This window comes from Salvia miltiorrhiza, chromosome 1 (genome assembly GCF_028751815.1).
Source record: "Salvia miltiorrhiza cultivar Shanhuang (shh) chromosome 1, IMPLAD_Smil_shh, whole genome shotgun sequence".
NCBI classification, from domain to species: domain Eukaryota; kingdom Viridiplantae; phylum Streptophyta; class Magnoliopsida; order Lamiales; family Lamiaceae; genus Salvia; species Salvia miltiorrhiza.
The window spans coordinates 43,641,085-43,755,006 of record NC_080387.1 but is presented as its reverse complement, the minus strand read 5'-3'; the positions used below and the strand labels follow the sequence as shown (position 1 = coordinate 43,755,006).

Here is a 113,922-nt window from a genome sequence, read left to right as displayed (position 1 = left end):
ATCGATTGTTCATAAATATTAGTATATTCTTTTGTGATCTTATTATACAAGCTAGCACGCTTCTTTAAATTAATGTTCGTAACAAAATAACGTGTGAAGTGTGAGCGATTAAATAACTCGATTGCCAAAGAGATTCTTAATTTGCGTGAGTTGTTGGAATCGTGAAAATATTTATTTTGATTTAGAGATCAAATATTCTATGCAAATATCAATGATTAGGTTAAGTTAATGAAGATCATGGATACCTCATTGTTTCTAAGGAAATTTGACAAGATATTCGCTGACCATGCCTCGTCGAGTTGGCCTGTGCTAATCAAAGTAACATATATGAAGTTTAATTAAGTAATTCGATTGTTCAAAAAGATTACATCCTTCGTCCAAAAAAATGTGTTATGGTTTGGGACACGTATTTTAATAAATATTTTTTTTAGGTAAATTTTAATAAATAGTTGAGAAATGTGTATAAAGTAAAAAAATGAATCACCAAAACTAATTTATTAGATAAATAAATAAATAATTTGTTGATCACTAAAATACTAATAGTATAATAAAATACATTAGTTAATATAGTACAATTGTAACATAAATAGTAAATCGCGTATTTGATCCACATAAACTGACAAACGAAATCACAATGAGTAATTCAGTATATACACCCAATTACTATCCAAGCAAAGAAACAAAAAGATGATGATGACCTAAAACTAGACAGATGTAAACTAAGAGCAAATAAAACAAAGATATAAATCAAAGATAAAAAGACCGACTTTAGAGAACATAATTATGCAAATTAAGCCTATGTATTGAATAGAACAAATTTGATCAAATGGGTATATTTCATTTATCATTTTATACTCCATCCGTTCATATAAATTATTATCTTATTATTACTTTCATCCATCTATAAAAATTATAGTCTTTCTTTTTTTAGAAATTAACTCTTATATTTTAAATTTTATTCAAATTTTATTTATAAAAAAAATTATTTAACAGAACTTTGATGAGTTTCTTTCTTTACTTAATACATATCTCTGCAACCATCTAATAAAACACGTTCTCCCTCACATTAGAATTTTCGCAAATGAGGGGAGTATATATATATTGAGTTCTATCTCAAATTTTTGCTTGATTCGCTAAGATTATCAAATGCTATGGCTACCATGTTAGTATTACATCCTCAAATATAAAAAAAAATAGAAGAAGAAGAAGGAAAACATTATAGCTCCTGAATAATTAAAATATCATCAAGCTGCATTTGCCAACAGTTTAATTTTGTAGTATTTCACTTGTTTGGTCCTTGATTCCATGTATTCAGAAGAAAGTGAAAGGGAAAGGAAAAATGTGTGTACATCAAACATTCAATTAGAATTTAATATAAAGATTTATTCACCATAGTTATAATAACATATATATATACCATGCATCCAGACGTAACGAAGAAAGGAAATGAGCAAAGAGGTGGTCTCCCGTGAAACCGGTATCACAGTGAAACCAGTTTTTCGAATGATACTACTTCAACATACAAATGTCATTTTAATATTTCCAATGACACTACTTCATTTGTATGTTGAAGTAGTGTCATTGTGAAACCGGGATTTTTTGTGACGAGCAAAAGGGAAATAGATGTTAGGGTTAGGGATTGAAGTTGAGGGTAAAGAAGTCAATTAGCAGTAGAAGAATTTGCAGTTCTAAATACAGAGTGACAATATCCTTTTCAATTAATATATAATCTCAGATCGGATCTACGACCCTTTGAATTGCATCTACCAACTTACACATCACACCTTTTTGAGTGGTAGTTGCACTTGCTCACTATCCTTTTCTTCACTCTTCTTTTTTCCTTTTTCTTTCTTTTTTTCAATTCATGAGAAATCCTAAATCATTTACTAACATTTTCTTTTTCACCAAGACAAATCTTCATGCTCTATTTTTTATTGAGCTCTAAATATATGGGTCGCAGCTTCCCATTGGTGCACAATAACTTCCATGTCATAAATAGGAATGTAACCGAGTTGAAAATTGGCAAACTCGGATTTACTTCACTATTTGTTATTGAATTTAGTTCAAGGTTTCACAAGATGAGTGATGCTTTAAATTAAACAAAACTATTTGTGAGCTGATCGAATCTTAATTTTATTAAAGTTTGTTTGAGCTCGTTCAGTGACATGTTATCAACTTTATCATACACAAGTTAAGCCTCCATTTTTCACTGCTCTAATTGTTAGATCGTTAAAAAAAATGGGAGCTAATTTAAAAATATAAACTTGATAATTTAACTTAATACTAGTATTATAATTTGGTGAGAAATATGTTTTTTTTTAATCTAATTATCCTAATTTATTATAAGAAAATAACGAATCACTAACAATGCTTTATAAATATTCGAATATATATAGTAATTTATTTTTGAAAAAGAATGACGAATATTTAAATTTAATTATGAAGGTAGGGGCCAAACTTTTATTTCGTTTAATCAATTAATTGTAGTATCGAACCGACTCAATGTGAATCAGTAAATTAATTAACCAATTCCATCAGCTTCAGATTAGTTAATTGTATTATAGGACATTAAATTCGGTTGTCGAGTATAATCGATGGATAGTAAGCATTGTATATGCCAAAAATATAATCAAAATATATAGTCACATAAACATCAAAACACGTAAAAAGGCATAGTTCCTAATTTATACGGGAACTCCATCCATTTATATAATACTCCCTCCGTCCACAAAATATTATCCTAATTTCTCATTTTGGTCTGTCTACAAAAAGTTATCCTAATATTTTTTAGTAATAATTTGTGGATCCCTTTCTCCACTCAATAACATGTGGCTCAATTTTTCATCCATTAACTTAATTAACTTTTTTCACTTTTCTTTATTTGTGCGCCCCTTTCTCAACTTAATAAATAAAGAGATGGTTATAATAAAACTCTTTCCCCAGTAAATACTATGAATAATTGCTTCTTTACATATATATTAATATTTTGTATACATACATTAATGTATTTTTTTATATATTATATTAATGTTCTTTTTATGATAACCATAAATCATACAAAGATCAATAGTTAAAATTAATTTTTAGTTAATATGGATAAAAAAAATGATTTCCTCTCATGCATGCATGCAAAAGATCAAATGAAAACTTTTACTTGCATGTTAACTACTTCGAATCGTTTAAACTTTATATGTCAGCATATAATATTGAATGGTTTTTGTCATTTTAACTTTATAGATCAAGATATAAATTTTCATCAATGTTAAAACAACAGCTCATTCAACAATTTTGTGCAAGTCCTCAAACAAAAAAGTCACATCAATATGTAATTAGCTTGTGGTCAGAAACATATTCATATGTAACACGAATATAGTATTATACAGGTACAGAAAGAAAACAACATTCCAACTAATATGAAGTCATTTTCATAAATTATGAAAGCAATATGGAAACCAAAATGCATCGAAACTGTAACATTTTAATTCAAACGCTCACACCACATTCATGATCATGGGACCAATGACAGAATCAATAACGAGACTGTCAAACATATAACAGAGAAAGATAGAACCATTCCAACAAATACTAAGTGTTATCATATCGTAAACAAGTAATAAAGTGTAAGCAATCAGATTGATTTTGTATAAAATTACATAAGAATACATGAAAGACAGACCATGAGGAGAAATGCTAGTCGAAAAGTAAGATGCTACACGCAGAAAAAATCGTACAATTTCCAACATATAAAATGTGGAAATTGTGATTGCGGTCAATATGATAAACTATCTATTGTCTTCTACTAGAGCATATCTCTCAAGAATTGCAATTGTCTCCTCCTTGGCACTGCCAACACACAACATATGAAGGAGATATCATGGAGACGGTCAGACAGGTCAAATCCAAACTCATATCAATGACAGATCTGTAATTTTCAGAATTGTGGGATAATATTTGGATATGGGTCTGGACCCGTGAGACAGAATTTTGCACAAGACTCCATATACAGACAGATATAGAGAAATATAGGATGTTTACCTTCCCGGTCTGAGAATCTTGAACACTCCCGGCTTAGTAAGATCAACGACTGTTGATCCTGCAGGCCCCGATGGAAGCAACCCACCATTGTAGATGCACGCACAATGCTGCCAAAGGTTCTCAAAATCTTTCACATCTACACTACTAGGCTGCCCGCTAAGGTTAGCGCTCGTGAGGGCAAGGGCGCTATGTGAACCACGAGCAATTAGTCGAATGAAATCAGAGTCGGGCACTCTTACACCTATGCTGTCCAGCCCAGGGTTTAAAGACTTTTCAAGGATGCTTGAATCCCCTAAAACATATTCAACAGAAAGTGCAGGAATGCATCAACTACAAGTAAAATGGCGGGAAAAGCATGAAATTCAAACGTTGAGATGAGAATTAGAACATCAAGAACACCAATCAAGACAGTTCAACAAACTCATAATGATTAGGAATGTAATGTGACAAAGTCAACTACCTCGTCTTAAAACCACTGTCACTGGTCCAGGAAGAAGTGAATCAAGCAACCCGAGAGGCAAATGGTGAGTAGTAGCAAAACGAGGTATATCTTGAACATCCCCAACACAAATAGCTAGAGGGCTGGTATGCTTTCGGCCTTTGATCTCATATATCCTGTGAACAGCTTCCATAGAGCTACAACGGGCAATAGTCAAAGATAAACATCGAGCCACTCATCTAATAGCACGCAGAAGATAAAACTTAAACAAACAATCACAAACACATCTTCTTCCCTTTCTAATTCTTTATCACATTCCTAAGCATGCAATACTTCCACAATTAGCGGCCAACTAAATACACAAAAACAGCAATAACTTAATAAAGATCGGAGCTTCGCATTGACTATCAATCCCAAAAAATCCCTAAACATACAAATCTGAAAACTTCTAAGACTCACTTCCGTCTAAACAAAATTCGAAAAACACTGTTAATACCCACACAGACACCATACTACAAAAATTAAGGGCTAAAAATTATTCAAAAACTCTGAAGAAACCTAAAGAATGATTTTAGGGATATACCAAGCATCACAAGCAAAGCCGTAGAGGGTGTCAGTTGGCACAGCAATTACTTTTCCGGTTTTGACAGCTTCGATCGCCTCTCCTGCATAATCTGCAGTTGCCGGCCGCAGTATTCCCGTTGTCGTATTCTCCACTGTTTCATCATCACATTTCTCCAAACTCCAAGCCATCCTACTTGCAATACCCTTCCTACTTGGAGAAGTAGGCAGGAATTGCAGCCTCCGCACCCCTTTTACGCAAACAAATTACTAGGCATTTAATCAAACAGAGGCAAGGCATAGTTAAAACACGCAAAACCTAGCAGATAAGCAAGAAAAATATAACATAAATCGTGTAGGATCAAACCCAAGTTGAAAGCCATAGTCGTGCAAGTTGCAGGGGAAGCATAATTACATACATATACATATATATGCAGCCAGAGAGAGAGAGAGAGAGAGAGAGAGAGTACGTGCGGTGCGTTGAAAGAGAGAGGTGAAGAGAATGGGCAGAGCTTGGGTCTCAGCAAATTTTGTTGGAACTATTAATCTCATCAAATTTCTGCGTTGCCAGCTTCACTGAATAGCACAAACTCCAAATTCTTAGCCACTATTATAATCTGTATCTATAGCGAAGAGTAACTGCAAAAATTTCCACCATCATGACAAAGTTATTGTCTTTTTTTTACTAAAAAATAAAGGATATTTTCCTTTCCAAAGCAATAGGCCCCTCCCTTCCTATAAAAAATAAAATAAAAAAGTTGATATTTCAAAAAATTACTATTAGTTCACAAAAAAATATTTCATTTTCGTCATTTTGTAATGTCCACAAAAATTAATCCCTTTTTACTTTTAGAAACTTTCTATCACATGTGAGCTCATTTCTCCACTCACAATACAATTAATTATTATTATTAATACTAACTTTTAAGTGAGACCTTTTTTCCATTTACAATAAATTAAATTATTTTTATTAAAATATTTATCGTTCCCTTCTATGATTATTTTCGGTGGACGAAGCGAGTACAAGTTTATTTAAAGTAAAAATTGTTGTTGACTAGAGTTCAAATCTTGATCTAGCGACTGATTTTTTTTCTTTAATTGTTTCGATTTAAATGACCAGGTAATTGAAAAAAAATCGAATTCAATTTCAGTTAGTATAATTTATGAAATTCCAAGATTAATCAAACTCCAACCATTCGACACTTTTATCCCCAACCACTAAATTACACATATCAAGAAAGTAGGAAAATTTATATTTATAATTTATTAACTACTTTCTTGATAAGTGTCATGTGGATGAGAGAGTACGAGTTTGCTGACTAATTAAAAAATAATTTGTGAGATAATTTTTTTGTGAATATTGTGTGCATGAAGGTAAAACCGTAAAAATATAAGGTTTATATCTTAAAATGGAACAACCGCATTTTATTGTCGACGGACAAAAATGACAATATTTTTATCAAGGATGAAGAGAGAATTATTTTTTCAATGAATTTATTATTTATTCTAATAACAATTAAATAAAATGGAAAGTATGTCGTAATTGTACTCTTTAAAATAAAATACTTATTAGGAAACAAGAAAAATATCAAAACATGACTCTTACAAGTTAAAAATAGAGGAAGGGAGTACAACTTTTAACCACTCCAAAAAGATTATATGGTCTGAGATATCAATCTGTGCATGCCTGGAATACTTATACTCCTACATATAGAAAAGTGACACATTAATAAATAACATTATTGGTATGCGAGGTCAAAGATTTTAATGCAGACTCCCCTCCTATCCTACCCACATTGTTTCTCATTTGAGCCCTTCTTTCTTATGAATTGAGCCATCAGCCAACCCGGCGCCCACAATTCCGCGGTCGTCCCAACAATATTTTTTTAATTATATTTATATTGTATTTTTATATTTTTTTAATGAGAATCTTTAATCTGATTGTAAGGGCGAACAGCAACAATAATAATGATAATAATAATCTCACACCTTAATAAGAATCAAGAACTAGCCAAAATAAGAACTCGAGGCACATGAAATTATTACACTATTTTTAAGGCATGGAAATGCATCTCTGTATCTTACAAATCAACATATATCTACAGCAGCCTAAATTTGACTAAAACTGGGACATGTTTTGGCACGAGTATGCTTGCCTGAATAAGACACGACAAAAATTAAAAGGAAGAAAACAACCTCAGCTACAATCCTACAACATTATGACAACAAAAAAGAGTTGGAAGAGAAGAAAAAAGATCCATTTGTTAGCAAACAATGGTATGATCAAATTGTGAGATTTTCTTGAATCCCTGCGAATGTTCCGATTATTTTGCCACCCATGTCGGGGAACGTCTCACAGCCAGGGAGAGGACTGACCTTCCCTGTTGCATCTACTTGTACAGGATACTTCAGCAGATGACCTCTCAGTGGAGTCATTTCCTCAGACTCAAATTCTTGCCAGTTTAGTTGCCCCATCCATCTTATGCGTCTCACGCATTCCAAACTCTCGGGATTCTCAAAGCACGGTTCCAAAGTACCCGTATGCTCCGCCCACAGTGACATTCTATATCCATATATCTACACCACAAAGTTACCAACCTTGTAACATTTACCAGTCATGCTGATAATTTAGAGCAGATCATGGATAGACTGCACTTTTAGTGGAGGAATCGGTTCCTTCATGAAAAGAGGTTCGTAAAAGTTTATAGACATCAAAATTTTACAAAAGCATGCTCTTTGTTTTATGGCATTTTCAAGAAAAGACAATTGCCATCTTCCTAGCTGAAGTGTTAAGTAAACCTGGATCATTTCTAGCTTTACCTGTGCTTTCGGGTGAGCTCGTTGGCTAGCCCATTTATGAAGAGGCTGATATGCACCAATTGCTATTTCGGTATCTCTGGTTCCTTCCAAAGAGCGTTGATTGATGTTGGCAGAACCCAATATTACATATTCGTCATCCACTATCATTCCCTTAGAGTGAACATAGATCATGAAGCGACGGTTTCTCCGAGCTAGGGCCTGGGCAGTGATACATCCATAAGTGCAACATGTTAGAAGCAGGATTACTATGAAGCACAGTAGCTTGATTCATCAGAACATGTCAAGGGTGGATGCTGTACCTGTGGAGTATTTGCACTGGAGTTTTTGATATTTGATGACTGCCGCCGACTGTAATCAGGCTCGCGACTGCCAAGGCAAAAGAAATTCAAATAATCCTGAGGCTCTTGCTCTTTCTCGAGCCCTGCTTCTACTAAAGCATTGTAGATTGTTTCATACATCATTTGCATTGTATTATACTGCAGGGATACAAAGTGTATCAGTTTGTATAAGATGAAATACAAACCAAAGTTAGTGATTTTGGATGTAACGAATCCAACACCACGAAGGATAACAAGATTTTATAAATCAACGACTTATGCACATTGCTGATTTGATCTAGTGAACTTCGGAAAGACCACAAGTTATTTATATAGTAACATTCTGATAGAGAGTTAGAGAATAAACAAGAGCTATTGTTTTTAGATCATAGATTAGCATGATTAATGATTCCAACACAATTATTTCCATACAAATTTTACTATGATGTACATAGCTTTTAAGTTACTCCCCTTACATGTGAAGGAGGGGACACGCAATAATTTCGATGTTTATGGTTATTAGCTTAGGCTGAGGAGCAAGATTTATTTCTTGTTTTGGGAAATTGATTACTGACTCTTGTTTAACTCTTTCAAATTAATGAAACAATCATACTCTATCACATTCCTTCCCCTTGGTTACGCTAAATTGGTAAAGGTCATTACACAGCTCCTCGAAACCAAACTAGTAACCGTGAATCATTTCTCATACTAACATAGTGAGAAAATTCATAAGCTGTTTGTGGTAATGAAGTTGAACTAATAAGTCTTCATAAGATGTTAACATAAACATTTAAAGCTTCGTAGAAATGAAGAGTGACTAATTAAGTCTTCATAAGATGTTAACATAAACATTTAAACCTTCGTAGAAATGAAGAGTGGAAGTGGAACTTTTGTATTGCATATAAGAGCTCACCTGCCAAAAGAGAATTCTTTGGGTGGCAGTGCTGGAAGGAACTCCTTCAGGCCACATCGGAATGACAATGTACACAGCGAACCTCTCCCTGGCTTGGATCTTCTTAGCAATCTTCAGAGCAATTTCCATAGGAATTAGATTGTTTGCACCTGAAAGAAAAAGAGGCGAAACTGATTCATTTTGTACTTCCTGAGAGACGAAAGACGTAGAGATGAATACACAACCCTTTCAACTGCCACATCAGAACAGTATTGAGCCTGGATTGAGTTCCTCACCCAAGTTCTTGTAATTAGCCCAATTGTATGACGACCCGAGGAAGTACTGGTTCTCAATGTAAATGAAGTGTTGAGCAGCACGAATTGCCTTTACGTAAGCTGTATGTATACTCATGTCTATAAATACATTTTTCCCGCATACCAGGTTCTGTTTAGTGGAGCCAACCATTAATTCCTTCATTACAACCATAGGGTGGAAAGATAACTAATAAGACTAAGATCTGTTTACCTTTTCTGTAGCCTTTCTTGGATCCTTGGGGAAGCCTCTAACAGAGTTGGAGTCGATTGAACGGAAAACCTATATTCGTGGTAAATTGAGCTCCATCATGGCAAAATAAGATCTCATAATGTAATTTTGTCCTACCTGAACGTTCCAAGCCTCTGGATTGCCTTCTGATACTCTGGCAGACTCTTCTAATCCCAATATATCAGGGATTCGTTTAAGCTTGAGTAAGGAATCATCATGTGAAAGCTTCAGTTGGCCATGGCGCTTTGAGGCCTTTAGCCATCGTTCTTCAAAGTTTCTCAAGACGTCACACGCTGCTTGACCATCAAACCTACAGTGTAAATCATGCCATGCCTCTCTAGGACAACCCACAGTAGGCCCCTGTTTAATTATATGATGTATTCATTGTGTAATGAAGAATAAAGAGGAGCAACATCAACTATATTTTACTTCTAGAAAAGTCCATTTATTGTCACTTGTCCATTTTGAGATGAAATACAAGTTATTTTGTGTGTTTAGTTTCATCTAAACATCACATTTATCAGAAAGGAAATGCATTCGGTGTTGCAAACTTCTGTACATAGACACGAACAAACCAATATGCAGTCACTAACTAGAGGAGAATAGAAAAAGATACCGTGCTGTAAATAAAAGATTAGACAAAGAAGTTACCGCAAAATTAGGATTGTGGTAGTCATCTTTGTGAATTGTTAGCAATGTGCTAAATATTGGGTGCTGTGGAGTATCATATCTTCCCTTGCATAGGTCAAGTCCTCCAACAAATGCTATTATTTTTCTTCTATTATTACCAGCGACAGCATCTACGATCACACTTTTCTGGTGGTGAGTGTAGATTGTTCCTGTTTCCTAATTGTAAAAGAAAAAATTAAGTCACACTTCATTTTGGAATCCAAGGAATACAGCATAGCTTGAACAGAAATCAACCTGCTTTTTGGCCCAACTCCCTTTCCCAGCACTTCTAGGACATAGTAGTACTTTCACGCATGAATGCTTAAAATAGCGACGCGTTTCATCATCACCAGTATTCATCACCCCTTCCTGCAATAAAAAGCAGTAAAAAGATATGTTCAGTCTGAAAAAGTAATCAATAACACAACTGAGCTACAAATATGTGATTATGGTGACAAATTGTTATGAAGCTCACTAATATGATAGTACGATGAATGTGTCAGAGAATCCCTGTGCTAACATTTCTGGTACGTACTTTAGTAAAACATAAAAGATATCAGTCCAGACCTTATGACTGCAGTATGTCTAAATGGGAGAATTCTGTTTCTAAAGTTGTTCTATCAATTATGTTAGGCTCATTTACTGCATAATGCATTGAACTTCGGACTCATGGAACATTTAGGTTTAGCTTAATTCATCATAACATGGCAACAAAGACGTGCCTCGAGCAGCATGACAAGTAAACAGAGAACCATTTCAACCCACACATTCACTAATATTATCTTGAAACACAAGTATAAGAACACAATAGAGATGGCCCTTACAGTTTTATACCCCAATATGGTCGTAGAAGTGGGATCGTCCCATACAAGGAGCAGTATTCTCACCCCTTCCTGAGACTTGGCTTTCAGAAGCTCGCCCAAGCTACTGTTGGTTACAAGAGGGTCGTCCCTAACAAGTTGAACTAGGTGATAAACAGACCATCCTGTGATATAAACTAGCCAGCGAGCTTGAGATATTGCATCATATATATCACGCCAACAACTACCATTTCTATACGTCGTGCCATTACTCAATACCACATCTGGAAGTGCACCATTATGCACATGAGCATCTTGGTACAGTGTGACAGTTCCTCCTATCCTAAGAGGAAAATAGGTACCGGCCACACCTTCATTCTTAAGGTCTGATCCCACTCCATCATGATAAATTGACAGATTCTCCATTGGTATATACAGAATCGATAGGCTCAAAGCAGCCCCCCGATTACACGGCTTCCCATTTGCACCAATGATCGGATAAGTTCCAGTCATTCTATTCCCTAGGATTAACTGCTCTATAGGGATCCCAACAGCGCCTATGATCTCGGATCCCAGGAAATCGTTATCTTTAACAATAAACTGCACCTCTGTACCATAATGTGCTACTGGGACATTAAAATGCTGGTCCCAAACAGGATTTTCATCATCTCTAATCACAAAAGTCCTACAAATTACAGCACCAGATATTGCAATTGTGACATAAGGGTCACTTGTTTGTATTTTCCCAGACAAAGTCCCTATCATATCACCTATGCTATTGTTCACTAAATCCATATTGGGAAGATTCTTGGCCCCCTTCACATAAATCTCCAAATTCCCATGCAACAAAAGCATTCTCAACGACGCCGTTGAGGTCTTGAATGGGACAATCTGCACTCCCTGACAATGGTGTGAGCCATCACCCATTGAATCAGAATAGGTTAAGTGAGCCATGTTGGCCATTCCTCTCTACTTCAATGCTCCAACGCCTAAAAAGACTATGATTTCATATCCCCAAATACACTAACAGCCATTAAACTCATCAAGATTCAAGCTTTGCGAGCATTTAAGTTCAATAACTTCACACATACTATCAGCTGATCACTTTCTACTCAATTTTCAAAACCCCCCATGTATATTTACATGTCTATCTGCACCTTGAGATTAACATGCAGGGACATTCAAGGTAAATTTGAGACTTTCGGCATCAAAAACCCAAAATAATCCTTTCACAAAGAATCGAACCCAAAAATGTAACTCTCCACATAAACAGTATGGGCAAGAAATCAAATACAAATTAATATATGTAACTCAAGACAATGTAATGGTGGAAGGTAGGGTGCAGAATCTATGTTTATTAAGTCGGGGCAAACTCTGCATTCCATGATGAAGAACAAAGGTTGATAATACGTGTATAGAAATTAACATTTTGAAAGAGCCTCAACTCAATTGTGGTCAAATGGAAATGAATTAGATTTTTGATCGAGAAAAAGGGTATTGGGTTATGCAGAAAAGCGTTTGAAATGTACGTATCTTCACATGAGAAGAGGATGATACATTGCGCCACCTAAAACAAGTTGGGAAGGTTTCTCAAGTGATGATGGGAGGGCCGTTGTATGCGGGATTAATGAAATTTTGCATTTATTTTTTACTTGAATTTTGTTTGTATGAGATATTTTGTTATATGGTAATAAATGCCATGAACATTGTATAAGGGTGCCCGACATGATGATATGTGTATTTTTGGATTAAATGCAAATAATGCATCATCTTTCAGTCAATTAGATATATCTTTTTCATGAAATGATTTGGGTTTACTTCACAAGGCATTGCTTTTCAAAATATGCGCTATATGACTTTGTTTTTAATACCTAATTAGGCGTTTATTTTGCATGATTGATAAGATGCATGTTTGGGTATTTTTATCCTTAAAAACAATTTTTTTTTTAATCTCACCATTTCAATGAGATAAAATCAAACAAAATTAATTTAAATAATATAAATTATCAAAGATCTTGGGATATGCAAAATTTCAATCTATCAAAGTAAACAAATGATTAACCTTGCTATTTTTATCTATCAAGACTAATCCTCCAAAGTAAACGCTTTCTCGATTCTCGAGTTCTTGAATACATTATATAGAATTTGACATCAGTAGACAGTGAACTTCCTATTTCTTACTACATAAAAATACGCATGTTAGATGAAAAACACGTATGTTTGAAAAGCAATTCAAAATGATAAAAAAGAATCCTCTAAGAAAACGATAAAAATAATTAAAAGAGGTTGTTGTAGTGTGACGTTCTGGATTAGTGTTTTGCAGTAATTCCGATTTAATAAAGGTATTTTGTTGTAGTGAGTGGAACTTCCAAATAATGTAGCTTTTGGCTCTAACATAATGAAATTCGTGGTATAATACAATACAGAATAATTTATAGACAAATAATGTAGTAGGAGTAGTACAAAATAGACAGGAATGTTTACAAAATATTAATTTGAGAAGAAGTGTTGAACACATGCAATAGTAGAAATAAGTTGGACGAAATACAAGAATTAATATTGTTATGAGTATGTGTTGTTTTTGGATCTAGAGGCGTTGGAGTTTTGCCATTTGCGCTTCCTTTGGTTGATGAACCAGTTATTTATCTGCTTCAGCTCCAGGCCTGTCCGTTCCACAAGATCTGCCTTCTCATCTTCCTTCATCATCATCATCATCATACAAAGCTCACTATCTAATTAATCAAGTAAAGTAAATATATATTGAAAACATGAGAAAAGTAGTTACAGTTGGATAAGGCCAGTTTGAATGGTGGTGCCACCAGTTCTTGAGGATGTCGGTTGTGTCGTCTGCTAATTTTCCCGATCTTCTCTTTCGTGATATCTCGTCTCTCACTTGTTGAATCCTCGACTTGAATCCCTCTTTAAGCTCAATCTTGAGCTTCTTCCTCACCCTTTCCACCAGAGCTCTCTCTGAATGTTCTTCATCATCCTCCCACATTGTGGCCCCGCTTCCTTCACCAACTCTTGCTCCTGCACCAAGTGAATTTGGATGAAAAGCTAGCTGGTGGAAAAATGATTGAGGATAGAGGGCGTTACCAGTGAGAGAGATGAAGGTGTGCTCGATTTCACGGCAGCGGTTAACATGTTGATGCAGCTGCTCCTTCAACGACCATAACGCCAATACATACTGCCTCTGCTCAAATCTCAATTACGTTTACACAAACTCAAAATGGAAAACACGAGCGAGACGAGAGGGACCTACCAAGAGGGTCTCAAGTTGTTGGGATTGGTGTTTAGAGAGAGAGTGAGTGGCGGTTTGAGCATAAGAGCGGAGGAGATGCTGAGACTCACACAGCTGAGCCTCAATGTTGGGAAGCTCATCGATAGGCGTGGCCACGCGTAGGCACGCCACGTGGGCCGCTACCAGCTGCTCGCACAGAGGGTGCCCCGCGATCTCCGCCTTCAGCTGCTGCCCGGAATTCGCCATCTCAATGCTTTGCACATCTCACACTATAGTATATATTTACATCTGTGTGAAGAAAAATGGTAAGAATGATTCTCTATGGACTATGTGGTGGGGTTACACTTTACTTTTCAACACAACTCTAATGTAGGCCAATTAATTCCATCTCTTTCAAATACTTAGACAAGCTGATTTTTGTGATACATTAATTAATGGGTAATAATTCATGTTTCTTTGTGATCACATTTTCATAAATTAATGTATTGGAAAATAGAATTACAATAATAAAATAAATGTAAAAGTAGAGATATATATAGAATGAATCGACGAATTTTGTTCTATCTTTGATCAAAGATTTTATCTATGAAAAATATAAATCTCTGCTGCCTCCTTAAGGCAAGAGTTAGACTCTTCCTCCGTAAGATAAGATTGTCCTGCTTCATGTGCTCGTTTAAATCAATATGTTGAATGAGTTATTCCGACCATCTTGTGGGCTCCTATTTATAGCCAGAAGGTGATGGACTCAAACAGGTGCGAGTTGGTTGAACGTAAACAGGTGCATGTGGTTAGACCCTAATAGGTGCATTCGATTGGGTTCAAACAGGTGTGTCCCTTGACTCTGGGTCACGCATGCCACCCGTATGCTAACTGCCCTTACCTATGCGCCGCGTGGTGCAATCATTGCCACCACTGCACCGCTTGCTGCCAAGTCATACGTCCACGTACGCACTGCATCGACCTAGTCCCGTGCGTGAGCCACAACCGAGCTACCGGACAATCATCGAGCCATCTTCCAGAGTCACTTTGTCAAAATTAAAGGCTCCTCGATGCTCCTCACGAAGTGCAAAGTGTAAAGTGCGTCTCAAAGCGCTCATTGTGAACAAGTGCAACATGCACGAACTCGAATTCAACTCGTATGAAATCGGGCTAGTTATAAAATGACTAACACAAAAGCTCCGCTAAGGTGCACCATAGTGGTGCACACTTGATTAATTATCTCCTTTTAAAGAGATAAGACTTAATAAATGGCTATGGAGTACTTTTCGAATGTGAGATACTTTATCTCTCACATTTAATTGCTTCTCAAACACCAACCTTTGTGCATTAATTGCTCATTCATGAAATTTATGTGCTCAAGAGGTACATTTCAAATCTATAATTTAGTATCAGTAAATCACAACTGATTAAAAATAATTAATTATGGAATTAACCACCATTTATAATCAATTTTTCCAACACATGTATAGTTAATTATTTAGAGTTAACGAATTTAGTTGATAAAAGTTTCAAGAGATTCTGAATGAGAGAATTGCAGCTGCTTACATTGGGATCAAAGACAACATCTTTAATGCATATATATTATGTGGGGTAAATCTGGATGCTCAAAACAGATTTAAGAAAGACTGAATATATATTATTTGGAACTTGTGAGGTGGCTTTTGTACCTTTTCTCATGTGGGGTTGCAATAATGGAGATGTGGAAAGAGATGTGACAGAGAATGCTACCTTTGAATGTAAAATGTAAGGGTTATTGGTGGGTAAAATGGGCATGCAAACTCATATTCAAGTTCCCAATTATTAACACTATAATTTATAACTCCTTTAGTCTCATAAATAATGTCTCAATTATTATATCGGGACGTCCCACTAATAATGTCTCATATCATTTTTAGTAAAAACTTAACTATTTAAAATATTACTAAAGGTGAACTCAACTCACTTTATACACCAACTCATTTAAAATATTTATTAAATATCTTTCATCAGCTCACTTTATACACTAATTATACTTTTCTTAATTTTTATGCTCAAAAGTAATGGATATTACGAATGGGACGAAGGGAGTAGTAGCTTTGCTATACATATTTCTCTGCAGAATAATAGTAAGACATAAAAACTAAACAATAATTTCTCAGTTTTGTGAGGTTAAAAATAGTGAAAAGGAAAAGGTGGAAATAAAAAGGAAAAGGAAAAGGAAGAGGAAAATAAAGAAAATGGACAGATCAACTGGTATCAGGGGTCACATCCCAAGAGAAGAAACATAAGCTTTGAGGTGTGCATTAATTGTTTTTGCTTTTTCTCTCTGAATTCCTCTCTCTTTCACTCTCCTTTAAACTCATGGGCCATGAGAGTGATTGGGTGAATATAATGCATCAACAACTTTATTTATTGAAAGAGTTAAAACGCCAAATATATCTGCAACATATGCGTGTATATTGAATAGTGGATAATAATGACTTCACCAACGATGTCGAGAGAGTGTTCCACAATTTTGAATCCATTTCTCATGGATAATTCAAGCTTTGAATTATCATATTTGTACAAGTCATAGAAAATAAAACGTGCAAGTCCTTCAAAATACACTCATCAAACTGCGTCGTTATTTTTATTCACATAACATCAGAGGAAAGTAATGATATAGTGAGCAGTGAAATAGCAGAAAGCAAAATCCCACAACAAAGTGAGCTGTTGTCTATGCTAAAAATGAGAATTTGACAATTGCTTTCAGATTTACATAAAACCCCCCCCAAAAAAATGTGGTTTTTATTTACAAGAACGGAAGACTATAGCGAGTTATGAGTGTTACAAACACAGAAGTAAAGGGAAAAGGGTTGCAACTAAACCAGAAACACCCAGAACAGTCACATTACAATGCACTTCTCCTTCGATTTCGATTCCTGCTTAGAGGAGCCTGTGTACTTCGCACTATTCCGCGGAGCCTGCGATTCAATGCAACACACTCTGTTATGGCCGCACGCACACGCACACGCACACGCACACAGAGAAGCACAAGCATATCTAAACCAGATAATGCAACTACTGTGTGAAAATACGACTGCAGCTAAGCTGAAAGTGTAAAGTGTACTCCGCTCCATTGTGTTCAGCACTTACATACATACATACATACATACATACGATACACGTGTGTTGTATAAATGGATGCATAAGCACAGACACAGTGTGTTGTGTTCAAGCTAATGAATTAGTAATATTGAAAATTTCCTCTTGAGGTTTGGATAAATTACATAAGTAATATAGAAATTTAAAGACTGCGCAACGGATGACTCGAACCCAGGACCTCAGGTTTTGGGCATTAACCTCCTACCACTAAATTTCCCATAATATTGCTCATGTAACAAAAGCCAAAATACATTCTAAGAACTCAAAGCATTACTAGGGTTTGTCAGTTGTCACCAACAAAAAATAAGATTAGGAAGATTTGCTAGATCATTTTACTCCCTCCATCTCCAAAAACATGCACTTTTCATTTTTGAACACTACACCACAATTCTTTTATTTTTAATCCCTACTTTTCATACTAATTAACAAAAAAACCATCATGGCCCACCATTACTTTTGTTAATTAACCCATTATCCATTATATAAAATGGGACCCCTTCTCCACTCACAATACACTCATCTAATATTTCTTAAAACCCGTGTCAACCACACTGCTGCATGTTTTTCGGAGACGGAGGGAGTATTATTATAATTGAAAGATTTGCTATGGTAAGATCTCAACTTCAACTTACTTGGGGGGGACCAACAACCAGCCCCGAACTGCCACTAATGGCTGGCTGCTGTGCATTACGCTGCCGCTGCTGTTCTCGCTGCTGTTCCTGTTGCTGTTGATCAAATTCCTGTTGTTGGAGAGCTATCGCCAGTTGCAAATCGGAACTGCCAGAATAGAATCCAAGTAAGCCTCAATGAGCTTGCTCTAGATTATAATTCAAATTAAATTTGACTACCATAATGAGATGCCACGGATAAAAAGTACTAGATAAAAAGGAAGAATTTGAACTGACATAAACATCTACGAATGTCTCACAGTATTAAACTTTACTACCAGGAAAGGAAATCCAAAATACATCTTTATGGGAAAATGGCTTCAAAATACATATATAAATAAAGGGCTTACCGACATATTACAATAAGAAATGAAAGACCAAAGAAGGTCAATCATGAAATATTTTGATATCAATAAATTCTGTAGACATAGTGAACTAAATCAGAACTATGTATCATAATAACTAGAGTGTAACAAATCATGAACGAAGAAACAGAGAATTACTTGAAACTTGTATTTGGTTCGGAACTATCAATACTAGCCAGGTAGTCCTGCAAAAAAAGGGATTTAATTGAAGGTGTGCACTTAAAAACATCCAAAGCTCCAGAACAAGAAACTACATACTGCAGTAGTGGCCCTAGCATTCTGTTCATCCCATGTGCTGCTGGAATGGTCGTCCATCTTGAATTGCTTAAAGTTGCCCGTCATATAAACAGTATCACCATTTACCTAAAACACAAAAATCAAATTACAGAAACATAAAATAGTAAGCAATAAGCAAATATCCGATATGTTCAATATAATTGGTCAATGTCAGCATTAGCAACATTGCCAAAAAAATGAAAAAAACATTGAGGGGTGTGATAAATCCCTGAAAAGATCCTATATCAGAAAGGCACCAAAAGATTCCATTGTTGTACAAGTTCAAGTGATGCTTTTATCATAAAAAATTGGCACCTCACTAGGTCGTGTTTGGATCTTGTGTCAAGACTTAAGGAGACATCTTCGGATATCAAATAGGTGGAATTTATAAATGGACAACATAAATTGATTCATTTTATCAAGTTTTTATCTATTATCACAAATTGTGTGATATACAAATGAAAATTTTCATCGAAGAAATCATCTTAAATTACTGCAAAATAGTCGAGAAGCTCAACCAAGACTTTGATGCATTTAAGAGAGTTGATAACTTTTTTTCACTTATTACTTACAAGATTGCAATGCACCATTTGTAAAAATAAAATTAAAAATCCCAAGATTGCTTCCTAATCATATACCCACGCATCAAGATGGACAAGTTCAAATATCATCACCAAGTATAGAAACAGTTAACCTCTATCTAGACACTAGACTTCCATGCATTGACAAGAAACATAAACTAACATACAGTTTCTCACCTCATTTAGCTTTTCCCATACCAAGTCTGGCTGATTTAAATAACCTTGATCGGTTGCTAAAATGTACAGTTCACCTTCATACTGCAAATTGACTGATTAATCAGGTACAAATCTAACCAAATGGTGTCACAGTTGGCACTACAAATCATCAATATTCAACAGACAAGGAACAGAGAAATGTCATTCCATATTCCGAATGCCAAATTAATTTGTACAAACAAAGACCAATATTCAATAGATAAGGGGAGGTTTTACATGCAATAAAGGGTATATGGATATGAAAAAAGTCTGGCACAACAAGAAACTGTTGAGTTGTAAGAATACAACATTAAAACTCTTGAATAACTAAAAGCAGTTAAATAAATGAATCACCAGTAAGTTATATATAATCAATGTTTCATATTATGCGTAACAACTTACAAGTATTACTGAGTTGGCCAAGCATACTCAGTCATCATTAAAATTGTTGAAGAGAGGACAAATAAATAGCATAGTACATTGCATGTACTAACCTTAAACATAGTGTTGAAATGATTATTTCTGAAGAACACACAAAGCTCGCGTTCCTTGACTTGGTCTTGTAAGCAAAATAGGCTGCAACAAGACAACCAATCATCAGAAACTTCCTCTGGTAAATATAGCATATCTTCTTAACCAGTGGGACAATGTAGCAAACAAAATTACCCATATACAGTCAACTGACTAGCACTGTTCTTCATGAAGTTCCTGATGATTTCCCCTAATGACAAATAATACAACATGCATCAGCATAAAGGTCTCATAAAAATTAAACAAAAAGAGCTGTCTTTATCTTGAATGAATTTAATAAAACAAAATAATCACCAGGGAAATGATTATCAATCATCTAGAGCACATTTTACCTTCTTTAACAGAAATTATGTCCTTGCTACCCAAGTCTCCATTGACCACAAAACCTGTATCCACCTGTTCTGCAAGTACCACCTCCCCTTCATACATAGGCTCTCGGTTTTCATAAGCAACAGTACCTGAGTCCAATATGCAATCTTCACCTTCATAAATTGGTTCACTGTCATCAACACTGGAAGAATTTGCTTCAGTTTCATCATTCCGGTGCATTTGACCACTAGATGAATCTGAATCAGCACCATTCAACAAACTGGATGAATCTTTTCCATCAGAAACATTACGAGAATTTTTCTCGCCTTCTGGGTTTGAGGTGGAAGTGACTTCATCCCGAGCATGATTATCACTCATTGATTTATGTTGTGAGTCATTAGATGCAGGCAGAGGATCTTGTCCAAAAGGTTGGACAGGTCCATTCAGAATCACTGTATCTGAAGCAATCACATTATCAACAATGTTTCCAGATTCTTCATCAGGAGGTTGAGCACATAATTGCTTTTCATCAGTTTTTGAAGAAAGAACTGCCTGTGAAACCACTTCAGGGAACGGCGGATCTACATGGACATTGCCCAGAGCATTGCTATCATCAGATATCAATGCCACAGTCTTTTCGGGTTCAATAGTAACATTATTTTCAACCATTTCCGGATGTGTGACCAGTTCACACTTGTTGATTGAGACGCTTTCATTATGAACATGGGACACAACACCATCTTCCATTGGATTAGAATTTTCCATCTCTGACAATCTCAAGGCTCTTAAGAGCTCTTCTTCTTCTTCGATGTCCCCTTTTCTTGCTTGTTGAGGAGAATCATTAAAGGATTGGCCTCTTGAAAGACTTGGAGAAGGTATTCCAAGAGCTGCAGTCGTTGCAGCGACAAAATCAACACTGTCATCTTCAGAATTCTTTTTCTCGTCACTTGTGATACTTTTTGCCTCTAATGAAACAAGCTCCCCCATGAGAGTGTTATATGATTTAGAACCAATAGCATCAGCAGTTTCATGATCCTGAAACACATGCATACAAACAATCACAAGACAACCAATCAACCCACAATTTATACAAAGATAATCAGAGCTCTGAAAAAACAAATAGGACTCACTTATTGCTACAAAAGAATAGATATTATGCTTGAAGAAGATTTAAGAACAGATGATAGTGCCATTATGCTAGAATTATAAATAAGAGATTCAATAAATCTCTTCTTTTTGACACCTACAGTATGCAAGAGACAATGAACCACGGCAGTTAACCAAGCCTAATCTGAACCAGAAATCATCCTTCAATACTTTCCAATTATCACCATTTGAGCTGTAGCCTGTAGCAACTATCATTTGAGTTCAATATTTTACTACTTCAACATGTCACAAGAGCAGAAAGGTTTGCATTGTTTGATATCCTAGGTTTCATTAATCTCTTGCAAGTAGGTTTAGCCAGTCAGATAGATAAACAAAGTCATACCTGCGGGTCAACAATCCATCCATGGTATAGTGGAATGTCCAATAAATCATATATTGCACACTCTGGGGTGAACTCGAAATCGTCAATTCTGAAAATTTCAGACATAATTTTGTCAAAAATTACAATTGGATGCAGTTTCTAACACACACACACACACACACCCATGTAATAGAGTATATAGGGACCACAAAACTCACAAGTAGATTGTAGCATTTGACAGATGAAAAATCAAAATTAACAGGAGAAGCAAAAAAGCGGTATACCTTCTAAATTTTAAATTCACATCAATGCCTGTTGTAAGTCTTGGAAGTAAATCAATTGCATCTGCAATATTTTGCAGCTGATTTTCTACATACCCAGCCTCTTTGTTCTGTCATTCAGTGCAAAAGGTTAAATTAATCAATAAAGCGAAAGGAAGCAAGCAAAGTACTATAGTCAGCTCAAGTTAATTAAAAGATATCAATATGATCAAAAGAAAATTTCCTTCCAAACTCAAACAAGCCTTAATCTTATCAATACTTAAAACAAGAATATACTATATAAAAAAAAAAAAAAAAACAATTACATCGATGTTAGTGTTTGAGTCAATTAACCGCTCAGCCACAAGCGAAAGCAATTTCTCCTGGGAAACCTCTGGAATATCTGGGCTCAGATTCAAATTGTTCTTTAGAGAAAGCACATTACCTATCATAATATGTAACATCAAGTTAGTCAAATAAGAATAGATGCACATAAAGGCACAACATCAGAAGATTTATAGTGAACATAATTCTAGCAAGACCAATAGACAAGATCAGTTTTTTAATCCTAAGCCACAATAGTCATGATCTCAAACCTATTAAACAAAACATACACACACAGGATGTCATATGGAGTGCCGCTATGCAAACCTATTTGGCGACCATGAAAAGCCTAAATATGCAATTAAGCAAATTAATACCAAGACTTAAACTACAAAGGAAAGATATGATCTTTTATTTCAAAAATTCAAACGATGAGTACAAAACCTAATTCCGAAGATAAGGGCTAACAGGTCACCAAGTTTTCCCAAACGAGATGTCATCATGTCATCAACAAACCTCACCCAACGATGAGATATGTATCTAACAATATGTTCCTAAATTATGTTCTCTTCACAGTCATATTCCATACAATCCACACACAATAGAAAGTAAACGTGATAAGCATGCCCTACAGGGATAAGACAATATGATTCAGTGTACTAATTAACATATAATTCTAAATTTCAGTCAGGTTTTTCATTTTCCACAATTTATAGTTTCTTGAAAATCAATCCGATAAAACCCAAGTTACGTTATATCTGAGATTACAATCACACCAACACCTACCAGAAATAAAATTACAAAGACCTAGAGAAAGTGAGAGAGAGAGATTACAGATAAGCGAGGAGAGTGTGAGAGAGAGAGATTACAGATAGCGAGGAGAGGGCATGGGCCGTTATCATTCTGGAGAATGATAGGCGCAGTTCGCCCAAGAAATTGAATTACTTTAGTTTTATGCACCATCTCCTTCTCGCGCTTGGACTCCGGCTCGGCCGGCGGAGGCGGCGGGGCGGCGGAGGGTGAACCAGACTGAGGCGAAGAATCCATTTGTGGAGTTGTTTCGCAAATGATCAAATAAAATATTCTTTCTACTACAAAACTGAAACAGCGGTGGAGTGACGATAGCAGTTGTAGACGGGAAATATAAGAAATGATTTGGGGAGTTTTGCGAATTGCCAAATTTCACTTTATTATTTATACCGCACTGCCCCAAACTGTTTTGACGGCAATAAAAAACTAAATTAAAAAGTTCTAAACTTTTCGATCTAACAAAATGGGATCCTATTGAATATTTGAAAGTGTATTTTATATTCTTGTTTATTTGCCTCAAAATGCTGGAATATTTAAAGGTTAATCATCAAATACACCCCTAACAATTGGATATAATTAAGAAATAATATATTCGTCTGGTCATCTTGAATAAGGAAACACAATATTTTAGCCACTAATTGAAAAAACATAAAATCTGGTCATTTTTTACGTTTTAGGATTATTTTGCCCTTAATTAAGGCGGACCGAATTCGGGTTTGCACGCGGGTAAGGCACACATGGCACTATTAGTGTCAAATAAAAAAAAATCAAGTAAATTGGTACACTTAATGTCATGCACGAATGATACTAATGATCATATTAGTGCCAATAGTACCATATATTTGTGCTGATACACTGTCTTGTTTTATATAGATGAATACAGTTATACGACCATTTTAAACACTTCTCTGTAGGGTTTAGATTATTCAATTAGGGTTTAAATTACCATTTTAGGTTTAAATTTCCCATTTAGGGTTTAGATTATCCATTTAGAGTTTAAATTCTCCATTTAAAGTGCTGCACGAATGGTACTTATGACCATATTAGTGTCATTAGTGCCATATACTCTCTCTTATGGTCACTAGTATTATTCGTGCATGGCACTATTGGTACTAATGGTGCCGAACGTACTAATTTACTTAGATTTTTTTTTTTTTGCTTGGTACTTTGGGCACTAATAGTGCCATATGTGCCTAACCCGCGCGCAAACCCGAATCTGGTCCGCCCTAATTAGGGGCAAAACAATCTTAAAACATAAAAAATTGCCAGATTTTGTATTTTCAATTAATGGCCAAATATTGTGTTTCCTTTTTCAAAATGGTTATTTCAAAAGCGTTCACCATCATGAATCCCTTTCATCAAACAGTTGTGTAACATCGTCTCTTAATTTATTTATTTATTTATTTTATAATTGGTGGGTCCCACCACCACATTCACGCCGATTTTGTACCAACCTTAGTATATGAAGAAGGCTTTGATACACGAAGAAGAATATCGATGGAAGAGATTCAGAGACGAAGAAGAGTAATATCCAAGTGTCCCCCTACTTTACTCTATCAACTCGCAATAAAAGGTAAAAGTAACAATTATTCTTGAAAAAGAAAATTGTGTGTGTTTTATAGAGCATGCAATAATTTCAGTCATAAAGAATGAAGTTTTGGTTTTTTATTCATCAACCTCTTACCTTCAATTTCGCAGCCACAAAACCTAGGATTCTCGTAATCCGATAAGCTTGGTCCACATACGGAATTGAAACTCATGGTCTACTATCGAATAATAGGAACACAAGAAAACCCTAATTTAATTCGAACAAATTACGACTGATTCTCTCAAATTTGGATGCAGAATCCACAATTCAGGGTTTTAGCAAATATGAAATACGCCTAAATTAAAGGACTGTTGCAAGTCGTTGGTGGTGGGACCTAAATTATAAAATAAAAAATAAAAATTAAGAGACGATGTTACACAACCGTTTGGTGGAAGTGGTTAATTGATCTAATGTCTAGTATATGAAGCTAGACGTGATAGGGTTTTGAATATGCTGAACATGGTTCATGTGAACACTACCGCTAGGATGATGACATGTGGGCATTGGTAATTTGTTACTTTATCTCAATTCCAAACAACTTAGTTTTGACCCCTTGAAAAATTTTAATTGCATAAAAACCCCACTTACTCATTTACAACTCTTGAAATTTCTCTATAATTTATAAATTTCATGCATACCCGTGCTTCGCTTAAAATGGTATCAGAGCGGATTTTTATTGAGGAAGTATATTATATTTAATTTATTTTATAATTTACCTATGTGGGAGGAGACTCCATTAAAAATTATGCATGGATCCGGACAATTGTCCGAGATGTATGGTATACAGGGATTCTTTCCAACATTTGGAGAGAGAAACTACTCGTCTACTAGACGAACTCAATTGGAACAATCGAGTCCTCGTAACAAATATTCGTCGAGGAGAAGATGGATAGATTATTCGTGATATCGTCACGAGTATTCAGTTCTACCATGAACGCCTTATAGGGGTCGTCGAGACCAGAGTGGCGATTGAACGAGCAAGAAAGGGTGCCCATCAATCACACGACTAATGGAGCAGAAGGACAAGGCTGGTACAACTTATCCAGCTTATCAAAAAATCAAGCCAAACTTTTCCGACAACGTAAACTTGCGGGAGATTCAAAGAACGGTGGAATATTATGGCAACAAGCTATATGATCTACCGATGGAGATAAGCCAAATATCACTCAAACAAGAGGAAATCTTAAAACTCTTAAGTGATATCCAGAAAAAGGTGAAGGATATCGAAAAGCGGAAACCATGTTCCGAAAAAATTCTCATCCAAGATTGTGAAGTTCTCATCCAAGAGATGCAGTGCTGGGAGCTTTCTCGGGTAATCTCTATGCCAAGCATATTATAACCGAATTATACCCACAGATCACTTATAATCTTCAAGATGCAAACTTCAGTAGAGCCCTGACACTCTATCAGGACTATAAGAGGATGGATCTGCTGACAGGAGGTAATAGGCCGTACTCGATTACATATCAAGTATCGTATGCCCTATCAAATTCCCACCATACGAATTTATTTCTGGGGAAATTTTTTATTGAGATCCCGAAAATATTCAAAGAAGTGGCCAAGGCGATCAGCCCGGATCGAGTTGAAATCCCAACAATTAGGGAAATCAACATCCAGGTCAAAGACAAGCAGGTGCTGAAGCATAATCAAAGTCTCAGATTGGGAGCACCAAGGTTGTCATTCCGAGGAGAAATGCTAATATCAATGCCTTTGGAAAGAAGTTTATCTCATTCCTACGAGAGAAAAGCAATCCAGGAAGCACCGGTCCAAGGCATAAGGATAAAACTCAAGTGCCCAGAAGGATGGAGAAGTGTTTCCACGAGATTTGATACAACTGAAAGGAAAAATCAATTTCCTTGCAATACGTTGTACTACTTGAGAAATCCAGAAAGTAACCGATATATCGGAATTCTGGAGATCGGAGGCTTTAAGATCGAGATCGAGGGCGAAGCCGGACAAGAAGCTGACGTCCTAATCCTAGGGCGAGATTTCCTTGACAAATATCTACCATGCACTACGCCAAAAACGCGCATACATAACGGATTTTATCCGTTATCTATGCGGAAAAACTTGCGTTAAGTATAGTGGTGTTATGTATGTGGCGCGCATACATAACGGATATTTATACGTTATCTATACTATTATACATAACGGTTATCCATAAATAAATAACGCCTGATAATCCGTTATCTATAAGTCTTATACATAACGTTTCTGATCGTTATGAAAGTTTATTTTTCTCCGTTATCTATGCAGTTATACATAACGGTTGTTTTCAAATACATTACACTCTTGTTTGTGTGATCTTTGAATGTTTTAATAACGTCAAATTGTTGTTTAGATAACTCTTTTTTTACGTTGTGTATGTTTTTATACATAACGGTTGTAGTCGTTATGTATATTTTTTTTATATTTCGTTATTTATGCTACAACTTATAATTTATTTGCAATTAAAATTAATTCTAAAACAAACAAAATAATAAAAACTATCCATAAATCATGTCATATACCGTTCAAAATATTCATACAATTACCATCCAAATAGAGTTAACAGAAACACATGTTCTATGAGTTGTATTAAAAAAATTCGTACATCATCTGAATATAGTCAACATTCTAACATGTTTAAATCGTACTAATGTCAAAACGAAGATAACATATATTGTAACTAGCTACCTAGCCATTTCGATCTGAACAACTTTTTCTGTGATTGAGAGCCGCTCATTCACCTCAACTGCTCAACTATAAACCTGTCACGGTTGGAGAAGTAAGTGATAGCAATTAATCAACACAATATTATGCCTTACAAAAATACTAAACATATTAAATATGCAACTAGCTAGCCGTCCGGTACAACTTTTCTTCTGAATTCACAAGCCTCTTCAACTCAACGTATGGCTCATTTAATCCACCACCAATCTGCCACAAAATCATACAAGAGTAAAGCATGGAAATTAGACTAACACTTGCTAAACTAAACACGTCAAACAGTAGAAGAATTGCAGAGTATATCCACTCAAAGGAAAAAAAAAAACACTAGCCCACAAGTCATAATAGATCTATAAGTGTCAAGTATCAACTAAATCTCAACAGCCTTATATAACAAACAGATATAGATCCAGTTTTTACGAGTTGAAATATATATATTAATCAGATAATATCAAAGGAATTGTTATGATATTAAGTGCTGAAAATGAGATGAGGAAAAATTTAACATATTAACATAGGTTGTGGGTTGACAAAACAAGTCCAGAAAGATTTATATTGATATCAATTATAAGTAAATCAGAATTTGAGACAAAGTCCTTACTGCAGCTTGTAAAAGTTTATGTGCTGGTCCAGTCCAACGACCACAGCTCTAACCTGAAGTAGATGTAGCATAATACACAAATCAATGGATAAAACAAGAAGGTACGAATGAAACAAGAAGGTATAGTGCTTCAATATAGACTTGGAGCAAGAAAGAAAATTTACATTCTTATCATGAGTAACACTGCAACAGTACAGTCAACGTGACCCTTCCATCAAACAAAGTGAAACGAAATAAAACAATGATCACCAAGAAAACAATAACAACGACAATACTACTAAGAGATGCACGCACTTCTAGCACAACCCATAAAATATATAATATATAGTATGCAACATCATCTTACTTGTAAGCTATATGAAACGCTTGTCATCAGCAGAACACAATTAAATGCAAAAATGAGTAGTAGTAAGACAATTTCGAATATAAAAGGTAATCCATACACCACTCGTGTAAACCAAATACAGAACCTGAAACACTTGTGCCCCAACGACAGCTGTCAGATCATCTCCCATGGCCTTTAATACATAAGCTAGCATACTTGTCGTGGTACTCTTTCCTACAAGTATATATAAATGATGTTTTGTTCGTAAGAGAAAACCAATTCATGCAAGAGAAATATAACCCATATATAGGTTAGCAAAATCCACTCTAAACCAAGGCGGACAATTAGCACATATATTCTAATCGATGTCCGCATCTGGTTTGTCTCCTCACAAACATGAAGTTTCCAATACCAATTATCAAGGCTTCTGCTGATGTCATACACTACATCTCCTATAAACATGTGCATGAACATCCCTGCATTCATACTAACTAAATTATAGTAAGAGTGAACCCCTAAAAAAATCACACAAGAAAAACCCACCCCCTAAAAAAATTCTATCTTGCCCAAACTAGTACAGTTGCAGTAGGGTAGATTTATACCTTCCTGTTATGTTAGGACCGAGCCATTAGGGCTTGGCTTGAGACCGAGTCGAACTCAGAGTTGAGAGAAGGGGGAAGACAGATGGCGGCCTTACCACTAGGGCGGTGGCAGCAGATTGTTGTCGGTCTGTTGCCGGTTTAGCACGGGCGGTGATTCTTCCGTCGAATCGAAGAAGAAACTTAGGACTAGTGCCAGGTGTCGCGGTGTTAGAGGTAGAGATTGGGACTCTTTTGTGCGCAATCTGGAGTGAAAAGTTGAAATAGTTAGAGAGAGGGGGGAACAGACAGGAGGGGCGTTGCCAATGGCCGGGCACGGCTTCGTCGGAGAGGTGCCACGGCGGCGGCGTTAGTCTGTAGTGAAGAAGGAACTTAGGGCTCGGTTCCTTATTTCATTTTGGGCAGGCGTGGATCTGATTTGGAGAAATTAAGAGTGAGGAAGAGTTTAGGAAGGGAATGGAAGAGGAAAAGAAGAGAGGGGGGAGGGAAACGACGGCGTCCTCGCTGGAAATCAGGGTTGCTGCGGCAGATTTGAAAGTGAAAAACTTTTAGGGCTCATCTTGATGTGGGGATTCTGTGGAAGACAAAGAAGGGAGAGAGAGTATAGCGCCGTTGAAAACGGCGGCTCACCGGGTTTTGTCAGAGGTGACGGCTCGTGAAGGCAATCGTCAGACCTTCGCCGGAGATGGAGAGAAATGTTGTTGGAGCGTGTGTGAATATTGAGAGATGCCGTTGGGAGGGGAGGGATTTCAGATTTTGTGTTCATTTATGTTTTTATTTTATTTTAAAAATATATACATACATAACAGTCATCATAACGGTTTCAATAACTGTTATTAAAGTGTGCTCATACATAACACAAAGCATAACGCTATTAAAAACGCGTTATTAAAAATGAACATAAATAACACTCATAGATAACGTAAGACTCAAAACTGTTATAAATGATTAGAGATAATAGTTTTCTCATAACGAATTTTTCAAATATCCGTTATCTATGCCAAAAAGGCGCTCATACATAACGGATATTGTAAATATCCATTATCTATGAGGCGTTATGTATGAGCGAATTTGGTGTAGTGATGGTCAAGGAAAGAAAGAAGAATGGAGATCGGCGAAAAAAGGTTGTTGATCGAATGACAAGTCCATTCTCGATTTATATCTCGGTCGGGATGTTATATGAGAAATTCAAGGCAGAATATTTTGCTGCCTACATTGATTCAGGAGCAGGAATCTGTACAGCAAAATGGGGAGTCTTTCCAACAGGCGTTGAAGAAGAACTGCCTCGAATTACAGGAACAGATTTCTCAAAGAAGGTTTTGTTCTTATCAAAATGAGTAAAACAGACAGAAATTCTGATCGGCGGAGCAGGACAAACACCTTGGTACAAGGTCAAGACTTCACCAATCTATTTCCATGATACGTGAGCGGATATATTGTTCGAAAATAATTTTCTGCAAACATTCAAAAGGTATACACAGGACAATGAAGCCAGGAGGCTTTTGTTCACAACCAATTGTGATCACAAAATCATTGTGCAGAGGCTTGAAGGAGCTTTTAATCGCGCTATGCCAGTCAACTTTCGCAGCAAGTGTGGTGATGAAGGTAGACTCCGACGACCACAAATAAAGGATCAACGGAGGTTCAGAGATGTTCTGCTCAAATGCAGAGCCGAGGGATTTCTAGATCTCTCCGAGGAAGAAACTCAAATCCTCAAAGTCTCTTTAATACCACACAAATATATTGGAAAAAAAAAAGAACATGTGTCCATATCCAATGTCAAAAGGAGAATCCAGAAATATTATCATGAGGATCCTTTGGCATGGTGGGACAAGAACCAACTCAAAGCTACCTAGAAGGTTAAAACTGAAAAGGAGCATGAGTTTGTGCGGTTCAGGCCAATCCTGATGATGAATACTCAAGATCAGCAGGATATGAGGAGCATAATCAAGGAGCATCTTGATTTACGGTTGATCAAACCAGGGAACTCGTCATACAGTAGTCCTGAATTTTTGGTGAGAAATCACGGAGAGATCAAAAGAGGAAAACCAAGATTAATTATTAATTAATTACAAAGGAATTAATGACATTCTTGGGTTTGGTGGATATTTCATCCCAAGCAGAGAACACCTTATCAACTGCATCAGAAGTGCAAAGGTATTCTCAAAATTCGATTGCAAATCGGGGTTTTACCAGATTCGCATGGAGGAAGAGAGTAAGAAGTTAACAGCCTTCTCAACTCCACAAGGACATTATGTCTAGAATGTCATGCCAATGGGGCTAGCCAATGCGCCTCAAATATTCCAAAGGAAGATGGATAGTCTTTTTAAAGATTATTCTTCATTCATGTTTGTTTATATTGATGATATCCTTATTGCGTCAAAGAACATTCATGAACATGTCAGGCATCTGGAGATCTTTGCAGATGTTTGCCAACATGAAGGATTGGTGCTGTCTGAAAACAAGACAGTCGTGGCAGCCCAGAAGATGGATTTTCTGGGTATTGAAATAGATGAGACAGGGATAATTCTGCAGGAACATATTGTAGAAAAGGTCCAGAATTTTCCAGAAGATCTCAAGGAGAAAAAGCAGCTTCAAAGCTTTCTTGGAGTTGTCAACTTTGTATGGATGTTAATTAAGAACCTTGTAGAACACAGGAAGATCTTTAGTCCTTTACTAAAGAAGGATGTTCCATTCATCTGGAAGGAGGAACATCGTGAGGGTATTAAGAAACTGAAAGAGATTTGCAAGAATCTCCCCAAGCTTTCAATACCACAAGATGAGGACGATCTAGTCCTTTACACAGATGTAAGTGATTTTTGGTGGGCGGCCGTGCTTACTAAAATCACCCCCTATGGAGAGGAACCGTGCAAATACTGTAGTCGCCTCTTCTCCGACAGTGAAGCTGTGCGTTGGCACATCAACGAGAAAGAATTTTATGAAGTTAGAAAGGCGTTCAAAAAATAGCTGTTATTTCTACTTGCTAAGAAATTTGTCTTGAAAGTCGATAACACTAACGTTAAGGCTTTCTTAACCAAGAAAATTGAATCTAAACATGAAAAGGCTAGATTACTAAGATGGCAAGCTGAATGTCAATATTATGATTTTGATATTGTCATTTTAAAATCTGATGAAAATATTCTTGTAGATTTCCTAACAAGGGATGGAGCCAACTGAGGTTGACGCCATCATTATAAACCAGAGGCAGCTCCAGGAAAACATGGAGATGCTACAACAGGAATGACAAGAGTGTGTACTCCATGCCAAACAAGCTGGAAGGATACAGTCGGCTGATGAAGCCAAAGTGTCTAACCGCATACGAGAATGCCTTAAGAAGATGATAAATCTTCATAAAGCAATTCAAGGACCGCTCCTGCGCGGAATTAGGGAACCCCTGGTTAAAACAGGCATTACCATACAGGACGGATTACCTGTAGCAGGGGATTCGAGTACCCCTAGCACAAGCTCTGAGGTTATGGCCTCCAAGCCGGAGACTCAAGAGAAAAATGATGTTAAGGGTTCACACCTTAAATCATCATGTCAACCCAGCACCTCTGGGGAAAAAGAGGGAGAGATCAGCCTTAGGCCAATGACGGGCAAATCTAAGGTTGATACTAACATTTTAGAAGTATCTCCGATTTGGCAGGTTTACCAGTCCAGGTGGGAGAAACTTAATACAAGAAGAGGCATTAATCCAAGAACCAGCCGGGTTGATGTTGGAGGAAACTATCCTCGGGTGTGGATGACCACCAGAGCCAATCCACAAGAAGTCAAGGAATGGTATGAATTTGGGGCACTGGCCTCAGTTTATACTATATCTCTAGCGTTCAACGAAATCAAGGGTCTGCCAAAGTGGATCCAAGAAACGGTCTTTTCCGCTTGGGAGAACAACGAGTCTTTGAGACGGGGGAATGTTTTGGAGCTATACTTCTTTAACGCAGCACCAGAACCTGCTGAAAAGGGCAACCACGAAGCTTTTCATTTTATAAAGCTCCGAAGGCCCGACAATCAAGCTTTGAATCGGAATCAAAGCTCCGATCATCAGCCCTCCATTGTCGCCACATTTACAGAAGACCAGATTTCCACAAGGCGAGCATGGGGATTATGGGTCTGTCTTACAGAGATGGACAAAGTCAAGTTCAAATTCAAATTCTCTCAGAATTCGTGTTTGGGATCATTCCTGTTAAACACCATGACAGGAAATACTACCAGGTTTGCCGAAAAAGCCTTTGAAGAAAAAAGGCTAACAATTTGGCAAAACAATATTGCGGGGAGTAAGAAGGTTCGCCGCAAGTTCTGCAATATGGCTCACTTTGGCCATTGGAATGATCATGTTTGCATGGAATGTCCCACGCAGAAAGAATCGGAGTTTGCCAAGGGTTTGCATGAAATTAATGGCTCAACTATTGAATTGATCGAATTACTTATTCGAATTCATAAATCCGACTTAGACATTCTAGTCCACTTCACTAATTAAGAAAGAGGTGGTCTTGGGTACATTCGAGTGTACCGTACAGCCGGGTTTATCCGTGCCCGCATCCTGACTCAAATCGTGTAAATGACATTATTCAGTTATACAAATGACATTGCTTGTAATTTGACACTATTCTGTTATACAAATGACATTGTGTATAAATGACACTGTGTATAATTGATACTATTCAGAAATATAAATGACATTTCCTGTAATTGACACTATAAGATTATAAATGGCACTATAATATTTTAAATAGCACTATAAGATTTAAAATGGCACTATAATATTTTAAATAACAATGTTATTTATATAATTGAATAGTTACAATTATAAGCAGTGTCATTTGTATAACTGAATAGTGTCATTTACACAATTTGGGTCAGGATGCGAGTTTGGATTAGCATGCGGATCAGGATCTAGGTACGAGTCAACCCGAGTGTACAGTACACTCAAGTGTACATGAGATTTTGTGATTAAAAATCCCACAAATAAAGACCATTAAATCTAGTTAAGTAATTAAATAATCAAATTTTGAATTAATCCTTAACTAAATTAGTTCTCGCTCTGAGCCAAAAAGATTTAATATAACTATGGCCCAAACAATACAAATAATTACAACTCAATTACACTAATCAAATTAGACCTTTAAGTCATTGATCAATTAATAAATAAATTAAACAATCTAATCTCTTATTATAAACTCATGTTGGCTTAGTAGTAAAAATGTTAATGTCCAAGACCTGAGATCCTGGATTCGAGTTCTCCGTCACATTATCTTTAAATTTCTTTATTTACTTATATAATTAAAAAAAAAAAACTCCGTGGTCCCATAGGCCAATTTCTTATTTCATTGATTAGTTGGCAGCTGAAATGCTTAATTAATTAATTTCTGAAAGGGTAATTATATACATAGCCCCCATTTTATTCACTATAGCTTCTAATTAAAAAAATAAAAAAATATTAATAAATAGATTGTTTTGCCCTTGTAGCCCCCAAAATTAAAACTTCACCGATTAGAAATCTATAAACATAAAAATACGACAAAGAATTTCAATAAAACTTACAGCCCCAAATTAATATTAGAAACCTTCAAAAAGAAACATGCAAAAGAAAATTGAAGAAGAATACAATTCCTTGAAAAAAGAACATATATTTCCAATCGAATAGGTAGTAACTACTCTGCACAAATTGCCTATCTCTGACAACATTTATCCTATCAAATCATTACATACAAGGACGCTCTTTGGTGAATAGATACTTCTCGATTGCAAACCCGATGTAGAATAGGATATAGAAAGCTTGGTGAATTTGGGCTCTACCATCTTGTACCACTAATTAGGCATCTAGTTGTGGTAGAGAGTTCCAGCGAAAATTGGTTGGTCTAGAACCACCCGCACAATTCCTGAAATTCCACCGCTGGTGAATTTGCTGAAGCCCAAGTTGGAGAGGGCATCACGGTGGAACGATTAAGAGTTTATGTTGTCGCAATTTTTGACGATTTCGATGTTGAATTGCTGAGGGAGGTCGTAGCCATCGACTTATTCGTGTGGGATTATCCAATTTCTCTTCCTCATTAATTAGGCATATCAATCGTAGATAACTGGGGTATTTGATTTTCCAGTTCGTTTTATCGATTGAAAATATATTTTGATCTTCAATTTTGTTGGGGCTATACATTTTATTGTATTCTAGCGTATTTTTGTATCTTTAAATTTTTAGTTATTAAAATTTTAATTTTGGAGGCTATAAGGGCAAAATAGTACATTTATTAATATTTTTATTTTTATAAGGCTACAATGAGTAAAGTGGGGGCTGTGTATAAAATTATCCTTTCTTAAACAGCAAACACTTAGCTAATCCAAGCTTAATTTTAATAACAGCCCATTTTAATATATTCATTAAACTTCAGATCATGGCCAAAGTGATTAAGCCAACTTCTAATTTTTATTAGGTCCAAAGCTTTAAATCCAAGTTTTTTTTTATATAAATTATATAAATAAATAAATAAATTTAAATAAGATTTCAACCTTGAGCATTAACTACACTACATAAGCTAGATCAAAACACAGACACTCCAAGTCCAAGCTATCTACTTCTCTAGACGCGCACTCTCATCTCTCACTCTTTCCCTCTTCTCTGTATAGAACGCGCACACTCAGCGCCATCTCCCCAATTCTAGCGACATCGTCGCTGCCAAAACACCATAGAAAGGACACGGATCTAAGGCCAGGCACCCAGGCCGTCGCCCGGTCAATTTTTTTGTTACCTATAAATGTATGATTTTAAATTTTTTTTTTATTCCTATATATGTTATCTCGCCGGTCATAATTGTGTAATTTCAAATAATATTCAAGTTCAACTCGTTTTCGTTATTAACATTGATTAGATCATCCGGTGAAATATAGATCGGTCATATTAAATTTCTAGATCCGTCCCTGACCATAGACATCATCTATAGACCCCCTCACCCCTCTATCTCACTTCCCTCATCTCAAATCGAACATGGAAAATAAAATTCCAATTTGTAAAATTCATATCTTCATCTCCTTCGATTTCCGACAAACCGCCGCCGAAACCACCTCTTCCATCTATGGCGGTAGAACCCGTTGCCAACCACCGCCCCTTCTCGCTTTTTCTCACTGTCGTCTCGCATCGGGCCGAACATCGCCGTGACCTTCTCTAGTTTTCTCACCCTTCTCGACCGCAACCTGAAGCAAAAGCCACCAGTGTCGCCGGGCCTCCTCTTCTGAAGAATCGCCGCAAGTCATCGCTGGTAGCTTCACTCTCCCTGCCTCGACGACAAAGGGCAGCCACCGTTCGCCTCTCCCCGAATTCTTATAAGGAAAAGGGCAGATTCTCCACGTAGCAATATCGATTATGAAATAGGCTAGGATCTCTAGTGGTTTCGGTTTCCAGATGTTCATGAGTTTCAGTTCGCATTTCACTGCTAACCAATATTGGACTTCTTTTTATAGAGACAAGGTAAAGTTAAAGTTCTATTGTTATTTTCTATTCTATAGTTTGATTAATAAGGGTGTCATTGGTCGTGTTTTACCAGGACCGACTCGAAACTGTTGATTACCATTGAGTTACAAAATAACGATTCTGATTCTAGACCTAGAACCTGATCGGTCCAGACCCGATCTGACTCGCTTGTTTCGGGTTCGGTCCTATTCGGCTCGTAAATTTTTTTTTTTCAAAAATATTATTTTTAAAATATATAATTTAAAAATTATTACAATAATATTTTCTGCCAAAATAAAAAGGTATATTAATGTAAATCCAAATTAAACCCAAATGTTTAACTGTGTCCACAAAAGATAAAAATGAAGAAGACAACACAAATATTGACTTTACTGTGGGAGTTGAAAGTGGAAGTTCAACGGATGATGAACGCGATGACAACCATTAAGTTACTGACTTGATGAATCAAAAATGAAGTGGCTCCATTGCTCACATTCTTTTACACAAATAGCAAACAATATATATGGAGATTGGTGAGGAAAAAATGAACATTTTTTTTAAATAATACCCCACCCGTTCTATTTTTTAGTATTTAAATGAGAGTGACACGAGTTTAAATAAAATGGTTGAGTGTATTGTGAGTGAAATAAGTGTTTCACATTTTTATGTGAGTGTTAATATAATTAAAATGAAGTAATGGCTCCACCTATTTTTACTAAAAATATAAATGAGTATAAAAATGTAGGACATCCAAAAATGAAAATATGGATACTAAAAATTGGGACGCCTCCAATAATGTTCAAGATAGTAGTTTTCCATAATTGCCCACCATAAAAATATAATAAAAATTAATCTTTATCGAAAATTGCAGTACAATTAGCAATCGCAATGGACAAAAAATTATTATATAAGTCGATGTTCAAATGTTACCTTTATATATATATATATATATATTACACAAGTAAATAAAGAAATCTAAAGACCGCACGACGGTGGACTCGATCCCAGAAACTTAGACCTTAAGCATTAACCACCTACAGTTTATTTATTACAAATATAATATTGTCAAGATAAATATATTAGTTAATTTTTAAAAATAAATTTTTGAAGCCGATGGGCTCGCCCGAAACCCGAACGTTTAAGGTTAGGGTTAAAAATTTCTAAAACTAATTTTTTTCAACTTGATCAACCCGCACCCAAATAACCCGATAAGACTAGTCCAAAATTTGGTGAATTGACCTGATTGACATCCCTAGTATCCCCAGTGAGTATAGCCTTAATAGAAGAGTTGGCAGGAGAGTAGGCGCGAGTTGGGAAATTCTTAGGTGCGATTATTGCAATGAAGCAGCTCCGTTGAGATTGTGACTCATATTATTCGTAAAATTAATGTGGAAAAAAGAAGAAGAGCATCTAACCATGGTTGGGCTCGACGCTTGATGTAAATTTTCTTAATTTGATAGTTTTTGCCAGAATAGTTTACAGGAGGAAGAAATTAAGGCTATGTGCGAGATACGTCGAAAATTTTACCTTGAAGGCAACATTGTTCAATAGAGAATACGACGCTGGATCCGAATATAGCTTTCAAATTTGAAAACAATTGCATATAAATGTTGTTCAAGGTTTGTTCTCGGTGATCACGCCACATTTTAAAAATAACTAAAAAATATTACTCCCTCTGTCCATAATTTAAAGCTCCACTTTGGTGTGAGCACGGAAACTAAGAAAGCTGAAAAATGTGATGTGGATGAAATATAAGGGTAGTTGACTAAAGTGATAAAGGTGTTATGAGTGGGTCTACTAGTGATAAAAGTGTAGTAAATATAGAATATAAAAATGATAAATGTGTTTTAAGGTGTGTCCATTAGTGGCAAATGGTAGTAAATATAGGAAAAGAAGAAGAGTAAAAAAGTACAAAAAGCAGAATATGACTTTAATTTGTGGATAAAAATTTAAGAGCAAGTAGGGCTTTAAATTGTGGACGGAAGGAGTATTTTAGAAATTACTTGCATTTTGAATATTCCTATTTAAAGTTGAGTTCACGAGTTTAAGTTTCCTGAAATGTTAATTCATCTGTTAAATTAATTGAAACTTATTTTTATCAAAATCTCATTAAGAAAATAGGGGAAGAGGATAAGACCAACTTCTCGAGAGATAAATGGGCTGGAGATGATAGTTTTGCTACTGCATTCCAAAGATTGTTTAACATTGCTTTAGATAAAGAAGTCATCCTCAAAGATAAAGGTGTTTGGGCGAAAAACACTTGGGAATGGAAATGGAGTTGGAGAAGGGATTTTTTTGAATGGGAAAAAAATATGTCCTCTTGTTTACTTTCTCTTATTAATAGGTTTAAGCCAACTCAAGATAATGAGGATGAATTGAAGTGGAATGCTGAAAGTAACGGACTTTACTCCTCGAAATCAGAAGGAGATTGAGAAGAAAGCAAATCAAAGAAACATTTCACAAGATTTTTTGAAGAAGATATGGTACAAATTGTCCTCATTTAAAGTTGTTGCATTTAGATAAAAACTCCTCCTAAATAGGTTACACCTGATAAAACCTTTTTAAAGGACGAGTGTTGCAATCATTGGAAGATGACAGGTGTGTTTTTGCTTGGTACAATGTGAAAGTGTGGAGCACCTTTTTTTATCTTGTTCGTTTGCATACAAAGTTTGTACGTCATGCTACAGTTGGTTCGAACTCAGTTATGTCGGACATCTTGATCCAATATGTCACTTTAAGTAGGGCATGGATTTTGTAACACATAAACATTCATCTGAGGGTGGAAAGTTCTCTGGATATGTATCGTGTGGAATTTATGAAATCATCGATGTTCAAGAACTTGTCAAGTTGCTGTGAGGACTTAGTCGAATTGATCAAAGTGAGATTTTAATTTTGGTTATCTAATCTTTTACCTATTCTCTTTTGTTTCAATTTGGAAAATTGATTGTCTTAAATTGTGATTTTGACATCTGAAATGTATACTCTGATCTTTATAGCTCGTATTTCGATTGCACCTTCACTACAAGAAAACACGCGTTTAACGACCGAAATTAACGACCGAAAATTTCGGTCGTTAATTTTGCGGCCTTAACGACCGATTTACGACCGTTTAACGACCGATTTTATTTTTTATTTATTTTTATTTTTTAACGACCGAAAATTCGGTCGCTAATTATTTTTTTAATATTTTAATATTTAATTTTTTTTAACGACCGAATTTTCGGTCGTAAAAATTATTTTTTTATATTTTAATTATTTTTTTAATTTTAACGACCGAAAATTCGGTCGTTAATATATATATTTTTATTTTTTTATTAAAAAATTATTTTTTTTAAAAAAAAATTAATTTTTTTAACGACCGAATTATTCGGTCGTTAATATTATTTTTTAATTATTTTTTATTTATTTTTATTTTTTTATTTTTTAAATATTTTTAAATAAAAAAAATATTTTTTTAATTATTTTTTTAAAGACCGATTTTTTCGGTCGTTAAAATTATTTTTATTTATTTTTTATTTTTTTATATTTTTTTATTTATTTTTATTTATTTATTTATTTATTTTATTTATTAACGACCGAATAATCGGTCGTTAATTTTATTTTTTCAATTTTAAAAATTTTAAATTTCATTTTTTTTATTATATATAAATATATATATAAATATTTAATTATTTTTTATTAATTTTCTATTTAATTATTTTTTTCTATTTAATTATTTTGAAAATGATTGAATATTTTTAATATCCTACTCTATTTAATTAAAATCAAAATTGAATTAATTAGACAAGTAATGATAGAGTGTGGTGGGTCCAATTGATAAAGTGTAGTAATTTAAAAAGTAATGAAGGGTATATAAGTCCAAAAAGCAGAGTGGGAAGTTAATTGGTGGACAAAATTTTAGAGGCAAATGGGAAGTTGATTGGTGGACGGAGGGAGTATTATTTGCAAATAATAATAAATTATTTGACTTATTAGATTTTCTAAATTATTAGATTCATTATTTTCAAAATATTAATAATTTTATTATTTTAAAATAATAAAATTATTTTTCAAATATTAATTTTATTAATATTGATTATTTGATTTAATATTGATTTTGTTGTATATTTGATTGTTATTTTTCATACTCATATTTTCTTTTCTTTTTTTAATTACGATAATATTATTTTTTTATTATTTTAAATTCGATCGTATATTTATCGTCAATGTTTCGCCGACACCACAAATCTTAGTTATTATCTCGACATATTATAAGGTTATGAATGATTAATGATATTTTATATTGAATTAGAGTTTAAATGAATTAATAGATACTAAATATATCAATAATACGAGTGTTCTCTGTTGGTGACTACTCGAAATGAACTTCAAGGTTAAGCGTGCTTGACTTAGAGCACAAGTAAGATGGGTGACCTACTGGGAAGTTCGTCAAATGGTATGCAATTAAGGTGAAAATACATTAGAAATACACTAAAAATACTTGTGGGATTCAAAGATATAGAAAAAAAATATATATATTTTTTTCAAAAAAAAATATTTTTTTTATTAATTTTTAACGACCGAATTTTCGGTCGTTAAAAATAAAATTTCGATCGTTATTTAAAAAAAATAAATTTTTTTTTATTTATATTTTTTTTTCTCTTTTTAACGATCGAAATTTCGGTCGTTAAAAATAAAAAATCGGTCGTTAAATTTAACAACCGAAAAAACGGTCGTTAAATCGGTCGTTAAAAATATTAACGATCGATTTTTGGATTTTAACGACCGAAATTTCGGTCGTTAGAGCCGCATTTTCTTGTAGTGCTTATACGATTATTTTAATTTGATTTCACTAATTAAAAAAAATGGTGATTGGACACATCGGAGTATTTCGGAAGATTTAGCTGAATGGGGCGGCGGGGGGGAGTCAAGTCACACAGTTGAGTGGTCCCGGTTTTGGGAGTTTACAACTCAACTCCGACAAGTCTCCACTTGTGTTGCAATATTCCCTTTCATTTTAATTTTTAGGCTCTCCCTTTCCTCTTTTTTTTTTTTTTTTTTTTTTTTATGTTTGTCGAATTTTGCTAAAATAAGAAATGGATTAGGTTAGTATTTTCCTTTAGTTTATGACCTGCTATTTCCTAAAGCGTCTTTATTCTCATTCCATGGTTGAAAACTTACAAAAAAAGTAAAAACCCCAAACTCTTTCTTGATTTCGGAATCTAGGGTTTCCAGATATGCTCCTACTATACACACCAAAATCTCCTTCTCTCTCTCACTCAGCATCCCTTCGATTACTGTTACAGATCTGGAAAACCAGAAAAGTCTTCGCTTAATTTCTTTTGCTATTCTTGGATTCCATCAGCCCACCCAAGCCTTAATTAGCTTTTCTATATTTGGAAACTCGTCAAGTTTCTATATTTGTTGATTTGATTGCAAAAAAAAAAAAATTGGAATTATTCTCCACCCCTTAAAAATAATACTCCTTTCTATAAAAACTGCAGTCCTTCTCAGAAAACTCAATCATATAATGTGTGTGTGAGTGAGAGAGAGAGAGCTAGAAAGAGAGAGAGATGGTGAGGGGAAAAACTGAGCTAAAAAGAATCGAAAACGTGACAAATAGGCAGGTTACCTTCTCGAAGCGCAGAAGCGGGCTGTTGAAGAAGGCATTTGAGCTTTCAGTTCTTTGTGATGCTGAAGTTGCTCTCCTTGTCTTCTCTTCCACAGGAAAACTAAGCGAATTCTCAAGTTCCAGGTACACATAATATTTTCTCTGTTATTTTTTTTGCCAATATGAGCATCATCACTCAGATCTTATTCCTACTACTCCACTTTGTAGCTTGCTGTGATTTTTCTATTAACTTTTCCCCCCCTCCAATCGTGTGTTAATTCTTGATTAAAATGTTCATAGGTGGTTAATTAATTAGGTGATTGGGTTCCTGCATCTCTCTCTATTTTTGCCTCTTCTTTTGGGATAATTATTTGTTTTATTTTCTACTTTTATGAAAATGATGTTTGCTTGAACTAGTAATATTGAAAACTTCAATGTTTTTGTAGGTTTGTAAAAATAAGCTTTAATTTGTCCAAATCCCAAAGTTGTTCTCTCCAATGAGATACTCTTGAACTGAAATATTGAGATCATAAGTGCACGTATAAAGAGCGTGGGAAACCCCAGAAAATGAAAATATTTTTTCAATATTTTTCAGAAGTACTCTTTTTTCCTCATGATTGTACTAATATGGAGTATATACAAGGACCCTTTCTCAAAATATGCTTTGTTAACTGGAACTAAATTTTATGTATGATTCAATTTACACGAAATTGATTAGCTAGAAGAGGTGATTTTTGACAAGAAAATTAATGTAGCTATGTATATGTGAACATGATATCTATTGGGGTTCCTATCTTGTCGAGCATATGGGTTTGCAAATAGAAACTGAACCAAATCTGAGGTTGAAAAGTCTGTGTAATTATGATTCACTGAACTGGAATTACTACTGTAGCCAGGTAGCCCCACCCACTCAATTTTTAGCTCTAAGAGAGAGAGAGATTAGAGATTGTATTCAAATCCCATCATCACTAATAGCAGACTTAAGGATTTTATTTATTTATTTATTTATTTTAAAGGCCAATAACAGACTATGTTGGAAAGTATAAATTTGTCAGACTTTGATGAACTTATGCACAATACTAATTGTAAAGTTGTCATTCTATATAGTTAGCTTAATTGTTTTTTGATAATTTATGTTATAAGTTCCCATTTAAATTAAACTGTTTAAACATTTTGAATGTTGGAATCATGTTAGTGTTCAATAGATGATCATATTGAAAAAGTATATGTTTAGCAAGTGTAATAACTTACATACTACCATTTGGAGTTAAGCTGTATAAACTGTGCTTTTATTTCTTTCGTCTTTTTTTTTTTTTTGAGGAAATGTATAAAAGTTTGTTATTTGCTATTAATATTTTAATGTTCATTTCAATATATATACAAAGTACTGAGCTTCAAGTGGGTGTACAAGTAGGTAATATTAAAATAATTATCTTCTAAAAATGAATATGTATCCGTTACTTTTTCAATCTTAATCATGGATGGTATATATATATGATCATGAAGCACTGGCTGCAGGCTGTTATTTCTATGTATCATATAATTTATCAAAAAAAAATGTATCATATGTGAGAAAAATTTGGTATGCACTTAGACTATCACCAAGGAAAAATGGTTGTTTTTGTAAGCGGTGCAGGTTGCAGGTTGTTATTAAGCGCTTTCTTAATATTTTGTGTTATTTGTATCTCTAGCTAATACAGGCAGTCTATAAAAATGGTGTTTTTGTAACTCTGATGAAGGTATACGGATACCAGTCTAACAATATAGTACTATGTTTTTATTTTTCCCTAAATAAGGTAATTGTGTAAGAGTAATTATATATTTATATGGCGATCATTCTTTTCTTTTAAGGGGATCATCCTTAGTCCCCCGGTGTGACGACTGTAAATGTTTTAGGGTACGTTAGCGGATTAGCTTTTTCAATATGAACTTTGACACTTTATCACGATAATATGGTTTTTCCACCTACACTATATATATATAGTGAGAAAATTTTTTTGGCGAGAATTGTCAAATATGGTGAGAAATGAACAAATTAGTATAAATCTATGGTCGATATTAATGTATTCAAATTTATCTTGTAAAAAAATAACGAACAAATCAGTATAAATCTAGGGGTGAGACGGTACGGTATACATTAATAAATTGTTCATACCTTATATCTTACCTTTACCATCGGTATGGAGAAATTTCATACCTTTACCTACGGTATACCTTAGTCCGGTATACCTTAAATTACGGTATGCAAAAATCTCATACTTTTACCGTACCTTTGTTTCGATATATCGTACCGTATTTTGATATACCGTATCATGTTTCGGTATGTCGTGTTTACACGGTATATTGAAATTAATACATTTCAGTACAATAATATCGATATTTTTTTAAACATGCTTACCTAATAAACAACATTTAACAAATATAATGTCAACAATAAAACTCAAACGCAATAAAATAAATAAAGTACAAAGTTTGTTCCCGTCTCAACAATTTCACAAGTCTACAAATAACAAATAATATAGATTATATACAATAATGTTTGATGTAATTTATTATAAAATAATAATGTTAATTATACACTATAGAATATAAATATGTAACTCTATGTTATAAATTCATGTATTATATTTTGTTTATTTTTTATCATTTGATGATATTTATAAGGTGAATATTATATCATAACTATATGAACTATATTTTGATTATTTTTGTATCATTTGATGACATTTATAAATTCAAGAACTTGTATATATTCATATAATATAGATTATATACATCATTTTATAAAATTTATCAATATTTTTAAAAATATAAATATAAAAATATATATTATATATTTTAAAACTATAGATTTTGATACGGTTTTTTTCCCGATTTTTGATATACCGGTATATACCGACAACTGCGCTATATTAGAACAAGGTATTATACCTTAATACCGGTATATACCGGTATATCGTTAATAAGGTATCATACCTTATGCCGGTATATACCTTTCATACGATATTTATTGACTTTTTCGGTATATACCGCAGTATCGGTATACGTCGGTATACCCCGGTATCTGAAAAATTCATACCTTTACCTTACCGTAAATCTACGGTACGGTATTATACCTTACCAAAAAATTCGGTATACCTTATGTTTGGTATTTTACGGTACGGTATGACCGGTATACCGAGTTTTCGGTGTATTTTCCCAGCCCTATATAAATCTATGATAAGCCAATATAAATCTATGAATAAGTTACTTGTAATGTATGAATATCCGTTTAAACTTAGGTTCAAATCCTGGAGATGGCAAAAATTACACCATATATATTAACTGAATACACTATTCGTGTATTATAAACAATTTATTCGTAGATTTATATTGACTTATTTTTTATTCTTATTTCTCATGAAAATAGTCATTTTATTATAACCACTACAATAAAATTGTCTTGCAGCTAGTAACACAATTTTAGTGACATCAAGAGATATATCACAAAATTTGTTATATCTTTAAATGCAACATAGTTTTGCTACACTAACAATGTATATATATACTTTAGTAATTACACATAAAATTGAAAATAAATTTTATTACCTTTAAAAATGTAACAATTGTGTGATATGTATCCATGTAACAAATTGAGTGATATTCAAAGCTATCAAAAAATATTTTTGTTACACATAAGCGTTACAATATATTTTTGCTCTCTCTCTCTCTTGTGTGTGTGTGAATGTGTCACACCCACACTCACTAATATTATTATATATACACACACAAATATTAGTATTATATATCCTCCGTCCAAAATAAGTGTGGTGTGGATGAGAGGGCACGAGTCTTAAGAAAATATTGGAAGATGTGTATAAAGTGGATAAAGGTTCTTGTCAATGTTGCATTGTTAGGTAACTAATAAATGGTTGTGAGATAGGTTTTTTGTAAATAGTGTGTGAATGTGAGTAAAAGTATAAAAGTATATTTCCTAAAATAAAAAGACCACACTTATCGTGGGCGGACGAAAATAGCAAAAAGACCACACTTATCGTGGACGGAGGGAGCATTACTTTAACTATCTATAAAATTAATTTTTTCAAATAACTAATTATAAATCATATTGTTATAAAAAATAACTACACTTTTACATGTCAAAAAACTATTTACACCTTCAAATGTCACTAAATTTAGTGACATCTCTTTATTTTCGTGACACGCATGGTAGCTACTCAATTATAAATGTCACAATTTTATTGAGTTACATTAAATAAAGATTTTTATATAAAATGAGAACAAATAACTATGCTCAGCGATTCTGGATGGAGGGTTCGAATTCTGAATGGAGCAAAAATTTCATATATTTTTTTTTTCATTTTTTCGAATGCAGTTAAGTTCACGGTGAATGCAATAACTTAACACATCAATACATTGTTCTCAATTCTCACGATATATAGGAAATGAGAATGGAAAATTATTAAATATAACAGTGAATTCATTAATTTTATAAGAAAATGTATTGTTATTACATTTTCACAAAAAATATAATTCTCACAATAAGAAGATGTTCGAGAACGGATAATCATTCTCAACTCTTTGGTCGTGTCCATGGTAGATGCATCACTTTGATGGATGAATGCAACACTTGAATTCATATTCTAAAGGGAGTGAAAATTTCATTTTTTTTTCTTTTCAAGTGCATTAAATTTAATAGTGAACGTATTAATTTTATTGAAAACCACATTGTTCTCACGAGAGAGAGAGAGAGAGAGAGAGAGAGAGCCCATTTTATCATTTTTTTTTAATTTTGTATATTTATTTTGATTTTAATACTTAAATGATTGTTTAGCATAATTAATTTTACAAATTACATGATAACAAAGCTCTTTTTCATGTTAACTTATACTCCCTCCATCTCATTTGAAATATCTTAAACCTGTAAGACAATGTTATAGTTTTGACATTTCAAATGGAACGGAGAAATAATAAATATATAAAAAATAAATTGAACTTTAGTTTTTATGTAATTTATTGAATTAACGATGTCATACACGTAACTAATAGTATTAGCAGTGGCGGATTTAGGGGGCTGAAGCCCCCCACCGCCATATTATTATTGTTATTATTATTATAGAAATATGAGAGAAAATATATTATATTGTTTTAATAATCGTAATTATCCATGCTAATTGTTTAATATTTTACAGTGTTTGTTAGTATTAGGTTATTAAATTTTTGTTATATTTGTCCCCTTTAATTTCTTAGTTAATTTTCAATGATAAGTTTGAGTCAATCTTCTAATTAAAGTAAGATTATTAATAATGAAAATTAATTTATTTGTTTGAAAGATGGAACACTTTTTTTAAAAAGTTGAATAGATAAATGTAGCTTTTTGTGTGCTTTCAATGTATCTATTGTTGAATCAATAAAAAGATAATAACTAGTATGTTTTTGGAAATTTCAGCAGTGGGATCAATAAGACCATAGAAAGATACATAAGAAATGAGAAGGCCATTTCAAGTTGGAGTAAAACTTGCATGGATGAAAATGTCAAGGTCAGACCTCTTCACCGAATCACCTTTTGTTTGCCTATGCATTTTGAATAGATAGTCTTTCAAAATTTTGAAGTATTGATTCTACTTAATTATAAAATCAACATCCCACCGTCAATTAATTTGCTTATGGGAAAGGGCATTTGCACATCTACGTGCTTGTGTAAAATTATGCCGATTGATAAATATTTCCTACCTCTAGTTGATTTATGCCGAAGCTATTATGCAGCTTGTTCAAGGTAAACTTATAAGTCGAATACTATAATTAGAAACCAAAATTTGATTAATGTCGAATTCTACTATAAGGCCATGAAGTTTACTCAACAAGCCTTAATTATAACTAGTTTTATTAATTTCCCTAATGGTAAAGGTAAATATTGACGTATTTTTTAAATACAATATACATGTATATTACACTTGAATTAATCAAAATAACAATAATGCCTATTACAAATTAGAATAAATATTCAAACTAAAAAAAAAAAAGGTTACTTCACCTTTATGATAAATTTGTCTCATTTACCATTATAGAAAGCTCTTGAAAATAGTTTTCTAATGATACTCATATTGTTGGATTTTGATCACCATGAAGCGATTGGAAAATAGTGAAAGTTGTTGTCATGAAACTCTATATTTTTTCTTTTTTGTTGGATTTTGGTCACCAAAAGCGATTGGAAAATAGTGAAAGTTGTTGTCATGAAACTCTATATTTTTTCTTTTTTTTCGACCACTTTCGATGATCAAAACTCGGCAATATGGGTATCACTAAAGATCATCATCAAGAGCTTTTCAATATTACATTTGAATTGCCCATTGAATTTCAGAAAATCAAGTTATTGGCCTGCGGACTTTGTACTTAATTCCCGTGGCCAAATATTTTGGGACAATAATAGTGGGATGGAGGAAGTAGAAGATAAGACGAAGAATAGAGGTTGCGAAACTAATTAATGCATGGAATAAGGTTTAATTTGTGAATCTATTCAAGCATGAAGCTTAGAAACCTAGCTAGATGCATACTCCACTTTTTAGGGCCTGAACTGAAGGGTGAAATTATATAACTATTAAAAGTGTATCTGGTGAGATCACATGCATATTTGTTCCTGATTTAATTTTGTTTGGTGATCGATTTTATATGGGGTTAGTCAGTTAATTTATGTATACTTTGTTATGTTTCTTTTTTACACTATAGCCATTTTCAACTGTACGTTAATTCGCACTTCACTTATGAATTTTTAGGGCCAAAATGTACAATATATATTCACCTTATACGTCGACTACATTTAATCTTAATCATATGAAAGAAACGAAATATCACATTAATTCATATACAGGAATAGGGAGATCCTATAACTTTTCCGAATTAAGTCTGAAACTTAATTCCGTTTCGACTCATGATCTGATTGAATCTTGAAATATTTGAGATTTATACCGTTTGAAATTAATCGGTGATGAAAAAAATCTACGAATAATGGAAGTCTACCAGCTTACCGCCAATGAATTAATAGCTTAGGCTATCAAATACAACATGACCTAGATATATAAATTTGATCAATCACGTACACCGTGTGTGACACATTTTAATTTGACTATAATTGGATTTGAAACAGTTTATGACAAATGAAAGCAGTAGTCATGAATTACATAAGAAGATAGAGTTCCTTGAAGAATCTCAGAGGTTATCTTCCTTATTAATTAGTTCCTTGTTTCGCATATGCAAAAACTGCGATTTCTGTTAATAATTATTGCATTTCAGAAAACTCATGGGAGAGGGTTTAGATTCTTGTTCAACTGAAGAGTTAGAACAGGTCGAACGACAGTTGGAATCTAGTTTAAGAAGCATCAGAGCTACCAAGGTATTGACTCATATATATATTCAACTCTGAATATATATATTTTTTTTAATTTCCTCAGAGAGTAAGTTATATATTTATATGTTTGGCGTATCTTGTTACTTATTCAACTCGAATAATATTTTTTTGTACCAGAGTAAATTAATGAACGAGCAGGTCGATCAGCTGAAAGAACAGGTACATATAAACTAACATCTTTTGTACATTGAGAAAATGATAATATCAAGATATTTGGATTCCCAGAGTTGCATGGAGTATTGATCGATAATGAATTAATGTTGATGTAGGAAAAGAAACTGGCGAGAGAAAACACAGAATTGAGGAAAAAGGTAGGTTTGAACTCAATTTACAGTTTTTCAATTACCTAATTAATTTCTCCATATACTTTGTCATTTCGTGGTATACTCTTTCGCAAAAACACATTGAGTTTGCATAGTAAGTACACATTTCTTGTTATAACTATAAGAGATAATTCAAATTTCGAAATTCCTATTTTAATTGTTAACTTTTCCAAATAGATTGAAGTTTTCATAAAATCTAAATTTCGAAAAACACAAAGGGTGTGTTTGCTTTTTATCCCTCTAAATGGAGGGATAATATAATGAGGTATAAATTTATCACATAAAGTGGGGATCATATTTTTTATATCTTGTTTTGGTTGAAGGATAATATATATATGCACTCCTTATAAGTGGTATAAAATTATACCACCTTTTCTTAGGTATAAAATTATGCATTTCGCAAAGAATAAGGAGTTGCCTGAAAAATTATACAATCTGTCCTGAATTTTTTCATATATCAAAACAAATGAGGTATAAGGTGGTAAATGTAGCTTATCCCTTCCTTATACCTCAAAGCAAATCCATCCTAAAGATATAAGGTAAATTAAAAAACTGGAATTACGAAATTTATAAATTATAATGACTAGAATTCGCATACACACGTTATTTTATTTCATCTTTTTGAAATCTTATATACTCTTCTTAAAAATGTTTCCCCTGTAATTAATACTCCTATATTCTACCTTGCTAATTTATATAATGATGTATTTTTCCTGTTGATTTAGATTCCTATTTATATAAGCATTATTTTTTATCCTATAGAACACGAGATAAAAAAAAAGATAATATCACTAAATTATGTAATATTTTTTTCATTTAGTCTTATTTTTTTTATAATAAATTTATAATTGAAGAAAACATACCCTTTATATATTTAATATATTGGTATGGCATGCCTTATAACATTTTCCTCAAAACTAAGGCATGCATAACAAAAAAGGAATTAAGAACGCAAATGGTCCACTTTTGAGTTCTGCTACATTTTATGTGTGAACTTTACGTGCTTCTACTTTTATAATCTGCATTAAAAAATTATATATATATATATATATATATATATATATATATTGTCTATTTTATTGATGAACCTAAAAACGGATTGAGGTTTAGTGTACCACACTGGAATTCATCCCCATAGAAATGTCTACTTTAAATTTTATACTTTCATTAAAATTAAGTTAATAATTTATAGAACCCAGCTCAATTAAAAGTACAAAGATTAGATATCAATATTAGTCTTATAGGAAATTATGTTTATATTTTAAATCTCATTCTCACTCAATATTTACAAAATTTTGATATAAATGATTAGGAGTATTAGGTTCCAAATGAAAAAGTGAAAATATAATTATAAACAGATCCTGTCTGAGTTTCTCGTAAATATAGTTTTAAAAAAAAGAATAGAATTATATTGTTCATGTATATAGATTTTACATGCGTACATGTATGTGTGTGTGTTTATTGTTGGTACGTAAAGCTAAAGCTAATGTATATTGTTTTTATGTGTAGCTACATTTGCAAAGATCCATTTTGGCAGTGGCTTCTCAGGCGCTGCCTGCCAAGGTGGAAACAGCTTTATTTATCGGCCCACCTTCTCAAACACACTGGCAAACGCCATGAATATATATCATTCTATACTTTTTTTTTCTGTTCATCAAATATAATTTTCTTTTTTAGACTTCTGACAAAATAATGTGCATATATATATCTCGTGCCAGACACATATTTTGTTTTGGATTGTTGAAGATTGTACTGACAAGGCATAATAATGATGAAGCTTTATATCATATATATTCCTTTCCTTTTTTGGAGTTGCAATTTACACGCTCACACTCAAGCACTATAGATAATTTCGAACCTCGATCAGATCTATTTATGAGAGAAAAAGTATCTTATTAACTGAATTAGCTTTATATATGGTCATATCATATTTCTTTTCAACCCATTATACTCTTCCCACTGTATCTGAGACTTTTTTATTTTGGGCATCCCACTGTAAGTGAGATTCTTTCGTTTTTAGGTAAAAGTTTTTCCCATTAAACATATTTTCACTTTTTCACCTACACACAAAATACATACTCCCTCCGTCCCGGCTTTTGGTATCCAATTGAGAACGGCACGGGTTTTAATAAAATGATTGATGTGTTGTGAATGGAACAAGGGTCCCACATTTTATATGAGAGTTAAAATAATTAAAGTGGAGTAAGGGTCCCACATACTTTTACAAAAAATAGAAATGGATACTAAAATGTGGGACAATTAAAAAAGGAAAGTTGAATACTAAAAGCTGGGACGGAGGGAGTATTTCTTAATTTCCGTGCCAAAAAAAAGGTCTCACTTACAATGGGACGGATGAAGTATTTCTTTTGAAAATAAAAAATATCTCTTTGAAAACATCCAAAAATAGAAACCTTATGTGTTAATACAGGATTTAAGGATCAATTTTCACCTCTATATATATATCCTTATACTCCCCACTCAAAAAAAGAAAGAAAGATAGATATCGCGTGATGGTATATATATCTAATTTATTTTAGAGAATTGTGTATTAGGTTAACAAGGTTTAGTAATTTTACCATTCTTGAATATAACTTTGATTTCATCAGGTTCTGTGAATTATTATGCTCATATTTCCCATTTACTATTTTTACTATATTAGAATTAATCTTGATAGATAAAAATAATAAAATTAATTTATTATTTATTAAGATGAATTGAAACTTTGAGATATCCAAAAGTACTGTAGATAATATTTATCATTTGAGCCCATTTACCTGATTCATATCTCATTTAAAGGGTAAGATATATATTGAAAATATCATAGAAATAAAAATAAAAATACTCAATCGTGCATCTAATCAATCATGAAAAGTAAATATCTCCTGATAGAATAATGCATTGTGTGCTTTGGATCAGTGTTGAAGATCCACTATAGAGAAATAAGAATTGATATTAATCATGATATTAACTTGGTGGCCTTTCGAGTCCTCTATTCAGATTTCTGATTTAAAATAATCAATGTGAGTATGTGTTGAAATCAAGTGAATAGCGTTGCGATGTATGAGGAATTGAAGGGGCATTTTATGGATAGAGACGTAGGCTAGTTTCGTCTCATCTATAGTGTTGAGTTGAAAGCATGCATATGAGATTTACCTGTTTATTTAAGTTGATGGACCTTCAACGGTGGCGGCTCCCTCCCAATTTTTTTAATATTTTTTTATTAATAATATACTTCCTCTATCCTATTACAAATGTCTCACTTTCTATAACGAGATGTTCCATTATAAATGTCTCATTTTTTTTTGGTAAAATATTCTCACTTTATACCTAATAATTTTCACCAACTCACTTTATCCACTAGTTACACATTTCTTAATTTCCGTGTCCAAAAGTAATGAGACATTTGTAATGAGACGAATGGAATACGTATAAGAGAAATAACATAATATATTATTTTAATAATCGTAGAATCCACATTAACTGCTTAATATTATATAGTGGTTTGTTACATTAGTTTGTTAAATTTTTATTATTTTTATTCCCTTTCGTTTTCTTAGTTAATTTTAAGGTTGGGTTTGAATCAATCCTCTAGTTAAAATAAGATTGTGATCATGTAAACAATTTTAAAAAAAATTACATAGAGGTAGCTTTTTATGTGTGTTTTCAACGTATTTGTTGTTGAATCAATAGAAACAACTATTTAGGTGACCGTTTCTAAACCCATCATTCCATAAACGAAAAAAAAAAATGTTAATAGGCAAAAATGCCTTATTTCTTGAGTTGTATGTTAAAAATGCTCTACTTTATAAACTTAAGTATTTTTATATCCAAATTTAAGTGAAGAACTTATTTTACTATTTGATGTTAATGAGTTTGTTTTTTTATGAAAGTCTTATATATTTAATCAATTTAACCGCTATTAATCATAAATGTGTAAGAAAAATCTAAAAGATAGTAGAATAATTTGACAAAAATGAGTTAAGAGTTCATGTAATGGGCAGGTGGTTAGATAGTCTAAGCTACCGCCAGTCCGCCACTCCCTTGGAATCAAAGTCCAAGGCCCTAAGATTACAGAACAGTTTGAAAATTAAATGTTGTTCGGCCCAATCATTAAATATTTGCAGGATAAATTATTGTGGGGGACGTGACATGGATGTGCAAAGGCAACAAAAGGTCAACTAAGATAATTTGACACTAGTACTAGTACATCCTCCTAACTCCAATCCGATGGAAATCATCAAGATTAAGTAATATTTTTAATAAATAAATACAAATATCAATTATAAGTAAAAGATTAAATCACTGATAATTACACAAAAAGAAAAACAACATAATCTTATATATTTTGAAATATTTTTTATATACTCCCTCCGTTCGCGATATCATTTTCACATTGTGGACGACACGAGTTTTAAGAAAAATGACGAATAGATAGTAGTAGCTATTGTAATGAATGGAATTTGGGTCTCACTATTATTGTGAGTAGAAGTTTGTAGACCCTACTTTTATAAATGAAAGTGAAAACGATATCGCGTATGGACCGAAATGGCAGATGTGGAAATGATATAACGGAGGGAGAATAACATTTGTGGTAATACTATCATTATTTTAGTCATTCCAAAATTTTAAAGACCCGTACATATTTATAAATGAATGCACAATAATTGTGAAAGAATTTTTAAAAGATATGAATATTCATTGATTATGTGTATATAATTAATAAAAAAAAATACTCCCTCCGTCATCCCGCGAATCTTGAGTCAATTCTTTTCGGCACGAAAATTAAGAATATAGTATTTAGTGTGGTAGGTGAAAAAATAAAAAGGTGAATAAAGAAAAATTTATTTGACATATAAGGAAATGATTCAAGATTTGTGGGACGGATGGAGTATGTTTATTGCATGTATACCTGCTGCATCTACTCCTACTGAGCCTACCTCTTCACATCCACCTATTCTTCCTACAACTAAATGTGGTAGAGTTAGCAAACCTCATGCTTACTTATCAGATTATGTTTGTAATTCTGTCATCCGTTCACCATATCCCCTTCATCAGTATATTTCTTACTTTAGACTATCCTCTGCTTATTTTTGATTGATTTGTTATCTCTCTTCCATACCTGAACCTTCCTCATATCATCAAGCTTCTCTATATGCTGAATGGAGAAAGGCAATGCAAGCTGAGCTTGAAGCTCTTATTAAGACTGACACTTGATTTGTCACTCTCTTGCCACCTGATAAAATAGCTATAGGCTGTAAATAGGTGTTTAGGACCAAGTTTTTTGCTGATGGGACTTTGGATAGATACAAAGCCAGGTTTGTTACCAAGAGCTATACTCAACAGGCTATCATTGATTTTCTGGACACTTTCTCTCCAGTAGCTAAGCTTGTTACTGTCAAAGTTATGCTCTCCTTAGTAGCTGCATGTAACTGGTCTCTTACTCACCTTGATATTAACAATACTTTCTTATATGGTGATTTATCTGAGGACATCTATATGGAATTACCTCCTGGCCTTCTTGATCCAGAGGGGCGCCCTTATCCCCCAGGTTCTGTGTGTAAACTCAAGAAATCTTTGTATGGGCTCAAGCAGGCTTCCAGATAATGGTATCTGAAGTTTTCTGAGGTGCTCAGTGCTTTTGGTTTTGTTCAATCCGCTTGTGATCATTCTTTCTTCTACAAAAGGGAGGGCAAGCAAGTTCTTAGGTTTGGTGGTTTATGTTGATGATATTTTGCTCACCAGCAATGATGATGCTTCTGTTGCTGCATTCAAAGAGTTTTTGAGCAAGTCTTTCAAGTAAAAAGACTTGGGCAAGCCTACTTATTTCCTTGGATTAGCGGTTGCCCGTAATTCACAAGGTATCTACTTATGTCCGCGCAAATATGTTATTGATCTTCTTAAGGATGCAGGCCTCACTGCAGGCCATGTTCTACTCCCATGGAGTCTGGGAAACATCTATCCTCTGACGAAGGTTCTCATCTCTGATTCTACAACCTATCGAAGACTTATTGGTCGACTGCTATACTTGACTCTCACTCGTCCAGACATTACTTTTGTTGTAAACAACTTGAGTCAATTCGTTTCTAAACCATGTAACGGACATCTTCTTGCTGCTGAACGTGTGCTCAAATATCTTAAGGGCACCATAGGCCATGGCCTTTTCTTTTCCAAGACTTCTACTTTTTCCTTGTCTGCATTTTGTGATGCCGATTGGGCTGCTTGCCCTGATACCCGGAAGTCAGTTGCTGGCTTTGACGTGTTTCTTGGATCTTCTCTGATCTCTTGGCGCTCGAAGAAGCAAAACACTATATCTCGTTCATCTGTCGAAGCTAAATATCGAGCTATGGCTCAAGTGAGTTGTGAAGTCACCTGGATTTGCATGAACGCACCAAACACATCGAGATTGACTGCCACATGGTTCGTGAGAAGTTTCAACAAGGAGTTGTCAATCCGATTCATGTGAGGAATCACTTGCAACTTGCTGACATTTTCACTAAGGCATTGCTAGCTCCCGCCTTACGCAATATCCTTAGCAAGATGAGCTTCGATACTATCTACGCTCCATCTTGAGGGGGGGTATTAGATACAGGCATAATAAGTGTGTGGTGTGCATGCACCCATGCACACATAATATTTCCCTTTTGTTCTTAGCTGGAGTTAGTTAGAATACGCGTGCGTGTGTGTATGCTGCGTGCTCAACGTGAGCTTAAATATCTGTTTGTAGCTTCTTTCACAATTAATCATAATAATAAAATTTTCTTTCTTGTCTCTTCATCGTCTCTTCAATTCTATTATCCAAAATATCTAATCTATATATTATATAAAAGAGCAGTATAACGGTAATAAATTCTCGGCAAAAACTTTTTCAGTTTTCTTCCTCTAGAATTTTTCAGCGTGTTTAAATAAATGTGTGTTTCTTTTATCAATAGATAGTTTTCTCTCTCTTCAAAATCAAATTTCGCCGTGACCGAAAAAAACACACTTTTTTATCAATTGTGGTATGTTGGCCCAATATCTTTATTTTATTATTCGGGTCTGGGCCAACTTTAGGGCCCAGACCGCCCCTAACCCAATCCCTAACCCTAAGCCCACTACCCACTAATATACCCCCCCTCTTCACTTGGTCTCTCTCCCATTCTCCCTCCTGCGCCGCTCTCTCAAACCCTAAATCTCTCTCTCTACCTCAGCCTATTCCATCTCCACCGCCCTCTGGTCTTACCCTCGAAGCTCTCCACCATTAATGTCCTCTCTCCACCTTCCCGATGATATTATCCTCTCTTCACCCCCCTATTTAATCCGGCACCAAAAGCTTATCTACTGGGGGGAAGTAGTCAAATACTTGAGAAGACTCTGCTATTCCTTCTGATTTTCTCCTTGTGTGTTTGAGAGTGAGAGCTTCCTTCTGTTGATAGCAATATCACCGGATTACTGACCATCGAAATCCTGACCACCGGATTTCTGACTTTGGTGGCTGTGCATGAGAGATCTGAGTGCCAATCCACCCCTCCCTATGCCTTGATCTTTGAGCTGCCGGAAGTGCCGCGCCACCGTGGGAAATTCTGAGCTAACCGTGTCCTGGGGACACATTTTCTTTTCTGATTCTTTCTCACTTTCAGTTTATATCTCCTATTTTTCTTTTTACTTGTGCTTCTTCTGTGTTTGTGCAAGTTCTAAGAGGAGAAGAAGCAGATCAAGGAGGAGTGTAGCCAATCTGGGAGATCCTGAGTTGCCTAAGCAACTGTTGAAGCGGCAGGACGGTCGGGAAATAAGTGGTGAACCTCCGGCTAGGCGAAGATACCCAACAATAGTATCAGAGCCACGGGGACCTGGCACCCTCCGACCGCACCTCCGTCACCCCGCCGCCCTCTGGGCCTCGCCGAGTCGCTCCCGACGAGCAAGGATTTGGTAAGTTCGATTTCTCCCCTACCTAGGAGAATCGGCTCTGGTAAATTGGTTGAAATCTTGAATTCCTAGTTTTAGGATTGGTTCTCTGTGCTGCTTTTCGGTTTTTGGTTATTTTTTGGTATCTTGCGATCCTGTTGTTTCTGTGCTTCCGCGTTGTTGTTTGTCTTCTCTCAATAAACCCTTGGCATTCAAGGTCTGTGATAGGTCTCTCTTGTTGTGGTCCAGTTCGCCTGGTATCTCCTTTTAAAAGGAGAATCTCCACTTGCGAGTATTCTGGAAAACAAGAGAGAAAATGGGTTATTTAGAGTGGCTGTGTGGTTTCTTGTGTATTTGAGTTATTGCTGTGATATATTCTGTATCTTTGAAAATTTGGTGGTACTGTTAAACTCTCTTGGATCGAGAGTTTTTTCTGTGTTTTTTGACTGGGTCAGTCATTTGGAACATCTAGGGTGACTTGTGTGAATCCTTGCTCCACAGATAAATCTGTGTTGAGAACTGGGCAATCCACAACTCTATAACTCTAGTTGGTTTTGCCTTGTGGTCTTATTGACCATTTCCTGAGTTTGGTGTGCTTGCTGTCCTTATTTGTGATCTTTGGTGTTTGGCTAAGTGTCGTATCTGCATTAATCATGAATAATGTGCATATGGTTCCTTTTAATGAAATGGATGATTTCCAGGACTGGAAAACTAAAATTGAATGCATCTTGGTGAAAGAAAAAGTTAATAAAGCTATTGTGAATAGATATGATGAAACCACCACAGATGAGAAATTACTTGATTTAAATGATAATGCAAGAGCTACTATTTTGTTAAATTTGAGCAGTTGTGTGGTTAGAAAAGTGGTTAGAAAAGTGTCTCATCACAAGTGATAAATCTTTTGCACACTTGTGATGAGACACTTTTCTAACCACTGAACTGCTCAAATTTAACAAAATAGTAGCTCTTGCATTATCATTTAAATCAAGTAATTTCTCATCTGTGGTGGTTTCATCATATCTATTCATAATAGCTTCATTAACCTTTTCTTTCACCAAGATGCATTCAATTTTAGTTTTCCAATCCTGTAAATCATCCCTTCCATTAAAAGAAACCATATGCACATTATTCATGATTAATGCAGATGCAACACTTAGCCAAACACCAAATAATCACAAATAGGGACAGCAAGCACACCAAACTCAAGAAATGGTCAATAAGACCACAAGGCATAACCAACTAGAGTTATAGAGCTGTGGATTACCCAGTTCTCAGCACAGATTTATCTGTGGAGCAAGGATTCACACAGGTCACCCTAAATGTTCCAAATAACTGACCCTGTCAAAAAACACAGAAAAAACTCTCAATCCAAGAGAGTTTAACAGTACCACCAAATTTTCAGAGATACAGAATATATCACAACAATAACTCAAATACACAAGAAACCACACAGCCACTCTAAATAACCCATTTTCTCTCTTGTTTTCCAGAATACTCGCAAGTGGAGATTCTCCTTTTAAAAGGAGATACCGGGCGAACTGGACCACAACAAGAGATACCTATCATAGGCCTTGAATGCCAAGGGTTTATTGAGAGAAGACAAACAACAAAGCGGAAGCACATAAACAACAGGATCGCAAGATACCAAAAAACAACAAAAAACCGAAAAGCAGCACAGAGAACCAATCCTAAAACTAGGAGTTCAGGATTTCAGCCAATTTACCAGAGCCGATTCTCCCAGGTAGGGGAGAAATCGGACTTACCAAATCCTTGCTCGTCGGGAGCGACTCGGCGCGGCCCAGAGGGCGGCGGGGTGAAGGAGGTGCGGTCGGAGGGTGCCCCGGCTAGGTCCCCGTGGCTCTGATACCACTGTTGGGTATCTTCGCCTAGCCGGAGGTTCACCACTTGTTTCCCGACCGTCCTGCCGCCTCCACAGTTGCTCAGGCAACTCAGGATCTCCCAGATTGGCTACACTCCTTCTTCACCTGCTTTTATCTTCTTCTTATCCTCTTAAAACCTGCACAAACACAAAAGAAGCATAAGTAAAAAGAAAAATAGGAGCTATAAACTGAAAGAGAGAAAGAATCAGAAAAGAAAAGGTGGGAAAAGGTGTTCTCGGGACACGGTTGGCTCAGATTTTCCCACGGTGGCGCGGCACTTCCGACAGCTCAAAGATCAAGGTACAAGAGGGGTGGATTGACACTCAGATCTCTCATGCACAGCCACCAAAGTCAGGAATCCGGTGGTCAGGATTCCGACGGCTTGCACTCAAAGAACTTATCACTAAAAACAAGAGTCCGATGATCATGAATCCAGTGATAATGCTATCAACAGGAGGAAGCTCTTACTCGCAAACACACAAGGAGAAAATCAGAATGAATAGCAGAGCCTTCTCAAGTATTTGACTGACAGAACTTTCCCCCAGTAGATAAGCTTTAGGGGCCGAATTAAATAGGGGGGGTGAAGGGAGGATAATATCATCGGGAAGGTGGAGAGAGGACATTAATGGTGGAGAGCTTCGAGGGTAAGACCAGAGGGCGGTGGATGGGCGGTGGAGATGGAAGAGGAGGATGAGGCGGAGGTAAAGAGAGACATTTAAGGTTTGAGAGAATGGCGCGGGAGGGAGAATGAGGGAGAGGCCGAGTGAAGAGGGGGGATATATTAGAGGGTAGTGGGCTTAGGGTTAGGGATTGGGTCAGGGGCGGTCTAGGCCCTAAAGTTGGCCCAGACCCGAATAATAAAATAAAGACCACATATACACCTTTGGCACAATGATCTTTATGTCACCAGGATCTGCGATTTTCTTTTGTCTCCTCCAAATCTAATTTATCCCATCCTGGAAAAGAAAAATGTGAATACAGTTGAAACAACATCCTCTAATTTATATATCTGCGTACGAGACGAGCACAAAAAATACACACAAAAATAAAAAATCAGACAAATTAAGAAGGGATGGATCAGGAATGAAAAGCACGACGCCAAATTTGGGAGCGACACATGTGGGGTAGTATTGTACATTTGTACCCGAATAGAGGCGTGAGAAAATACTATTTGAATTGATATCGAATTATTATTCGAAATGGTATACAAATCGTTGGAAATTATTTGAATTTTTGATTCAATTTTCTGGGTGAATGAGGTAGAGAGAGAACAAGAATTAGAAAGAGAGATAAAGAAGGAGGTGGTGAGTGGACGAATTTGTTGCTCAACTAAGAAATGGAAGGACGGGCAAGGCCGTGGTCCACTTGGTTGTTGTTATTTGACCAATCGTACGTTGGGGCAGAGGGATTTTGAGAGATAAGATGGAGGCAAGTATTTGAGTCGCGATGACAAGTGGTCGCCGGACTTGAAGGAGATCTGGCGTGATTTGGAGAAGACGAGAGAGGCTGTGTATTTGTCATCTACCACTAATAAAATGACCATTACGTTTTGGTCATGGAATTGTAATGAAGGAGTTGGGCTTTCAAACAACAATTATGTTGGGCCTTTATTTAAATATAAAATTTAATATTTTTATAATTATGAATATAGAATATATATATATATATACACACACATAACTATTTAATTGAATATCAAATTAAACATTATACTTTAATATTTGTTTGAATTGGATTTACAACCATAATATTGTGATGATCAAAGTAAAACAAAATTCTGTCACCCATTCTTCGTGGAATATAAGATTTTTTTTCTATTTTATTTACCTTTTTACATTAATTTTACTTATTTTTCTATATTTATGTTATATATCAATTTTTATACTTTTATTTACAAAGTTTACAGTTATAATATTTTTTTAATGCAGTTAAGAAGAATGAGATTTATACATTCATTTTAGAAATATTTAATTTTGATAATAATTTTTTAAAACTTGAATTTGTTTTAGTTTTAATATAAATTTGTGGATGGATAATTAGTTATATATATATATATATATATATATATAACATAATTTTTTAAATAGTTTAAATTCATTTGATTTGTAATTATGTTTGTGTATGATTTATTTATTTATATAAACATATTTACTATTATATTTTCTCAATTAAACTTAATATTAGATTGACATTTATATATAACTAGCACTTCCACTCGTGCGATGCACGAACATCAAAATTAAAGGACATATTATTATTATAGAGAATTATGTGTCATAATAAATATATAAATATTTTATACACGAACATGAATAAAAAATTGTAAATTTTTAATGATAAATAAAAAATAAAATATTTGAAATTTTAATTTTTTTTTTCATAACTTATTCGTTTTAAATTCATTTCTGATGTTTTTTATACTATATTAAATTTAAGATGCATATTGAATATTTTTTTTCATTAATCAAAATTGACAATATTTAGAAAGGAATTAAAATAGAAAAAAAAAGTAAAAGAAAAAAATAATAGAAAAATTAGTGGGAGATGAGATTAAAAAAAAGACAGAGAAAGAGAAAGAGAGAATAAATGGAGGAAAAAAAAAAGTCCTCTTTTATATATTATATAGATTAAAATGAAACTTTAAATAGACTTCACATTGATTTAGTTTTATTCAACATTGTAATCGACACACTAAATTTTGATATTGAGTTGGAGTGATTAAATGATATAGTAACTAATTTTATTGTTAGTTACAAATAAAATAGATGACTATTATAATATGTATATATAATAATTGATTTAAATATATAAAATAATCTAAACTCGTGATATTGTCATCGTATTCTAATTTTATAATTTAATTATTACTATGTAACACTCAGTAAATTTAATATTATACACATTGAGTTGATAATATTGTCACTACTTCAAGAAAAAAAATGTTTAAATTAGTACAATTTTTTATTATCAACCTTTTTAACTCATAAATGATGACATTTTGCTATTCACAAAAATTTGGGTACAATCGTGTTTACCGTATAATTGGGTTGACCCATACCCAAAATAGTATTATTTATAAGGTTCGAGTCAGTATACGAGTTCGGATCAGAGTGTGGATCAGAGTCTAAGTGAATGTGTAACCGATTGTACGGTACACTTAGTTCTACCCAAGATCACCTGTTTGCTATAACGTACTCCCTCCGTCCCAGGCCAATAGGCCCAGTTGCTTTCGGCACGGAGATTAAGAAAGTCACTTTTTGGTAGGTAAATGGTGTGGTCCACCAACAATTAATGTTTTAAGTGTTCTCTTATTTTCCTTAATCACATCTGTTCACTTAAACGAATTCAGCAACAATCAAATGCTTCACAGAAATTGAACAACCATTGCGTATGATTCACACAAATTGATAAGCCACTGCGTATGATTCACACAAATTCCAAAAATCAAGAACAAAAATTCCCTTATTTCGTTCTTCTTCAACTTTCAAAACTGAGAATGAAGAACCCTAAATCAAGATCTGCAAATGAAGAACCCTAAATCAAGAATTGAGAAATCAAACTTTCAGAAACTTTCTACCAAATCAAGAACCCTAAATCAAGAGCTTAGAGGTGGTGGCGGAGACGGAGAACGGCGGCGGTGGGGGCTCCGAACCGTCCACCGACAAAGAAGAGGCGGCGGCGGCACAACAGGGGCTGTAGTCTTGAGGCGGCGGCGGATCTGTGTGGCCGGAGCTTTGGAGAGTCAGTGGCGCCGCTCGTCGTTGAGAGAGAGAGAAGGGGAAGGGGGCAGCGGTGACGGAAATGGCGAAGGGGAAGGGGAAGGGAAGGTTTTCCGTCGAGATAGAGAGGGCCTCCGAACCGTCCACCGACGAAGGAGAGGCGGCGGCGGCACAGCAGGAGCTGTAGTCTTGAGGCGGCGGCGGATCTGTGTGGCCGGAGCTCTGGAGAGTCAGCGGCGCCGCTCGTCGTTGAGAGAGAGAGAAGGGGGGGAGGGGGCGGAGGTGACGAAAATGGCGAAAGGGAAGGGGAAGGGGAAGGCTTCCCGGAGAGAGAGAGAAGAAAAATCTGGGATGAAATTTTTTTCAATGAGTAGATTAGGGTTGATTAAGGGGGTATATCTCATTTAATTAAGTAACTATTGATTTTTATTAAAGCCCTAATTATTTTCAATTTTAGACTGGGCCTATTGGAGTGAGACGTCCCAAAAAGGAAAGCGAGCCTATTGGAGTGGGACGGAGGGAGTAATTTTTTTTTTAACTATAAATAGTCTTGACCCATGCAATGTTTTTAATTAGGGCTGATAAACCGGTTTCGGTTATCCGATTTTAACCGTAACCGAACCGGAAAAACCGATTATCGGTTAACCGAAAATCGGTTTTTACCGGTTCGGTTCGGTTATCGGTTAGTATTTTCATCACTAACCGTTTAATCGGTTTAACCGGTTGGTTAACCGGTTAAACCGATTAACCAGTTTATTTTATATTTAATTAATTAATTAATTTATATATTAATATTTTAATTTAAATAATACATTAATACTTAAAAGTTAAAATTAGACTAGGGCTTTTCTCAAGTTTCAAACTGCCGTCTGGAGACAAAGGCCGCGTTCAGGCCTTCTTCTGCCTTCTTCTGCGGCTTCTACGTTTAGCCGACATCCCACCGGCCACCGGCGCTCCTGTGCTCAGCCTTCTTCTGTGGCTTCTGCTTCTGCGTTCAGCCCGGCAGCTGCCTCCCAGTCCCAGCCGCCGGCCACACCAGCACCTCCCGCACGCCGGCCACACCAGCACGGCGACGGCGTGTCTCCGGCGGCCTGAAGGTAAGGTTTTTTTGTTTTTTTGTTGTTTATCTTTTTCCCAATTCCAGAATTTATCTTTTTCCCAATTCCAGAATTCATCAGTTTCATTTCATAGCTTTGCTCTTCTTTGCTTTCCAAAATTTGACAGGTTTTGGTGTTGGGCAATTATATAATTTATTTAGTCTTAATCAATCATTGTTGGCAACTGCAATACATACGTGAAGAGCGAAGATATATATGTATATACATCAATTTTTTTTTTTTTTTGGGGAGAAATAATTGCAAATAAAGAGTGAAGATATCAAGTGTTTTTTGGCAACTGCAATCCACAAATTTTGCTACTTGGAATGGCACCTAATCGTTATTTGTTACCCTCACCTCTTTCTTGTTTGGATTGTACAGCAAATTAGTTTTATCCCTTTTTATTCCAGCAAATTAGACTTTGAATGAATACAGTTTTGGACCTTGGTTTCTTTTATTTGATTAATAATCGGATAAATCAAGTTACAGGCTTTTGTGGTTAGATTGCTTGCTTTGTGTGTGTGTGTGTGTGGAGGTAATTTGTTATATATCATTCTACTATAAGTTTGTGGATTGATGCTCTTCATTTGTTGTGTTTTTTGTAATTCTGCAAATATTTGTGTTTGTGATGTGCAATGTATATGGAGAAATATATGGAATTCATTTATTAGAGGTGTTCTTTTTTTTTTTTTTTAATATAAAAATACAAGTCTCTATAAAAGTATGTTTTGTTCTAAATAATTATTAAGTTATTAGTTGGTGCAATAGATAAGATCTTACCCTTTCTTTCAAAGGGCAAGGGTTCAAATCCTCTTGCCAACATTCTAAAATTTCGACTTTTTTTAATTTCATAACCGGTTCGGAAATTTCGACTTTTTTTAATTTCATAACCGGTTCGGTTACCGGTTAGCAAACTTCTCCTTATTCGATTCCGGTTAACCGGTAAACCCGAACCGAACCAATTATCAGCCCTATTTTTAATTATAAAATAGTCTTGACCCGTGCATGGCATGGGCCGATACAAGTATAGTTCTAAACTAACCCTAACATATCAACTCCCATCCCTTATATTGTGCAACCGATTGCACTTCGTTCCCAGCTAGCGCTGTCTCTCGTCTCCTTGCCGCCGCCTCGCCTGCATCTCTCTCTAGGCTTCTCTCGTTCATCAGCCGATTGCGCGACCTTGTTCCGCTGGAATTTAGGGTTGAGTGGCCGAAGCCCTGCAGTTTTGTATTCAGCTTCCAGTTGCTTTTTATTTTGTTGTGGAGATTTTAATTCGGTTTTATCTATTATTTAATGTACAGATTTGATCGTTTGTTGTTCCTCGTCCTGTACCTTATCCTTTGCTATGGCAACAAGTAAGTACCTGTGCCTGTGGTTCCTTAAAAAATGATTGGAGCAAAGAGTCATTGCGATTTTTTTTTGGGTTCACAGGATTGCAGTATGAGAATAATTGTGATATTGGGGTTTTCTCCAAGCTTACCAATGCATATTGTCTGGTTGCGATTGGGGGTTCGGAGAACTTCTACAGGTATCATACTTGTAATGGCTTTTTATAGTGGTATTCTTACTTCATTCTCTAACACTTGATGTTTGGTGGCAGCACATTTGAGGCTGAGTTGGCTGGTGTAATTCCTGTGGTCAAAGCCTCCATTGCTGGTACTAGAATCGTCGGACGCCTATGTGCTGGTCAGAGTTTAGTTGTATTTTCTTTATTGCCCTTGAATTAATCACTCTACATATTGACTCACACCACAAATTAACTATGTTGGCAGGAAATAAGAATGGTTTGCTTTTGCCTCACAATACTACGGATCAAGGTGTTTCCCACAACTTATTTAATGTGCCATATTATACTTGTATTCTGTATATATCTCAACTTCATGCTTATGTAGTTAGGTCATAGTATTCTTATAACCTGTAGATGGATGTCTAATCTGTTGCTTTAATAAGATTTTCCTTTCCCATGGAGATTACATGCTTTCATTTTGATTATTTCTTGAACAGAGGAGATTAACTGACTAAGTTACTAAGAGAAAACATGTTGGAAACAATGAAACCAAAACATAGATTTTTTCAAGTTATTGTATGTTTGTGAGTGATCTGCCAATCCAACCAACCCACCGCCCATTTGCATATAAATTTAAGAGCTTTATATTCTGATAAAGATGATAGCAGGATCTCAATGTCTTATCATTAATATTTAGGGTTATAGCTGTAGTAGGATTGTAAAGGGATGGTTCGGGATGTTGTTCTGGAAGTTCTAGTTCTGCATCTTGCTTTAATTATTTAAGTAATAGGATTGCAGTCTCATTATGCTGCTAAATGCTGATTATTTCTGTACAATATGGTCCTCTTTTAGGAATAAGAATACTGCAGGATGTTCTGATTTTCTAGACCTGATGTTGCATCTATATTGTTCTTATGATAGAGCTTCAACACTTAAGGAACAGTCTCCCAGATTCAGTTGCTGTTCAGCGAATTGAGGAGAGATTAAACTCTCTAGGGAACTGCATTTCTTGCAATGATCATGTTGCTCTTTCACATCCTTACCTTGCCAAGGTAAACATTGCTTGCATTCAGTTACCTACTATGTCCTGAAGTCTGTGTTTACGCTTTGGTGGATGTGCTTTGCCTTTATGGGTATTGTTTTTTGGATGATTGTAATGCAGTTCCTGCTTATTTTGGGTTTCTTTTTCTATTACCCTATATAAAACAGTAAAAGTAAAGGAGTTACCTAGTTCTTTGAATAGAGAAAGTACTAAAAGTCAGGTGGTAATTCAATTCTCCCGGCAGTGAACAACTTTCATAAAGAAGCCTGCTAGTCACATTAAGATTCACTAGGTTTTTTCCGGGGTTCTTTAATAAGTTGATGCACTGAGATCAACCCCAAACTTTTCTGATTTTCATAAGGTTTCCTACAAGTCATTTCCTTATCAAGATGGGCTATAGAATGGTGTTCCAGAGATAGATACTTCAGTTTTTAAGGTGGTTCAATCAGTTATTCTGAAGCCAAATCAGAACATTTGCAAAGCTTCTACAGATCATCAACTCAAGATGAGCCAAAACACTCTAAGCTCTTCCACTTTTGTCAATAAGAGAAGCATGCTCTTTATGATTTTTCTTTTGAAGTTTAGTATTTCACTTATAAGCTTGAGTTGATTATAAGTCATGGATTGCGGCATTGCGTCCGTTTGGTACTTACCCTGGTAGGCTTGAATTGAATTCGCCAGTACTTTTGTATTTTGCTATCCTCATCTCCTCTCTCAATGAACTTGTTGTCTTTACCATCTCTTCATTCCAAATGTGCAGTTACTACTCAGGTCCGTTTTAATTTCGATTGAGTTATTTATTTAATGTGGTTTCCTGTTCACATTTCAATCTTGAAAACTGTGTTCATGATAAACGATTTTTTGCAACAATTTATTTTCTAAGGTCTTTTGACTACGTATATTGCGCTAAAATATTTTGATTTCTTGTTTCTTCATTTGTTGTTTGGGGCTTTTAGATTGTCAGATTTTGGAAATAAAAGTTGTGAATTTCTGGTTAAACTATTTATGTGCTTTCTAATGGGAGGTTTAGAGTTTTTAGTCTTGCTTAGTGTTGGATATGATGCCACTCTTTAGTCTCAAATGCACCTAGAGTGTAAGTTATTGATGTTCAGTATAATCTGTTAGGAAACCGAGGAATTGATTGCAGATGTGCTTGGTGTGGAAGTTTTTCGTCAGACTGTAGCAGGCGATGTTCTTGTCGGCAGTTATTGTGCCTTTTCCAACAGAGGTGGCTTGGTAAGAGTTCAATTCTTTGTTGAAGTAAGGATTACTGCTTAAGTGAAGGATCTTCATAATTTAATACTTCCTCCGTCTCTAAAATAACTTCCTCTTTTTCTATTTTGGGACATCCCCAAATAACTTCCTCTTTCGTTCTTTCCATTTTTGGACACCTACCTCACCACTAATAATACTTTATTTATTCTTACTTGTCACTTTTCACCATTCCAATACTAATTATAGCACTTTTCACAACTTCCAATAATAATTATATCACTTTTTCTCCACTATCAATACACTTTACAACTTTTTATTAAAACTCGTGCCGTCCCAAAAGAGGAAACCATTTCAGGGACGGAGGGAGTACTAATTTTTTTGTATTTGTTGCAACAGGTTCATCCTCATACATCCATAGAAGATTTGGACGAACTCTCGACACTCCTCCAAGTTCCTTTGGTAGCTGGGACTGTCAATTGTGGTAGCGATGTGATAGGTGCTGGCGTCATAGTCAATGATTGGATTGCTTTCTGTGGGTCAGACACGACTGCTACTGAGTTGTCTGTCATCGAGAGCGTCTTTAAGTTGAGATATCATTTTTTTGAATGAAAACACTTTTTTTTTGTATAAAATAGGAACAATTTTCAGCCTTTAGATCATCAAGATTTACGATTGATTCATCACCAAGGTAGCGAAAAATTTATTTTTCGCAATTCATACAGTTATATAGCCAATTCATATGTATTCTACATAGAATTCATACATTTTAATTCGTTTATAATTTATACAAAAAATGTGTTTTTATTCTTGCTCAATCCTTTATATATATATAGTGAGAACCATTAAAATCATTATAATTTATAGGGTGCGGTTATAGTGAGAACCACACTTATCGTGAGAACATAAGAACCATTAAAATCAATGCATCTACTATATAAATTAATGCATTCGCTATTAAATTTAATGCATCCGAAAATAATAAAATTTTTGCTCCCTTCAGGATTCGAACCCAGGATCTGCATTCATCCATCAAGATGATGCATCCACCGTAGATCTTGATGATCGAATGGCTTAAAATGATTCTCTGTTCTAATTTTATTTAGTGGTTCTTATTTGAACCTCTCCATATATATATATATATATATATATATATATATAGGGTGTGGTTCTAGAGAGAACTACAATATTTGTGAGAACGGGAGAACCATCAAATCTAATGCATTCACTGTAAAAATTAATGCATCAGCTGTTAAAATTAATGCACTCAAAAAAATAAAAAAAATGCTCCCTTCAGGATTCGAACCCAGGATCTGCATTCATCCAACAAGATGATGCATCCACCGTAGATCTTGATGATCGAATGGCTGAAAATGGTTCTCCGATCTTCTTTTATTTATGGTTCTTTCCTGAACCTCTCCCTATATATATATATATATATATATATATAGTCAGCATATGTTAGGATATTCACTTATAGTTAGATATAAGATAGAATCTCGTCCTTCCATCATTAATGGGTATAGATGTCAAACTGTTCTCTAGCCAAAGCTCGGAATCAAAGCAAGGTCCCGATAATTTTGCTCCTTCCGACTGAAATTGATCTTCGATTTGGCAAGGATTTGGTTATCATTGGATATTTTGAACTTACTGAAAGATCCGTCTGCTCTTATAAACATAAAGTTCACAGCAACCAAATATGGTACCAAACGAAATACCAAAGCACAGCAGATTGCAGAAAAGAAATAAACGCGAACACACGAGATGGTAACCCAGTTCGGTGATAGAACACCTACGTCTGAGGGGCCTCGCCCAGGGAAAACGATTCACTATGTGAGGTTAAATTACAGCAGGACTTATACAAAGACTTAATCTTTCTAACGCCTCTATAATTTCCCAAAACCCCAACACACGATAAACCGTTGAAAGCTAGATAACACTAACTCTCTAAGTGTGAGCCCCGACGAACACACTTACTCCCTTACAACCACAATACATCAACTCACAAAGGAGATAACTGAATTAACCTTGCTATCGACAATAATTAAAAGCAAGATAACAAAGAAACGCACAAGAACTCACACCAAGAAAAGCTCCAGAATTTGTGCACACCAACTGCTTGTAGAAAGATATGTGAAAAGTATTGAAAAAGCGGCTGCGTTTTCTTGGCTGAATGGATGAATATATAGGCTAGCAAAGAGTCCTTCTTTGACAAGACTTCGTCTTTGAAACCCTAGCCTTTAAGCCAGACGAAAAATAGAGTCCTTCATCAAGTAGAACACTTCATGGCAATCTCCAACTTCAAGTAAATCTCTAAGAGAAAATTCGCAAGGAACGTGGTATCTCTTTTGGTATCAAGGTTGGTATTTGTTGCCAAAACTATATAAATGACAATCCAAGAATAGAGTATCCTACTCTAACACTTACATTAATAAGCGATGAACGTATGGAAAACTGAAATATTCTGTTTTGTTAGGAACTAAAGAATTCTACAATTTACTTATTTGGCTGAAGATGTAATACAAAGAATTATACACTATTAGAAATTAAGTTAATATTTTTTAGTATGTACGTTTTTTCAAACAATAATGAGCTACGTATTACGAGTCACCCATTAAATATTTTTCAACCTATGTTCGTCTTAAGTGTTTGTGTTAAACTTAACAACTAAACAAATGCACATAATATATAGTATTTGACATTCGAACTTATGTTCATCATGATTCATTTTGCATGACCAATGCTTACTACTTCTTACTGTCTGCATAATTAAACCTTGAAAGCTAGACTCATCATCTCTTTTTAAATATGCCCATACCACACTACCCCACATACAAATCATCTTACAACCCATAACTTCATTAATGTATGAACATTAAAACAAGATAAATAGGGGTAATTGCCTGTAAATCCCTAACGTTTACACGGAATTGGTTTTTGCACCTATTTTTATTTTTCTTCTTTTAAATACCTAACCTTTAGTTTTTGTCTCAAATTTATCCGGCGACCGGTTTTTTTTTACGCCGGCGCCGGAAATGCCACTGTGGCAGCCGGAATTGATGAGGTGGCAGCCGGAATTGACACTTAAACATATTTTTTACATGTGGCAAAAAAATAAAATTAAAAAACAAAAAAAATTCCAAATCATCATCATCTTCCTCAAACCCTTATACCCCCTCCCCCTGCCAGCACCACCGGCGACACACAGAGAGGTTCTCGGCACCTCCGTCTCCCTCAGAACCACGCCGCCACCTCCGTCGCCGTGACATACAGAGAGCTTCTCGGCACCTCCGTCGCCCTCAAAACTACGCCGCCATCTCCGTCTCCCTCTGAAAACTTGGCAAACCCACCTATTCTTCTACGGCGACTCAGGGCAGCGGCGACATTCTAGCCCCCATTCCCTTCAATTTCCGATGCCAAAAACCCTAGATCCCCAAATTTGTGAACAAAAAATTAAAGAGAATGTGAAATTGTGAGGAAGAGAGAAATTTAATTTGTGTGTGAGAATATAGTATAATTAGGCTACATTTATTGAGTTAAAATTAATAAGAATTTTAATATAATTTGATTTGGATTTATAAAAAAATTGTAATTAAATTATATTTATAAAGAAATTAAATACCAATGAAAAGCCCAATCAAAAATTGCCAGGTGGCACAATATAAATGAAAATGTGTATGACCCGGAGGGCGGCTGACACACCAAGTCATGGTTTTATCATGACTTTCCATTTAAATTTTAATTCCACATATTTTGTCTTATTCTCGTGACCTTACCCCAGTGTCACCGTTGGTGCTGGTCTAATGAACTGTATATATAATCCTTACCTAATTGAGATTTAATTTCCAAATATTTGCAGATTGTATAAGCGTAAATATAGGTGGGAGGCGTTCATAAAATATATTCATTTACTAAACGAGCCTTTCGCTATTATTTTATAATTAAAAACAGAATAATTATTAATCGTTAGATTAAAGCATTTAAATGGATAGGATCTAATCTCAATTCTACAAATATATGAAAATCTCAATTGAACCAATTCCTATATATATATATATATATATATAGGGTTGGGTTCCGGTAATATCCAAGCTTATAATAGATCTGTAGATCCAAATCTAAACCACACATTTATGACATGTGGCGCATCAAGATGGTGACACGTGGCAAGGCATTTCAAGGCAAAATCTGGAGATGGGTAAAATTGGAATGTAATTTTTGGATTTAATAATTAAAAAAAAATTAGATTTTCTCAAAATAAATATATTTTAGATGCATAAAGTTTAATACGAAAATGCATGAAGGTTCATATAAAAATGCATAAAGTTTCATATAAAAATACATAAGATTTCACCCCACCCCACCCCCCCCCCCCAATTTTTTTTTTTCAAAAACTGATTTTCTGATTGCTGACCCACCCACCCCCCAAATTTTTCTTTTTTCAAAAACTGATCAGAAAATCAATTTTTGAAAGAAAAAAAAATTTGGGGGGAGGGGGGTGGGGTGGGGAAACTACCAGATTTATTAAAATGAAATGCATTTTTTGTATAATTTAATGCATTTTTATGTGAAAACTTTATGCATTTTTGTTTGATTTTATATGCATGTGAAACATGCCTATTTTTGGGGGGTGGTAATGGGGAGGGTTGGGGGGTGGTGTGGGGTGAGGTGGTGAAAATACCAAAACTGTAAAGATCAAATGCATTTTTCTGCTCAAAGTCATGCATTTCATGTGAAAACTTTATGCATCTTCGTGTGAAACTATATGCATCTAAAATATATCTATTTTGAGAAAATCTAAAAAAAAAATACTCCCTCCGTCCCGCGAAGTGTGACCCACTTTCCTTTTTGGGTTGTCCCACGAAGCTTGACTTGTTTCTAAAAATAGCAAAAAATTTACCCTTTATTCACCTTTTCACTTTTTCACCTACCACACTTAACACACAAAAATGTCAATTTCTTAATTCCCGTGCCGAAAAGAAATGGGTCACGCTTCATGGGACGGAGGGAGTATTTTTTTTAATTATTAAATCCGAAAATTACATTCCAATTTTACCCCTCTCCAGATTTTGCCTTGAAATGCCTTGCCACGTGTCACCATCTTGATGCGCCACATGTCATAAATGTGTGGTCAAGATTTGGACCTACGGATCTATTATAAGCATTGGATACTACATGATCTCATTCCTATATATATATATATATATATATATATATATATATATATATAGGGTTGGACTCTACAAAAAAAGCCCTTAGAGTAAGAATAAAGATTAAATCAATACCATTGATTGATAAGTAATCGATGGCCCAAATTTCGTTCGATAATTTGATTTACCAAACAATAAAAAGTGATTTTATCCTTTTATTTATACGAGAAAGGTTATTGTCGTAAAATTATAATTCAACATATTTCTGAGATTAATCCAATCCCTTAAATTGCTCACTTCCGTTGGAGAGAATGATTCGGAAAGATTTTGGAGGAATGGATTTATTTGTTTTGGAGACATTTTTCATATGTTCACTTGTTTCTGAAATTTAATCCATTCCATTGTTGTGCATGTTCATTAAATAATTTATAATGTTCAACACCTGTTAACTTCGTGTTCAACGTACATGTTCATCGAATTAAATAATTTATAAAGTTCAACACCTGTTAACTTCATGTTCAACGTACATATTCATCGAATTTTGTCCATATGTTCATTGAGCTTGTAATTCACGTTGGCCATTGTACAGTAGAATGTTCGACAAATTAAACGTAGATTAAGAGAGTGAAACAACAACAAGAAGTTAATAATGTGTCTTCATATAAGTTATATGGGGTAATCTGTAGCAATAACGAATACTATTTGATTTCGTGAATGGAGGAACGTAACGCATCTGCAAGCTATATCTCCTATAATAAAAAAGATTTGATTATAGTTAATTAAGGTAATTTACGGTTATAACAATTAGTAATTGACAATAGTATCCTTTAATCTATAAAAAAACGCATCTCAGCAAATTATTGACTACCGTTAGATCTTGACAAACCAACGAATGTGATTCCTTCTCCATTCTTTAAAAATATATGACTTCTTCATTGAACCTTTGTCTATATATATATATATATATATATATATATATATATATATGCTAAGGTTCAATGAAGAAGGCCTAAATGTAAGAAAGAAGAGAAAAGTAATCTCATCCGTTGATCTTATCTAATCTAACGGACATGATTTGTTCACGCCATGTTCAACGAATTTTTTCTTTGAACATATGGGGAATCGAAACCCAAAACCCCCAAAAATATTGTATATGTTCACGAATGTTCAACGAAAAAATCCGTTGAACATGGCGTGAACAAATCATGTCCGTTAAATTAGATAAGATCAACGGATGAGATTACTTCTCTCTTCTTTCTTACATATATGGGGGAGAGTTCAATGGAGACCACTCCCTTAGATAAAGAATAAAGACCAAATCATGTGCGTCGATCTTGCTTAATCTAAAGGTGATAATTTAACCTTTAATTATGATTTTATTTTATTTATTTTATATAATAAAGGTTAGGTTTGTCATTTTGTATTTTCTTCTCCCAACTCATTTTCTCTCTCTCTCCCACACTGTTCTTCTCCGGCGAAGCCGCCGGCAATGGCCGGCGCCTCTCATCTCTCCGTCTCTCCTACTGGAAATTACTCTCCTCTTGATCTGCCTCCCTTCGACAGCAGTCCAACAGCCACCGTCGCCGCCGCTCTTTCCTTTTTCAGATCTGGCGCCGCCTCCTCCTCCTGCTGCTGCTCCTCGCCTCCATCTCCCCCACTGTCTCATCCGCCGTCCCCTCCATTCCCCCTTCCCTCGCCTCCCTCCCCAATTTGTCAACGCTGGCATCGCCAAGGAGCGGCCGATGAAGACGGCGATGGTGAAGAGGGAGTTCACGTTCACCAGGCCGTCCAGGGCGGTCACGTGGACACTTGTGGTAGCGACCGCCGCATTGCCGTCGGATTTGCAGATCTGCATATCGACAATGTAGTGTTCGTAGAAAATACTAACGAACATACTAATGTTCGTCGATATGTTCGTAGAAAAATAAATGAACATACTAATGTTCACCTATTATGTTCATTGACGGATCAGGTCCCAGAATGAAAGAGGAATTTCCGGAATTTATTCAACGTGATCCCAGATTTCAGTGGATTTGAGTGGACATATTTGCCCTTTTTGGATTAGATAAATGTAATTAACCAATATTTAATTACATGAAAAATCAAATCAGGAAATTATGAACCGTTGATTGGAGTGAATGAATGGCCTTGATTTGGTCTTTATTCTTTATCTAAGGGAGTGGTCTCCATTGAATGCGACCATATATATATATATATATATATATATATATATATATATATATATATATATATGGTCGCATTCAATGGAGACCACGAACTGTTGATCATGTCAGTAATTTCGTTGAATGTTCAACGAACGTTTATAAAATTATATTGAATATTTGGGGTTTCTGGGGTTCGACCCTATTTTCATTCAACATAAATTCCCGTTGAACGTTGTGTGAATAAATGTTGACCGTTAGATTAGATAAGTTCAATGGCTGAGATTTAGTATTTGTTCTTTGAATATATATATATAAGAAATATTATAAGAGAAATAACATAATATATTTGTTTTAATAATCGTAGAATCCACGCTAACTGCTTAATATTTTATAGTGGTTTGTTACATTCGTTTGTTAAATTTTTGTTATTTTTATTCTCTTTCGCTTTCTTAGTTCACTTTTAAGGTTGAGTTTGAGTCAATCCTCTAGTTAAAATATGATTATGATCATGTAAATAATTTTTAAAAAATTTTGCATAGAGGTAGCTTTTTATGTGTGCTTTCAACGTACTTGTCATTGAATCAATAGAAACAACTATTTAGGCGGTCGTTTCTAATAGGGGTGTAATAGAAACGAGTTGAACCGAATAACAGTGTGCTCAAATTTGGTTTATTTAGTATCGAATCGAATCCCGAACTTTACTTCCCGAATACTTTGAGGCTCACAAGCGGCTCACGAGCCTATACGAACTTTCTAAATTTATATTTATATTCAAAATATTGATTATTTTATTTTAAAAATAAATTATTTTATTCAAAATAATAAATGTATTAATTATTTTCTTATAACTAACAAAATTAATTATAGATCTAATACAATTATTATTAATTTTAGTGGATAAATATAAGTTGTATCGACTAATAATTTATATTTTTCAAGCTGAATCACTTGACGAACATGTTAACGAGCTAACGAGCCGAATACTACTAAGCTCGAGTTTAGTTTGTTTATTTATCGAGCTTCTCTAAATGAACTTGAACGAACTTTTTTCAAGCCGAGCTCTGAATAGTTTGCGAGCGGCTTGGTTTGTTTACAGCTTTAGTTTCTAAACCTCTCATTCCATAAATGAAAAAAAATGAGTTAATAGGCAAAAATGCCTTATTCCGTGAGTTGTATGTTAAAAATGCATACTTTATAAACTTAACCATTTTATGTCCAAATTTACGTGAAGAATCTATTTTATTATTTGATGTTGATGAATTTGTTTAGTTTTTTATGAAACTGTTATATATTTGACTGATTTAACAGCTATGAATTATAAATGTGTAAAAAAATTTGAAGAAGAAAATGATTTGATACCTATCAGTCAAAATTTCATCAAATAAGTGGGTTGCTAGATAGTCAAAATTTCGAATCAAGTCCGAGGCCCAACACTGGCAATAATTTTGGGCAAGGCCCTTAGATTACAGAACAGTTTGTAAATTTGAATGTTGTTCGGCCCAATCACTAAATATTTGCAGGATGAATTGGTGTGGGGGCGTGACATGACATGACATGGATGTGCAACGCCAACACAACAAAAGTTCCACTAACATAATTTAACACTAGTACATCCTTTAACTCCAATCCCACGGAAATCATCAAGATTAAGTAATATTTTTAATAAATAAATACAAATATCAATTTATAAGTAAAAGATTAAATCACTAATAATAGTTATTCTTATTCTTTAGTGGTGTTGGGCCCATCAAAATAAAAAAAGTAATGGGTGAGTTTTTATAAATATTAAGTTTGAATGAAATTTAAAATATAAGGGATAATTTTCTAAAGATGAAACAACACAATTTTCATGGATAAATGGAGTGTATTATATAAATTTTTGGTTTTTTGTATTTTGTTTTTTTTGTTTGTTTCATGTTTTTACAGTGTGTGGCATGCGGGTTTTGTACTTTTGTTAACCGATCGAAAACCGGTTTTGGTTGATAATTTTAAATCGGTTTTGGTAAATCCGGTCGGTTCGGTGCTTAGCCAGTTAGCCTTGCGCCCCAAGTCCAAAAATATCTAATCAATATATAAATACAAGTATATGGATGTGAGTCATGAATGAGACTAAAGTTCTAAACTAACCCTAACATATCAACTCCCATCCCTTATTGAGAAACCGATTGCACTTCGTTCCCAGCTAGCGCTGTCTCTCGTCTCCTTGCCGCCGCCTCGCCTGCCTCTCTCTCTAGGCTTCTCTCATTCATCAGCCGATTGCGCGACCTTGTTCCGCTGGAATTTAGGATTTAGGGTTGAGTGGCCGAAGCCCTGCAGTTTTGTATTCAGCTTCCAGCTGCTTTTTATTTTGTTGTGGAGATTTTAATTCGGTTTTATCTATTATTTAATGTACAGATTTGATCGTTTGTTGTTCCTCGTCCTGTGCCTTATCATTTGCTATGGCAACAAGTAAGTACCTGTAGCTGTGGTTCCTTAAAAAATGATTGGAGCAAAGAGTCATTGCGATTTTTTTTGGGGTTCACAGGATTGCAGTATGAGAATAATTGTGATATTGGGGTTTTCTCCAAGCTTACCAATGCATATTGTCTGGTTGCGATTGGGGGTTCGGAGAACTTCTACAGGTATCATACTTGTAATGGCTTTTTATAGTGGTATTCTTACTTCATTCTCTAACACTTGATGTTTGGTGGCAGCACATTTGAGGCTGAGTTGGCTGGTGTAATTCCTGTGGTCAAAGCCTCCATTGCTGGTACTAGAATCGTCGGACGCCTTTGTGCTGGTCAGAGTTTAGTTGTATTTTCTTTATTGCCCTTGAATTAATCACTCTACATATTGACTCACACCACAAATTAACTACGTTGGCAGGAAATAAGAATGGTTTGCTTTTGCCTCACAATACTACGGATCAAGGTGTTTCCCACAACTTATTTAATGTGCCATATACTTGTATTCTGTATATATCTCAACTTCATGCTTATGTTGTTAGGTCATAGTATTCTTATAACCTGTAGATGGATGTCTAATCTGTTGCTTTAAGAAGATTTTCCTTTCCCATGAAGATTACATGCTTTCATTTTGATTATTTCTTGAACAGAGGAGATTAACTGACTAAGTTACTAAGAGAAAACTTGATGGAAACAATGAAACCAAAAATTAGATTTTTTCAAGTTATTGTATGTTTGTGAGTGATCTGCCAATCCAACCAACCCACCGCCCATTCGCATATAAATTTAAGAGCTTTATATTCTGATAAAGATGATAGCAGGATCTCAATGTCTTATCATAAATATTTAGGGTTATAGCTGTAGTAGGATTGTGAAGGGATGGTTTGGGATGTTGTTCTGGAAGTTCTAGTTCTGCATCTTGCTTTAATTATTTAAGTAATAGGATTGCAGACTCATTATATGCTGCTAAATACTGATTATTTCTGTACAATATGGTCCTTTTTTAGGAATAAGAATATTACATGATGTTCTGATTTTCTAGACCTGATGTTGCATCTATTTTGTGCTTATGATAGAGCTTCAACACTTAAGGAACAGTCTCCCAGATTCAGTTGTTGTTCAGCGAATTGAGGAGAGATTAAACTCTCTAGGGAACTGCATTTCTTGCAATGATCATGTGGCTCTTTCACATCCTGACCTTGACAAGGTAAACATTGCTTGCATTCAGTTACCTACTATGTCCTGAAGTCTGTTTTAGCTTTGGTGGATGTTGCTTTGCCTTTAAGTGTATTGTTTTTTGGATGATCGTAATGCTAGTTCCTGTTTGTTTGGGTTTCTTTTTCTATTACCCTACACCCTGTGGTATATAAAACATTAAACGTAAAGCGGTAAAGGAGTTACCTAGTTCTTTCAATAGAAAAAGCACTAAAAGTCAGGTGGTAATTCAATTATCCTGGCAGTGAACAACTTTCATAAAGAAGCCTGCTAGTTGCATTAAGATTCACTAGATTTTTTCCGGGGTTCTTTAATAAGTTAATGCACTGAGATCAACCCAAACTTTTCTGATACTCATAAGGTTTTCTGGGAGTAATTTCCTTATCAAGATGGGCTGTAGAATGGTGTTCCAGAGATAGATACTTCAGTTTTTAGGTGGTTCGATCAGTTGTTCTGAAGCCAAATCAGAACATTCGCAAAGCTTTTACAGATCATGAACTCAAGATGAGCCAAAAACACTCTAAGCTCTTCCACTTTTGTCAATAAGAGAAGCATGCTCTTTATGATTTTTCTTTTGAAGTTTAGTATTTCACTTATAAGCTTGAATTGATTATAAGTTATGGATTGCATCTGTTTGGTTCTTTTTACCCTAGTAGGATTGGATTGAATTTTTCAGTCGTGTACACTTTACCTCTCATTATGAGGCTCTGTAAGCCCACTTTTGTATTTTGTTATCCTCAACTTTTCTCTCTGTGAACTTGTTGTCTTCACCATCTGTTCATTCCAAATGTGTAGTTACTGCTCACATCCATTTTAATTTTGATTGAGTTATTTATTTAATGTGGTTTCCTGTTCACATTTCAATCTGGAAAACTGTGTCCATGAGAAAGGATTTCTTGCAACAATTTATTTTCTAAGGTCTTTTGACTACGTATATTGCGCTAAAGTATGTTTGATTTCTTGTCTCTTCATTTGTTGTTGGGGGCTTTTAGATTGTCATATTTTTTGTTGTTAGGGGCTTTTAGATTGTCAGATTTTGGAATGAAAAGTTGTGAATTTCAGATTGTCAGATTTTGGAATGAAAAGTTGTGAATTTATGCTTAAACTGTTTCTCTGCTTTCTAATGGAAGGTTTAGAGTTTTTAGTTCTTGCTTAGTGTTGGAAATGATGCCAATCTTTAGTCTCGATACACCTAGAGTGTAAGTCACTGATGTCAGTATATTCTGTTAGGAAACCGAGGAATTGATTGCAGATGTGCTTGGTGTGGAAGTTTTCCGTCAAACTGTAGCAGGCAATATTCTTGTCGGCAGTTATTGTGCCTTTTCCAACAGAGGTGGCTTGGTAAGAGTTCAATTTTTTGTTGAAGGATTACAGCTTGAGGGAAGGATCTTAATAATTTTTTTCTGTTGTGATAACAAATTTATTTGTTGCGACAGGTTCATCCTCATACATCTATAGAAGATCTGGACGAACTCTCGACACTCCTTCAAGTTCCTTTGGTAGCTGGGACTGTGAATCGTGGTAGCGACGTGATAGGTGCTGGCATGACAGTCAATGACTGGACAGCTTTCTGTGGATCAGACACGACTGCTACTGAGTTGTCTGTCATCGAGAGTGTGTTTAAGTTGAGAGACGGTAAACCTGGTGGTCTGGTCGATGAAATGAGAAAATCATTGATCGACACCTATGTGTAAGAACACATCTTTTGTGTCTCTGAAGCTACAACTTGGTTGGACTAAACCTATGACCTGATTTCGTTTGTGTGTGATGTGGAGAACCGTCTTTTCCTTGTTATGATACGATATAATCTATCGATATATGTCAGCTGCTTTTTTTATGTGCATGCCAGTTTTCAAAGTTGTGGCGTTTGATTGTGATGAATTACTTCGTTGAATTCAGAAAGCTTTTAGGTTTATTGGTGTGTATTGCTTGTAGATGTTTTTTGAATAACTATATTCTATAATATAGTGTTATTATTAAATCTACTACATAAACTTCAGTACGATTTGCAAAAATACTCCGATTTTTATATTGCATGCATGTATGGCAAAAATGTTCTTAGTTCTAATTCGTGTAGGATTCGATTGAGTTGGTTCATTGCTTATTTTGCTTTTCCATGTAAAGAAAATTCAAATTTCTAAGGGTTTTGCTTCGATTGATTCACGAAATGAACTTCCATAATTTTTAATCATAAAATTTGCTACTTTTCATCATAATAACTAGGGTAATTATTGTTTAAATGCACAAACTTTCCTACTATTTTGAATTTTGACATGAACTTTTAATTTTTCAACAAAATACACCAACTTTCAATGTTTGTCCAAATTTGACACCATTCAATTTTTTGTATTTTCAAAAATGCCCCATACTTTTATTACTTGCACAAAGACCCAACATTACCATGACTTGTGCAAAAAACTTCAATCTCAGACTAATAACCCTAATGAATTTGTTCTTTAAAATTATAAAACATATTTCACGATACCTTTCACGCTCTCGCCTAAAATGGTATCAGAGCGGGTTTTTATAGAGGAATTATATTATATTTAATTTATTTTATAATTAACCAATGTGGGAGGAGACTCCATTGAAAATTTATGGATTCGGACGAGTGTCCGAGATGTCTTGTATACAGGATTTCTTTCCAATATTTGGAAAGAGAAAACAGTCGCCTATCAGGCGAATTACGAGTGTTTTGGAGAACCCTAGCGGTTCACATCACCGAGAACCAGGAGACTGTTCGTGATATTATTACGAACATACGGGGTTATCTTGATGCCCTACTGGAAATTGCCGAGGCCAAATCGACAAATGAACGAGCCAGAACCAACCTCCATCAACTACACATTTGATGGAACAGAAGGACAAAGCAGGAGTAGCTTATCCAAGCTATCAAAAGATCGAGTCAAACTCTTCCGACAATGTCAACTTGCGGGAGATCCAAAGAACGGTGGAATACTATGGCATCAATCTATGTAATCTACCGATGGAGATGAGCCAAATATCACTCAAACAAGAGGAAATCCTAAAACTCTTGCGTGATATTCAAAAGAAGGTGGAGGACATCGAAAGGCGGAAACCATGTTCCGGAAGACTTCGGAATACATGGTCCAAAGACCCGACGTATCCACTACCACTTGATGTAGCGCCCAAAGAACTGCAGCCAGAAGACATAATCCGAATCGTGAAAGGGAAAAAACATGAATAACCTGATCGAATCGAATTAGAGGATCTACAAGAGTTAGCAGAATCATTTGCTAACTTAAATATGGTTGATCTAAAGATGAGCCAAGGAGGAGAGGTGCCAAAAATGGAGCACCCACAAGAAGAATCATCCAGGAGAGGTGCAGCTCGTGAAGAATCGAGTCAATATCAACGAACCAGAAGACGCCGGCCCAAAATGCAGGACACTCCTATAGGGAAGGCCACACTTGAACCAATCCACCACTATGGATTGATTCTCAACCTTGATGAAGCCAGCTTTAAAGATTGGGAAGTTCTCATCGATGACTGGGCTTCAGCTATGAAGGTTGTGATTGCCACGATAGAATATGATAGAAATGAATTCATCAAAATCTTCGAGGCAAGTTTTGTCGGCATGGTAAAACAATTCTGGGATAAGGCATCAACAGAGGTAATAATGAGTTGTTCACCAAAGAATTAGCTCTGGAAATCCTTGAAAATGCCGCCCACCAGATCAAAATCCATTTTCTTGGAATGGGTTTCTTTGAAGCATCAGCAGAAGAGAAGCGCAAAAAATATCGACATACACTTTACAATCTAAGATTGGTGGTGCTAGAGCCGAAAGCTCTCGATGAATTTTTGCGCCTATATGCCCTATATGTCCATATGGGGTTAGTTGATGATCAGACCGCCAGGGACCTCTTTTTCACAAAGTTTCCGAGTCCATGGAGGGAGATGCTCATCAACGAGTACGTATCACCTAGGAGAATATCCACTTGATAGTGCATCAAGAAGGATGTCATATGTTCACAAGAAGCTGTCTGAATGGTGCCAGAAGGCGGCGGACCAAGAAACCTCAAGAAATTGAGGAGGCTCAATAAAGAATCTGCATTGATGTGCAACAATCTTGATCTTCCAATAGAGATTGGAGCTGAGTTGCTGTATCAACAAAGGAGAAAGAAGAAACATAGGTATCAACCCTATGAAAGAAAATCAAGAACAATGCGGAGTTCTTGGAAGCCAAGAACTATGTGGACAAGACAGAAGGCACGCTCCTACAAATCAGGCCAACGGAGCAGACCATTGAGGAGCCGGTTTTCATATCAAAAGCGAATCCCGTCAAGGAAAACTTTCAGGCGTACCCAAGCCAAAACCAATGAATGTTTCAAAGATTGTAACTGCTGGACGTGCAGTGCAAAAGGGCATATTTCCACCAATTGCCCAGACAACGAGAAAAGAGGGATAAGGAAATTCGAATCCACATCGGACATCGAAGACGCCCTCTACAACCAGGAACTGATACCCGTATATCAGTTTGAAGATATATCCTCCAACGAGAGTATATACGAGCAAGAAGAGGTCTTTAGCTCTGAAGATTCAGATATGACAGATGGATCATCCTGAGACGAGTCAGACTAAAGAAGACGAGGTTGTTACCCACCTGCAGAAGGACGATCAGAATGGATATATCAGTCATTCTCTGATCCCACAGAAAAAGGTGGTGGATAAACTCGTGGAAAAAATCAAGAATAAAACCGTGGATATACAAACATTCCAAGGGTTTTAAAGAGGAATGATGGATCAAGTTATACAAAGCTTGAGTCCATTCAAAAGAAAACACCGGGAGCTGTCACTTCCAATAGAATTGACAAACAACCAAGTAGAGATCCAGTTAATTCCAGCTGAAGACGTGCGGATGGATCTCTCTAAAATGAAGCCAGAAGTCGCTAATACGATGAAATGGATTCATATCGGAGCAATTCAGCTGGTGGTCAAATCTGCTCTTTATCCAGGAACAAATACACCAATCGATATTGCGATTTGTGATAGGAGAGTCACAAATGCAAGAGATTCAGTACTGGGAGCCTTCTCAGGTAATCTTTATGCTAAGCAGATTATAGCCGAGTTGTACCCACAGATCGCTTATAATCTTCAAGATGCAGCTTTCAGCCGAGCCCTGACACTATATCAGGACTACAAGATGAATGATCTTTTAACGGGAGGAAATAAGCCATATTCGATTACGTATCAAGTTTCATATGCCCTATCAAATTCCCACCACACGAATCTATTTTTGGGAAAAGATTTTATTGAAATCCCATAAATATGCAAGGAGGTGGCCAAGGCTATTAGCCCTGACCAAGTTGAAATCCCACAAATAAGGGAAATTGACATCCAAATCGGAGACAAGCAGGTGCTGAACTACGATCAAAGTCTCAGATTAAAAGCGCCAAGGTTGTCATTCTAGGGAGAAAGGCTTACATCAAGGCCTTTGGAAAGAAGCTTTTCGCATTCCTACGAGAGAAAAGCAATTCAGGAAGCATTAATTCAAGGCATAAGAGTAAAACTCAAGTGCCCCGAAGGATGGAGAAATGTTTCCACAAAGTTTGATACAACTGAAAGGAAAAATCAATTTCCTTGCAACACGTTGTATTATTTGGCAAATTCAGAAAGCAATCGATACATTGGAATTCTGGAGATTGGGAGCTTTGAGATTCAGATTGAAGGCAAAGCCGGATAAGAAGCTGACGTCTTGATTTTAGGACGGAATTTCCTTGACAATTATCAACCATGGTCAAGGAAAGCAAGCGGGTTTGAGATCACAATCGGCGAAAAAAGGTTGCTGATCCAATGACAAGTCCATTCTCGATATACATCTCTGTGGGGATGTTATACGAGAAGTTCAAAGCAGAATATTTTGCTGCTTATGTTGATTCAGGAGCAGGAATCTGTACAACAAAACGAGGAGTCTTTCCAGCAGAAGTTGAAGAAGAACTGCCTTGAATTGCGGGAAGGGATTTCTCAAAGAAGATTTTACTCTTGTTAGAATTATATGGGTTCTTATGGGCTTTAGTTAGTATTGTATATGGGCTTTATAACTTTCCTATTATAGATAGATCTCTTGTGTGTATATATGCAGTTGGTGTAGAGGAATAAATTACAGAAAATTTACCCCAATTATATTTTACTCTTATCAATGAGAGTAAAACAAACAGAAATATTGATCGGCGGAGCAGGACAAACACCTTGGTACAAGGTTAAGACTCCACCTATCTATTTCCATGATACATGAGCAAATATTTTGTTTGGAAATAATTTTCTGCAAACCTTCAAAAGGTATACACAAGACAATGAAGCTAGGAGGCTTGTGTTCACAACTAATTGTGACCACAAAATCATTGTACAAAGGCTCGAATGAGCTTTTAATCACTCGACGCCAGTCAAATTTCGCAGCAAACGTGGTGATGATGGCAGACTCCGGAGGCCACAAATGAAGGATCAAAGGAAATTCAGAGATGTTTTGCTCAAATGCAGAGCCGAGGGATTTCCAGATCTCTCTGAGGAAGAAACACAAATCCTCAAAGTTTCCTTGATATCACACAAAGATATTAGGGAGGAAGAACAAGTGTACATAGCCGACGTCAAAAGGAGAATCCAAAAGTGTTATCACGAGGATCCTTTGGCATGGTGGGACAAGAACCAGCTCAAAGCTACCTTGAAAGTTAAAACTGGAAGGGAGCATGAGTTTGTAAGGTTCAGACCTATCCTGATGAATACTCAAGATCAGCAGGATATGAGGAGTATAATCAAGGAACACCTTGATTTGAAGTTGATCGAACCAGGAAATTCGCCTTACAGCAGTCCTGGATTTCTGGTGAGAAATCATGGGGAGATCAAACGAGGAAAGCCAAGATTGGTCATTAATTACAAAGGGATTAATGACATTCTTGAGTTCAATGGATATTTTATCCCAAGCAGAGAACACCTTATCAATTGCATCAGAAGTGCAAAGGTATTCTCAAAGTTTGATTGCAAATCAGGGTTTTACCAGATTCGCATGGAATAAAGGAGTAAGAAGTTCACAGCCTTCTCAACTCCACAAAGACACTATGTCTGGAATGTCATGCCAATGGAATTAGCCAATGCGCCTCAGATATTCCAAAGGAAGATGGATAATCTTTTCAAAGATTATTCTTCATTCATATTTGTTTATATTGATGATATTCTTATTGCATCAAAAAACATTCATGAACATGTTAGGCATCTGGAGATCTTTGCGGATCTTTGTCAACAAGAAGGATTAGTGCTGTCTAAAAAGAAGGCAGTCATTGCTACCCAGAAGATGGAATTCCTGGGAATCGAAATCGATGAAACTGGAATAATCCTGCAATATCATATTGTGGAAAAATGTCCAGAAGTTTCCAGAGGATCTCAAGGAAAAGAAACAGCTCCAAAGCTTTCTTGGAGTTGTTAACTTTGCAGGGATGTTCATCAAAAACCTTGCAGAGCACAGGAAAATCTTCAGTCCACTACTGAAGAAAGATGTTCCATTCATATGTGAGGAGGAGCATCGTGAGGGTATGAAAAAGCTAAAAGAGATTTGCAAAAATTTCCCAAAGCTTTCAATACCACAAGATGAGGACGAACTAGTCCTGTACACCGATGCGAGTGATTTTTGGTGGGCAGCCATACTCACTAAAATCACCCCTTATGGAGAAGAACCATGCAGATACTGTAGTGGTCTATTTTTCGACAGTGAGGTTGTGCGTTGGCACATCAACGAGAAGGAATTCTATGCAGTCAGAAAGGCGTTCAAAAAATGGCCGCTATTTTTACTTGCAAAGAAATTCATTTTGAAAGTCGATAACACTAATGTTAAGGCTTTCTTAACTAAGAAAATTGAATCTAAACCTGAAAAAGGCTAGATTACTAAGATGGCAGACTGAATGTCAATATTATGATTTTGATATTGTCATTTTGAAATCTGATGATAATGTTCTTGCAGATTTCCTAACAAGGGATGGAGCCAACTGAGGTTGACGCCATCATTATAAACCAGAGGCAGCTCCAAGAAAACATGGAGATGCTACAACAAGAATGGCAAGAGTGTGTACTCCATGCCAAACAAGCTGGAAGGATGCAGACAGCTGATGAAGCCAAAGTATCTAACCGCATACAAGAATGTCTTAAGAAGATGATAAATCTTCATGAGGCAATCTACAAGCCGCTCCTGCGCGGGATCAGGGCTCCCCTGATCGAAGCAGGCGTTATCGTACCGGCCGGATTACCGGTAGCAAGGGATTCAAGTACCCCTAGCACAAGTTCTGAGGCTAAGGTGTTAAAACCAGATCCTTAAGAAAAAGATGTTGCTAAGGCTTTATCGCCCGAACCAACATATCAACCCTCCACCTCTTGGGGTAAAAGAGGGAGAGATCAATCTTAGGCCGCTGACAGGCAAATCAAAGATTGATACTAACACTATTGAAATATCCCCTGTTTGGCAGATGTACCAATCTAGATGGGAGAAACTCAATACCAGAAAGGGTATTAATCCGAGATATAGCCGGGTTGATATTGGAGGAAAATATCCTCGTGTTTGGATGACCACCGGGGCCAATCATCAGGAGGTCAAGGAGTGGTATGAATTTGGGTCTAGCCTCAGTTTATACTATGTCGCCAGCCTTCAGCGAAATCAAGGGTCTACCAAGATGGATCCAAGAGACCGTTCATGATAATAAAAGAAAGGTTCAGCTCCATGTGAAGGCACTAACTAGTTTCGGCAATCATGGCCGACAAAAGAAAGTGGCAGTCACAATCCATGAGCTGGCTTCGATGGAGAAGAATCCGAGGCCAACCACCAAGACTTATAGAGGGGATTCGACCTCTACAAATACCCAAGCTCTGGAGAGAAGAAGGACATCCGAAAATTCACAACACTTTCACACAACACACTCTCTCTCTAGAAATTATCTTTGTAATTTTTTTTAAATTTTTGTTTTTCAAAGTTTTTCCATTTTAGTTTTAGTTTCTTTTAATTTATGTACACAAGTATTAGCTACGAATTAGAGTAGCTAAACAAGTTTGTCTCCTCCATTGGGGAGATTTTATGAAATAAATTAAATATTTTATAATTCCTCTATAAACGCTTTGGTTTGCTCAACTTTCCGATTTAGTAAAAGTTTTCTTTCATTTTCCAACAAAATATTTCAAGTCGGAACTTAGTGAAGGAGGAAGGTTGCAACCATCCCTTGCGAGCGCGTGGTTGGACAAGGCCTCGGAGGCAAACGGTCCGTAAAACGCAACAAGTACTGACTCCTGAAGAAGACCATTCGACTGAAAGTATAATGTTGGTTTATGTTTAGATTAATTTTGAATTGTTACGGAAGCATGTTGGGCCTTTTGATTTTATCTTGGTTTTATAATTTTAAGAAACTCATATGGATTATTTAGTCTGAAGAAAAGTCATTTGGGTGTATTTGTGAAGTTTTGTATCAATGCAGGGGTAGGTTTTTAATTATTAAGAATTGGCATGTCGAAATTGAACGGATTCTGAAAGTTCATGTATTTTGACAACAAATTGAAAGTTCATGTTTAAATTCAAAATTGAAAGAAAGTTGGTGTATTTTGACAACATTAACCCTAATAACTAATAAGTGTCACTTTTATTCATGATAATGATAATTTTTTATTTAGAGTAATTGACTAACACTTTTATTCATACATGCGTTTAAAATGCTAGGAAAATTTGGTACTTAACTCTTTCTAACGGTGTTAACCGCCGTTAAAACGTCCGGGGGGGGGGGATATTTGGCGCGATTTTGCCACGTTTAGGTAGACGCCATCAATAGGGGGAATTTGGCACTTAATCCTATATATATATAGGGGGCGGTTATTCAATAAACCACCCTTATTTTAAGAATTACGAACCAGCAAAAATGCATGAATTTTATGTAGGGTTAAGTATCAAATAAGCCCCTATCATAGTGGCCCTTTTCACGTTTAGCTCCCTATAGTCGAAGTTGGGCCAACTAGACCCCTGAAGTCTTTAATTTCGAACAATCAGGCCCTCTGCCCTAACGGCAACTTAACACCGTTAACTATTTATTTTTATTTTTTAATTTACACATTAATTTTCGCCGGAAACTCTGCCAGCCTCGCCTTGAACCCCCAATTTCCCACCCCCACCCCCACCCTTAACCTAGCCGATGGCCTTCGCCGACGAGCCCGCCTCCGCCGCCGCTCCGGCACGGATCCTCTTCTTGGAGCGCGGAGTTTTGGCGTTTTTATCAATCGACGAAATTATTGAAATTAATTTAGCCGGAGTTTTGGCATTTTGGGGCTCTGGCAATCGACGAAATTATTGAAATTAGGGTTGTTGATGCCGTCCTCGTCCTCATCGATCGGCACGGGAGGCGCGTGGTAGGCGGCGGCGCCATTGACGGCGGCGTTGCCCCAAATTTTGGAGGAGATTTCGAAGGTGGCCTGCTTGTGGGGGCTCTTGAATGTATACTCCTTCCCGGTGCCGAATTTACTGATGACGTTGCGGTACTTCTTTTTTAGGCGACGCAGCTTCTCGACGAGCTGGTTCTGATAGAAATCGAGCTGGAATTTGCTCCTGATCTGGTCGTAGAAGGCGGTGGTGTCGTGGTGGTGCTGCGAGGAGTTGTGGGGGCCGCAGCGCTGGGTGGTGTAATCGAGGAACCCCTGCAGCAGCTCAATCTCGTCCTCGTCGGTCCAGAGGCGCTGGAACAGCTTCCGCGATTCATCGGGCGGTGACGTCGGCGTCGACTTCTTCGCGATCTCCGGCTGAATTTGCTGTTGGTGGTGGGGATCGGGGAGGCCGGGGACGGCGATCGTGACCTGAGCGGCGGAGACGGGCCGGAGGGATGGGGGCGATCGACGGCGACGGGGGCGAAGGAGGCAGAATCGTTGTCGTTAACGGTGTTAAGTTGCTGTTAGGGTAGAGGGCCTGATTGTTCGAAATTAAGGACTTCAGGGGTTTAGTTGGCCCAACTTCGACTATAGGGAGCTAAACGTGAAAAGGGCCACTATGATAGGGGCTTATTTGATACTTAACCCTTTTATGTATAACACGCATGAATAAACTGTATAAAGGCATAAATTGCGAAAAATACTTTTTTGCTACCTTTGAGATTCGAACTCAGGACCATGAATTTATCCAACAAGGTGATGAATCAACCGTAGATCTTGATGATCTAAGGGCTGAAAATGGTTCCTAATTTATATTTTAAGAAGCGTTCTTATTTTAGCCTTCCCCTATATATATATATATATAGGAGCGCGCTCCAATGAGACCCCCTATTTTTCGTGAGACACCGAGTACAATGAATAAAACATATGTACTGATGGACAAGGTAGTATAGGCAGTATATACTGATGAATAACGAAATTTAAAATATTTCGCTCCCTCCAGGATTCGAACACTGAGAACAAATTTCGCTCTCTAGGTACAATATCAGCCATATGATTAATAAAATAACCGTGCCTAAGATCTCACTAAAAATAGGGGGTCTCATTGGAGCGCTCCCATATATATATATATATATATATATATATATATATATATATATATATATATATATATATGGAAGGTCTACCGTGAGAGCACATTTTAAAATAAGAAATAAAACTAAAAAAAATGTATGAATTTTATATAGAACACGTATGAATTTGCTGTATAAAGGTATGAATTGTGAAAAATAAATTTTTGCTACATTTGAGATTTGAACTCAGGACCATGAATTCATCCAACAGGATGATGAATCAACCGCAGATCTTGATGATCTAAGGGCTGAAAATGATTCTTATTTTATATCTTAAGAAGTGTATAATTGAGGAAAATACAAAATGAGAACTAAATATAATAATAGTAAAAAATTGAGTTGATGACTATGTATATGAAAAAAAGTGATGAGGAGTAAAATATACAGAGGACTAAGATTGTGCCACGTATCTTCATCCTAATGAACTAAACAAAAGAAGAATAGTCCGGCGCTTGAAGGCCCCAGATCTGGAAGGAATCAGAACCCAACGTGCAGAGAACGGAAGAGTACAAGCAGCTCTGGTGACACACAGTGAAGAATAAGACCCTAGCAGTGTCCAAACCAGCGATGGAAGAGAGCAGCTCTGATAAAAGGACAAAAGCCCGACAAAAGCTGACATCGTCTATAACCTATGTGCCCTCATCTGGTTAGTCGTACACGGAGAGTGTGTGCTTTCATGGAAAAGACCAAAATACCCCTTGTTGTAATTTTATAAAGGGTTAAGTACCAAATACCCTCCCAACGTTGGGGCCCCTATCACGTATAGGACCCTATAGTCAGGGGTAGGCGCTGTTTACTACCTCAACGTGGCTAAACCTAAGCAAATCCCCCCCTCAACGTTGGGGCCCCTATCGCGTATAAGACCCTATAGTCAGGTATTAAGTACCAAATACCCCACAACGGTGACTTAATGCGGGGGGGGGGGTATTGGGTATTTGAGGGGGGGGGGATTTGCTTAAGTTTAGCCACGTTGAGGTAGTAAACAGCGCCTACCCTGACTATAGGGTCCTATACGCGATAGGGGCCCCAACGTTGGGGGTTTTGGTACTTAACCCTTCTATAAATAGCGTTTCTTCTCATGTATCTGGTTACACAACTTTATTAAGAAAATTCCAACTACTTCTTCTCATTTTCTCCATAGAACCACATGTGAACATGTGATTGAATAACATCATACACCATTCAAAGAAATGATTATTTCTAAACTCATCAAAAAGATAAATGAATATTTTACTAAAATGCGAATTAAGATCATGAATCGTGAGTGAGTTGGATACAAGTTTTCGTGTGTGAGTCGTGTGACTGTGGCTAGCAGTGGCCTTTCTCCATGTGTTCCACCACCAGATATAAAAATATTTTAAAAATTAAAATGAAAAATATTCCCTCCATTCATAATATATTTCTCACATTTTAAATGGCATAAGTTTAAATAAAATATGAGAAAAGTTGTCAGTAGAGTGAAGATCTCACTTCAAATATGAATGAAAATATATGGATCTCACTATAAATGGAATTAACAAATTTTTTATGAATAGACCAAAAAGAAAATTATGACAAATTTATTGTAGACGGAGGGAGTACAAAATAAAAGACGGTCCATGAATCACAAGAGACCGACCCCAATCATCTTTTTTTTTTTAGAATTACAAGAAGTATCTAATATATAATCAAATAAGTAATCCGCACGCAGGCTGGACCTCTACACCATATAAAGGTGAGAAAAAATCGCACGTAGATGAAATTCTATCCACACAGAAGTGGGAAAACTACCCGCACACAAGCGAGATTTGAACTCAATACCTCTCACAAATGAGAATTTTCGGGTGCCTCAACTTTGTCACTTGAATTAGACCTCATCGGCGATGTCAATCATCTTCTTATTATGTCCTTTTGTCCCTTTTAATTATTTTATTTTCTTTGGATATTGCTCATTTTTTCTTATTTATTTATTTATATTAATTAAAATTTTATTATTTTTTTATTGGATTTATATGTTACATTAAATTATAGATAACGCCACATGGTAACTAAATACTTAGTTTTTCATTTGTTTGAAGAATTGTAATTTTTATTCGTAGTTTGTAATTATTTGAATTTTTATTATTGTCATTTTTATAATTTTCTATTATTTTAATTTATGTTCAACATGATAATTAAAAATATTATAATTAAAAATAATGAGAAAATAATTATATAAAATATGGATTTAATGATTGATAAATCATAAAATATAAGAGATTGGATTACATAGAATATTAATGATGTGAAAAAAAAATTAATTAAATATTACTCCCTCCGTCCCATTTGTATTGGCCCCTTCAGTGAAAACTGAAAGTAAATGGGCCAATACAAATGGGACGAAGGGAGTACATAAATTCGATGGTTGCGTCGATCACTGCTTAGCAGTAAGCATATCTATATAATATATAAAGAGGCACTCTTGTGTGCACCTGGGTGTACGGTGCACCCGGGTCAAATTTGACCCGGTTAAAATTACATAATATACAAAATTTGCGCTTTCCTTAACAATCGGAAAACTGGCGCAGTTGGGTAGAACTTGCGCCTCACTAGCAAGGGCCGCAGGTTCGAATCGCTTATGGCGAAATTTGGTGGTTAGCTTTTTTTGTAAATGACACCATCAGTATTAATAAATGATACTATATTTATATTACAAATAACACTGAATCCCTTCTGACGAAATTTGGTGGTTAGCTTTTTTTGTAAATGACACCATCAGTATTAATAAATGATACTATATTTATATTACAAATAACATGTAAATGACACTATTTTTCTTAGTAAACGACACTTTTTATATATCTAAAGATGACATTATTTTTCTTAGTGAATAACACTATATGCATTAATAAATGAGTACTATATTTCAATTTAAAGGACATTTTTAATTTATCCGAATGACACTATTTTTATTAGTAAATGACACTTTTAATATATATATATATATATATATATATATCTTACCCTATATATATATATATATTTGTTTTTTTTCCTTAATTTTTTTAGCATTTTTTCCCTTTCGTTTTTTCTTTTTCATTCTGCATTTTTTTTGTTTTTTTCTTCTTGTTTTTTCTTTCTACTTGTAATTTTCTTCTTCTTCTTTTTTTTCATTTTTTTAAATTATATTTTCGAATGACACTATGAGATTTCGAATGACACTACATGATTTCGAATGACACTATAGTATTTCGAATTACACTACATAATTTCGAATGACACTATAATATTTCGAATGACACTTTAAAATTTCAAATGAAACTTTAACATTTGAAATGACACTTTAACATTTCAAAATGACACTATAATATTTCGAATGACACTATAACATTTCGAATGACACTTTAAGATTTCGAACGAAACTTTAACATTTGAAATGACACTTTAACATTTCAAAATGACACTTTAAAATTTTGAATAACACTACGAGATTTCAAATGACATTACATGATTTCGAATAACACTATGAAATTTCGAATGACACATAAGATTTGGAATGACATTACATGATTTCGAATGACACTATAACGTTTCGAATGATACTATAACGTTTCGAATGACACTACATGATTTCGAACGACACTATAATATTTTGAATGACATTATAACGTTTCGAATGACACTATGAGATTTCGAATGACACTACATGATTTGAAATGACACTATAATATTTCAAATGGCACTAAAACATTTGGAATGACACTTTAAGATTTCAAACAACAATATAAAATTAGTAACGACACTTTAACATTTCAAAATGACACTATATCAAAACTATATCAATTATATAGTAAAAAAAAGTTAAAATCAAAAAATTATTTAAATAAAAGAAGGAAAAAAAAAATCAATTTTAAAAAAGGAAAAAAAATTGTAGAAAAAAAACGCAAATAAAAAACAAGAAAAAGCTAAAAGTTAAAAGCATAAAAAAAACACAAAACGCAAAAAAAAAAAAACAATAAAAAAGCTAAAAGGTCAAATAAAAAGAAAAACACATAAAAGTGGAAAAAAGGCGCTGGCTAGGATTCGACCTCCTGCCCTTCACATAAAAAATGAAGGCCCAACCAACTAACCTGATAGGTGTATTGCTAAATGATCCGTGCTTTTTAATATATATTGGCAGCTTTTCGGATTTTTATGCGGGTCAAACGGGTCAGGGTACGACCCGGGTGTATGGTACACCTGGGTGTACCCAAGATTTTGCCATATATAAAAGAGAAGCTCTAACGTTAACTTTTTTCTACCAAAATTTCTCTCTCTTCATTAATTTTTTTTGTTTTGATTTATAAGAAAATATTCAATATAAATCTTAAATTAAAGATAACGTAAGATCTTTAATTTGATATAAAAATTATAAAAAAGGCTTAAGTACCAATTTCTCCTCAATGTTGACACCGCTATTGCCTTTAAGATCTTAACGCCAGAGTTGACGCTGTTTACTACCTCAACGTGTAAAAACTGAAGCAAATCGCCCCCTACGTTTTAACGGTGCTTAACCCCGTTAGAACTGCGCCTTGGACGGCCGTTAAAACGCGGGGGTCCGGGGGCGATTCGTTTCAGTTTTGACATGTTGAGTAGTAAACATCGCTAATCCTGACATTAGGGTGTTAAAGGTGATAGCGGTATCAACGTTAGGGGGAAATTGGTACTTAACACTTAAAAAATGAAAAGAATAAGTTATTATCGTTTAAGGTCATAAAATTATTTTTTCTCTTTATCATCTATCATCTAATTTTCTCTTTATCATCTATCATCTATCCTCTTCCCTCTCCTTTCTCCAATTTAATGTTACGTTATCTTTTATTTCTTTGATCTATATTTATCTTATTTTATTTTTTATATTTGTATTAGAATATAATTTTTTTATATTTTCTATTTAGATTTGTTTTATTATAACAGTTTAATGCAACTAAAAAGATAAAACTTTATATTTGTCCATTTTCGAACTCTTTATCTTAAAAATAATTTTTTAAAGTGAAATTTATATTAATATAAATTTGTAGATAAATAATTATATATATATATATATATATAGCTTAAAAATAGAATTTTAATTATTAAATCATATACTCCATGCAACCTTTTATTTTTTCACTTATTTTTGAAAATGGACCACATGTATCTCATGTCCAACCTTTTATTTTTTCACTTACCCATTAATAAAAAAAAATTTATCAGTAAAATAATGCAACATCATTGTTCAATATTACAAAATTAAACTTAATAAATTAACCAATTTAATTTATGAAAACAAATCATTTTTTTTCTGCAAAATTAAATCTTTTGGTGTTGCATAGGAACTTATCTTAAAATTTGTATTTAAACAAAATGACCACATAAATATGATATAAATAAATAGCTTTGTACATCTTAGAATATTATATGATACATAATGATACTCATTAGGAGTATTATTTAACATTTGTTTTTGCTATTTGATTATTTATATATTTATACACATCATCAATTAAAATTAATTAATACAAAATTGATATTGCAAAAATTAAAAATACAAAATTGAAAATTCGAAAATATTTCAAATTCATGTTTTTTATTGAGATTATGTCGTGAATGATTTTAATTTTTTAATGAGATTTATGTTTGCATTTACTTATATTTGTATATTTATTTATTTAAAATATCATTCAATTTTAATTTTATTGATGCATCACATGGGCGGGCGCAGTAGTTATATAGAAATGTCGATTGACATGAGAATAAAATTCGAAGATTCCGACCAAAGAAAAACAAGAGCTACAATCTTTAATACTAGCAACACATAACAATTCTCAACTATATATTGAAATGATCCAATGCAATTTTTCGTGTGTTCTCAAAATGTCAATTCACATGAGAATAAAATTCGAAGATTCCGACGAAAGAAAAAGACAAGAACCGCAATGTTTTTCCAGAGGGGGAATCACTAGCTTTTTTTTTTTTTTTTTTCACCAATTTGGCACTCGGGCCCAAATTATAAATCATAATTTTTTCGTCACACGAGTATTGATTATTTCAAAGATCAAAGTTGATTTTAGTATTAGCATTTACAAGATCAATTAATGATTGCTTTTACTCATATTTATTTAAAAAAAAATACTCATTATAAGAAATACTTATTTTACGCTTGAAAGAATAAAATTGTCCTTACTGATTTCACAAGCTCGACATGCCCAACTAATGGAAGTCGAGCATTAGTGGTAATACCATTGATGCTCGATATGCTCGACTATTGCGAGTCGAGTATATCGAGCATTAGTGTATTTATGATATATACATTAATGCTCGACCGAGTCGAGCATTAGTGATAAATACATGAATGCTCAACATGCTCAACCACTGTGAGTCCAATAATCAAGTATTAGTAGTCGAACATTCTTAAGAATTGTATTAATGCTTGGCACTTATCGATTGCGAGTCGAGCATCAATCTAAAATATACACTAATGATCAATATATGGGTGAAAAAAATATTAAATGAATTAAATTTAAATATTTTGTAAAAAGTAAGTATTTTTTTAAATTTTATCTTTCAAAATTAGTATATGGAGTATTATTTTGTCCCGGTCCTTTAAGAAAAATAATAAGCAAAAATTATTTAATTAGTACTCCCTCCGTCCCACTCCAATATACTCACTTCTTTTGGGCACGAAGATTAAGAAAACTTACTTTTTAGTAAGAAAGTGGTAATAAAGTGGTGTGGTTCACACCAATTAAGTACAACTTTTTTATCTAAAAAGGAAAATGAGCCTAGCTATTGGAGTGGGACATCCCAAAAAGAAAAATGAGCCTATTGCAGTGGGACGGAGGGAGTACTATTTTTCCCGGTCCTTTATATAAGAAAAATAATAAGCAAAAATTATTTAATTAATTTAACGATTGGGACAAAAATGAGCCAAAATTAGTGGACAAGCTAGGTGCGTTGATCAAAGACCACAAAAGTCTACATGTATTGTTCTTTTCAAAGTACGTGTACATAACAAAAAAAAAAAAAAGTTCTTTTCAAAGTACCTTATACAGTTAATATGTTAAACGTGGCTAGAAGGTGGAGCATGCACGAGAGAATCAAAAAGAAGTAAATAAAAGGGTAAATATCACTTTATGTCCCATCGTTTGGCTGAATTATCGATTATGTCCCAACTTATCGATAATATCTAATCGGTACCCAACCTAACAACATTTTTTCAATTGTGTCCCCTAAAAATTTGCCGGCGCCCGAAAGATGATGTGGAACGCCGGAAACTGTGACGTGGATTTATTAAAACAGTGGGATTTGCCAGCTATAATAAACTTAAGAAAAAATAAACAAAATATATCTATGTGGCACTAAAATAAAACTAACGACACCGTTTTAACATAAGAAAGGAATCAATGAACAAATTTCATTCTTTCTCAAGTTTTCTCACTACAGTCGAAAGAAGAGAGGGGATTGAAGAACCTCTGTGAAATTCGAAGAATTGCAAGGGTTGATCGACAGCGCGACATTCCCAATCGGTAGGGTGATTCTGAGCGACGGCGAATGCTCCAATCGGTAGGTTGATTTTGAACCCTAGTTCTTCGATTTTCTTCAGATTTTTCGATTCCTTAAACCAGAAATTCTAGTTCGTCGATTTTGAATGCTCCACACATCATACTAGTTCTTCGATTTTGAATGCTCCACATTGAACCCTAGTTCTTCGATTTTGATGATTTGACTTGTTCTTTTCTTGTTTTGAGCTAATAGACATTGGGCATTGCCTATTGTCTATTAGAGAAAATGTCTGTTCTTGTAAGTGGTAGTGTCGTAGGTGCCTAGAAAAAGGTTCTCAAAGACCACAGGCATTGCCTGTTGTCATAGATATTTATGACAACAGACATTGTATATGGTCTTTGAGAGCATAGAGTCCGTTGTTGTATCATTAATATCACTATGGTTTTCGAGTAGTGTCATAGGTGCCGATTGTCTATGGTATTTTCTGTATACGACACTAGCTTTTGTCTGTTGTCGTAGTAGAAAAACACCCAATTTATTTCTTATATACCACATCAGTTTTTGAGTAGTGTCGTAGGTGCCGATTGTCTATGGTATTTTCTGTATACGACACTAGCTTTTGTCTGTTGTCGTAGTAGAAAAACACCCAATTTATTTCTTATATACCACATCAGTTTTTGAGTTGTGTCGTAGGTCCCAAAAAAACCATGCTCTTTTATAACTTTAAAATCAATTAAATCCTGTATTTATAAGAAATTTTTTTCCTGAAAATTCAATATTTATTTAAAAGCATGAGAAAACCATTTTCATTTATAACATAGTCATTATAAAATTTCAATATTCATTACAACTTAAAGATTCGACCAAATTCTAACAATAACTAAAACTAAAATGTGTGGATCCACTACCAAATAAGTTCAATCCTAACATTCAAATGAGTTAACCAGGGGGCTTAGCCCACTGGCCACCGGGTCCTCACTTAAGTGAAGTGACCCGGGTTCGATCCCTCTTGGGAACGAATTGGTGATTGGAGATATAAGGTGGAGTTTGGTGAATGGAGAGATAAGGTGGTTCTTGGAGTGGATGGGGAACTAACTACTAACATCTAACATGACTTTGCCCGATCAAAAAAAAAAAAAAAAAACATTCAAATGAGTTAACACTTGTTCCTCCTTCGTTCCTTCAAAATGTGATGCATAAATCAATATGTCTAATATTGTCTTCTTTGCCTTCACCGCTACATATCCTTCACACAATCACAATAAAAAATTATCATAAACAAATTAGTCACATGTTGTCATTTCGTCAATACACAATAATTATGTTAAAATAATACATATGTTCCATACTCATCAACAAATTATAAAACTAAAACCTAACCCATTATAAAATATTGATTGATAATTGGGTGGTACTTTTTCATTTCTCCAAATGTCTATAGTTCTAGTCAAGCTCCCTTTAGACAGAGAGAAGAATAAGCTAATATTTTAGCAACCACGAGTTGATGCAAAATTCGAAGCTCAAGTACTAAAGTTAACCCAGCAACTTATAACTTACAGGGAATGAAAATGCATCCAAAAGTTGAAAACTTCAATAAACAGGCAATTTCTTTGTGCAAGAGCATTTCACTATTCCAGATTCTCCACCCAGCAAAATACGAAAACAAACATTCATTTAGTAAAACAATCAATTGCCTTGCTGTCATGAAACTAGAACTTGTAAAATGCATGAGCACATTAGATCACAAAAACTAAATACAGAAAACACCTGTGCTACATGCATTATATATGCAGAGATCAACCAAAACACATATTCAACATATCCAATTGTATAATATATATACATTTTAAGTTGGGGCATTTGCAAAAATGCCCTTTTCTTATAAACACTTGTAAAAATGCCCTTTTTCATAAGTGAAAAAGGGCATTTTTACAAGTGTTTATAAGAAAAGGGCATTTTTGCCTATTAACACTTTTAAGTTTCCCTTTGACGAACATATAATTGAAAAGTAAAAAACAAGTAACATTTTGCTATTGAAAAAATCCATTTGATTGGAATTATTGGGCTATTTCAATTTACACAAAATAAAAATAGATTTTCACGCATGAATTGATTTCAGAATCAAACGTGAGAGCAGATAATCAAGAACATTTACAAAAGCCATACACAAAAATCATACACAGAAGTTCATACAAGAATTCGTTTCATTTAGTGGCTTCGTACTTGGTCCTCTTATCACCCAATACACTCTATTTCTATGAACTGGACATTATTCAATATTGCGTGAAAAAAATTAGCAGGTTACAATTATTGAACGATAAATTGTTCTTTAAAATAAAACATCAAACAGTTTCTAGACGTATACCAATGATAACACAAGCAGGAAATTAACCTTATAGGAACGAAAGGGGAGACAACAGGACACGGTGGCAGCAACAATGTCAACGACGGAGGCGGAGCACGTTGACGTCGATGACGGCACGACGGCAGTGGCACAAAGCTGGGCGAGGGTGATAGATAGTGAGGGAAAGAAAGATTGAGATAGGTGAATTAAAATCAAAATTAATCCCTTACCTCTATCGCAATGATTTTCGAACAACGGCCTGACGGAGGCGAGCTTCAATCGCAGCGCCAAGAGAATGGGGCGGGGGAGTTAAGGCGTCCAAGAGAGTAACTGACTTGACAGAGAAATAGCCACTGAGGTAGGGGAAAGCGGCTGCGCCGTGAGCGACAGTGACCAGCAATCGCGCAGGGACAGACAGTGACCCCCGGCCGTGGAGGAAGAGAGTGCTCTAGATGGCCGCGGCGGTTATCAGAAGTTAATTTCAGCGCTGAGTACTGCTAGTATTGAGAGTATTCGTAACCTTATTTGTTTTTAGGGGAAATTTATTTAATTACTTAGGATTTTTTATAGTAGTATATATCTTTTAAAAAATCGTTCAAATTGAGGGATTATAAATTTCCTTCGAGTTGGATAATTATTAGTTTTGTTAACATTAAAAAAAAGTAAGATATTTTTTTAATCATAATGGCAAAAAGAAAAGAGTGACAATGTGAAAATAATTTTTAGGGAAAATTAATTTAATTAAGAAAATATAGTATGAGTTTAATTGTCATAATTAAATAATTTTCTTAATTTTATTAAAAAATAGTATAAGTTTATTTATTATTTTTAATTTTATATTTACGAGTTTAATTTTTTCATTAATTAAATTATTGCTATAAGAGGTCATTAATTTTAGAGAAAAACAAAATTATTTTTTAAATTTTATTATTATTTCACCAATTTATTATTTTTATAAAATAACATCATATATATGACCATGGACTATTAGATCCAGTGTTATAGATTATATTTAACAACTCATTTATAACAACATACTCATAAGTCTAGTGTCTATTAGCATATTTACATGCTAAAAGACTACAGGCAAAGATAAGACCACAGACAAAATATATAAGACCACAGACTTTGACAAAAAACAATGTTATATGTGTAATGTCTTATCCAATTTTTGTTGTAGTGTCTTGCTCCCAAGTTGATAGAATTTTTTTTCCATACAGAAATGACTCTTATTGTTCTTTTCAGAATGTGGCATGGTGGTTCTTTTGTGGCTAATGACAAGGAGTATGTAGGGGCGCAAGATTATATGGATATTCCCGATTATGATGTATTTGTATGGGAGGATTCATTTGTGGCTGAGTTGTTGCAATCTGATTTGGGGTATGAGACAATCCGAAGATATGGGTTTAAAGATAAGGAGAATGGTGGGTTTCTATTTGTTGATCCTGAGGATCGTTCAATAGATTTCGTGAGTCTTGCCATGAAATTTATGGATGATAAGAAAAAGATGTTAGAAATATTTGTTGAGTGTGAGAAAGGAGTGTATCAAGATATAGTAATTAAGCAAGAGAAGGGTGTGCAAAAAATGATAGAAGAAGAGCAGCTTACCGTTGAAGTAGAAGAAGAGCAGCTTACCGTTGAAGTAGAAGAAGAGAGCGAGGATTCCGACTATGAAGTAGACATCAATGTGTTGGAAGATGAGGATGAGACAGATGATGGGATGGAGGACATGGACTTCTCTGATGAAGATGATGAATTTCTTGACGCGAGAAGAGATGAGCTAGAGTTAATCGATTGCAAAGAGTGGCTGAAGTGACTAAGGAGAAAGGAAAATTAGTGGCTGAAGTGAATAAGGAGAAAGGAAAATCAGTGGCTGTCGAGAATGTAGCAGAAAATGTTGTACTTGATGAGGAAGAGGCTGATTCCGACACTTCATGCGCAAGTTTGGACAGTGTTGCCATGCTCTTAGCTGTATTTTCCACAATAGGGATGACCCCGTTGAGTTTATTGATCGTTTTTATTACAAGAACAATGCGATAGAGTGCTACAAACATGGTTTGAGTCCTCTACGGGGTTTTAAGTCTTGGCCCAAGGTTGATGAGGCGCCCATCTTCCCCCCTAAGTATTCAAGGGCAGCTGGTAGACCTAAGAAACGTAGGATTAGAGGGATTGATGATCAACAAACTACGGCTAAGGCAAAATGGAGCATGCGTGGCTTAAGAATGAGTTGCAAGAATTGTGGTAAGTTTGATCACAACAAGAGAACATGTAAAGAGCCTATTCGAGCACCAAGTGCAAGTGTAAGTGTTGTCATATAGTTTTACTTTGGTTTCTCCATTGTGTTATGTTCATTCTTACTAAGTTGTTGATGTTTTACCTTGTTAGGAAACTGAAAATGAGCCCCAAGAGTTGATTCCTCGAGGAAGACAGCCTAGAGCACCCCCGGCGTCGATGATGACTGCTCCAAAACCTACTAACATTACCAATGTGGTTTTGCAACGAGAGATGCGCCAAGTAAGTTATCATTGTATATTGTTTATGCATGAAATGCATATCATATCAATAGTCTAACAATCTTTTATTCATAGACACGAAAGGGTTATGGAGCGCTAGTGTCGACCGAGACGGGCAACATCTATCTTCGTGTATGTCTAAAATTCAATCTTATTCATTTGTTGTTGTGGATATTGATGCAAGTTGTCGTGTTTTTAGGATCTGGGAACACGACGTGTGCATTTGGTTAGTGATTCTCACTTGTCGGCTAGACCTTCGAAAAGAAAGAAAAAGACGACGACAAGCACTTCGGGATCGCAAGGGGCAGACGGCGGCAGCCAAGTGGAGAATCCGACCCCTCCATAGATCTCTAGACAGATAGCCATGCTTCCTTAAGTAGTTGCTTTTTGTAATGCTCGTTTGTTGAGAATGCACTCTATCGAGCTCTATCTTTTCTTTAAGACATGAATTTTTATGGCTTTTAAGACATGATTTGCTGTGGATTTTAAGACATGATTTGTTGTGGATTTTAACTTAATGAATGAAAGCCATTTTAACTCAATGAATTTGAGTGCATTTTATGAGTATTAGGAGACCATTTTTACTTCTATTTTTAACATAAACAAGATACTTATACTAAGAGAGAGGGAGCCGCCAACATATATAGCAAAATAGCTATTTTTAACAACATTTGCTACAATTTGATCTTCATAAAGGGATACCACAACATTGAGTCTCATACATGATACACAATTCGGATGATGCATATTTTTACTTCGGAAGACGAAGTCTCGGCGACGAGACAAACTCTACATGACCTACGAATATCCAAAAGAACAACACGACATATGTAACAATGAGAATAAAGAACAACGCTTGAAGTCTACCCTTCGTTGCCTTCAAAGATTTCTTCAACGACCTATTCTCAACCCGAATTGCTTGCATCTTCATCTCAACATCCTCCTTCAAATCTTGAAGCTTTTGGGCAGCAAGGTTTTGCTATCTTTGTATCATTACATTACTTTTCCGTATGCAATGAAGAAGATCCGCTCTCGCTCTACCATCAAATTGATCATCATACCATTGAAAAAATTTGCAGTCACCAAGCTAATCACCACCAAAAAACTGAATTTTAGGAAAATATTGCATAAAAACTCAATTACATGAGGAACAAAACTCACCTCACTTGCAAGAGGATACCTCCAAAATCTTCTACCAGGATTAGCTACACTAAAGGACCTAATAAGGTTACATTGTCCATGAATGCAATGTACTTCGTGACCTGAATTGAGAGACTCCTCACTATATGAATTCTCCATTCTTCCCTGAGATAGTATTAGGGCAAACACGTTGAATTGCGAGATTTCTTCAATATCAAACATAATTGCTAATACAGAGGCGGCGGAGGAATACCTGAGAGGGGGCGGCGAAGATCGCGGGTGGCAGCGACGAGCTTGGATCCCTTGCCCTACGAGGAGTTCTTCAATTTTCCCAAAGTTCTTCAATTTTGAGTGTTAGATTTAGGGCAAACTCGTTAGTTTTATTTTAGTGCCACATAGATATATTTTGTTTATTTTTTAAAGTTTATTATAGCTGGAAACTCCCACTGTTTTAATAAATCCACGTCACAGTTTCCGGCGTTCCACATCATCTTCCGGGCGCCGGCAAATTTTTAGGGGACACAATTGAAAAAATGTTGTTAGGTTGGGTACCGATTAGATATTATCGATAAGTTGGGACATAATCGATAATTCGGCCAAACGATGGGACATAAAGTGATATTTACCCTAAATAAAATGTATGTGTATGTTGTGCATCAGTAACGGTAAGGAGTTAAGGCTCAAAACCAAAAATTTTGAGTTCGAGTCCACAGAATGTGACCTTTAAATTTCTTTATATATAATATTGTTAATTTATCAAAAAAAAAAAAAAAGAAATAAAATTCTTATAAGAGTTATAGTTGTTCTTCAATAGTTTTGGATTATACATCTCTATGCAAAACAGGAAAAATAAATTTTCAAATAAAGATTTCATTTATGAAAGGTTGACCGTTGACCTATAATTAAATAAACTTAAGTAGACATATACTATCTATTTTGGAGAAATTTAAAACAAAATCGTGCATCACATGAGTCAATATACTCGTTACCTTGACAAACTACTTCCCTAGTAAATCAAACGAAAATCTCAATTACAAAATGAGAATTTTGTATGGAACAAAAACTAGAGAATAAAATCACAAAATCTTGGGTACACTTGGGTGTATCGTACAATCGAATTGATCCGTACCTAAAATAATATTATTTATATGAGTTGGATCAGAATATGAGTTCAAATCATGATGCGGGTCAAAATTTAAATGAAGATAGTACCTCCAATAAAATAGAGGCATCCGCCCGTGCAAGTAAAGGGGAATGATATTTTGTGTTATTTCATACTATTTGTAACCACGACTTTCAATTTGATTGTGATATAGATGTATCCAACTTCAGATTAAGAATAATACACGTGATTTATATATGCTCTCGTGCTACCTACCGCCCACGTTGTGCGTTCAACGGCCTGAAATCTTTTGTTTGAGATAAAGTTGGTTTCGTTATTTTATTTAAGACCTATCAAAAGTGTATAGTAATTTATTATAATTATTTATTTGCCGACTAGAAACCTTCGTAAGGTCAACAAATCATCAAGCGGTCCGACAACATGTGACGAAAATGGTGCTAGTTTGGCTTGATGTTCATGTGCTTCCATTTAAAATTATTTATGCACCCAATAAGTTGTGGTTAAGGGCGGAGCTCCATGGCAACCGGGGGCCTATGGGCTCTCTAGATTTTTTATTTTTCATTAGATCACCTCCAGCGGTGCATCGCCATTTATAAATTTTTGTTGATATCATACATATACATCATCGTATTTCTCTTCTCCTAATCTCATCTTCGATAATACTTACTCAAATTTAAATTTTTGCTGACATCACCTATTTTCAATTCACTCAATATTTATTTACATTTTACATTTATTATTTATAATTGAATGTAAATTAATTTGTTAATTATTTTTAATTAACATAAATTAAAGTTAATTATTTTATAAATATTACATAACAATATTTAACGAATAAAAAATTATTTAAGTTGGGGGTTGCATCCCCAATGTACAATTAGAAACATGTACAATTATTCATATTTTATAATATATATGCACGGCGAATTTAGCTTTGCATCAAAATTAAACGATGTAGTGTGTGTATCAGCTAAGCGATTGGGGGTTAATGTCTAAAATCGAAGGTCTTGGGTTCAAGCCCCTGTGGCACAGTCTTTAAATATCTTTATTTAATCATGTTAATTTATCAAAAAAAAATATATTAAATATAGTTAGAATATAAGTAAATGTAAATTATATTTCCTTAAAAAATAAAATAATCTACATCAATTACTCAGTAAAGATCCTTAATTTTATTTTATAATTTTCAAAAGTATCATTTTTAATTTTCCACCTATTTGATGGAAAACTTTGTTTTCTTCCCTAAAATTATAGAATAAACACATCATTCAAATTAAAAGAAACGAAGAAATAATAAAGAAAAAATATTCACATCACAATATATATTTTTAAAACATGAGCTAATCATGCATAAAATTATTTTTTCTAAGTTAGTTCATTACCTATGTCATCTTATTAGAAAAGCTTCAATTGATCAGTAGAAAAATAAATTATATTATTAGAATTTTTTAGAATATATACTAATAAAAGAATTGAACAATTATTGATGCCAAAAAACAAATCCTAATAAAAATGAAATATATCATTTTGCTTTAGCTTTCTCATTCAAACATACTTATTTAAATACATTTCTAAAATCATTTTTTTTGCTAAAAAGGTATAATTTTAAAGTTTATAAAATTTTATTGATTATAATTTTGAATATGGTATATAAACGTATATTTATAATTATTTATAAACTATTTAAATTATCTTATAATGGCAATTGACATCACACATTATTATTATTATTATACGTCACAATCATTAAAAAAAATCATTTTTGGAATTCTATTTTTCATATAATCCGAGATTGACATAAATATGACCGTGTGGTAAAATAGATATAACGTCAGTTGGATGGAAACAACGTCGTTTCAGGCTGTTAGACAATTAAAAACCCTAAAATTATTTTCATTCCTAGTTTCGTTTTCCTAATCCTTAAATCTAATCAAATTTGTTGCAGCAAAAAGAGTTTCTATCTACTACTTTGATTTCTTGGATTACTTCTTGTCATTTTCTTTCATCAGCTTCATTCATCTCACTTTCTCTTAATTTAATACTTCGATTCTTAATTTATTTAGTTAGATGCTAATTTTAAACGTAAATGACATTGTTTTAATATGCCCAAATTAACATTGTATTACGTAGGATTTCATATAGTATTTCAGCACAAAATTTGATCAAAAAATAAGCGAGTATACAAAATAAAAAAATATATAATAATTGAATAATTTTTTAATATATATTTCAAAATTAATGTGCAAATGCCACTAAATTTATATACAGTAGGAAACCAAAGAGAAAAAGTAAACGTTTGTTTAGTATTAAGGAGATGTGATATTTCCACAAAAGAATTAAAGGTATCTTTATGCTATGCTTAATAAAATAATCCAATATATAAATATAATGTTTCAATGATATTTATTTATTTTTTATCAAAGGAGAAGAGAGTAGAAACAAAATTTTTTAGTAGAGAAGGAGAGAGAAAAAATATTAATAGTAATAACGACAACTTTAAAACAACCATGTAAATGAGAAAAGACAAAAATATGAAAATTTGATAATAAAAAAAAGAGGAGAGAGAAAAAATAAACATCTTAAAATTTTGAAGTATGATAATTTATTTGTTTTGAATTCATATTTGATAATTTTTATACCAAATTAAAGATCTTCCATTTATCTTTAATTTAAGATATATATATATATATATATATATATATATATAGGGTGCGGTTATAGTGAGAACCACACTTATCGTGAGAACATAAGAACCATTAAAATCAATGCATCTACTATATAAATTAATGTATTCGCTATTAAATTTAATGCATCCGAAAATAATAAATTTTTTGCTCCCTTCAAGATTCGAACCCAGGATCTGCATTCATCCACCAAGATGATGCATCCACCGTAGATCTTGATGATCGAATGGTTTAAAATGGTTCTCTGTTCTAATTTTATTTAGTGGTTCTTATTTGAACCTCTCCCTATATATATATATATATATATATATATATATATAGGGTGCGGTTATAGTGAGAACCACACTTATCGTGAGAACATAAGAACCATTAAAATCAATGCATCTACTATATAAATTAATGCATCCGATATTAAATTTAATGCATCCGAAAATAATAAATTTTTTGCTCCCTTCAGGATTCGAACCCATGATCTGCATTCATCCACCAAGATGATGCATCCACCGTAGATCTTGATGATCGAATGGTTTAAAATGGTTCTCTGTTCTAATTTTATTTAGTGGTTCTTATTTGAACATCTCCCTATATATATATATATATATATATATATATATATATATATATATATATATTGAACACTTTTTTAAATAAAATTTGTTTTTTTTAAATCACTAAAATATGAAAAAGAGAATATGAGAGAGAGAGAGAATGTGTGTATAGAAAAGTGAAAGAAACCGTGTGAGGAAAGAGGAGAGAGGAGAGAGAAAATATATGAGATTTGTTGAGTATCCCTATTTTATGGGATTTGTTGAGTTTTGTAAATAACTTTAACATGATTCTTTAATTGCCATTTTGTCACAAACTGTGTTTTCATATAATAAATAGATTAAATTCATTTGAATCATTCCCATAATTTAAAAATTGAAAATGATTTTAATTAATATTTTAAATTAAAATTTTATTTTATCCATTTCTCTTCTTCTTTTTTTGACATATAATAAATAGATTAAATTCATTTGAATCATTCCCATAATTTAAAAACTGAAAATGATTTTAATTAATATTTTAAATTAAAATTTTATTTTATCCATTTCTCTTCTTTTTTTTTTTTGACTTTATTTTATCCATTTCTCTATATATACCCAAACCAATGCCCGCAGATTATAAAAAGCAAGAGAAGCTCTCAAATCTATTTTAAGCAGCAGCGCCCCTTATTTTTTTTCTTCATTCCCTTCAATTCGATTCCACATTCACAAGCATAATTAAGTTATCTTCTGTGTGTGTGTGTGTGTCTGTTTCTTCCTTGATATGGTGACATTAGAAACAGCTTTACTTCCATCAAAGCTAAGGCTGTCGTCCCCGCCCTTTACACAAGAAAATTGCTCTTCCTTTCTTCGCAGTGCCTCTAGAAAATACAAGAAGTATGAAACCCTAGTCCCAGTAAGTTTCTCTCTTTTACAATATATAGTATCATGTTAATTTTTTTTAGTTTAACTTTTTTTTAGGCCATTATATTAGAGCGATTTATAAAATTAGGGCATATTTTTTTGAATTTGTATAAATAGACTAATTATTTTAATTTTAATCTCTATGAGCCACATTTTGATCCAATGGAGCTATTTAGGGCACATATGGACCCAAATGTGATCTATAGACGCCGATCTCAGATAATGATCTAAAAAATTGGATTAGAGACATGACATAATTAGAGATTGTTTGTTGATGAGCAGGTGGCAAGGCTGTTGGGGCCTGCAGTTTTTGAGGCATCAAAGCTTAAAGTCGTGTATGTTAATAGTGATGAAGAAAAGTTGCAGCCACCAAAACTTCCGAGAACTTATACACTTACACACTGTGATCTCACCGCTAAGCTCACTCTTGCAATCTCAGAAAGCATTAACACTCGTCAGTTACAAGGATGGTACAACAGACTACAGAGAGATGAAGTGGTGGGTGTTTGGAGGAAGATCAAAGGGAAAATGTCGCTGCACGTTCATTGCCACATCAGCGGTGGTCATTTCCTCTTGGACATTTTGGCTAAGCTCAGATATCAGATCTTCTGCAAAGAACTCCCTATGGTATGCATCTGAGTTGATAAAAATAAAAGAGGATTTTGATTAATTGTGTGGAGTGCAGGTGCTCAAGGCATTTGTGCATGGAGATGAGAAGTTGTTCAAGAAGTACCCAGAGATGGAGGAGGCCTTGGCCTGGATCTACTTCCATTCGAACATTCCAGAATTCAACAGGGTCGAGTGCTGGGGCCCACTATACTTGGCTACTGGTGGGCCTCATAACCACAACATCCATGACATGCATCACCAGCCCTGTCAACATTGCTGCACGTGTTGCACACCTAATGTGTCCAAACCACCTGGCCCCACCCTTTGACTGCACCAATTTCTTTTTTTCAAACTCTATTTTATATTGTCGTTGGTTTGTATGAACTCCATTATTATTATTATTATTATTATTATTATTCTTTTTGTGTGTGTATTTTGGAGAAACAAACATCCCGTAATTAACGTGAGAGCTTTTTGGCTTAAATATTTAACCAACCAATACACATACATGCAAATATCACCCTTTTTTTTTTCCTTCGTGTATTGATTTAGGGGTAGATCAGTAGATGGTTAATAGAGAAGGTATGAGGTATTGGGTGGTAAAAAATGAGTGGGTAATATTATCCATGAAAATAAGAAAGAAAAAATGGTGAATATCTCTTTTGTGTTAAATGTTGGAAACGAAAGGAGACATTTCAAGGCATAATTTTTTGTTACACTTCATTTTCAATGGATAAATTTATCCATCAAAGTAAACGCAGCCATAAACTTAAGTATTTTATGCCTAAATTAAGTGAAGAACTTATTTTACCTTTTGATGTTAATGATGTTTGCTTTATTTTTTGTGAAAGTCTTATACATTTGACCGATTTGACAACTATCGGTCAATGATTTGAATGACATCTGTTAGTCAAGAGTACACGTAACCGATGGATGACTAGATTATCTAACTGCCCGGGTGGTCAGATCATTTCACCGGGCGGTCACATGATTTTATCGGCCGGTCAGATACTCTTAACTGATAATTGTCAAATCATTGACTGATAGTTGTCAAATCGGTCAAATATGTAAGACTTACACAAAAAAAAATCCATCAACATTAATGGTATTTAAAGAATATAGCATAGGAAGCTTATGTTTATAAAAAATTGCATTTTTCATATATAACTTAACTTAAGGAATATGACATTTTAAATCTTACTCTTTAATTTACTCAACACTATATTATTTAGCATTTTTTAAAAATATTTTTCACACACACACATATATATATAAATTAACATGTTTGTTTTATAATTTAGTTATTGCATGTTTATTTGATAAAGTTTATCAAAGAAGATAAATTAATCAATAAAATACGAAAAAATAAAATTATATAAAACCCAAGTTCTTGACACATATGCCAACAGATTAGAAACCCACCATTGTGCGTGGGTGCCCTAACTTTAATAAATTATATTTCTCAATCACCGAAATGCAATTTTGAGCAACTAAATATATCGCGATCATTTATTCAAAATGTAAAATAGTCCTATACTATAATATTTCTCCAAAGTTAAATGTTTAGTCATAATAAAACAAGTTGAAATGTGGTACAAATCACTTTACCAAAATGTCAAATATTAATTTAAATTTTAAACTACATGCATAGTCTAAAAAATGTCTTGAACTATGAATAATACAAACTATTGAGATTGTAACTAAAATATCTTGTATAACGATTTTTCGATGAAATGCTGGCGTCCCATTTTAAGAGAATGATAATTTAAAAAATACAAGTCCCAAAAATCGTGAAAAGCTAAATTATTATAAAATCAAGAAAAAACGGATGGAGAACGCTAATCAGGAAAAAACGATCCAAATTTTTTTTCTTCTTCTAAAAATTGACATTAACTTCTAGTCGTCTACTACCTTATACATCGACAACGACTTTTAGAAACGAAATCAGCAATAGAGCTTATAAAATCAAATGAAATAGGCAACAATGTTTGTAAAATTATGAAATTGCATCATTTTTTAAAGTTTTTATGAAAATAATATTGTATTGTCGAGTCATTATTTATTAAAATAAGTACATTGAATACATATCTACAATTAATGTTTTTTAATTGTAGCCATGAGCATGAGTCTTTGATCCAAAAGAGGGCTTCTTTAATCCCCATAAGTTCACCTTCCTCCACAGTGGGATCAGAATAGATTTTACACCAAGAAAGTCTCCAGCCTACGGCGCTGAAAGGGGGTGCCAGCCCAAACAAACCCTCGGCTTCGGACCCTGCCCAGCCGCCAACAACACAGACCGCGACGCCCCTTCCAAACCATATTATTCCTATCTTTCCAAATCTGCTGGCAGACCAGAGGAATCGGTTCGCCAGAGGAATCGGTCTTCTGCCAGAGCAGAGAGATCGCGCCGCTGGCAGAGCAGAGAGGTCGCGCTGATGCCAGAGTCAGAGCCGAGGCATATCAGAGTCAGAGTTGCCAAGGCAGAGTCAACACTCCAGAGACAGAGTCAAAGTTTCTTTTGCAGAGCTAACTGTTTTGCATAACGGTTTCTTTGATGGTTGTTTACAGCTCGTTATTTTCAAAGCTTGCTATATAATGAGCAATTGGGTGTCTAATGTAAAAACACCAGTCAACACTTGTAACACCTTGTAAAATTCTCAGTTCGCGAATCAATAGTAGAAGCTCCCTTTCTTGGTCCCGTGGATGTAGGGTTTCAGTCCGAACCACGTAAATCATTTGTGTTCATCGCAATTTCTTCGTCAATTTACTTTACAAGTGGCGCCGTCTGTGGGAATTCTTGATCCACAACCGATGCAGGAATGTCGATGCCACGAATTGAGACCGAGAAGTTTACGGGGAAAAATGATTTTGGGTTATGGCGTATCAAGATGCGTGCATTGTTGACCCAGCAAGGTTTGGCGCCAGCTCTGAAAGGGGATGATGAATCTTCTTCATCGGCGGTTACAAGGGATTCCGCGGCAGCTGTGGAGGCAGAACTCAAGAAAGCAGAAATGCGTGAGAGGGCCCATAGCCTTATCATCCTATGCCTAGGTGATAAGGTTTTGAGGGAGGTAGCCAGGGAGAAATCTGCAGCGGCGGTGTGGGCAAAGTTGGAGGCGATTTACATGACGAAATCGCTTGCGAATCGGTTGTTCTTGAAGCAAAGGTTGTACTCCTACAGAATCTTGGATGGAAAACCGATTGATGATCAATTGGAGATATTCAATAAGATCATTGATGATCTTGAAAATGTTGATGTGCGAATAGGAGATGAGAATCAAGCAATTATCCTACTCAATGCTCTCCCGAGTTCATATGATCAACTTAAGGATGCTATGTTGTATGGGAGAGAAAGTGACATCACAGTGGAGGAGGTTCAGTCTGCTCTGAAATCTAAGGAATTGCAGAAGGCATCATCAACATCAGTTCACAAGAAAGAGTCTGTTGGTGAGGGCTTGACTGTAAAACAGAAAGGGGATAAATCCAAGAAATCCAAGAAGGAATTCAAGAAGGGTAAACAGGAGAAGGGAAACAAGAACTCTGATGATGATGTTCAAACTTGCTATCACTGCAAGAAGCCGGGCCATTGGAAGAGGGACTGCCACATTTGGAAGAAAAACCAAAAGCAGTCCAACACTACCAAGAAGCAAGAGCCCAAGGAGCAAGAGCAGTGTGACACTGCAGAGGCTTTGAATGTGATGCAAGGTGATTTGGATGACCAATGGATACTGGATTCAGGGTGCTCCTTCCACATGTGTCCAGTTAAAAGTTGGTTTACTGATTTGCAATTTCAATCGGAAGGAACAGTGGTTCTTGGAAATAACTAGACCTGTGAAATCAAAGAAAATGGGAGTATAAAGTTCAGACTGCATGATGGCACCATCAGGACTTTGATGGAGGTGAGGTACATCCCTAGTCTGAAAAGGAATCT

General features: G+C 34.9%; 9 protein-coding genes, 1 long non-coding RNA gene and 1 pseudogene across 19 annotated transcripts; 5 read left to right on the top strand and 6 right to left on the bottom strand.

Annotated features, from left to right (window-relative positions):
• Positions 1–3,573: 3,573 nt before the first annotated feature.
• On the bottom strand, positions 3,574–5,757 carry LOC131026411 (uncharacterized). Of its 2 annotated transcripts, none has more exons than XM_057956289.1 (5): positions 5,506–5,757; positions 5,058–5,286; positions 4,496–4,671; positions 4,036–4,327; positions 3,574–3,843 (listed from the first exon to the last, which is right to left on the bottom strand). In XM_057956289.1, the coding sequence occupies exons 1-5, from the start codon at positions 5,585–5,587 to the stop codon at positions 3,783–3,785; spliced, it is 840 nt and encodes a 279-aa protein (XP_057812272.1). In that variant the 5' UTR covers positions 5,588–5,757; the 3' UTR covers positions 3,574–3,782. The 2 variants fall into 2 exon arrangements, with proteins under 2 accessions (XP_057812272.1, XP_057812266.1); XM_057956283.1 differs by having other exon boundaries at positions 5,455–5,702.
• A 1,293-nt stretch (positions 5,758–7,050) lies between these two features.
• On the bottom strand, positions 7,051–12,707 carry LOC131026071 (phospholipase D beta 1-like). Its single transcript, XM_057955847.1, has 10 exons — positions 11,101–12,707; positions 10,532–10,645; positions 10,259–10,453; positions 9,725–9,967; positions 9,590–9,658; positions 9,361–9,508; positions 9,086–9,234; positions 8,155–8,331; positions 7,856–8,053; positions 7,051–7,612 (listed from the first exon to the last, which is right to left on the bottom strand). Exons 1-10 carry the CDS (start codon positions 12,037–12,039, stop codon positions 7,319–7,321), a joined length of 2,526 nt encoding a protein of 841 aa, XP_057811830.1. The 5' UTR covers positions 12,040–12,707; the 3' UTR covers positions 7,051–7,318.
• A 782-nt stretch (positions 12,708–13,489) lies between these two features.
• On the bottom strand, positions 13,490–14,707 carry LOC131026437 (homeobox protein HD1-like). 6 transcript variants are annotated; one of them, XM_057956315.1, is made up of 4 exons: positions 14,339–14,707; positions 14,173–14,269; positions 13,862–14,106; positions 13,490–13,773 (listed from the first exon to the last, which is right to left on the bottom strand). In XM_057956315.1, exons 1-4 carry the CDS (start codon positions 14,561–14,563, stop codon positions 13,639–13,641), a joined length of 702 nt encoding a protein of 233 aa, XP_057812298.1. In that variant the 5' UTR covers positions 14,564–14,707; the 3' UTR covers positions 13,490–13,638. The 6 variants fall into 6 exon arrangements, with proteins under 6 accessions (XP_057812298.1, XP_057812326.1, XP_057812319.1 ...); XM_057956343.1 differs by having other exon boundaries at positions 13,490–13,804; positions 14,339–14,688; XM_057956336.1 differs by having other exon boundaries at positions 13,490–13,769; positions 14,339–14,688.
• A 2,191-nt stretch (positions 14,708–16,898) lies between these two features.
• Positions 16,899–23,580, bottom strand: LOC131026143 (uncharacterized). Its single transcript, XM_057955915.1, has 12 exons — positions 23,287–23,580; positions 22,420–22,538; positions 22,118–22,224; positions 21,855–21,942; positions 20,389–21,400; positions 20,192–20,246; positions 20,020–20,101; positions 19,508–19,588; positions 18,732–18,836; positions 18,612–18,658; positions 18,073–18,217; positions 16,899–17,259 (listed from the first exon to the last, which is right to left on the bottom strand). Exons 1-12 carry the CDS (start codon positions 23,462–23,464, stop codon positions 17,182–17,184), a joined length of 2,097 nt encoding a protein of 698 aa, XP_057811898.1. The 5' UTR covers positions 23,465–23,580; the 3' UTR covers positions 16,899–17,181.
• Positions 23,581–41,432: 17,852 nt separating this feature from the next.
• LOC131026512 (agamous-like MADS-box protein AGL14) lies at positions 41,433–51,592 on the top strand. Of its 2 annotated transcripts, none has more exons than XM_057956392.1 (7): positions 41,433–42,224; positions 47,527–47,617; positions 49,222–49,289; positions 49,368–49,467; positions 49,600–49,641; positions 49,752–49,793; positions 51,315–51,592. In XM_057956392.1, the coding sequence occupies exons 1-7, from the start codon at positions 42,043–42,045 to the stop codon at positions 51,423–51,425; spliced, it is 636 nt and encodes a 211-aa protein (XP_057812375.1). In that variant the 5' UTR covers positions 41,433–42,042; the 3' UTR covers positions 51,426–51,592. The 2 variants fall into 2 exon arrangements, with proteins under 2 accessions (XP_057812375.1, XP_057812383.1); XM_057956400.1 differs by having other exon boundaries at positions 41,469–42,224; positions 47,530–47,617.
• Positions 51,593–55,092: 3,500 nt separating this feature from the next.
• Positions 55,093–56,268, top strand: LOC131008477 (uncharacterized mitochondrial protein AtMg00810-like). Its single transcript, XM_057935353.1, has 4 exons — positions 55,093–55,120; positions 55,183–55,353; positions 55,439–55,588; positions 55,715–56,268. The coding sequence occupies exons 1-4, from the start codon at positions 55,093–55,095 to the stop codon at positions 56,266–56,268; spliced, it is 903 nt and encodes a 300-aa protein (XP_057791336.1).
• A 7,860-nt stretch (positions 56,269–64,128) lies between these two features.
• On the top strand, positions 64,129–68,957 carry LOC131026499 (eukaryotic translation initiation factor 6-2-like). 2 transcript variants are annotated; one of them, XM_057956382.1, is made up of 8 exons: positions 64,129–64,382; positions 65,687–65,740; positions 65,817–65,913; positions 65,986–66,071; positions 66,158–66,202; positions 66,814–66,944; positions 68,060–68,170; positions 68,546–68,957. In XM_057956382.1, the coding sequence occupies exons 2-8, from the start codon at positions 65,731–65,733 to the stop codon at positions 68,756–68,758; spliced, it is 693 nt and encodes a 230-aa protein (XP_057812365.1). In that variant the 5' UTR covers positions 64,129–64,382; positions 65,687–65,730; the 3' UTR covers positions 68,759–68,957. The 2 variants fall into 2 exon arrangements, with proteins under 2 accessions (XP_057812365.1, XP_057812359.1); XM_057956376.1 differs by lacking the exon at positions 64,129–64,382 and adding an exon at positions 65,139–65,607.
• An 8,442-nt stretch (positions 68,958–77,399) lies between these two features.
• LOC131026473 (eukaryotic translation initiation factor 6-2) lies at positions 77,400–81,035 on the top strand. 2 transcript variants are annotated; one of them, XM_057956353.1, is made up of 8 exons: positions 77,400–77,754; positions 77,856–77,909; positions 77,986–78,082; positions 78,155–78,240; positions 78,327–78,371; positions 78,982–79,112; positions 80,351–80,461; positions 80,557–81,035. In XM_057956353.1, the coding sequence occupies exons 2-8, from the start codon at positions 77,900–77,902 to the stop codon at positions 80,812–80,814; spliced, it is 738 nt and encodes a 245-aa protein (XP_057812336.1). In that variant the 5' UTR covers positions 77,400–77,754; positions 77,856–77,899; the 3' UTR covers positions 80,815–81,035. The 2 variants fall into 2 exon arrangements, with proteins under 2 accessions (XP_057812336.1, XP_057812333.1); XM_057956350.1 differs by having other exon boundaries at positions 77,556–77,776.
• Positions 81,036–89,282: 8,247 nt separating this feature from the next.
• Positions 89,283–91,267, bottom strand: LOC131008469 (probable transcription factor At5g28040; annotated as a pseudogene).
• An 8,005-nt stretch (positions 91,268–99,272) lies between these two features.
• On the bottom strand, positions 99,273–100,986 carry LOC130984928 (uncharacterized). Its single transcript, XR_009088817.1, has 3 exons — positions 100,705–100,986; positions 100,523–100,630; positions 99,273–99,376 (listed from the first exon to the last, which is right to left on the bottom strand). It is a non-coding gene; the product is annotated as an uncharacterized LOC130984928 (long non-coding RNA).
• An 8,116-nt stretch (positions 100,987–109,102) lies between these two features.
• On the top strand, positions 109,103–110,415 carry LOC131026493 (protein STAY-GREEN homolog, chloroplastic-like). Its single transcript, XM_057956363.1, has 3 exons — positions 109,103–109,374; positions 109,665–110,009; positions 110,068–110,415. Exons 1-3 carry the CDS (start codon positions 109,243–109,245, stop codon positions 110,317–110,319), a joined length of 729 nt encoding a protein of 242 aa, XP_057812346.1. The 5' UTR covers positions 109,103–109,242; the 3' UTR covers positions 110,320–110,415.
• Positions 110,416–113,922: the final 3,507 nt, after the last annotated feature.

Bases quoted from the DNA above. Each gene is read 5' to 3' on its own strand.
- LOC131026493 (XM_057956363.1), top strand. From the start codon at position 109,243: ATGGTGACATTAGAAACAGCTTTACTTCCATCAAAGCTAAGGCTGTCG. The intron at 109,375-109,664 runs GTAAGTTTCTCT...GTTGATGAGCAG, and splicing joins AGTATGAAACCCTAGTCCCA to GTGGCAAGGCTGTTGGGGCC. The intron at 110,010-110,067 runs GTATGCATCTGA...TGTGGAGTGCAG, and splicing joins TCTGCAAAGAACTCCCTATG to GTGCTCAAGGCATTTGTGCA.
- LOC131026071 (XM_057955847.1), bottom strand. From the start codon at position 12,039: ATGGCCAACATGGCTCACTTAACCTATTCTGATTCAATGGGTGATGGC. The intron at 10,646-11,100 runs GTAAGGGCCATC...TTTTTATTGCAG, and splicing joins CCATATTGGGGTATAAAACT to GAAGGGGTGATGAATACTGG. The intron at 9,659-9,724 runs GTAGGACAAAAT...CCACGAATATAG, and splicing joins CAGAGGCTTGGAACGTTCAG to GTTTTCCGTTCAATCGACTC.
- LOC131026143 (XM_057955915.1), bottom strand. From the start codon at position 23,464: ATGGATTCTTCGCCTCAGTCTGGTTCACCCTCCGCCGCCCCGCCGCCT. The intron at 18,837-19,507 runs GTGAGAAACTGT...TTTGTGTTTTAG, and splicing joins TATGGGAAAAGCTAAATGAG to GTAAATGGTGATACTGTTTA. The intron at 18,218-18,611 runs GTAATTCTCTGT...CTATTCTGGCAG, and splicing joins GAACCAAATACAAGTTTCAA to TTCCGATTTGCAACTGGCGA.
- LOC131026512 (XM_057956392.1), top strand. From the start codon at position 42,043: ATGGTGAGGGGAAAAACTGAGCTAAAAAGAATCGAAAACGTGACAAAT. The intron at 49,468-49,599 runs GTATTGACTCAT...TTTTTGTACCAG, and splicing joins GAAGCATCAGAGCTACCAAG to AGTAAATTAATGAACGAGCA. The intron at 49,794-51,314 runs GTAGGTTTGAAC...TTTTATGTGTAG, and splicing joins ACACAGAATTGAGGAAAAAG to CTACATTTGCAAAGATCCAT.
- LOC131008477 (XM_057935353.1), top strand. From the start codon at position 55,093: ATGGGACTTTGGATAGATACAAAGCCAG. The intron at 55,354-55,438 runs GTTCTGTGTGTA...TGAGGTGCTCAG, and splicing joins GGGGCGCCCTTATCCCCCAG to TGCTTTTGGTTTTGTTCAAT. The intron at 55,589-55,714 runs GCAAGTCTTTCA...TTAAGGATGCAG, and splicing joins TGCATTCAAAGAGTTTTTGA to GCCTCACTGCAGGCCATGTT.
- LOC131026411 (XM_057956283.1), bottom strand. From the start codon at position 5,587: ATGAGATTAATAGTTCCAACAAAATTTGCTGAGACCCAAGCTCTGCCC. The intron at 5,287-5,454 runs GTATGTAATTAT...TTTGCGTAAAAG, and splicing joins GGCTGCATATATATGTATAT to GGGTGCGGAGGCTGCAATTC. The intron at 4,328-4,495 runs GTAGTTGACTTT...AATATGTTTTAG, and splicing joins GACAGTGGTTTTAAGACGAG to GGGATTCAAGCATCCTTGAA.
- LOC131026499 (XM_057956382.1), top strand. The intron at 66,072-66,157 runs GTCAGAGTTTAG...CTATGTTGGCAG, and splicing joins CGTCGGACGCCTATGTGCTG to GAAATAAGAATGGTTTGCTT. The intron at 66,945-68,059 runs GTAAACATTGCT...ATAATCTGTTAG, and splicing joins CACATCCTTACCTTGCCAAG to GAAACCGAGGAATTGATTGC.
- LOC131026473 (XM_057956353.1), top strand. The intron at 79,113-80,350 runs GTAAACATTGCT...ATATTCTGTTAG, and splicing joins CACATCCTGACCTTGACAAG to GAAACCGAGGAATTGATTGC. The intron at 80,462-80,556 runs GTAAGAGTTCAA...TTGTTGCGACAG, and splicing joins TTTCCAACAGAGGTGGCTTG to GTTCATCCTCATACATCTAT.
- LOC131026437 (XM_057956308.1), bottom strand. From the start codon at position 14,563: ATGGCGAATTCCGGGCAGCAGCTGAAGGCGGAGATCGCGGGGCACCCT. The intron at 14,270-14,338 runs GTAGGTCCCTCT...AGATTTGAGCAG, and splicing joins AACAACTTGAGACCCTCTTG to AGGCAGTATGTATTGGCGTT. The intron at 13,774-13,861 runs GTAACTACTTTT...ATGATGATGAAG, and splicing joins CAAACTGGCCTTATCCAACT to GAAGATGAGAAGGCAGATCT.